The sequence below is a fragment of the Podarcis gaigeae genome, assembly GCF_964106915.1.
Source record: "Podarcis gaigeae genome assembly, chromosome: 7".
NCBI classification, from domain to species: Eukaryota; Metazoa; Chordata; class Lepidosauria; order Squamata; family Lacertidae; genus Podarcis; species Podarcis gaigeae.
Window position 1 is genome coordinate 24,530,309 of NC_139683.1, and position 144,179 is coordinate 24,674,487.

Below are 144,179 nucleotides of genomic sequence, written 5' to 3' on the forward strand. Positions count from 1 at the left end.
CAAGAACCGAAGTTGTCTAGGCAGTTTGCAAGTTAACAAAAATTGAAACCTAATACGGGAAACATAAAATATAAAACCAGCTTTATTCTGTACCAGGGTGTAAGAAAGTCTTGCTGATTAATTGGGCCGCCATAAAATATTTTCTGCTGGTGTCAAGCAATAGCATTCATATTGCCTGCATTTCCTATGAAACAATAGGAGGAGCAGATTTGCCATTCAAGTCAGAAGTGCAATAGAGCAAAATTGTTTTAAAACACTCATCAAATGTGAGCTGGTGTATAGGGCTACTTTTACAGGCATGGTTCTTGGCTGCTTTGTACATCTGCACACCTAACACTCAACTATGTATTTTTTTTAAGGTTTCTATGTTAAATCTGCCCATGTGGTGTCGTGAACAGTGTGGCAATCTTAAATTGAGATGTGGAATTAAAACTGTGCCGAACCATGCAGACATTGGTCAACATTTAGCTACTGTCCCCTCAGGCCAATGTATCACACATATATATTGGACAGTGACTCCACGTATTTCGCCTTCACCTTCTCAAAGGAAGTGTGATCCAGTGAGATAATACAAGAGCTCTACAACTGCTGATATTCTGATAAAAAACACACCCACCCAAGTGAAGCAATGCTGAAATGAAATGCTTGGGGGGGGGGGGGGAAAGCAGTGCCAAAAACAACCTGCACTGAAGTAGGTATGGACACTTGTATAACACAAGAGTGGAAAAGTACAGTGCAATTCTGGGTCATATAAGCAACAGAAGAATCAAGGGTTACGATAAAGCAGATGGGAAATGTCTGTTCACTTTGGAATGCTTAAATCTGAGTGCAAAGTAAAACATTTGCTATGTGGGATAGAGGATTATTGCTTTTGTGTTTTATTTTGTATTCTCATTTTCTATTTTTATGTTGTGAAGCACTTTGTGATCTTCAGATGAAGGGCAATATACAAATGTAATAAATAGCCACAAACCACACACAGCACAGCAGGTTAATTATAGGAGTGAAGAATTTGCATGCCTTACCTTTGTTGGTGCTTTTAAAAACAAACAGCAGCAACAGCAGCAGCAGCAGCAAGGTCTTAGCTTTTATTGCTGTGTGTAGCAAAGAATATGCAGAAATCTGCGCATCAGAACTTTGAGGTCAGTAGGCTGATCCATGGCGAGTGTCCTCTTTAACTCCTACAACAATGCAGACTATTGTGTCCTGCAAATTAATCTCTCACAATCCCTGAACTTGTGGTTTGTGTTAAGAAACTCATTTCATCAGCCAAGGCTCTTCTCTCTCTTCACTATTAGAGCAAGGCAGGTGATGATAAAAGACAACATGGAAGTACCCCCAACTCTAACTTCCATGCTGATGTATGAGCTGAGTTGGTTTTCGTCTTCTCTATTGCAACAAATGGGAAGCGCCCAGAGTACAAAACAGCAGACGAGGCTACGATATGCATGCAAATAATAAATATAAAATTAGAATCAGGGGTTTTTTTTTGGGGGGGGAGGGATCTCTTGTTAGTTGTACAAAGAAAGGACATACACAGACATGAGGAAACATCCCTTTTTATTAGAGACTGATTTGTTTACACAGAAGATTTGAATGAGAAATATGCAGAAGCACTTATTTTCATATGTTCCTTAATATTCCCCCAAAAATTAAATAGTTCAACCAAACAAATGCCTAGTATGGTATCTGGTCCAGGTAAGCCAAAGCTAAATAAAATCCTACAATTTAACCTGTCTACAAATATTCCATGTTGCCTTGCAAAGCAAACAAAAACTCCATGCCTACCTACTTAACTCAATGAGGAGGGTTACATATCAATGCACTGATAAGTTTATAAACTAACTTGGAACATATTATTGCCCAGTTGGTAGGTGAGCATAAAGTCATCAATGGTTTGCACAGGGCGTTTAGGCACTCACAGTGGTGCCCTGGCCACAGGATTTCCTTTCAGCCATCTGGGGCGGAAGAGAGATGTCACGTAACTTTCAGTGCCTTTACTTTATTCTCCATTTGATCACTGCCAATTTGCAGGGCCTTTCAGAGGCTGTGACGGGCCCCATTGCACCATGTGATGTCATGTGTTCACTGTGTCGTGCTGTGTGATGTCATGTGTGTGACGTACATGACGTCACACACACGAGCCAGGCACTCCCAATGTGGGTTGGAACACCTGTTCAGCAACAAGCTATGTAGAATCTAGCACGCGCACACACACACACCCTAGAAAAGAATGCTAAAGAACTGTTCTTCTACTACCTGCTAGTAAAACATACTGTTGCTGACCTTACTAAACTTCCTGGCCTATTTCCTTCTACAACCACTGGGTTCGATGACACAATCTGCTGTTGAGCTGACTGCACTCTGCACACAACCCAACAATGCAGTGGCTCCGGTTGAACTACACATGACACGAGTGATGCTTCCTCAACACGACTGCTTTCTTTTTGGACAAAAAGCAGCTGAAGGCCCTGACCTGGAATGTGTTCCTCAATAGGGACCCAGTGTAGGCTTCCTGTTGGAAACTGCTCCCCACCCAGGTCACACATCCATTATTTGCTTTCCAAAGGTGCTGTTTGGAATAAGCACTACAGAACTTTGGAGGGCAGAACGTCACCAGGAGAGAAACAATTTTCAGCAAAAAAGTGGCACAGTTCTGGACTGGGCTGGGAACATGCTAAGTTGCACTCTTTGAGGCTTCTCTTAAAGGTAAGATTGGCCAGGATAAGCATGCTTGTTTAAAAAATGCAGCTAGCATTATTTTGTAGTTTGGTTCCCAGTGACTTAGGATACAAGCCAGGAAGTCCCTGATGTGAGCTTTGACTCCGCTATGAACAAACAAGCTGGCCATTAGGCAAGCCACTCTTAGCCTCAGCCCCACATCTGCAGCATGAAGGTAATAATACTGATCTACCTTACAGGGCTGTTGTAAGGTTAGAAGATAACGAGTGCACAGTGCTTTGAACCTAAAGCACTTGTAGAAATGCTAATAATTCACAGTAATACTAAACAGGGCACTAACAAATGAATCTCATTAGAATGTTTATAAATGCAAACATGAGGACCAAATATTCTCACACTTAAGCAGATAGCTAGATATACATATATTTGATGGGCACAGAGTGTTGTCCCCAAAGATACAACTGGGAGAAATAATTTATCCCAACTGGTGTGTTCCTTAGCATATGGTCCCCAAAGTGCTATATTTACAAGCGGACTCCCATGGGAAAAAGATTCACATTTTGGATACTCAAAGAGGTATTAATTGTTGACCAGACCCAACGACTCCAAAGAATGTATGGCATGACCTTAAATCAAACTGCACACAATCCATACAAAGTTTAGCATTTCAAAATCACCACTGCTTTCAATGGGAGGTTTATGCACTTGCTTGTCTTCCACTGAAATGAAAGAAATTTCAACGTGGTTTCTGCCCATTGTTTGCAATTGTCGGATGGGAATACATCAACAGGCAAAATAAATTATCAGAACTATCATAAGAAGAGAAGGAATGACTTGGCCAAAGGCTGAAACACAGAATTTCCATAATAAATCTAATCTGGATGAGAGACTATGAGCCCTTTTTTTCCCACTTGCACATTGATTTGCCATAGATGTGACTGGATTCACCATCTTGATACAATGCATGATGTGGTGCCCTGCAACTCTATCATGTTTTCCAGCTCCGCTTCCTATGATTAATCTTAGGGTCACAGATTAAAGCAGTAGGAAATATATTTGCCAATCCATGTCAACTGTCAGAAACGTGTGTTTTTCATCTCTCGCTTTTACACATACATACAGACCCCTATTTTAATGTGTATCTATATATTTAGAGAGAGCTACTCCTTACAAGCATCCTGAGTGAACAGGCCTAGAGTGGGTGGGGCACTGATGTTAACATTAGACTTCCCGCTACAGAAAATAGTTGCAGCATCAACAGGGATGCGGGCAGTATTTGCAAGGCCTTCAAAAAGCCACATCTGTGCAACTTCAAGGTCCCCAGACCACTTAGGGATCCAGATTTGGAGTTGACTTGAAAAAAGGGAGCTTTGGTCTGGAGAACCACATTAAGACCGCTGGCAAGAGAAAGGGCAAAAAAAGGGGGGCAGTGGCCTCACTTAGAGCTGAACTGGCCATTTCTAGGGCAGGGGGGTAGTAGGTCAAAGTGCTTGCAGGAGCCAAAATTTCTGTAGCAAAAAGTTCAATCTAATCTTGATGTCCAGAGCTCCTCCAATACACATATTTGCCCTCTTCATTTCTGAGCGATTAGCCAGTCAGAAAGCACCTTTGTGCTCAGAGCACAATTCAAAGTGATCTTTTTCTTTTTACCAATAGCTGAGCTAGACCTTTATAAAAAGAATTGTGTTCTCAACCACAGCTCTGCTGTAGAACGATAAAAATTTGTTTCTTCAAACCTCAGGGTAGCTATCCACTTTGTTAAATTTTGAACTTTGAAGACACAAGCTTTTGCTACCACAGCTGAGAAATGTGTTTAAAAAGGTCCCAAATATTCCTGATGAAATAAATATAAGCTCAACTGTTCAGGGTACCTTCTGTTTTGTTTTATGATTGTGGATTAAAGGACAATGTCACAGCCTGAGGCATGATCCAGAAATTAAGAAGACAAGAGAAACAAAACTCCACACTACAGTTTACACCCCTAGAAATTTTCTAGATTTACAGGAGAAGATGTGAAAAACCCCCCCAAAACAAACCTACATTGCAACAATTATCACTTTAGCTAATCAAAATGGTTCTCAAGCCAGTTCAATGCTGCTTTAGGCAAATAGGTTTTTCTTTTGAATAATCTACAGCAAAATAGCAATAAAGACAACCTGGGAGATAATACACCTGTCCTGAAAAATGAAAGAATCTATTGCTCAGGTGTCGTGAAAAGTAAAGCTACTTGTTCTTTAGGTACATTTCACGCACACACAGTCGCTCGGACACACGGCTCCTCATGCAGACACATAAGGTGGTGGGGGGTCTTTGGCAGCGCCATTTGCAGGATCATCATAGGGTGGCAGCAACACCTGGGGAGAAGCAAAAAGGAAAGGATCAGTTTTGAAAATGTAAAAATCCACAAAGACTCATGCGAATCCATTACCAAGTTTTCTGCCTCTCAGCCTCAGTAGGTTTCCGAGCAAAATTCAAAGTGCTGGTGCTGATCTTTAAAGCCCTCAACGGCCTAGGTCCTGTATACCTGAAGGAGCATCTCCACCCCCATCATTCAGCCCGGACACTGAGGTCCAGTGCTGAGGGCCTTCTGACGGTTCCCTCACTGCAAGAAGTGAGCTTACAGGGAACCAGGCAGAGGGCCTTCTCGGTAGTGGCGCCCGCCCTGTGGAACGCCCTCCCATCAGATGTCAAAGAAATAAACAAGTATCTAACGTTTAGAAGACATCTGAGGGCAGCCCTGTTTAGGGAAGTTTTTAATGTTTGAAGTTCTTATATGACCTACATCATGGGGTTGTTGTGAGTTTGAAATGGGGAGGAGGAGTATACCACCTTGAGCTCCTCAGAAGAAAAAAGGTGGTATATAAAAGTAATATAAATACATTTGTATCCCATTTTTGTTCCTTCAAGGGGCTGAGGGACTGGTACATGGTACTGCCCCAGTTTTTCTTCCTAGCAATTCCTATAATTTGGCTGGACAGTGAACCGGGTAACCAATCTTACACTACTCACACAAGGTTGTCAATGTCAGGCAGTTTCTAACCCTCCCACTCAGCAGTCCTGTAAAACATATCCAACTACGTTCAGTAGGTTGCTCCAAGCTTTCTGAGGGCTGCAGGGGGCAGGGAAATGGAAATATTGGTTGTGCAAGCTGCCATCTGTTGTTAGCTAGAACCCAGGCAGTACACAAATGGTCTGGAAATGGCATCCAGTATGGACCAAAGTCTGCTGCTGAATCCTTGCTCTTCATAGCTAGGGAGGCGACGAGGCAAGGAAAAGAGCAAGATAATGAAAACAGAAGTATAAGGAAGAGGCGTCAGAGGCCAAGTGCAGTTGTGGATTTGAGCTGATGCACTGTAAACATTTCTGACATGAAACCAAAAGCTGATCTACAGCATCAGGCTGGAACATCCCCAAGTATTAAGTGTTTTTCCTTCTGCCACACCTTCGTTCAAGGTGGCTGATGGAGTAATTCCAGAATCAGTACTACTAAGACTGGACTTGTGCTCAACACCTCTAAAGATTAGCAACTCCAAACTTTAAATTCCACAAGGAGAGAGCAGCACACACGCAACATGTTGCAGACATATTGAGTTTAAAAAAACTGCACTTAAATAAATAAATAAATCAGACATTTGCTTCTCAGTCCTCTTGTTGTTTTGTCTCAGGAGACATTCCTTCCACACCAGCACAGCTGTGAAGAGCTAGCAACAGCAGCAAACCTTTGTTTCCTTCAGCCAAGCATTGTAATGGAGCAAATAGTCAAGAGCTTAGGAGAAACATGAGAGGCCAGGTCATTAAACTGACCACCTGCTTCACTTTAGGTTCCCTCCCCCCCAAGCCCTATTGTGGTGATGTATCTGCGGCTACACAAACATATTAAAAGACCACCCAGGGACACCAACAGATTAGTGCAGATTGATGGGGCTGCTGCATCATGCATAGGGAGCTATGAGGCTCTGCCTGTGCAGTCAAATTAAATGCAAGTGGAAGGGGGTGGGGACAAGTATGGAAAAAGGCAAGCATGCCCCTTCCATTTGTCATTTTTATGATTTGGCATATTAGTGAGTTATTACAAAACAGCCTCTTAGTAGCTTACAAAAAAATTTTAAAACCCCAAAAGGCAAAACACTAAAAATACAATTCAATGAAACCATTCCATTAACCACGAACCCATTTTAAAGTGCTGGTTTTGACCTATAAAGCCTTGTGTGGCTCAGGACCCCAATGAGATGTGAACCAATCTAGATCCTGCATTCAGTATCTAAAGCCCGTCTTCATGTGCCCCTTACAAGGGAGGTGTGGTGAATGGCGACATGAGAACCAGCCTTTTCAGTGGTGGCGCCTTGCTTAAGGAATGCTCTCCTCAGGGAGGTATGGCTGGCAACATCGCTATCTACTTTTAGGCACCAGGCAAACAGTTCTTTCTTTCTTTACCTAGGGCTCTGGCCCTTACTCTGGAGCAGCGGTTCTCAATCTGTGGGTCCCCAGATGTTGTTGGACTACAACTCCCATCATCCCTGAGCTCTGGCTTTGCTAGGTAGGGGTGATGGGAGTTGTAGTTCAACAACACCTGGGGACCCACAGGCTGAGAAAGGCTGCTTTGGAGGGTTCTAGATATCTGTGGCCTCTTTCAGTGGGTAGAATGCGTTAGACCTGTCGTTTAGATGTACAAATGTGTTTTTAGGTTTTTATTCTATTTCGGTTTGTTACCAGCTTCAAACTTTGTACTATTTTGTACATAATACTTTGGGTTAAGTCTTGCAAATAAAAGTGATTAATAAGTGCGAATAAAATCATCCCAGTAGAAAAATAACAAAAACTTCAGAAGCAAGAGCAGGGTCCCATGCCAAGTTCTGCCCACAGAACTGCCTGTGATTAGCAATGGCAGGCACTAGCCCCCGCAGCAGACCCGTGAACATGCCACTATTCTGAGAAGGACCCCATACCTTGTATTCTTCATTCTGCCACTTGGGGAGAACCATGTCTTGAATTAACATTGTTGTTCTTAGAATACTGTACAAGCACGCTGCTCTGGTTTTTACAAATCAGAACATGGTTTGGAGATTCTGTCTGAAGCACACAGGCCATGTGCCGCTTGTTTAAGCTTTCCTTAATGCATTATCATCTGTCAAGAAGTAGACTCCAGAGTGCCTCCCTCTTCGCCTGGGCAGGAAGCAACCTAAATGTTTATCTATGAGCATTTCCATTAGAAACCACCCTGGAGTGATTACAGATGGAAGCTGGACCGCCCTGAGATAATTTATAACCTCAAATTCGGTGCGCTGCCAAAACATTCTTAAGCGCACATTTGTACATTTTCCATGTGCACGGGTATATGGCTGCCCAATTACAGAAGTCCTCTATTATTTTTAGGAAAATAAAAGGGCTCCCTCTTTAGGCAAGCAGCATACGTTTAGCAGATACAGTTGCATAAAATATATACTGTGCTGCAGCAAGATCATCTGGGACTCATTAAGATAATATATCCAAGAAAATGGCTGGTAGCTCCTCATCTGCAGCAGAGATTGTGAGGGAAAACCTTAGATTCTTCCAACACATTGGTGTGGACCATCAGAGGTCCTAGTCATAACAAAGCAGCTCTATTACTGAAATGACATTAAAATGTTCCGGAATAGGATGCATCAATGTTTGGGGTAGGGACTTGTCACTGTGACACATTCTCTTCCCCCAGGGCTTCCTAGATTCCAAGGACCACAGAATGTTTAAGGAGGGAAGAGGACTTGGAGCAGGCAGAGAGTCAAGAACTCTTTGAAAGTTGTCTTGTTTTCCACAAAACAACATGGATAGCACAGACACAGGTCTGTGCCTGGTGGTTGTAAAAGACTGCAAACTGAACATCTCTTGGGTGTACTATGGTTTTACTAGGTGGAGTTATGCATCAGTTTTGTGCCTGCGCACTTGGTTCTCATGCTGCCCCCTCCCTTTTTATCACGCTGCAATTCAACACCTCCAGGGTTAATTTAACCCTTGTTTCCTATTGTGTCTGAACCTGCTGAACCCTCACACGCCCCAGCAAATGGTGTTCTGAAGTAAGCATATTGCCTCTGAGCCCTGAGAGGAGGCTCCATTTAACCACAGCTGATAAATTACTCTAATCTCTTTTGCAAAAAGACTGATTTGGCTGACAGCCCTTCATTACTCAGCTGCAATTTGCACGAGAGGGAATCACGCTTGCCTATCCTGTTTGTGTGAATCAGCTCTGGAAAGCAGCAGTTTGCAATGTGGCTAAGCAAGACATTGCTTTCTCCACAGCAATGCACTGATGGGGCATTTGGTCTGGAGGATATTACAGTACCTGTACTAGGTGCTAACATCATCCAGAGTGCATCAGAAATGGGGGATCCGCCAAAGTAACTGGAAACAGAAGTCAACAGCAGCAACAATGGGCTAGACAAGAAAGTGGTTTCATGGCTATATTCCACACCCAAAGGCCGTCAGAGCCCCATTTAATTTTGACTTCCTTACCGCTGTGTCATTAGTAGTAATGTAGACCAGGACATCTGAGTTGTTTCTGTTGTTAATGTATCGATAACAGTTCCATACGCAGCTGATCAGGTAAGCCTACATGAGGAAGAAGAGGCAGAGAAAGAAGATGTGTTGAATTTGTAAAAGATTTTCTTTACCACACATTCTTCATTGCAACATGCTACGTGATGATTAAGAAGTTGATTTTGTTTTATTTTATTGTAGTCTGTCCAAACGTTTCCAAGCACAATTCAAAGTGTTGGTGCTGACCTTTAAAGCCCTAAATGGCCTCGGCCCAGTATACCTGAAGCAGTGTCTTCTTCCGGAAGTTCCCTCACAGCGAGAAGCAAAACAAAAAAAATTCCTTCCAGTAGCACCTTAAAGACCAACTAAGTTAGTTCTTGGTATGAGCTTTCGTGTGCATGCACACTTCTTCAGATACATCTGAAGATCTGTATCTGAAGAAGTGTGCTTGCACACGAAAGCTCATACCAAGAACTAACTTAGTTGGTCTTTAAGGTGCTACTGGAAGGATTTTTTTTTGTTTTGACTATGGCAGACCAACACGGCTACCTATCTGTAGCGAGAAGCAAAGTTACAGAGAACCAGGCAGAGGGCCTTCTCGGTAGTGGCATCCGCCCTGTGGAACGCCCTCCTACCAGATAGAAGAAATCTGAAGGCAGCCCTGTTTAGGGAAGTTTTTAATGATTGATGTTTTAATGTATTTTTAATCTTTTGTTGGGAGCTGCCCAGAGTGACTGGAGAAACCCAGCCAGATGGGCAGGGTATCAACAACAACAACAATTACACTAACTGGTTGTAGCAAAAAACCAAAACAGGTGAACATTTTGATACCATAAAGCTGAGTCACCTATGGAGAGTCCAAATTGATTGCAGGCTGGAAGAGTCCTCGAGTTTCTATTAGTGGATTATTATTTTTTTACCCCATGGATGTCATGGAGCATGACTCTTTTGATGTGCCCCTTCCCTAGGGGTTCAATGCACTGGTGTTCAAATCATTGACAGGCATGTTTGGCAAATGCATTGTGAAGGCAAGGCTTCCTCAACAGGAGAAAAATGCTGTAGTAAGTCCTTTTTTGAAGATGTCAACGGGGAGGCTTCTAAAAATTTATGTGGATTTATTCCACCTGTATAGACTTATCTGCACAGCTGCTTTAAATGCTTTAAAAGACTTAACAGATGTTGGTATGGATGTATATCTGGAGTGAAGCACGATGCCTCAGAGGGATTTGGGGCCTCTGAGAGATGAAGGGGAATCTCTATGAAGCAGGACAACTCAAAGCAGGGACTCCTGAAATACTTTGCTGCACCTTAGCTATCCTGATGTCAAAAAATGCTGCAGACAAGGATCTCATTAAAGCAAAAGTCACGTCTCTAAACATACTAGGAGTGGGTATGGGGGAAGGAAACCAAACACAAGCCTGGGGAGAGCTCCATTATAACAGGGCGGCTTGTCATCTATATGGAAGATTTTTCCTGGAAAGCAAATCCCTTTTAGCTATTCCTCTCCAAACAAGGTGCCCAGCACAAAATCCTCTGGGCTTCTTTTGCCTACAATTTGGCAGGCTTCATCCACCCTAGAAAATTTGCCTGCAAATTTTACCCACTTCCATGAAAAGAAAAAGTTATAGCTGTGGTTTGCAGTGAATGGGGTTGGGAGTTCAACATGAAGCAGGCTTGAACGGAGTCCGACTAAGGCAATCTGTTTTCTGAAGCACCCAATCAGAGTCCAAACCAATCTTGCACAACCCTAGATTTTGGCTCTAATCCTATACACACTTGCTTCCATGTAAGTCCCATTGAACTAAGTGAGGCTTACTTTTGAGTAGACAAAGACACACATAGGATTGCTGTGTTTAAGCCAAGCTCTCAAAGGCAAAGGCTAAAGATGGATGGATCTTAAAAATGTTACAAAACCAGAAAATGCAGAGTTCAGAGAGTCCAAATCCATATCCCTTTACCTTTTCCCCAAGGAAGTCCAGATGTAGGCCATAACCAAAAAAATGCAGGAATGCTAAGCTTAAGTTGCTCCCGAGCCAATGTATTAGAACAAAATTACAACTGTTATATTAAAATCACAGCGACCTAGGCTTCTCACTGTTCTGCAAACATTTTTAAACCTTTGCTGCTGGAGTCACTATTGTTCCACCTACCAGTGCTTGCAGCTAAGCCCCCAAAGCATGTTGTTACTTCATAGTAGTTCCATATAAACTAAGGAAACAAAGTTTTCCGAACCAAGGAGGTCACCAGCTCGCCCACAACCAGGCAAATGGAAGCCAGAGACACCACCTATGTGTGCTTGGGAAGATGAGCAGCTAAAACCAGTATGCTAGCCAAAAGTCTTGGACACACACAGGCATATGCCGAGCCCTTGCAATGGAAACTCATTTTGCCCCAGCAAATTTCCTGCTGATTTGTCCTGAAAAGCCTTTTATTCTACTGAAAAACCATTAGGCTGAGTCACTGACCTATTTTGCAGTGCATACCTTTCCTATCCAAAAATAAGGGAGTGAATTTTCACTTGCAGTTATACAGATCTATGGTAAGAGCACACTTAGAATCCTGTGTACAGTTCTGGTTAACTCACTTCAAAAAAAGGATACTGTAGAGCTGAAAAAGGTTCAGAGAAGGGCAACCAGAATGATCAATGAGATGGAGAAAAGCGTCAAACGCCCCCATATGGATCGTTTACAACGTTGTGGGGTTATGTTCTTATGAAAGAATTATAGAAAAGCATTATTAAAGGCTGAATATCAGCCTTCTAAAGTACAAAGTGTTCTACAATCTAGATCACTCAGCCTCCTTAGAACACTGTGAAATATAAAAGCAGCCAATTATTTCTGCACGCCACGAATTAAAGCTGAGAGTCAGCAATTTGTCTGAGGGTCACAAAGTGAGTTTATTCATGGATGAGCAGGGATAAAAACCACAGAGGTTGATGCCAAATGTTTGCCACTCATGCTCAGAATGACAGATGTTGCTTAAGGGAAGGAAGCCTTAGAAGAACTCAGTTGCAATTAATTGCTATGTATGCTTATTCCACATGCAGCAATGCATACATGCATGCAGCAATTATGTGCTTTATATTTTCATTTGTTTTATTTTAATATTTAATACTCTGCACTTCAATCCCTATGACGGTACTTAGAGCAACTTGCAAAGTTAAAAGCCATAAACAATAAAATCAGTAGAAACAAACAAACAGCCGCAGACCAAACAGCATGAAATATAATAAAATACTACTACTACTAACTTATTATTTATACCCCGCCCATCTGGCTGGGTTTCCCTAGCCACTCTGGGTGGCTTCCAACAGGATATTAAAAACACAGTAAAAGATCAAACATTAAAAACTTCCCTAAATAGGATTCTTTGACATCTGATGGGAGGGCGTTCCACAGGGCAGGCGCCACTACTGAGAAGGCCCTCTGTCTGGTTCCCTGTGACTTTGCTTCTCGCAGGGAGGGAGCCACCAGAAGGCCCTTGGAGCTGGACCACAGTGTCTGGGCTGGGCCGAGGGCATTTAGGACTTTAAAGGTCAGCATCACTTTGAATTGTGCCAGGAAACGTAAAGTAAAAAGATGTAGATCTAGACACAGCGTCTTCTCTCTATTTTTACATAGAAGCATTTTCAACATAAGAAGGTGCAAAGCGTGAGGAGGAACCATTGTCCCCTTAACAGCCTGAAATACTATTATTTGGAGTCAGAACCTGCTATCTTTTAGAATTAATTTCATTTATTAATGGGAAACTAGAAGCAGCCATGCATATATACCCACTGAACCGTACATCTAAAGTATGAATCTGTTTGAAAGCATGTGTATCTTACACCTCACTGTTGAATGTACTCCTTGCGGCAAACTCAGATAATACATACAGACCCAGTTCGGATGTGATGCTAAACTATGGTTTAGCATTATGGGCACAAACCATGGCAAGCCTTGGGTTTCCAGTTCCCTCTGGCACGAGCCAGACAAAAAAAGAAAAACATCTGCTTCTGGTTTCAAGCCAGCTAGATTATGTGGGAAGTTGGGAAACTCCAGTTAGTTTACGAAACATGGTTAGTGATCAAGCCAGGTTTATAAATCATGGTTTGATTCTGCTTGGTTTAAATGAAATAGCCTTGGTTTAAATTTACCAAAGTTCTCTGTGAATGTAATGATCGGATATAATGGGGAACTCTGGTTAGTTTAAAATGGAAAGCAACAGATTTTGATTGCTTTCTCTTCTGCGCGCCTAGGAAGGAGTGGGAGGTGTACAAATATGAGGCTAACTGCAGTTTATTCATGTAATACGAAGATATCATTTAGTGCTACCTCTGAACCGGCCATCTGTATAATGTGTGAAATCGATTCCTCATCAAAGAGGGATCGCGTTGCACTCGGGCCCTTAGAGCACCCCCCCACCTGCTGGGGTGGGCAGGGCCATGCCCTGCTCCACTCCGGTTGGTTGTTCCCTGGTTGCTTGGGTCCTAAAGCCCATTTCTTGGCTTGGGGGGCGGCCGGGGAACAATCTATAACCCTGTGCGTCATTTGTCGGTCTTCTTTGACTTCACGCAGCAGATCCCCCGCCCATCCTCCCTTTACAGTGGTACTTTGGGTTACATATGCTTCAGGTTACATACGCTTCAGGTTACAGACTCTGCTAACCCAGATATAGTGCTTCAGGTTAAGAACTTTGCTTCAGGATGAGAACAGAAATTGTGCTCTGGTGGCGCGGCGGCAGTGGGAGGCCCCATTAGCTAAAGTGGTGCTTCAGGTTAAGAACAGTTTCAGGTTAAGTATGGACCTCCAGAACGAATTAAGTACTTAACCCGAGGTACCACTGTATTTAGGTTTGTCTGGCCTTGCTATGGTCTTCATTGGTCGCCTGTTTTGTAATGGGGGCTTGGTAGTAATTTTTCCATCTAGCAAATTGGAAGGACCATTTAGTTTTCACCTACCACCGTAGCAATCGTCATAGCTTTGTAAGGTTTGGCGGTTAGGCATTGGATCAGCAATGGTGGGGAGAGGAAGTGGGGGCCATCACCTACCCCTCCAAGCTCAAGGGTATGCCATTAAACACAGTGTTTCTCAACCTGTGGGTCCCCAGATGTTGTTGGACTACAACTCCCATCATTCCTAGCCAGCATAACCAGTGGCCAGGGAAGATGGGAGTTGTAGTCCAACAACATCTGGGGACCCACAGGTTGAGAACCGCTGCATTAAAGGAATCAGGGGTTGGCCTGGGTCTTGTCCTAGCGGTGGGCCTCGGGCCATACCAGGACCCCACGGGGGCACCGCGGGGAGCTCAAGCCCATCTGCAAAGGTGGTCTCTCTCCTGCTGGCGGTGTTTCACCCTTGTTATCAGATTCACTGTGAAAGCGGTTGGGAATCCGATAGTCTGGTGATTCCAATGCCTAAGCCAATACCACTCACATTCTTTATTCAATAAAGTTGTGACCTAAATTTTGCCCAATAACTTAAACTAAAATCCTGTGTCACTATGCCTCATTTCTTGGGGGTGCTTGGGGATCTCGAAGCGCAAATGAGCCTATTAGTGCTACATAAATTGAGAACATGAAATTTCAACATCATCAGGTCCTTGGGCCCTTTTAATATTTTACATAAATGAATAGAGCATGCCGTCACTGTCTATACATTGCATTTTAAACAGAACTTGTACACTCTCTTCTAAGGAACTATGGCAAATACCCTGGAATACAGTTAAAGAGCTGCATAATTTAACTCCCTATTATTTAGTTCAATTTTAGTAGCACCCTCCTTTTCCCAGTTGTAAAATGACTGTAACCTTATATATCATAATGAGTATAAAAAAAATTAATTGGTCATACTTTGTTTCAAATGCTTCTGTGTTTTTGAGAGTAAATGCAGAGTGGGTGGGGCCGGGGGGGGGGCAATTTCATCTTTGGTTTAAGCAAATGCAATGTGGTAAAAGTCTTTTTTCCCCCTTTCCAAAGAAAGAATACAGCAGAAGAAAGTAGAGATGGCCAAACATAAAACACTCTCTATGTACAGGAAACCACAAAGCAGTGCTCTGCTGCCTGCCAAAGATTAATAGGATCCAGTGGTTTGGTTTTTACAAGGCTTTAAAGGGCTTCTAACACAGAGTGGGCTTCATTTGTTGGCTCATAAACAATGGCAAATTTAAAATGAATCTTTAATAAAAGTAAGACAGACATACATTTCAAACAGAATAGCTGCTCCTTGCCCCTTTTTTTCCCCTTGAAGGGCCCATGTGAATCTTCCCCCTGCCTGGCAGAACTTTTACTAATTCAAAACAAATTTTCAATATGCAGGCCTTGTGAAATTGGGAGGAACGAAAATTCATACAAGCAAGTATAAGAGGGAACGGGGTAAGTGGCTTAAAAATAGCATTGCTGAGAAAATGAGTTGAGGCTTATACTTTCCCTGCAAATGGTACTGGGTCAGCAATGCAATATGGTTACAAAGAAACATAATCCTATTCCAGAGTGCATTTAGCAGAAGCATGGCCAAAACTTGGAAATAATATTATTTTCCTCTAAGTGGACAAATTTTCAGGTCCAAAAGTATATTGTAGAAGAGCAATCATAACTTTTGAGTTTGGGATTTAAATTGTGTAAAATCAATCGTTTATATTGGAGAGAAGATAACAGTGGCAGGACGGAGGAAAAAGCCAACAAGTCTTCAAAGATCTGAAATATTGTGTATAAACAGAAAGGAAAATGCTTGTTGTCGACCCTAAAAGAAAAGGATGGGGCAAGGGGAAGAAATATATTGAATAAAAAATACTTAGAACTTCCTACAAAGAACATCTCAGTCATGGAACTTGTTGGTCTACAAAGTTGGAAATCTTTGTTGGCAGAGACTATTAAAAAGAAGCTAGCCAGAGCACTTGTCATCTTCTAAGTCTGAGGAGTCATGTATTCTGGCAAGGGTTTCCAAAGCTTGTTTAATTTTTGACTGACCAAGCTGAACACAGTCCTCTAGCTACTGAGCAATACTTTCCAACACTACCATATTAAAAAGACATTAAATGCATCCATAGACTATCTCATCATTAATGCCTTGAAAATGTAGCATCTTCACTGTGCAGTAATGAGAGTTGCACCAGGATTTAAAATAAAGAGAAGATTCAGTAGTTCTGTTATTGTAAACTACAATGTCATCCCCGGACTTAGGGGTCAGGAATCATCATCACCTGGTGGTACCCTTGAGGTCTCACCTGTGACCTAATGAGATTGTGTGGAAGGTTACATTTTTCTCCTTTGAAAAGTACAGGGCTTTCTTCCCCAGCTGGAACTCAGTTCCGGCACCTCTTGGGTGGGCACCACTGCCATTATAAGAGAAACAAGGGAGATGTTCTTGGTGAGTTCCAGCACCCCTCTTTCTAGAAAAATCACACTGGGAAAGTACATAGAGCTGAAGGAGGAAGTTGGAAGAGTGATTTCCTCTTTCAGCTCTACGTGCTTTTCAAGGCTCAGACTAATTCTTATTTGAACAGACTTTTATCCAGATTGCTTGTAAAAGTGAAGTGTGTGCACACATGTTTTATCTCTTTCTGTCTCTCAGGGAAGCCTGCTGGTCCATTGGGTGCGGGAAAGATTAAAGCCATGGCATTTGCTAAAGCATTCAAATCCGCCCAAGGCCTACAAACCATGGGTGACAGCTGACGTAAGCTAAGGGCAAACTCTGTGATAATTCAGATATACACTGAATGCAAAGTCATAATAAGAAATGGGAGATAACCATCAAAAATTCAAACAAAATGGAAGGCAAGAGAATGGTCTAGATGCAAAGCAGAATGGGGCTGATCAAGGCCATGACAAAATTCTTTACTCTGCATTGACTTTGCAGTGTTTCAGGATAGAAGTAAAACTCCATTCCATTTTGTTTGAAAATATTATCTTGCTCCATTTATAAAGCTGAGCGTTCTGGCTCCAGATGACCCATTCCAGTCTGACAGTACAAGAAAAAGGTATAAAAAAAATTAAGAACATATGTTCTAAGAAAAAAAATAAAAGGTTTTATTTTAGGATGCTTTTGGGGATTGTGGTAGAAGGTGTGTTTGAAGAACTACAGGCAACATTTAGCTGCTCCAATTATGTCTAGATACAGATAATATTTTACAGTACGCTGGGTGATTTGAAAGAGCGGGTCATTGCTTGTGGTGTAAACAATCATACCACTTTTGCCTCTGGTTAACATAGTTGGAAGGTATTTTTAAAAATCCAACCCTGCAAAACCTGTTGGGGAAACGATGCTGTTTTCACAATGAGAAGGGAAGTTGCTTTCAAATCGCCTTCAACTCTCTTTGAAATTAAAAAGCTGAATAACTTTCCAGCAGAAATAAATTGGGCCTATACTTCTGCCATTCTGTCTATTTTCAAGATACCTGTCCTTTGCTTCTATCCCCAATGATTATGTCAGACTGCCTCTACTACTTGACAAGTGTTGTTATTAGGAAAAGGGAATGAACTCAGAAATATTGAAATGAAGTACTGTTTCATTTCATTTCCTGGAAATGTTGGTATCTGCTATATCTATCAATGGTGGAGGACATGCTGCACTTGATTATGGATTTCATTTCATTATACAGAATCCATAAATCTGCAGAGCACATTTATGGTTTATGCAAAACACAAGGAATGCAAATGAGAATACCAGAAGCTGATTGAACTTATGCATCAAGTTTGTACCTCTTACTTAGCAAGTCAAAGGAACAAAAAACGATACAGCCATTATAATGGACATATAGGCTAATGTCCACCTTCCCAATTAAAAAATAACAGCCTTGGTCTTGCTTTCTCCATTTTTGCCCGTTGAAGGGTTTTCCATTTCCAAGTAACAAAAGGGTAGTCCAATAAATGAGATAATCTTGACCTACTTTCAGCCTGAACAGCAAAACCTGTTATGACAGAAAACTTTTATTTAAGCCAGTTAATGTTCTTGAAGTAAATGGGACCGAAAATCCAACCATACAGTACAAGCTTAGCTAACTTGTGCATCACAGCTGGTGGCTCATTCTAGCAAATCCACAGGGCAACTACACATTTAACCATTATATTTCTACAACAACCATTGGGAATGTGGGGCTAAGGAACAGCAGCTTCTCACACTCTTGATTGCTGCTTATCAGACTCTCGCTAGAGCAGTCAATCAAGATTTAGACAAAAGGCAATCATTTGCCCCTGGTGCATACTCACTGCAGGTAGTCGTGGGTTATATTTCAAAATGAGAACATGCTCTTCTGCTTCCTGAAGATTCCTCTACAATGCTTTGCTTGGAACGGCTATTTCATGGATCCAATCCAAAAAGCAGCATGGGAACTTCTGCTCAGGCACGGAATTTTAGAACAGGGATAGGGAAAGTGTGGCCCTCCAGATGTTGCTGGACTCCCATCATCCCTGACCACTGTCGTTGCTGCCTGGGGCTGATGAGAGTTGGGAGTCCAAAAGCTCCCCTGCCACTGCTATAGAAGATCTCAACTCTGTAATTATCTGCATAGCTACCCCTGAAGCTCAGGGATGCTTCAAAAGAATTTTCCATGAAAGTGCAGGGAGAAAAGACCCAAAAGGAAGACCCACTGCCAACTTCAGTTCTCAGGAAATGTGAGGGTCTCTCCTTCTTGAGCCAGCCCCTCTGGTAGCTATGGTGTTTTCTAAGTCACTGTCTCTGTGACCCCCTGCTTTTTTCAGTCTTCCTGGGTTCACAACTACTGCTGCACAGGGAGATGAATGATCATGCATTCCAACAACTTTGTTTCTATAGATACATGCTTACCTTAAAAGCCAAGGTGATACTTATAAAAAGCAGAATAATCACAATGAGGCATGTGGGATTGACAGACATAATATCTTCCTTGTAGGGAAAATTACCAGGCTGCAAAAAAAGAAGAAGAAAAATTAGTAATAATAATCCTGCACCTCTCTCGTTATAGAATACTTTGCATGACAATATAAGGCCATTATTTATTTATTGGTAGCCTGTTGGTCAACACATGGCATTCTTGGGCAGCTGCGAGGGAACCAGTGGGGCCTACCTGTGGGGCCTAATATTTTCCCTGTGCCGTGAAATAATGTCTGGGTCTAGGGGTTGGGGACATGGAAGAACTTCTCCCCAGAGTTTCTGAAGCTATTGTTAATTCTTTGGTATTATTGCCAAATATATTCAGACTGAATCAAGACAAATATATACTCCTGTTTGCAGTAATTTCTTTCTTTTTTTGCCAGCTGCTGGCAAGAAGTTTTCTTCTTCTTGAATTTCATTGAAGCGTTCCAATGGTTTCATCTCACCAGATGGCGTGTAGCAGATTGGAGATAAATGTTACACAACTCTGCTCTCGGCTTCTTTCTTTTTTTTTTTTTTAAAAAAAATACATCTTACTCTTGTTCTGATCTAGTATTTTGAGCCCTTCTGGCTTTGCCTCTGCAGAAGGAAAATTATCTGAAAGCCTTACACACCAAAACATAAAGTTACTTGCCTGTCACACCCTAAGCAACCTTTTCATCTGTTTAACATACTCTCTTTTTATTAAGACAATGGATGTGACTATACTGGGGCAGCCTGAGTTAAGGATGTGCAAAGATGAAGTCTGCCACCTCCCATGGTAAGGTTGAAAGATGCACAAGCACAGTTTCAGAAGGGGTCCCCACCACCCCAATTTCTAATGAGGGCTAATGCCACAATAACCATACATTACTCAGAAATAAGACCACTGAGGTGTGTTCAAGATTGCAGCCTGAATTGGTTGATCTTCAAAGGTACCGCACAGGACTGTTAACAAGGGCTGGATCTACACATATCAAAGAAGCATTTCGGTTTAATGCATTGCAAACATTGTATGAGAAATCGGGTTGGCAAAAAATGGAACTCCACAGCGCCATCTGGTGTCACAGTGTCAGAATGCATAAAGAATGCATATAAAGCACTTTTTCTTTGCCAGTGTAGCCGAGTCCAAGGGCTCCCTATAAACATCCAGACCTATGGAAAAAGATTATTCCCCTCCCAACTTACTCACATCTACACCTTGTTTCCAGAATGTGGGTTAAAAAGAAGGGACTAAGCGGACAAGGACCACCTAAGGTCATTGGGGAAAGCAAAACAAGTTGCAACTAAGCTCCTGTTTAACTGGCACCATCACTTTGCCGGCTTAGAAGCAAGTAAAGGATACTGTATTTCACACACGAATGTTGAAGAGTGTTATTTGAACCGCGAAAATAGTAAAACCATGTGGAGTGATACTGGTAAAAAGTGGATTAACCTTTGACTGCACAATAAGATCAGAGCACAAAGGAATGCAGAATGATTCCTACAAAATGTAGTTGGGTCAATGGTAAATCTTTTGGGGGGGTATCCTTAGTGGGTCAGCACTATCATCCACTTAGTTCACTAGGAAGTTACTGCCAAGATTTGGCAACATTTATGTAGGAATTTGTGTGTGTTTATGCTGTCCATATACAAAGCAGTACTTGCCCCAAAGTCAGAATTCAAAAAGATGAAGCAATTGAACATCAAGATCGTGCTAAAATATATGACTGGGACAAGAAAAGCAGTAAAGTCTTAATCTATACTGCAGATGAACGGACAAATGATTTGCCGCTGAATATTTGGGCAGTCCAGATGTGTGGCAGGTCCACATGTTAAACACATGAAGAAATATTTACTGATGCAACCATTTACTGGCAGTGCTGTATAACTAAATGTGGAATTTCTTCAGCTAGGTTACATAAAAGCACCGCCTTGTTTTGAAGCTGGGAAAACAAACCCAACTGAAAGTTGGACCATGTGTGGAGTTTTGTTTACACGCGGCTGCAGGGAGAAGTACGTGGCTTCAGATGACAGCCATTGGGCAAACTGATGAGTGATCACTACCGTAGTTGTAGTGATCAACAGGGAGATCCACTGGGAAAAACCACTGTGCAGATGGGGCTCATGTCCAAGACCCCATGGTGGTACCCAGAAGTAAGAAGAAGAAGAAGAAGAAGAAGAAGAAGAAGAAGAAGAAGAGGAGGAGGAGGAGGAGGAGTAGTAGTAGTAGTAGTAGTAGTAGTAGTAGTAGTAGTAGTTTGGATTTGATTTCCCGCTTTATCACTACCCTAAGGAGTCTCAAAGCGGTTAACAATCTCCTTTCCCGTCCTCCCCCACAACAAACACTCTGTGAGGTGAGTGGGGCTGAGAGACTTCACAGAAGTGTGACTAGCCCAAGGTCACCCAGCAGCTGCATGTGGAGGTGCGGGGAAGCGAACCCGGTTCACCAGATTACAAGTCCACCGCTCTTAACCACCACTGACAGAACTGTAAGGACCCCACAATTAGAGTATTTGTGTCCCGCTTTTCCACCAAAAAAGCTACCAGAGCCAATTAAAACAAGACATTCCCTGCCCACAGGTTTATAATCTAAAAAACACAACACATACGTGAAAGGGCCAGGGAAGGAAGAGGAAGAAAACAAACTCAGATGCCAGTTCTTAAGTAGTGTGGTGCATAATGAGCCCCTGGCATAGAAACAGTTCAGAGGCAGGAAGCATTTGAGGGAGCGATCTTTTTGGCAAAGCTTACAGAACCATAGAATCATAGAGCTGGAAGGGACCTGAGGGTCATTTAGTCTAACTCCCTGCAATGCAGGGATATCAACTAAGCATCCATGACAGGTGGCCATCCAATCACTAATGATCCAACTGAGGTAGCCCGATGGAATGGCTGCTGTCGGGTGATAGTTAAGGGAGAGAAGTTCTGCTTTTTTATGGGCAGGTGCCAGGGTTGGCCAGTGAGGACTTTGAGCAAGTTGCCCTCCATAGCTCTCTTCCTGCAGAGAGTTTTGCTCCTCGCCAGCTTGCAGCTCCACGCCCTCCGCCTGGCTTCTATTTGCTTGCTTGCTTGCCACGTGCCATCACGACATCTCCTGACCTCCCTTCCTCTAATGTATGTGGTACTTCAGAGTGTAAAATTGCAACAACAAGATTCCTGTCCCAATAATCTTAGGGCAGGGGTAGGCAACCTAAGGCCTATGGGCTGGATGCAGCCCAATTGCCTTCTCAATCTGGCCCATGGACAGTTTGAGAATCAGTGTGTTTTTACATGAGTAATAATGATTGTCAGGACTGCCGCTAGGTCCCAGCTCACAGAGGACCAACGCCCAGTGGATATTATATACAAAAGTCTTTATTGAAGTTTAGTTTCCATTTCCAAGCTCTGGGCGCGCAGGCCCACGTCTTAACGCTAGACCGGCTAAGTCCCCTCTGACTCACTGCTCCACCCACACCAGTTTAAGATTCTAGCCCGGCTCCACCTCTTGCGCTGCTCTTTCCTGCGTTGGGTCCTTCTGCCCTCTGGGGTTCCCTCCTTCCTGGACTCCTCTGACGCGGAGCCTCCTGAGTCTTGCCCCTCCCTCCGGCGGGCTTTAGGACCTGGCTCCCTTCCCGGGCTCCCCGCTGTGCCGCGCTCCTGTACATTTGAACTTGGCGCGCGCGCCCAGCCGGTGACTTTCCTTCTGACCGTTTCCCCGCTTCCTGATGTGGGTGTTGCCAAACCTGACTCCTCTCCTCCCTCTGGTGGTGAGGACACTGGTCCCGACTCCTGGGACTCCCCCTCCCCACTGCGCTCTGGTGGAGACGCTGGCCCTGATCTCCAGCTGCTGTTCAGAGACTCCCCGCTGGCCCCTCCCTCTTGAGGTTTCTCCCTTGGAATCTCCCTTGCTCTGGCCACCGGCGCTCCCTTCTGTGAGTCCTCCGATTCGCTAGAGAGGCTTGTGGAATAACTCTGGCCACTGTCACTGCCTGCGCCCCCCTCGTACTCCTCCTCCTCACTCTCCATTTGCTCCCCCTCCTGTGTCTCTCCTTCTGAACCCCTGACATCCATCCCCCCCTCGAAGCCCCCCCTTCCCCCCTCCCCCTCTTCCGGTGCGGGTTCCGGGTGCTCCATTGTTGTAGGGGTGAGTCCAGGATACAGCTCGTCCCCTGAGGCTTGCAACCATCGAGATAAGTCCGGGAAGTCCCCCATGGGCTCGTCGACGACGACCTCCTCCGCTTCCATCTCCTGCGCGGTGTGCTCGAAATCCGCGCTCGACCCCAAATCACCCAAGAGCCCTCCTCCCCCTGTTGTTTGATGGGGATCCACCTCCCAGGGCCCCTTCGGCATGTCTCTGCGCCAGCCCACTTCGGGTTGGTCCTCCCACCAATAAGATCCCCCCGTGCCAAAACCTGAAAGTGATCCCTCCGGAGAGCTGCCTCCCGGAGCCGAGTCCTCAGCTGACGAGAAACCCCGGAAAGTGCTGGCCGAGAGTGTGGGTGTGAACAAACAATCCTCGAAAAAGCCCGCCGGCATAGGCTTGTGCGGGAAAAGTGTGTGGAATTCTTCCTTGAGCAACTGCTCTTCCACTGCGTAATCCGGCACCCACCTGTTGGCGCTGGCCGGGGTGTCCTCCGTGGCGAGAAGATATTCAATCCCGTCCTCCCCCCACCTTGAGTCTAAAATCTCAGTGGCTTCATTAAGTGGCTCCCCTTTCGGCGACCCCCCTTTTTTGGGCGCTTCTCTGAGCGGGTCTGGCGCCTTCCCCGGTGCTTGAAACCTGTGGGGCTCTCTGTAGGGCGTGAGCACTGATCTATGAAAGACCGGGTGCATTCTGGAACCCTCCGGGAGTGTCAACCGGAAGGCCACTGGGTTGATCTGCGCCTCTACTTGGTAAGGCCCTAGCTGCTTATGCCCTAGTTTCTTCTTGGCTAACGATCTGGCTGGAACTGCTTGTGCTGCCAACCAGACCCAGTCTCCCACCTGGATGTCCTCCCCAACCCTCCTGTGTCGATCTGCCTGCACTTTGTAAGCCTGTTTTGCCAACTCTAACTGCCTCCTGAGCTGCTCGTGGATCTCCTGCAACTCCGCTGCCACTTCCTCTGCTCCCTGTGGCTCCCCCTCCCGCACTGTGTCCAGACCCGGGAAGGTTCTGGGATGCCTCCCGTAGTTGGCAAAAAATGGGGTCACCCCCGTGGACCCGTGCTTCGTGTTGTTGTAGGCAAACTCGGCCAACGGTAGATAGTCCACCCAGGTCGATGGCTGCTGGTTCGCGTAGCATCTCAGGTACTGCTGCATGATGGCGTTGACCCTTTCCGCCTGCCCGTTAGTTTGCGGGTGTCTCGCCGACGCCAGGCTGACCTTGACGTTCAGGAATCCCATCAGCTTTTGCCAGAAGTTGGAGATGAACTGGCGCCCCCGGTCGGACAAAATAGACTGTGGTAGGCCGTGCACCTTGAACACGTGGTCTATGAACATCTTAGCGGTCTGCTCGGCCGTGGCCACCTTCGCGCACGGAATGAAGTGGGCCATCTTGGTGAACAGGTCCACTACCACGAGCACTGCCGTCTTGCCCCTTGAGCTGGGTAGATCTGTGACAAAGTCCAGGGCTACCCTCTCCCACGGTACGAACGGTGTCTGTAGCGGTTCCAACAGGCCCGCCGGCGGCTGGTGCACAGGCTTAGCCCTTTGGCAGGTGTCGCACCTATTGACCTAGTCCGCGACATCCCCCCGCATCTTAGGCCACCAAAAGTCTCTGGCTACTAAGTCCACCGTCTTCTCCTTGCCGAAGTGCCCCGCGCTGGGCGCGTCGTGCAGCTGTTGCAGGACCTTCGCGCGGAGGCTGTCTCCTGGTACGTAGAGGACTCCCTTGCGTAGGAGCAGGCCGTCTCGCACTTGGAATTCGTCGCCCCTCGCCTTGCCACTGCACACCTCCTCCATCTTGGCTCGGGCGAACGAGTCCGTTTGCAGCGCGCGGCGCACCGCGTCCAGGTCCACCGTGGCTGACGCGCATGCCCACGCCTGTGGTGTGAAAATGTGCTTGGCCGCCGCCGGTGCCTCTGCCTCCAGATACTGCGGTTTTCTGGACAGCGCGTCCGCCAAGACGTTGCTGTTTCCTGGGATGTACTCAATTCTGAAGTCGAAATCTGCAAAGAACTCCGCCCAGCGGATGTGTCGCTGGTTCAGGAACCTCGCCGTGCGCCAGTACTCCAAGTTCTTATGGTCTGTGCGGACCTGCACCGTGTGCTTGGCTCCGACGAGGAAGTGCCGCCACGCCTTGAAGGCTGCATGTATGGCCAGCAACTCCCTGTCCCAAATGGTGTAGTTCTGCTCCGCTTTGCTGAGTTTTCTGGAGTAGAAAGCGCACGGCCTCCAGTCCCCCTGGTGGTCTTGCTGCAACAGAACGGCTCCCACGGCCCTGTCTGAGGCGTCCGTCTCCACTCTCATGGGCCTGCTGGGATTTACGTGCAGTAGGTTCTCTTCGGAAGCGAAGAGCTGCTTGAGCTTCTGAAAGGACTGCTCTGCCTGCTCCGTCCAGATGAACCTCTTCTTCTTGGAACTGAGGGTGTCGGTGATGGCCGCTGTCTGCATGGCGAAACCCTTGATGAACTTGCGATAAAAGTTGGCAAAACCGACAAACCTCTGTACTTCCTTCCTATTGCGTGGGCTCTTCCAATCCAGTACTGCACGTACCTTGGCACCGTCCATAGCCAGTCCCTTGTCGGACAGTTTGTAGCCCAAGAAATCCACCTCCGTCTTGTCGAACTGGCACTTCTCCAGCTTGGCGTACAGCCTGTGCTCCCGCAGCCTCTGCAGAACTTCCCTAACATCTCTCTCGTGAGCCTCCGGCGATTCCGAGAAGATTAGGATGTCATCCAGGAAGCAGACGCACTTCTTGTAGAGGAGACCCGCCAAGACATGATGCATGAAGGCTTGAAAGCAGTGGGAACCATTTTTTAATCCAAAAGGCATAACTCTGTATTCATAAGTGCCCAGCGGCGTAAACATGGTTGTTTTCCACTCGTCGCCTTCCCGTACGCGAATGAGATTGTACGCTCCGCGCAGATCCAACTTGGTAAAGATGCGACCCTTCCTCACCGTCGCCAGCAGGTCATCGATCTTGGGCATAGGGAATGCTGAGGGCTTGGTCTTGAGGTTCAAGAAGCGGAAATCAACGACCAGCCTCTTTTGGGGCATGTCCCGCTTCTTTACAAAGAACACGGGACTGCCTCCTGCCGCCTTGGACTCCCGGATGAATCCCCGCTTCAGGTTGTGATCTATGAACTCCCTGAGCTCTTGCAATTCATCCTCAGACATGGAGTACAGTTTCCCCGTCGGGAGCGTCGCCCCGGGCAGGAGGTCGATCTTGCAGTCGTAGGGTCTGTGGGGTGGCAGCTTATCCGCCTCTTTCTCGCAGAAGACCTCCAAAAACTCCTTGTATTTGTTAGGCACCGCTTGCAACATGCCCAAGTTCAGCTGTGGTCCATCCTCGTGCCCCTCATCTTCCAAGTCCGCCAGGATGCAGTGTTCTGCGCAGTAAGAGGAGCCGAAGGTCAGTTGCCGCTGGTACCAAGCTAATGCCGGGCTGTGCCTATCCAGCCAACTCATTCCCAACACTATGGGCGTGTCTGACAGGCGGGTGACGTTGAAGCTGATGACCTCACGGTGGTTTCCAATGCGCATCACCATTGGCGGCGTCTGCTGTAGCACTTGCCCTCCCAGTAGCTCCCTGCCGTCCACTGTGACGACTTTCAGAGGTACCGCCGCTGGCAGAAGGGCTATGCCATGTTGCTGGAGGAACTGCATGTCTATAAAATCTGCATTGCTCCCCGAGTCGATGGTGATGGGAATTTCCACAAGTAGCCCATTGGGGAGCTGAAGGGATGCGGTGAGCTGCACTACTGGTTTGGGTGGGAGGGGGTCGGTGGGCTGTAAGATCCCTGGGGATTGCTTCACTGACTTGTCTGGCTGGTCCCCAGAGACGCCATCTCCAGCCAGACAGTGGAGTTTTCCTGCTGCGACTCCCTCTGCTGAATTGCGTCTGTTACTGTCGCTGCGGCTGCAGTATGCTTGTGAAACCGCTGGGGACACTCTTTTGCCATATGCTGAGCACTGTCGCAGATGTAGCACTTCCTGGTTCCTCTAGGAGGCTTCATCTTGACTGCTCCCGGAGTTAGGGCTCCGACTGTGGAGTGAGCCTTAGCACCACCTATCTCCATCGGCTCCTCTCCCCCTCCCAGCGGAGGCATGGATCGAGCGCGCGCCGCCTCCTTGGGGAAGGGAGGCAGTCCTCTCGCTGGCGTGCGTCCCAAATGCCCTTCCTCCCTGCCCCAAGGGCGTCCTTCCAACCGAACCCCAATGGAGAGTGCCCGTTCCACCACTTCCTTGGTGGTTTGGGGTCTTCCCCCCCTTGCGATCTCATCTTTCACAGCTCCGCTCAACCCCTCCCAGAACAGGTCTCTGACGGCAGGCGATTCTTTCTCCCAGGCTAGTACATTCACCAATCCGAAAAAACGTGAATGATATTGCCTCACAGTGGCTTTACCTTGTCTTAGTCCGTGAATCTCCCTCCTAGCGATATCCACATCAATCTCAGATAAAAAACACGCATCCATCACTTTAATGAAGGCAGCCGCATTTTGGAGGGCTGGATCCTTGTCTCTCCATAGATTGCGCAGCCACGATTTTGCCTCCCCCCGCAAATGCGAAATAATAAATCCCACTTTCTCTCCCTCATTTTTAAAGTCTTTGTCAAGCAGCTGCAATGCATAAATCACATCTGCTCTGAAGTTAGGATACTCCTGCAGGTCCCCATTGAAGTGAGATACCAGGCTCCCTCCTCTGTTTCCCAGCCCAATCCCTTCTGGTCTGGTGGCTGGTAGCCTCTGTGTACTTAGCACTTCTAACCTGGTTCGCAGATCCTGGCAGGCAGCAGCTGCTTCCTGTTCTTTCTTTCTGGAAGCCGCAATTTCTGCAGTCAACTGCGTCACTGCGTTTTGCAAACTCGCTATCCTCTCTTCGGTAGTCATTTCCCTGTTTTTCGTGAGCTCGCGAAGCACCAATCTTCACCCCTCGCTGCTTTCCCGCACTCCACGAGGTTGCAAAATTGGTGAAAATGGAGAGGGGACTTACTGTCAGGACTGCCGCTAGGTCCCAGCTCACAGAGGACCAACGCCCAGTGGATATTATATACAAAAGTCTTTATTGAAGTTTAGTTTCCATTTCCAAGCTCTGGGCGCGCAGGCCCACGTCTTAACGCTAGACCGGCTAAGTCCCCTCTGACTCACTGCTCCACCCACACCAGTTTAAGATTCTAGCCCGGCTCCACCTCTTGCGCTGCTCTTTCCTGCGTTGGGTCCTTCTGCCCTCTGGGGTTCCCTCCTTCCTGGACTCCTCTGACGCGGAGCCTCCTGAGTCTTGCCCCTCCCTCCGGCGGGCTTTAGGACCTGGCTCCCTTCCCGGGCTCCCCGCTGTGCCGCGCTCCTGTACATTTGAACTTGGCGCGCGCGCCCAGCCGGTGACTTTCCTTCTGACCGTTTCCCCGCTTCCTGATGTGGGTGTTGCCAAACCTGACTCCTCTCCTCCCTCTGGTGGTGAGGACACTGGTCCCGACTCCTGGGACTCCCCCTCCCCACTGCGCTCTGGTGGAGACGCTGGCCCTGATCTCCAGCTGCTGTTCAGAGACTCCCCGCTGGCCCCTCCCTCTTGAGGTTTCTCCCTTGGAATCTCCCTTGCTCTGGCCACCGGCGCTCCCTTCTGTGAGTCCTCCGATTCGCTAGAGAGGCTTGTGGAATAACTCTGGCCACTGTCACTGCCTGCGCCCCCCTCGTACTCCTCCTCCTCACTCTCCATTTGCTCCCCCTCCTGTGTCTCTCCTTCTGAACCCCTGACAATGATAATAATAATAATAATAATAATAATAATAATAATAATAATAATAATAATAATAATAAATTTTATTTATACCCCACCCTCCCCAGCCAAGACTGGGCTCAGGGTGGCTAACACCAGGTATGAAAACAATTTATTAAATTACAACGTAAAAAGCAAGATTAAAATGCAACATTAAAATGGAGCCTCATTTCAGGAGAAACTCAAATCAAAAACTTTTGGGGGATGAAAACGTCAAATCTTCACCAAGGCCAACTATCCAGACTGGTCCTACATGGGCCAGAAAAAAGTCAGGGATGTGCCCTTTTATTTAAAATGCATCTCTGGGTTATTTGTGGGGCCTGCCTGGTGTTTTTACATGAGTAAAATGTGTGCTTTAACTAAAATGCATCTCTGGGTTATTTGTGGGGCATAGGAATTCATTCATCCCCCCCCCCCCAATATAGTCCAGTCCACCACATGGTCTGAGAGACGGTGGACCGGCCCACGGCTGAAAAAGGTTGCTGACCCCTGTCTTAGGGCATGGCAGAATACCTCCTGTATCTTCTAGGTAATGAACATGTATCAACATCAGCCTTGTAGGGAAAGAATAAGAAAAAGGAACTTAGCACAAGCAGGACTTTGACTTGCCATTGTCACCCTGTCATTAGTAAAAGTTCCCTTTGAAGTAACCCAGCTCATGCACTTACTATAAACAAAAACAAATGAACAAAAGAGGAGAATGGCCAGGATCCAAGCTCAGCAAAAACCCAAATCTCTTCCAATCCCTGAGGGAGTCGGAGCCATTTCCGCTTTTTAAGAACGCTTGCCACAGGGAAAAATAAAATCTTGAGCGAAGTGTTTTGTAAGTAAGTGCTTGCATTCCAGTATCACATCATTAAGCTCACTGCTACTATGAATGGGGTGCTTAATACGATGAATCCCAATACATCCTGTAAATAAGACCTTTGGTTTCTCAAATTTTATGCTTGATGAAGCTATTGCAGTTCATGCAGCCATTAATCTTTATCACAGTCCATATCTCTATTTGATTTGAAATTGTTTTTACATATGAAATTATTTTTAACGTTGATATTTTTTTACTGTGAAATCCATTCTAGATATTTTATGGGAAGAAATTCATAAACAGAAGAAAATAAATAAAATAAGTGAGAATTTAACACCCCATGCCAATGGAGAACAGGGTGGGAATTAAGAAGCAAGAGACATTTCTCTGGAGGGGACAGAAACAGAAATTCTGCACTGCATTATTTTCCTTCTTCCGTCTATGAGCTAATTCAGCATTCCTGTGGGTTTAAAACAAACAAGTCCACATATGGTAACCAGGTTGGCAATTAAGGATCAGAGCAAAACTAAATATAAGGGACAAGGAGCAGTGTGCGCTCTGTCTCTTTTAATCCTTCTTCCTCTTCATAACTACATTGGCCTTATAATGCATCATGAAGCATGATTGCACTGTGTGTCGGTCTACTTCCAGCGCTCAATGATTTAAAGAGGGGGAAAAGCAGTCCGTAGCACAATAGCCTTACATTTCACATTCTTTTATTAGGACTTATTAGGACTTTTGCCCTTCCAAGTTTTTTTAATGCAGTTCTCACAAAATGTATCCAAATGCATTAAAATGTATTTTTTAAATGGCTTTGAAGATTTTTGTATACAATAAAGCGGCATATAGATTTTACGAAATAAATAAATATTTTAGGATAAAGCTATAAAATTAATATTTTGTAAAGATCCATGGACATATCTATATGCATAATATATTTGAATGTATAATACCATGATGCGATTTTTAAAAATGTGTAATATAACAATGTGATAATAAATTTCCCCCTGCTGTCAAATGTAGAAGAACTGTTATGTACTGAAGTTCTCACCCTGGGCCAGCAGCGGGATACTGTAGATAGTTATGCAAATAAGGGATCGAAAGTGACGTTCAGTGATTGGATAGTTTTAGAAAATTGTTACAGTTACGTTGTACTGGAGCTCTATATAAGCAGGCTGACTGAACCCTTCAGTTCAGTTCTGTTCTGGTCTGTGAATAAACAAGAGCTGTTTGAAGAATCGCTGTGTCGTCTGATATGTTCACCCACAACTTAACAAGAACCATAAAGGTAGAGCAGGTGCTTTGTAAGCAATAAGAGTTCAGTTTCTGTCCCTGGCATCTCCCATCTTAGAGCTGGAAGATGGCTTTGCAGGCTATCGAGTTCAAGCCCCTGCTTAACGCAGGAGCCAAAGATGGAAAAGACATTTGCTGAGACCTTGGAAAGCCATTGCTAGTCACAGTAGACAGTAGTGGTCTAATCTGGTCTGCTTTGACAATTTCTTGTATTCTAATATAGCTCCCCTAGAGCATTTGGGGATTTCAGATCCCCACTGTGAAGTATGAAAAGTGTCTTTGAACAAACATCCAGGTATCATCAAGTTCTTTTTTAACAATGGCTTGATAGATTTTTTTGTAATGCCAAGTTTAGAGTCTTTTAGGAGACGGAACAACCTCATGGTCAGCCAAAGGTCCGCTGACACCAAAAATGGCACTTGCTTGGGTCAATTTCAAAATAACAATAAGAAAAGATACCAGTTTTTACTGATCTCAAGAGTCCCACAAATATTTGAGGCTTTAGCCTCCACTTTGGACTCCTGGTCAGACATTTCCAGGGAGGCAAAGATGTTCTCTCCCAGGACTTCTCTTCTGCAAAGAACTCTGCACATGCTCTGAAACCCAGGGCTATGCTCAAGCAGGTAAAATGTAACAAAGTCAGACTGACTTTTCTAATGATACCTCATAAGGTTCTTTAAGATTTGGGGCGGTATTCAATGAAGCGCTTCTGCTAGCACAAGGATTTTGGCTGTGCAACAGAACCTTTCCTCCCTCTTCTGTCACCATGTAATTCTACATGTCCTAGATTTGTTCTGGGGATTCTCCACACAAGCAGAAGTCCTTGCACTAGCAGAAGCACTTGATTGGATACTGAGTTAGTTAGATACAGACATAAAAGCTGTGGGGCATTTTCACATGTGAATATTAGAGTTTTTGCAAAAGCCAAAACTATGGCAGATAAGAACCATGATTCGTCCAAACCTCCCTTAGGTTTTGTTTAGAACAAAGGAACAAACTGTGCTGCAAAGCTTTGCCCTTAGTTTCTCAAGGACAGCAATGAATAATGGGGGAAAGGGACTTACCAGCTGCTGCAGGTAATCCTGAATTGTGCTTGGGTACACAAGAATGCTAATAGCGACCAAGGTGTTGAGTGCAAAATCAAATATTTGGTAACAGAAGAAAGGGATGATCCAGGCTGCATGTTGCTGTACGTTAGAGAGAGAGAGAGAGAAAGAGGAAACTTAATGGTTATCTAGAAAATTCTAACACACTTTTATTTTACTTTCCCAGAGAGTTCAAAGCAGTTCACAAAAGAACCAAACTATAAGGACAAAGAGATATCAGAAAGATAAATATTTCATTAGACTTAGATTAAAAGTCAGTCATATCATGACCCCTTCTCCCCAAATGGCACCCCTGTATTGATATTTCCACATATTTTCTAGCATCTGGAATGCCTTAACAGGCAGATGGCTGCAAACATTAAGACCCTTCTGGCCCTGCCATGGGAGTTCGGAGGGATAGGTGTTTTTTCACATGCCCAGTTAAGGCACTGTAAATATGACAGCTTGTTATTTTCCCACAAACTTATCAGCTGTTTTGCCTACCAGCTTTATGTATTCAATTTTCATGCAGGGATAGTTACGACTGAATGAATAAGGGGCCATAAGCCATGCGTTACCTTATATGCGCCGTATGTGGCCATTGCACAGATGAGGATCATGAGGAGAGAAATTGCAGTAGCGATGCACATATCTGAAAGAAACAAGCAGTCAGTCTTTGGTACATGGTGAAATGGTTCAGCTAATTCTAATCCCAAGGTCTTTCGAGAGGTGGCAAGGGAACGCTGACAAAATATGCAACACTTGATTTGTAATTAGAAGGAAGCAAAAGATACACATCCGAAGAACGTGTGCACTATCAGAGGGTGCAGGAATCAGATTCCTTTCCTCCCCTTTTAAGGAAGACTCACCACCGTTCAAAAAGTATGAAAGAACTGGCACAAGACAAAACTGGATTGCCTTTGGTCTCAGTGTAAGTTGTATCATGCCTAATCACTTCTCCCTCAGTTCTGATAGTGCCAGCATTCCTCTGATACATGAGCGTCCTCTGCTGGAGGACTTAAAAGTCTAGGATGTGTCTAGCTTTGTGATGGTGTGTGCATCTATTTCAAGATATCTGTGTCCTTGTTTGCTTTTGGGGGGGGGTAGTGGTGTATTTTCTTTTTTCTTTTTGGTAATGTGCCATGAATGCTGATGTCCTTGCCTTTTCTTTCAATAGTGATGTTCTTTATGTAAGCTTATATGATTTGCCCTAAACAGTTGGCATTCCTCATTTGTTTTGTCTCAAGCAGTCCTTTGCCACATACTTAGCTGCAAGTGAGCTCTGGAATGAGCTGTGGGGGAACATGAATGCTACACTTTTCTTTTAAAGTTTATGATCTGAGGCAGCTGTGACAATGGCCTCTAGTTTGGCCTAAGGCTTGAATAAAGCAAGGCACCCCAGCCCCATGGCAGCATTTTAGCAGTATTATTTTCTGAGCTCTGTATGTATACGCAGATTTGGGGGAGGGGACCTTATGTCTCAAACTGCATTAAATAAATTGACACTGGACTAGTACTGGGTACCCAGAAGCAAAAATGATATCACCACAATACTTTCCAAGGGAACACAAATATGAATAATGTTCTACTAACAATGACAAAACAAAAGTACAATAAGTACTAGAGCCATGACCATTTAATTTATTTATTTATTACTGTTTCGATAGGAGTACTTCAAAGTTTTCTTTTTGACGGGACATTTTATAAGCCAGTTTTAGGGTGTCTCCATTTTCACCTCCCTACTGGTGTAAACAAAACAAAAACAAAAACAAAAAAACAGTTTTAAGTCATTAATATTATGTATTGCTGATCAATCTTTCCAAAACATGAGCATTCAGGGGAATGAGGGAAAGTTGATAAATGAAACTACTCAATTAATAAAATATACTTGAGTAATAAAAGCTCTGATTAACTCAACAGGAAAAGCACCATCTATTGTGATAACACTAATGTTGGAATCTTATAACAACTTACCTAGGAGTAAGTCCGATTGATATCTACTTCCAAGTAGACACATATGGGATTGCACTATAAGAAACTATCTCCTTATTGGTCTACCATCATCAGGAAGGCTCCTTCACTGTGCTCTATTTGGTGGGTGCTTAAAACAATTTTATTTAGACAAGTCTACCCAAATATGTAGAATGTTGATATGTGTTTTCATCTGTTCGTCTTCTTTTTTTAATTGGGTTTTATAAACAGGAATAATGTTATACACATAAGTATACCAAGTTTTTTCATGTCATTTGTATATCACAAAAAGAGCATAATAAATGTGGAGTAATATCTAAAACATATGGTTCATTATTAGTGGCCAATGAATGAGTTCTTGGTTCATGAATTGGTTTAAACAATTAGGTAGAAAAGAAGGGGGAAGAGGGTGAGGGGGGAATGGTAAGTGGGATGGGGGCTGGTGCTTATGCTTCTGTTCTACTTAGTGTATGTGTGGGGTTTTGTGTCAGCGTTGCTTGTATTAGTTCTCTTACTATTTGCTTGTTGTATTTCCTTGGTGGTGAGAAAGGTTGGGGGTGGCTGAAGGTGTGGTTGGTTGCTTTTGGTTGGCTGTAGTGAGAATTGATTTTGTGTTTGAGGGGTGTGTGTGTGTTTCTAATCAGGTTAGCCAGACTGATTTGTATGCTGTTGGCGGATTCTTGTTGTTGTCTTGTTGGGCAATGTATGTGATCAAGGGAAACCATACCTCAAACCTATTAAGTTGTGCTGACATAAAGTGTGATGGGTGGGGAAGGAAGGGGGTTAAAATTAAATTTAGGTTAAAAAATGGGGGGTAGGTTTCAGAAAGTAGGTTTTCATCTGTTTATCACTGATTAATTCTTCTGAATATTTTATATAGTTGTTTTTAACTCTCCTTTTAACCATTTTTTATTGTTTTATTCTTTTTGTAAACTGCTTTGAAGGTTGTTGTTGTGGTTTTTATTACAATCAAGCAATGTATACACTTTATAAAATAAATAAATTTAAGATACAAGTTGGTCCCTGGGCTTACAAGCTAAAAGAGAGGATGCAAAAGGAAAAAGGACTAAGGAGGGAGGGCAGAACAAGACCCATGGAATGATCTTGCTTCATTCCTTTCCCTCAATGGCAGCCTGCTAGAATGGCTTCTTCCATGTGACCACTTGCAAGCAGCAACCGTAGTTCACAAAACAGATTGAAAATTGTTATTTGAAGACTGTCTCCAAAAAAGGATTTGTTCCAAAATGTGTCGAGCCTAATAGAGCATTTAAAAAATGTGTGCACCTGGAGAACTCCTCCCTCAACTGCTATATTAACGTACACTGAGTTTCATTGTCAAGGTTATCTCCAAGAATAAAGACAAGGTAGCCGGTTTCAATAAATCAGCTTCAGTTGCAGTCCTCTCCGCAAAACGCATCTTTAATGTCCGCTTATTTGTCAAAAGATTTTATTTATTTTTTTAAAAAAGAGGAAGGCTTTCTTTTTTGTGCAAATTCTAAACCTGGTTCTCAAAGTGCTGTCTTGGCACAATACCAGTTCAATTTAATGGGGATCTGCTTGTAAATTACTAATGAAATGACGTATACTTACTGGCATCGTCCATAAATTCAATGTCACCCCCCAATTCAGCAGTTGTTAAGTGGTACTGGCCGGGGTCTGTCAAGGCGCTCAGTATAATCAGCAGAACCACTGAGTTGATGATCTGGGTAGGGAAAGGAAGTTGGGAAAGCAGAAGGTCAAAAATGAACAAATTCTGATGTTAAGCGTTGTCAGCATTTCATGGAAGCGAATAGAAGAAACAATATTTCATGAGAAATAGCCTGCAGGATCAGGCCCATGGCCCATCTAGTTCAGCATCCTGTTTTCACAGTGGCCAACAAAGTGCTGCTTATGTGAAACACACAAGCAGGACTCGAACAATATTTTCTATTGTTATACCATGAGAATGATGTTGATAGGATGACTCTTCTCCCTCAGTCTTCTTCCTGTACAGTAGGTATGGAAAACTTCTGGTTTTTAATATAGAATATTTATATCTCACAAGCCTTCATAAAATCTAAACAGCTACCAATAATTAAAATCAGTATCTGCTTATAAACTCCTGGCTTGACACTCTGTGTTTAGGTGACCTGTGTGTCTCAAGGACCAGAAAGAGAAGGCTAGAGGGCCAAACACAGGTTACTTGCACACCATGAGGGAAGAGTGCTAGCCAGGGGCAGACACTGCTTTAATGATTGGAAGCTGCTTTGATTTTATGGAGGCGGGTGAGGTAGAAATATTCTATATTAAAATCAATAAATATCACATATTAAAAACAACAATAGAGGTGCAGAATCAGCTATGTGTTAGTCAGGGATGTAAAGATGGGAAGCATTTCAATAGAAATTTTCATTTGGCAAATTCTAGGAACATCCTATCGACAACCTCTCTTGGTGTGATTGTTTGTTTTTTTGATACTGAACACTGGGGAACATTTCAGCACAGCCATACAAAAGCATCCGTTGGCTTCTTTTCCTAATGTGCTCTCTCTGTCTCTCTCTGACCTGTATATGTATTTTAAAAACAGCCTGCTCCCAACAAGGGCTGCATCTAACTGTCTTGCTAAACCAGCAATGGGAATCTCAGGGCACTCCAAGCCTATTTGGGGTCTTTGGGACTCTCTCTAGGCCACACCCCCTCCCAAGGCCACGCCCCTCACCAACTTTGCTTTCACACCTGCATTGTGTGTTTTCGCCTGGTGAGAATGCACCCTTTAACTCTTATCATGATGCTTCTTGCTTTCCTGGTCAGAGAGGAATGTGAAAAGTAAATGGACATTTGTTGTGGTGCAATGGATCAGTGCGTCTGTCTGTTAACCAGGTTGCTCCTGGATCAAGCCCACCCAGGGCAGGATTCCTGCACTGCAGGTGGTTTGCCAAATGGGCCTCAAACTGAAAAAGGTTCCCCACCCCCTGTGTAGCACCCTGCTTGTGGTTAACGCTTAGCTGGAATGAAATATTCAACGCAGCTTCTGTGAGGGGAAGCTCCGCGGAAAACGGGTCGTCCGCTACGGCGAAGCGGAGACCCGTACCGAAAACCCACAGGCAGCAACAGCCTGTGGTCCTGGGACTCGGCGGGCGCCAGAAGCGGCCCCCGAAACGAAGAAGGAACCCCGTAAGGGGCTCCGGAACGTGAAGGGGGTATCGCGGCGCTGTGAGTCGATCGCTATTCCCATGGAGTGAAGCCGCACAGCTGCTGTCGGTGAGCGCTGACCTTTCTTTCTGGAGAGATCGGATCTAAAAACAACTACCCGTGAGTAAGAGGGGACTATAAAATTCGAGCTTAAATTACAGATAAATTTGGCTGAAAGCGGAGAGACGTCAACAGGAAGTCCGTCTTCTGCTGCTGCTTAAACATCAAAGCAAAAGACTCTGACGTTTGGAGCCTTTGAAGAGGCGTTAGAAGAAAGATTGATCTTTGCATCCATTGAAACTGCCTTTGTTTAAAGGGAAGATTTAACTTAATTTGGTGATTTATCTTCTTATATGGACTGTGCTAAACTTCTTCTTTTTGGAACTACATTTACATTGAGAAACCCAGGTATTGGGTCTGCCTGAACAATAGAGCTGCCAGATTGCAGACTTTGTTACTTTGTAATTGGGACTTGCTACAGTCTGAGTGCTTTTTGACTAGATACTTTGAAACATCATTTTGTCACTTGTCAGAGACAAAGTAATACATTTTAAACCAACTCTGCTAAGACAATTTAACTGAAGGCTCCTGGAAATTTAATTGGACTTTATTGAATTTTTTTGATTTGGCTTCTTCCCTCATAACATTAGGAGCAACCTCTAGAGGATTTTGGACTTATAGAAGTGACTTAGCTTTACTTTCTCTTTCCTTTCCTCCTATTTAATTGTTTACTCTCTGGGCTGCTGTATTCCCATGGGAACAACTCAGCTTGACCTTGACTGCTAGACAAAATTGGTATGAGTGGCGCAAAAAAGAAAGAGGGCAGAATTAGAACCAGACAAACAACTTTAGCCTTAGCCTCACAGGCACGTAGATCCTCTGTTCCTACTCTGCCGGTGGCAGGAGAAGAAGAACCTGAGCAACCACAGTTGGAAGATATGGCTGCAGGAGCATTGGGTTCAACTTTAGATAAAATTTTGGAAAAATTGGACACTTTGGATAAGAAAGTAGATGAGCAAACGGCCAAGATTGACCAAAATGCAGCCTGCCTAAATAAGATAACTGGACAAGTGGCCCAGAATGCACAAGCAATTGGACAGTTATCTGAAGCCACTGCTGAAAATCATAAATTAGCTGAGGCAACTAGCCAAAAAGTGGAAAACTTAGAACAAGAGGTAAAGCCACTGCACAAACAAGTAGGCGAGCAACAGATGTATCTATCTATGATAGAACTTCGGAACCGGGAAAATAACTTAAGATTGAGGTCGATACCAGAACTTGAACAAGGAAACTTAATTGAGTTCCTGACTAAAGAATTTTCTAAATTCTGGTCTTTAGAAGAGGAAAAGGATTTTAAAATTGTGTCGGCCTTTAGACTTAGAAAGTTTGCAAGGAAGGACAAGCCCAGAGATTGCTTGATAACCCTGAGATCAAAGGAGGAAAGAGACAAAATACTAGGCCTTCATTACGAAAAGTCACTGGACATCTCGGACAGAAGAGCTGAAATTTACAAGGATATCCCGAAACAGCTTTTGGACCTTAGATCCACCTATCTTGAATTGGTTAAATTGTTGAGGAGCAACTCAATCATCTTTAGGTGGGAATTTCCTCAGAGTTTATCCTTTACCTTCAGAGGGAAGAAGGTTAAAATTAAAACAGCAGAAGACAGAGATAAATTTTTGATTGCTTACGGAGAGGACCTTCAGAAAGGGATTGAAACACCGCTGGGGCCTGGACCATCAGTTGTACCCCCACCTTTGGAACCTGAAGATCCTGAGAAAAAGATACCACCACCAGAGCAATAACAGATTTATTCAGGATGTCTCTGCAACTTTTGAGCTGGAATATTAATGGATGCAACTCCCCGGAAAAAAGGAGGAAGATTTTTCATATATTGAAAAAAGAACAATTGGACATTATTTGTCTGCAAGAAACACACGTGACTAGGCTCCATAAAAAAGTTTTAATAAATAAAAGATTAGGCCAAGAATTTATTTCTTCGGACAAAGTGAAGAAAAGAGGAGTGGTGATCTATGCAAAGGAGAGCCTGTCACCAAAATTTATTTTTAAAGATGAACAAGGAAGAATTTTGGCAATTGAGGTACAATATCAAGGAAATAAGTTTTTAATATTAGGAATTTATGCACCGAATGAGGGGAAATCGGAATTTTATAAGAAGTTGCATGAGAGTATGCTGGATTATCTGGACTATGACAACATCATAATGATGGGCAATATGAATGGGATGGCATCAACTAACATGGATAAGTCACAAAGCCAAAGTGAAACAAAGGATGGCAGACTACCTAAGACTTTTTTCGAACTGACTGACAATATGGACTTGATTGATATTTGGAGGATAAAGAACCCCTTGGGAAGAGAGGGAACATTCTTTTCTGAAGCCCAGCTGACATGGACAAGAATTGACCAAATATGGACATCCAGAGGGTTGGCACCTAAGATCAGAAAGGTGGAAATCTGCCCAAAGACCTGCTCCGACCATAATGCATTAAAGATGGACATGAGACTACAACCAGCTGGCTCTTTCAGATGGAAGATGAATGACAACTTGTTTCGAGATCAGGATATTACCAAGAAGGCCAAAAAAACTCTGAAAGACTATTTTGAGATAAATTTGAAAACGACGGTGGAAAAAAGAACTATCTGGGACGCAAGTAAGGCTGTGATGAGGGGGTTCTTGATACAACAGAATGCTGTTAAGAAAAGGGTACAAAATGAGAAAAAAGACAATATTTTGGAGAAAATTAAAGAATGTGAGAAGAAATTAAGATCAAAACCGAAGTCACAGCCGATTCTGAGAGAAATTAAACTCTATCAGGCACAATATTCAAGATTGATAAACCAGGAAATTGAATGGAAAGTTAAATTAATGAAACAAAAAACATTTGAATCGGCAAATAAATGTGGGAAACTGCTAGCTTGGCAGTTGAAGAAGAGACAAAAAATGAATACAGTTACAAATTTAGAGATTGAAGGGGAAAATGTACAGAACCCTATGGAGATTAGGAAGTGTTTCCAGAGGTATTTCAAACAACTGTATACTCAAGGGCCACAAGATGAGGCTGAGATAGAACAATTTTTGACAAAGAATGGGCTACCAAAATTGTCACAAGAGAATAGATCAATCCTGAACTCCAGAATTACACGACAAGAGATGGAACAAGCCATTCAGAACATGCAACTGGGCAAATCTCCAGGGCCAGATGGGCTTACCTCCAAGTACTATAAGACATTGAAAGACTATTTGATACAACCACTGATGGAGGTAGGCAATGAAATTTTGGAGGGGAAGAAGGCGCCGGAATCGTGGAAAGAGGCCTTTATCACATTGATACCCAAATCGGAAATGGAAAAAACACAACTTAAGAACTACCGTCCCATCTCCCTCTTAAATGTGGATTACAAATATTTGCAGACATTTTAGCAAGGAGACTTAAAAAAGTTTTAAATGAAGTAATTCACAAGGACCAGGCAGGCTTTCTCCCAGGTAGACAGTTGTTTGCGAACACAAGGAATATCATAGACATTTTGGAACTCTTGCAAACAAACATTAATACAAGAGCTGTGCTAATCTTTATAGATGCGGAGAAGGCCTTTGACAATATATCTTGGAAATTCATGAAGAAAAATTTGGAAGGGATGGGAGTGGGTCGGGGGTTCGAAAATGGGATAGATGCAATCTATTCAGAACAAAAGGCTAAACTGATAGTTAACAATGTGGTTACAGAAGAGTTTAAAATTGAGAAAGGGACACGACAAGGCTGCCCTATTTCCCCATTGTTATTTATTTCAGTCCTGGAGGTGCTCTTGAATATGATTAGAGGAGACCAGTTGGTTAAAGGAATTCAGGTCGGAGCGAAACAGTACAAACTTAAAGCTTTTGCAGATGACCTGGTTTTGACTTTACAGGAGCCAGAACCCAGTACGAAAAGAGTACTACAATTAATCCAAGAGTTTGGTCGGGTGGCGGGATTTAAACTGAATAAGCAGAAAACTAAGGTATTGGGAAAAAACTTGACAGTTACAGAGTCAGAAAGGTTTCAGAAAGAGACAGAGTTAAACGTGGTTAAAAAAGTAAAGTACCTAGGGGTAAACATAACAGCAAAAAACCTGAGTCTCTTTAAGGACAATTATGAGAAATGCTGGTCAGAAATTAAGAGAGACTTAGAAAGTTGGTCGAGACTGAAACTTTCCTTGTTAGGCCGAATTGCTGTTATAAAGATGAATGTATTGCCAAAAATGCTGTTTTTGTTTCAAACTTTGCAGATTGTGGACAAAATGGAATGCTTTCGGAAGTGGCAGAGAGATATTTCCAAATTTGTCTGGCAGGGCAAAAAGCCCAGAATTAAGTTTAAGATACTAACTGATGCGAAGGAAAGAGGGGGCTTTGCCCTGCCAGACTTAAGGCTGTACTATGAATCAGCAGCTTTCTGCTGGTTGAAAGATTGGCTGCTTCTTGAAAACACTGATGTTCTAGATTTGGAAGGATTTAACAATGCTTTTGGATGGCATGCATATTTGTGGTATAACAAGGTTAAAATTCATAAGACTTTCAAGAACCATATTGTCAGAAAAGCAGTGTTTAATGTCTGGACAAAATACAAAGACTTATTGGAAAGTAAAACTCCAAGGTGGCTTTCACCATTGGAAGCTAAGGCCCGGAAAAGACTCAATATGGAGGCCAAATGGCCGAAGTATTGGGAAATATTAGAAAAAGATGGAGATAACTGGAAACTGCAGAGTCAGGAGAAAATGAAAGACAAAGTGCGAGATTGGTTACACTACGCTCAGATTAAAGAAGTTTTTAAACTTGATAAAAAGTTAGGATTCCAGGTGGAAAAATCGAAGTTAGAAACGGAATTGTTAGAGCCTAAGACTAAGGTACTTTCAAGAATGTATAACTTGCTGTTAAAATGGAATACACAAGATGAAAGGGTCAAATCGGCAATGATAAAGTGGGCACAGGACATTGGGTATAACATCATGTTTGAGGACTGGGAGAGGTTGTGGACTACTGGGCTGAATTTTACTGCATGTAATGCTTTGATAGAAAATGTTATGAAAATGATATATAGATGGTATATGACCCCAGTCAAACTTGCAAAAATATACCACTTGTCTGATAACAAATGTTGGAAATGTAAAGAAAATGAAGGAACATTCTTTCACCTCTGGTGGACCTGCCCTAGAGTGAAGGCTTTCTGGGAAATGATATATAATGAGCTGAAAAAGGTATTAAAGTATACCTTCCCTAAGAAACCAGAGGCCTTCCTTCTGGGTACTGACGGCCAGAAGGTGTTAAAGAAAGACCGAACATTTTTTATGTATGCAACAACAGCAGCAAGGATACTTGTCGCCAAGCATTGGAAAACCCAAGATTTACCCACACTGGAAGAATGGCAGATGCAACTGATAGACTATATGGAATTGGCTGAAATGACTGGCAGAATCCGAGACCTGGGAGAAGAGACGTTGGAAGAAGATTGGAAGAATTTTAAGATCTATCTACAAAAATATTGTAAATTATATGAATGTTAAGGAGGATGCTAGAATGTAAACAATTGGGCACCATTGAGATAGAGGAAGTGATATATGAAGATAAGTTAAATTTAAGAAAAGACAAATTTTTGGAAAATTTTTAAGTTATATTTAATTTTTTAAGATTTGAACAATGGATATTAAAAATTTGGAGATATAATATTGGAAAATTAGATAATAAGAATCGAAATAAGGGGATAAATTTGCTGGAAAAACCTTCTTGGCTAGGAACGCAGGAGCGGGAAATGTGAGGGAGTCCAAAGAAGTTAAGAAGATTATGTTAAAAGATATGTCATATGGTATTGTTTACTGGAATTGTAACTAAATTTAAAAAATGCTAATAAATATATTTTAAAAAATAAAATAAAATAATAATTTATTTGTCAGACAAATAAATGATAGGCACAGTGGTATATGGTTACCAAAGCTCTGCCCCTTTCAGCCCTGATGGTCAGCACTTATATTTCCTCAGCCCAGCCCCCTTGCTCCTCCTTTGGCTGCCTCTGTCCAATCAGCCTGGTTGAAATTCCTATTGGCTGTTTGCTAGAACCAATCATAAAAGATACACCCATTTCCTATTACCTTTTATGGGAGACTAAGAGCTATATTTCCTTCTATCCAAGATAAATGGCAAACAAGTAGCCATATATCTTACATTTGCCTCAACAAGGCACCTTAATTACCAGATCACCTTTTGCCCTTGTTGCCCCTCCATTCCAAAATAGATGACTAAAACAGATGGCTCATTCTGTCTTACATTTTGTCTTAAAACAGAGATCTTAGGTTCACATTCTCACACACCATCAATGAAATAAGAATCTAACATTAGAATCTAACATTTCTTACTTTCTAAATCCTTTGCATAATTATATTTAAGCCAACAAATCTTATACATTAACATAGATCCTTTTCAAAGTAAAACTCTAAAGACCAACTAAGTTAGTTCTTGGTATGAGCTTTCGTGTGCATGCACACTTCTTCAGATACACATCTGTATCTGAAGAAGTGTGCATGCACACGAAAGCTCATGCCAAGAACTAACTTAGTTGGTCTTTAAGGTGCTACTGGAAGGAATTTTTTTTTGTTTTGACTATGGCAGACCAACACGGCTACCTATCTGTAAAGGAAAACTCTTCAGTTTACACTCCCTTTCCTGGCCAGCTGCTTTTCCCATTAGCTCTTGCCCTTTAACCTTAGGAAAATGTGGCTAAAGTCTCTAATGGGAGGCACATGGTCTTATTGTCTGTTAAACAATAAATCCTACTATTTACTAACTCTTAATTAGTGTTTTTGCAGCTTGATTGTATTCTGTAATATGTGGGGTCAGTGTAACCTTTTTGCTCCCAGCCTATAATTACCTTTTACAACTTTGAGAATTTTGGCTCCTGCTATAAATCAGGGGGGCCCTTATCCAGGAGGATAAACATCTGCCAAAGTCCTTAGCCAGCTGGCTTTCTGCCTGGCATAAAAACATTTGCAAATCTTTAAGCTCATTTTAAAATACAGGCCTTGATCAGATGCCTCACCTACACTATACCACAGTTTAACACAGGGTGCACAAGCAGAAGGAGACACATTTTAAGGACTGTTTGCTGCCCCCACCCAGCATGGCAGGATTCTTATTATGTTCCCCCCCCCCCAATACATACCCTGGCCAGCCATTACTCTTGGCATATTGCTAGTCAGAAATAAAAGTCACCTCTAACAATGGGTTATTCATGCTGCCTCAGTAATCCTGTCCATGTGGATTATAAAATCCCTCTTTATAGTTTTATTTGGTTCTAGGAATCTAAATGACCAGGAGGAAATAATAATCCTAACTGGGATTCTTGTGAATGTTCCAATTCACAGATTCCTAATCTGAATAATGTTGATGAGCCGGAGTCAATGAGAGCTTGCCCTAAGCTGTTGCTAGGAAACCATACGTGGCTGCCTGTGCGATGAGGCCTAGTGAGACCAATCACAGCCAAGTCACCCAAGCTCCTAAATTCATGGCTGCCAGCCAAGGACTGGTTACTGTGGCATATGACAAACTCAAATCTACACATGACACCGGCAGAGCCGTTTGCCTGAGCCTGACCCAAATGCTGTACAGCGAGGAGGCAATATCTGAGTTTTAGAGTAAAACAGGCCACGGGGGATGAACCTGACTAACGCCATTTTAAGCTAGCAGCCACTGTCCCTGAGGCAATAGAGCCACGCATTGTTTGCTGTGCTTTTTCAATCGCTACCTCTCCCTTTGAAATGAACTGTTGAGGAACAGCGAGGAGAACATTTCCCTGTAATAATAGTGCAAATAAAGAAGTAACACACCACAGAACTGAAGAACATGTGCAGAAAGCCGAATCATGTGCAAATACTGTGAATCTATGCCAATGCATACGTCAACACTTCGTAACCAATCAGCATGTAACACAATTTACCCTCCTGATGGCTTGATGTAAGCAACGTGTATAAAAATATTTCATGGGTACCCAGAAGGTATACAGGCTTTGGAATCCTGTACCTTCTTACTGCAGTCTGAATAAAATATACTTTTCTCTGCCTTGCTGTGGTTATTGGCTCAAGGTCATCCCAGCATCAGAGCTTAATCTGTTAACAGTGAGGTGACCGAGACCCTTCTCATAACTGCTTTTCTTGCTCAGCTGATTTAATTTCTAGTACTGGTACTCTACGTTCCAGAAAAATGCAGGGATGGGGAAGGGAGATAGGTTTTGCAGGCAGGGAAGAGTTCATTACCCCTCTCACCTGCACACCATCCACTATTCCAAAGATTTATCTATGCCATCCCCATGTAAAATAGTTTTGTGGCAGATAGACATTTAAGCAAATGGGCCTATTGTTACACCTAGTTTGAAAGTTCGAGCTACCTCAGTTCTGCTTTAAGCGCGAAGAACCACAAAGTACCTCACTGGGCAGAAATATTTATGGGTTTCAGCTTCTCATGCCCCATTCAGTGGGTTCAGCCTTTACTGACATTAACATGCCATTTGAACCTAAAAGCGACTTCAGGACATCACACAATTTAGGAAAGACGGGGATGGATAAGCTGTTCCCACACTGTTTCACACACCTTTACAAGACATGCAACAATGGAGGAAAAGGAACAATAAAAAAGTTCAGTTTCAGACACTACAGAGAAATGTGGAGAACAAGAAGCAGATGCTATAATCATTTCCCTCCACATGACAGAATATTCAATGCCATGTTTCTGCTATTTGCAGGAGATAAGCTTGGATTTGTGATTACCATATTTACTGCTGATTTATCCACCGACCTCTGAGTAGCATTCTATGCATCACAAGCCTAGATAATAAACTGATTTTTGTAGGAAAACAATGGAAGAGATCCACATGAATGATTCTTATTCTGAAAGGGCTCACCTTGAGGTGTTTTGTGTCAAGAAGCACCTCACAGGACAATGAAAAAAGAGATTAACCAGAGTCTGAATCCCAGGTAAATAGGGCAGGACACCATGCTGTGATTTGAGCTCAGGTCCCATTACTAACTGCTCTGTGGAAAAGACTGGTGTCATTGTAGCAGGAACCCCCCCACCCCAATCATTCTTTTTTTATAAACTTCACACACACACACTCACACACTACATAGGCCACATTTCTGTTATAAATTCATAGAAAATCAACCACACATCGGATTTGCACTGTTCCATTTTTATTTTACTCCATATGACAAGAACTAACAAAGGGGGGTGACTTAGTCCTGGTCAGCCATAATCCCTTCACCGTCTCAGCACATCCACAGGAGCCCTGCCCATGCCAACCCTGATGATCCCAGACAGAAGACAATCAAGATCACAAAGAACTTGCATATGGGAGTGGATTCAGCATGGACTGAAACAAAGGACAATGATCAGATCTTCCCTCTGGGGGCAGGAAACTGCAAACTCCCAAGGAGAGGTCAAAGTTAGAAACAGAACTGTTAGAACCCAATACTAAGAATCTGTCAAGAATGTATAATTTGCTGCTTAAATGGAATACACAGGAGGAAACGGTGAAATCAGCTATGATTAAATGGGCACAAGATATCGGTCATGACATTATGTTCGTTGACTGGGAACAGTTATGGACCACTGGTGTTAAGTTCACGGCATGTAATGCCTTAAAAGAAAATATAATGAAAATGATCTACAGGTGGTACATGACCCCAGTCAAGCTTGCAAAAATTTATCATCTGCCCAATAATAAATGTTGGAAATGTAAGGAGAATGAAGGTACCTTCTATCACCTATGGTGGACCTGCCCGAGGGTGAAAGCATTCTGGGAAATGATCTATAATGAAATTAAGAAAGTCCTTAAATGGACATTTACTAAGAAACCAGAGGCTTTCCTCCTGGGCATGGTTGGCCAATTGGTGCCAAAGAAGGATAGGGTTTTCTTTATGTATGCTACTACAGCAGCAAGAATTCTTCTGGCAAAGTATTGGAAGATGCAAGAACTACCTACTCTGGAAGAATGGCAGACAAAGGTGATTGACTTCATGGGACTGGCAGAGATGACCGGCAGAATTCGTGACCAGGGGAAAGAGGCAGTGGAAGAAGATTGGAAGAAATTTAAAATATATCTTAAAAACTGTTGTAAAATTGAGGAGTGTCAAGATGTCAAGGGGTAAGAAGCAGAGAACTACAGCTGTAACCAATAAATTTATGGGAATTTAATGAAAAGGAACTAAATGGATAAATTGATTAAAGGGTTGCTAAAAATTATTGTTTAAAATAAGGATGCAGCGAAAGGGAGGTATGGGGAAGTCGACTGAAAGAAGTTACAAGAAAATAAGATTATGAATTTATTTTTGGTTGATTTGCTTATGTTTGTTTGTGTTTTGTGATGTGTTTGTCTTTTAATTATGTGTTTTAAAAATTGAATAAAAATTATTTTTTAAAAAAAAGGAAACTGCAAACTCCCCTTTGTCTCCTGGAAGTGACTCATGGGGAGGGGGGAAGGGAGGAACCAGCCAGGTGACAAGACACTCAGGTTATCACCAACTCCTCCCTCAACCCCTCCTTTCTGTAATGTATGCATGATGTTTCTGGGGGTGGGCTTGATCTAGAGGAGGGGAATTTCAAAAAGTTTTTATAAGACCTTGCACACTATTCTTGTGGGTCTTTCCTCTCTCCTGCAAGTGAGGGGAATACCCTGTTGCAACAGTTCAATAAAGGCCAAGCCTACAGGCTGCTGTTTTGCTCCAAGTTATCCTGGTTGGTGTCTTTGTTTTGTCCAAGGGAGCCCTCGGATTTTTCCTGTAACATCATGACCAGGGGGGTGGCAGAATGCTCAGCCCTTATTATAAAGAAGTCACACCTTTCAAATTGTTTCACACACAAAAAGGGATCATCATTAAGCTACTGCACAGAACAAAGCGTCGGGGCATATCCAAAAAGGTCGCCCTATTTGCACGAGGGCTTCTCCTTATGCATCAGAACTGCCCCCTCCCCATCACGTATCCTTCAAATCTGTTCTGGGTTTTCCCCCACACTTCCTGAGTAGATCTGGCAGACACAGAGGGAGAGGAGAGGGTGGGGAATTTTCATTGGGCCAGCATGACAATTTCATTGGATACTACCTCTTCTTTACAGATACATCCTCATAGAATTGTACACAAAGGGACCACGAGGGTCATCTAGTCTAACCCCCTGCAATTCAGGAATCTTTTGCTCAACGTGGGGCTCAAACCCATGACCCTGAGATTCAGAGTTTCATGCTTTACCAACTGAGCTAGAACTAACGAATCCAACAGAACAGGTTAAATAGGTGCTATATTGAGTTTCGTGGCATGTGGCACGTTGAGGCATTTGTGTGCACATACTCCGGTGAACTCATGGAAAGAGGACAAAAAGGTGCCCTCTCTACAACTGGCTAGTGTCACTGGAACCCAAAGCAATGGTAGCCATACATGGACCATACAGATTACTAGCATCATCTGTACCAGATCCTGAAGAATGCTGTCAAGTACAGGTGGATTACGTATTACAGTGGTAAGTATTTAACTTCCCTACAAATAGAGAGCATTGTTCTCAAGAAGCTTATCTTTGAAATGGCCGGCTAGTACTTGCAAGTAGTTCAGCTAACAGGAAAGCATTTGGAAAGGCAAGCAGGAATGCTTACTTGAAAGCAAATGGAAATGCAAGCAAGTTTCTTTTTCTATCACATGATGCAGCTTACTTGGAAATAGTTTGCAGTGTGGTTCTTTGGACATCTGAATCCTACAAATGGGGGGAAAAAAACCTGGAACAAGGAAGGCTGGTTTACCTTTTCATGTCGCGAAAAGAAAATACGCAATGGAGTATTGGTACTCAAACAGCCTAAATGCTGCATGGGATTCTTTCAGCGTTTCATCTAGAAGAATATGTAGGTTTCTGGATGGTGCTAAGACTCAAAATGGCAGACTCTGGCCAACGTCCATAGTGGAACATCATAGCTTAAATCGGCACTAGTGATTATAAAGAGGAAGTGCCAACAGGAAAAGCAATATTCACAGTCCCAAAGGATTTAAGAAATCAGTAAAGAAAAGATAAATCACAGAAGGGCAGAAATAGCAGAGACAAGCACACAGGCAAACAAGCAGACAGACGGTATTAGCACATAATGGATTAAAGGAGGCTGACTGACCCAAAGGAGGCTGAGTGTTCTGCATGCCTGCTAGGCAAAATAAGGTGACTTATACTGTGGTTACATAAAGGATAAAGCTTGAGCAAATCACTGAGCATGTAGTTTAGCAATTCCATTTGCCTGCTGCAAAATGCTTAAGTTACAAATCTGTAACTAATAACCGTCTCAGAAGACTCACCAAAGCATGAGATATAGAAGATCTGTTATTTCAGATGTGCTGTGTCTAGTTCGGGTGATCAATCACACAGCAAAAGCAGCACTGTTTGACACACCCTTGGATATGAGGGGCTGGATATATACATTTTTACAAATACGTAAATGGTAACAAACAGAACCCAGCTTGGTCAGGTGTCTTGAGCAGCTCTGTCAACTCCAAACTATGTCCCTCCAACTGCATCCAGCTACGGACATGTATGCAAAGTCACACACATCACTTGTAACAGGGAACTCAGGTGGCGAGTACCAACAGGACCACTGAGAGACGAACTCTGAGGCTTGAGAAAGTTCGCTTAAAAAAACTGCAGAGCAAAAAATCAACACTGAAACCTGCCCAATGCAGAATGTGCATGCTCAGAAGCCACAGAATGTTTTGATTATCAGAAAACTGAATCAGAAAACTTGGGGAGTGGGGATGTAATGAAGTATCATGGAAGAGGGTGGGGCCGACTGGCTGGCATTATGAACAGGAGTATTTCTGTAAAGAGGTGAGGGCACTCTGCAGCTTCCATTTGCTTAAATCAGGGGTGGCCAGTTTCTCTGTTCTTGAGCGTAGCTTTGGTTTCAAGACTGTGCCCCAAGGGCTGGAAGTGTATTTTGCTAGAGAACAAGATTCCATTATCAGCGAGACAAGACAAGACAGGGATTTTGTAGCTGTACACACCAGCCACAACAAATATCTCTGCTAAGCAACCTGCTCAGTACAGATTTCTAAATTCTACAGGATCTGGGGTTTTTAATGCATTAAAATAAATAAATCAGTAAGTGCTTTAAAAAAACCTCATCTTGGTGGGGTGCGGTGCGGGAAGCACTGAAGATGTGATAGTATGCTGTCCCAGTTCAGAAAAACAACTCTCTATACATAGTCAGAGAGATGAAAACATTGCTTATTTGGACACACTATTCCCAATTCTTACAGCCTAAAGAACAAGTGAAACATAGCTTCCTATAGAAGGGATTAGGAGATGGATATACCAGCCAGGCACATGAACTCACTAGGATCCCACAGGTAAGCATTATTTTGGAATGGAAAAAGGCCGTAGTGCAATGGTAGAGCATTTGCCTTGCATTGCAAAATGTCCCAGGTTCAATTGCTGGCATCTCTAGGTACAGCTGGAAGAGACTGTTGTCAGGAGGTGGACCTGTAAATCAGCAAAAGCATATTGGGAAATGATATATAATGAATTAATGAAAATGTTTAAAGTGACTTTTAGTAAAAAAAACCCAAAACAAAACCCAGAGGCTTTTCTATTAGGTATAATGGGAGAAGAAATCCCAAAAGAGAAAAAGGTCCTATTCGTGTATGCGACAACAACAGTAAGAATGCTATGTGCCCAGGGATAGAAGGAAGAAAGAACCCCATCGAAAGAAGAATGGATAGCGAAATTGATGGACTATGCCAAAATGGCGAAAATGACAGGGAAGATCAGACACCAAGAAGACAAAAGATTTAAAAAAGAATGGACATTAGCAGGCTTAGAATAGCACCAGTGATATAATTAGGGTAAATTTTGAAAAAAGGGAGGTGAAAAAATTAGATAATGATATAAAGAGGCAGAAAAGATAGTAGGCAATGATGGGAAACCGGGGAGGAGGTGAGGGGAAGTCCAGGGGTTTGGAACCCCCAAAAGATAAATGTTTTGTTGTGTTGATACAAATGTAAAAATGTAAGCAAAAAATCCTTAAAATGAGAGAGAGAGAGAGAGAGAGAGAGAGAGAGACTGCACCAATGGCCTGATCTGGTATAAGGCAGCTTCCTATGTGGGATACAAAGAGCTAGGGAGATTTCCCAGACGTGACCGCAAATTAGAACCACCTATGCGTGCCAAAAATACAGTTCCTATTGGCATCTCTCATTCGAGTGACAGGAGTCTTATCAGAGAGCTCTGAAAGGCCAGAACAATGTGGCTTAATGTTCAATAACTATGGATTTGGTAAACTTTTTGTTAGAATGCCTCCGTGTCACATTGAATAGGTTGTGAACATGGAAGCTAGTTTGAGATGAGCAGCAGCAGGAATCTGAGACTTACACTGCTAAAATTTAAGTTCACCATCCTGGCTGGGAGCTTAATTAAACAAAGTAGGATTTAGTTAATGATATTCAGTGCTTATGTAATCCCCTGGAAAAAAAATTCTGCCAGCAGTACATTGATGAGATACTTCTCAGTTAACAGTGAAGCCTATCTTCGCATCCATTAATTATAGAAAAGGAAGCAGCCAGCATGTATGGCAGACGGCACACAGTTGCCCCAAGGTTGCTAATCCCTAAAGCGAAAACTGACAGGTTGTCATCTGGCTTCAAAACAGTCTGCAGAGCTGGCGCACGTGACTTTTCAAAACCATAACGTCCTTTGTAATTACAATGTAAAGTCCTTATCCCGGGTGCTTTAAAGACGCTTAAGAAACTCATTCAATAGGAGCCAAAAATACATCTCAAAGGCTGTGCCCTGTGCCAGGCACTGAAAATGGTGGTTTATGAATGTTTCAGTTGTAAACAGAAACTGCCCATAATATCTGTAGGGAAGCATGAAGGGCACAGGACGAAGCGCTTGCACGTGAATTAAGCTGCTTTTAACTCACAAAGCAGGATCAGTTGTGAGGTAACAATTTGCATTCACTCAACAAGTCATCCTTTGCAACAGACCTGACGAAATTCACGGCAGAATCCAGCTCCACCACCCAGTGGCGTAGCAAGGTCAGGTGGTACCCGGGGCAGAAAATTTCTTGTCACTCCTGCCTACACTGAAATCTAGTTGGACTCCCAAGAGACTGCGATCTACTCACAGTATAAAAACACTGGCTATGATCTACCCATTGTCTATGGCAGAAGTTATTGAGCTTTTTTTGGGGGGGGGAGGGTTGGCCAAAGTTGTTGAGCTTTCTGGGGGGGTTGCAGGGTTTGGGTCCTGAGTTGAGGGAGCTTATGCTTCTCTCCTCCGTTTGCTTGCCTGCCTCCTTCCTGTCCTCTCCCTGCCTGCCTACATGCCTTCTCCAGCAGCCTGGGAACACAGGGCTGTCAATGGGTTAGGGTTGTGATAAAGCAGGATATCAAATCCAAACTCTTCTTCTTCTTCTTCGGAGGGGCTGAAGCCTTCCAAACATCTCAGTCTTTGCCATTATCATCATCATCATCATCATCACTGTGGAGCCTTTAAATGGTCCTTTAGCTGACAAGCAATAAACATTCAGTTGTAACCTTTAAATGGCTACCCGAGAGTAAAAATGTAAGAGTAGAAAGTTGAAGGCCAGACCATTGCCCTACAATAAGTTGGGATGTGGAATAAATTACTTGGACTTTTATAAAGATAAGAAGAGCCTCTGGTTTAAATGTCTCATGTGTTTATACATAAAAAGGTGAATCAAAGTTTGAAGATGAAAGACAGCTGCTAAGGTAGTTATACTCCTTGGTCACCATTTTGTATCAACGCTGCATGCCCAGTATTCCCTAAGACAGTTAACTGCTTTTCCTCTGACGTCCATCTCTTCAACAAGTTTACAAAGCTTTAACATGCTAATCCCAGGCTGGCTATCAAAAGAAGATCAGCTGTGACCTTTAGCCAGGACCTCTAGCCACAAATCACTAGAGTCAAGCAGACATATTGATTCTTCATCAGGAGAAATGGCAGCAGCAATCTTGACTTGATGAAAATTGGGTGAAGGCTGCATCATATCGGCAGCTTTTTCTCACAATCCATTACTGATAATTGTGAACAGAGGTGACAATGGAACCTACATCCTTTACCAAGCACTAAGGTTTTTTGTTGTAAATTCTGATTTTTTTCTGGACAAGTAGACACCCAATGATCCACCTCCTAGACTTTGCCCTGCGTATCCTTCTTTTAAAATCCCTTTTTCTTTTTTAAAAGGTGAATTTGTACCATATTTTTAAAATGGAGAGACCCATGCCAAGCCATATTCTACTGCGGGCAGGAAATAAGCCCAAGCCAGAGTTCTGCTTTTGTTGTTGTTGTTTAGTCATTTAGTTGTGTCCGCCTCGTCGTGACCCCATGGACCAGAGCACGCCAGGCACTCCTGTCTTCAACTGCCTCCCATGGATCACTGTCTTGCCGTGGCGAAGGGGCTTGAATAGCTCAGAGAAGCTATGAGCTATGCCGTGCAGGACCACGCAAGATGGACAGGTTATAGTGAAGAGTTTTGACCAAACGTGATCCACCTGGAGCAGGAACTGGCAAGCCACTCCAGTATCCCTGCCAAGAAAACTCCATGGACAAAGACAACAGAGGTTTGCTTTACCAACTGATTAAAGATAGGAAGAAAAAGATGCTACAGTCGTAAAAAAATGTTCAGCTTACTTCGTCACTCAGCAGAAATTCTGTCTTCTATAACACTGGGAAAGAATTATGTGAGAAACAGCTGCGGTTTGAGCCATTTAATCCTTAAAAAGAAAGATTTAAATTCCAGCTGATCATTAGCAAGAGCTCTACCACCCCAAGGCAAGGCAAAATTCCAGCATTCTCTTCAACGCTGTTAATCTAAGACTGTATTTGAAACTTCATGTCTCTCAGAGATACTCTTTATGATTTTAGTTTTAAAAAGGGATTGACGTGATAAAGCACTGGAATTGCATGCTGTAGCCACATATCCATTTGCCTACAACTACCTTACATCTGAGAAGGGACAGGTAAAGTAGAAATTACAGTATATGCTTTGATTGATAGCCTACATGTGAAGATGTAGATGCTTACCTCAGACTGTATTAAAAATGTGTCAAGAACGTTTGTACAGGAAAAACTCGGACTTGAGCTAGCCTGAAAGTAGGCGACTTGTTCTTGTTGCGAATCAGGCACTCAGCTCCGATAATGTTTCCTATGGGAACGTGACTTACTTTCTACGCGTGTGTAAAGCTAAGGCGAGGGGATGCCTGTGTAATTTATGGGCCTGTGGACATTACTTTTATGGGTTCCCCAGCAGCTGCTGCTATGAACAAGTAAAGTGGCCTTGAACATCACAACGATGCGGTTATGGAAGAAATCCACTATACGTATCATTTTTAGTCAAACACATCTTCCTACTAAGCTCATAAAAATATCATGCACACCAGCTGTGTGCCAACTGTGATCCCAACCCTGACGAAACTTGCATTCCAGCTCTTATAGCAAAGCCCAGACATCTTAATACAGTGGTACCTTGGGTTACAGATGCTTCAGGTTACAGACTCCGCTAACCCAGAAATAGTACCTCGGGTTAAGAACTTTGCTTCAGGATGAGAGCAGAAATCGCATGGTGGCAGCAGTGGGAGGCCCCATTAGCTAAAGTGGTACCTCAGGTTAAGAACAGTTTCAGGTTAAGAACGGACCTCCAAAACGAATTAAGTTCTTAACCTGAGGTACCACTGTATAATAATTATTAATTGTCCTTCAGTTCACTACAACTGTTTTAACAATTACTGATGATGAAATTCCCAGCTGTCAGTTTCCAAAGTAGAAGGTGTCTGGCTATAATGTCCTCTGACCTAGAAATCCTTCTGTGGATGTTGCAGCTAGTTGTGTTCAGTGGTGCAGGAAAGACTGCACATGATCAAATAAAATTATTTTCTTTTTATTGCTTCATGTATTCCGTAGATGAACCATGACACTTGGCTCACTTTAAAAGACAGACAATTTCTGGAGGATATGGCTTTTCCTTCCTTCTGAAATGTATATTGTATTCCAAGTACCTCCACATTGATTGACATGAGTGGCAGGACAGGACTGCTTTTGGATAAATCACATTGTTGTGCTTTTGCAAGTATCCCCACCTACACACATTTACATGGATAGCAGCCTCATTGCTTCCCATGGAACTTACTTCCAGGTTAAAATAAAAACCCCAGCTATGGTTGTACCTTCAGGTTCATTATGGAGCCTATGCAAACATTTCGCATCTTATCCTTTTGGACTGCAAACCTTACTTGGCAGGGTAGGCTGTTATTCAACACAATTTCCAAAGTAAATATTTAATTATAGTTAACATAATCACAAAGAGTCCCCTGATATGCAAAACAAAGCCAACTGGTTATAAACGGAACCATGTTCCAGCGTTGAGAAAGGATGGTTGACACATTAATTTGCGAATTCAGGCACAAAATTACCCAAATTGTAAAACAAAATGCAACTGCGGTGCTACCATTTGACATACGACATATGACCCATACGAAAATGGTATACACATGTTTAGAAATTGCGAGGATTCCCTGCAATATATGATGATGGGGAAAGCATTGGACCACCATCTCCATACGTCAGGTATGTGCACCATTCACAACTCACATTGCTATAAGTGTATTTTGCCATTTCAATTCATCAATGCATCATTGATCAGTGCATCAATGTTAAGCCTTTCCAAATGCAACCTCAGGCATTATACAAACCTAGAGAGGGATCTGGAAATGTAATTTTCTTTTTTAGATGCAGAGGAATAACAAACATTTGCCTATTCTTTTCCCCCCTTCACATCTGAAATAAACCAGTATTCTATCTCCTGTCCCAGTAGGTTCAGCTGCCCTAATTTAGAGATAGCTTGTGCATCATTTTGGGAGAGGAAGGTGAGCAAACCGTATCTTGGACACAAGAAGAATGCAAAAGAACAGGAAGCACCAGGCACTGAAACTACTTGTTCCTTCCTGCCTTCACATCATGCCTGAAATACGAAGAGCAGAATCTCCCAAATTTAACAGTGTTCAATATAGAAAGAGGATAGGAGGAGCAATTTATAATACTAGCTACAACTTCCTATTGGAAATGAAGCCTTTGGTAATAGACTTGGCACCAATTAGTTTAAGAAAAGCAGGGAGGAGAGAAGGGGTGCTTCACAAAACGTTGGAAGAGTGGGAGGGAAAAATCAGTAGCACAGAGTTGTTTTTAAAAGCAGACAGGGGAAGGATACCAGCCTGATCTGGCACAAGCTAAATCTCAAACAAGTAGAAACACACACTATCAAGAACTTCATGTTTAGTCTTGTGTTCAACCTTGAATCGCTATGAACTGCCCCCTGTCCCCAGGCACCAAAACAAAAGGAGTCAAGGTGCCGTGAAATGCAAAACTTTGCAGCTTGTTCTGCACACCCATATGACATCTGACTAAGTGATTGATTTCCTCCCCACCCCACCCCAGCCACATGGACCTTATTGTGTTCCCTTTCAAATTAAACATGAGCAGGAGCACCCTCCATGGTTGCAAGAGAAGAATGAGCTCAAGCTGAATTGCTGGACAGCTCCTTTTTGGCACAGGTTGCTTCTGCGCTAGGTGTGGGGCCCTCAAAGAGCTCCTGAAGCATCTTCAGGAGAGCGAGGCCAAACCATGCAGGCCAGCTTTTTTGGAGCATTCATGGGAGGACGAAGATGCCCTTGAAGATCAGGATCAGGGGAAAATCCCCCAACATTGTTGGGAGGTAGAAGCTTGCTTAACTTTAAAAGGTGGCCATGGAGTATTTTGTTCCTTGCTTTCAAAAGAACAAAAAACAAAGAAAGCGACAACAACTTGCGGCAGCTATTCTGCAGCCTCCCAACCAGAGCCACACCGGAATGTGCAGTGTCTTTCCCATGGACATTCCAGGAATTGTGACCAGTTAGATGAAAATAAGCTTATGCCATCCATGAAACTTTTTTAAAAAAAGGAAGTTTAAGAAGCAACCAGTGGGAAGGGAGCATGGGACCTTCAGCTGTCAGAAAGTCCAAGACAGAGACAGAGTTTTAAAAGTACGATCTTCAGTGCTCTGTTGCAGCACAGTAGTCACATGGGGGAAAGGGATGTTGGGAAAAGGGGGAATTTGCTAAACGAAATTTGCTGGCAGTGCAGTACTGGGGGAACCCAGTGGGTGGCAAGGAAAAGGGCAGACTGCTTTCTACTAGAAGTCTGGTTGCATGTAGAAAGCCTCCTTTCCCCTCCCATGTCTCCATCTTTCCTCATCCCTAAGCATCCTTCTATTGTTTTATATATTTTTTGTATTTCTATCCCACCTTTGATTTCAAGGAGCTCAAGATGTCATGCATGGCTGTCTCCCTCCACTTTTCATCCCCACAACAAAGTTAGTTAGGCTTGGAGAGGCAGGGACTGGCCCAAGGTCACCCAGTGAGTTTCATGGCTGAATGGGAACGGTCTCCCAGGTCCCAGTCTGACGGGGAACTGCCATCGGAGCCAGAGGCGGAAGGAAGGCTCTGGAGGGATGCCGGAGAGGGTCCCAGTAGGGAGAGAGGCAGCCCATCTGCTGGGGAAGGAAATCAGCGTAACACCAGTGGAGAAGGGGGGCAGAAGGGGGAATCGGAGAGGAGGCTCCAGGACTCATCGCCGGAGACCAGCGGGGAGAGCACGGGTACTCCGCTGCGCACACCCTACCTGTGCAGAAGACTTCCGCGCAGGGAGAGTAGGAGGAGACTTGGCGTCAAAGAACTTCTTTGCTGGAAGAAGTTCAAGAAACGCCCACTGACAGATTCTGCCAGCGATTGAGACAGCCATGGGTGAAAGGCTTTTCCAGACAGAAAGGGTTCAACCAGGCAACCTAGCCAGGAGTGGCGGCAACTTACGCATGAGCAACCCCTAGAACCATTACACAGTCCAACACTGGCTCTCCTTGACAGAGACTCCCACCCTTGTGAGATTAAGCCAAGGGCTCCATGTGGCTCGTGGGCTGCTGGCTGCCCATTTGGCTCCAGGACAGCCTTTGCCCTAGTGCCCTGCAGAAGTTTTGGACTACACCCCTCACCAGCCCCAGCCAGTATAGGGAAGGACTATAGCCCAGTGGCAAAGCATCTGCTTCAATCTCTGGCATCTCCAGGTGGGGCTGAGAGAGGCCCACCCCCATCTGAAACCCGGAAGAGCCACTGTAGAGACTACTGAGGTAGCTGGACCAACGGTCTGACACAGTCTGTGATGTTTCCAAATGGTCTGGGAGTAGCAATACAACATTTGGATGTTGGCTAAAGCCGGAGAACCGTGAGGCTCAAAGGAAGCAATCCATTAAAAAAAATGCCTGTGCACTAACATTTCAGAATGTGCCTTCATGGCACAACATTCACCCCAGTCAGAGAAGCACTGAACCCTGTACCCACGATCTTTAAAAGAGGGGTGGGGCTAGGTTCTTTTGTGGAATAAAACCACCTCTAGAAATTCACTCAATGGAAAAATTTGCCTGGGACAGTTGTTCTGCATGCTGTACATGCAGACAGAAGACAAAGCAGACACTATCCAATTTCTCTCGGAAAGACAATAGCATTTGTTGCTATATAATTGCCAGGACACAAACTGCAGGTACTGTTACTGGCCAGGCAGCGATTGTAATCAATGCTTGTTGGTGACAAAGACAGAAAGGCAGGACCGAGAAGGGCACAAGAATTCCAGAGTGAGGGTGAACTATGGCATCCACTTGAAGCCCAGGGAGGATACTGGCAAACCTAGCCTAAAGGCATGTGATGCAGCAACCTCATTTAAGCTAAGCAGGCCTGGGGCTGTACAGCGTCTGGATGGGAGACTGCCTAGGAAACTTACACCACTATGAACTCTGGAGAACAATGGTGGGACCTAAATGTGATTAATAAAATAAAGAGAAGGCACAAGCTTTTCTAGTTGAGTGGTCATAGCCAGACAGACTGACTATCCCATCTGCTTACTCCACAGCATTCTTTTAAATTCATTGCATTAGCAGTCTTCTCCTATCCAGGAGAATCTATATAGGACACCATTCTCAATTTCACAGCTATCCATATTTTGAGCGTAACTTTGTAGCAGAAGGGATGGGCCATTACTCAGTGATAAACACATGCCTTAGGTACAGAAGGATCAAGGTTCAATCCTGGCACCTGCAGGCTGGACTTGGAAAACGTCCGTCAAACAATGGACAGCACTGACCTGAATGAACCAATGGTCTGATTTGATATAAGGCAGCCTCCTGGCCTAATTTGGCTTAGAACTAAATAGATATGTTAAAAGATCTACTGGGGTGTCTTTCTTTAGTGACAAGAGTCTCATCAGACAACTCTGAAATACTTGAACAATGTGGCTTGGTATTCAGTACCCATGGTGATCCATCCTTAGCCCTCCAATTTATTCCTTCCCTGCCACCACTCCCACTTTTGCAGATTCTAACAGCTAAAACAAACATTTCTCAACAACTGCTGTGTACTGCTACAGAAACAGTGCTCAAAATTTTCTGTGCTGCCATCTGAGATTCTGCAAACATATTCCCACTGCACATACACAATCGAAACACCAGTCTAATAAATGGGATTCCGATATCTCTATTCTGTTACCGGTATATCTTGAACAACCCTGATCGGCTTTAGTTAGGCTGCTCTCATAAAAATGATTAATTGAAAGGCCATTTTCATGTAATTTTTTTTTATAACAAGGAGACTAGTCTCCTTGAATTAGTTTTAGGATGTTTATACATGGAAGTTCTGTGTGTTTGTCTATGCTTTTACATATAACACACTTGTAAGTCAAACTATTTTTTTACTAAGACACGTTTGCTTTCAAAATAGTTCTATTCACAAGAGATTCATTCCAGACTAAAAGATATTCTTGACATGAATCATGCTAAAAGTGCAGTATAACTCTAACCCTAATCTCCCTAGTTCATACAAATGTGACCATCACCTCCCCATTTTACATCTCTAATGTTCATTCATAAATATTTGTAAAAGCTTTTTAGAAAGGGGTCTTGAGGCCAGTTGCTCTCAAGCCAGACATTCCATCTACATTTGCAAGGTTGTAAACTTGTGCCATTCTAGAAAAAGCTTCAGAAAACCTTTTACAACATAAAGTTAAGTCTTTACAACTACAACAGAGATGCATTAACAAAATGAGATAGACAGGAGGGGGAAGGAGGGCTCTCTCCCAACCCTATAAATATTCTATACACTATCACATGTGCCTGCCAATGTTTTTGTTTAGCTTTCGTATATTAATTGAAAATGCTAAATCAATTTCCCATTCACTTTAAAGTGAATGGGACTCCAATGGTTCTATAGGATTTCGAAAATGTTATTGTTAATTTAGTCTTGCATATATATAATTTCCTGTTATTTAGTTGGAATGTCTTAAAGTCAATTTCATCTTCAAAATCTACTGTTGCTTCCTAAGGCTTAAATAAAGGAAAAAGTTCAATGAGTAAATCCAACTGCAATCTTCAATGATGTCACTGCTGAAATGCAAAGTCCTGAGCAGTCCTGGCTCCAACGCCTGCTTGATCTTCTTCTATACAAGGCAGCAAAGACAATAGTCGGCTTTAACTGTGAATCCCAGAAAAATGTCGTCACTGGCTTCTGGGAAGTAGATTATTCTAAATGCCAACAAGGTACGCCAAACCCTAACAGAAACTGGGTCTGTTCCAACTATTTTTTCCTCCCCGTTGACTTCCAGAACTAAGTAAGTTGTTGCTGAATTTCCAATTCCCATGTGGCATATTGCTCTCAAAAGAACCTCAGGCTTTTTTTCTTTTTTAAAAAGTGTATTTCTTGGTAGACATTTTCAGGATTTAAGCAGAAGCTAAAACATTAAACCTGGTTTAATGTTAATGCAGTAAGTCTGTATTCATCCAAAGTCTTATGGTGGATACAGATGCCACTACTGTACTGAAGAATCCACTCTGAATAAGCTTTTGGTGCAATTCACACAGGCTTTTATGAACCCAGGATGTGTCCCTGCTGTGCTTTTTTTTAAAAAGCTATTTCACTGTGTATGCGCTTTTGCCTGGTTTACTGGCTATTTACTGAATGATTTTACTGGTATTGCTCCCTGCTATTTATAATGAAAAGTGGGTAAGACATTTTATAAACAAATGGAGCATAGCAGGATGTAGCAGACTTCTCCAGACCTAATGAGGTGCTATGTATATTTCATATTGCACCCCAAGACTATTGACTTGGTCCTTTAATTATGCGAAGTTAAGAGGAGTGCTGCTGAGCATATCCAAAGTGATTTCCCTTCTGCCCTGCATATCTCCCAGTACATTTCCGAGCACAATTCAAACTGTTGGTGCTGACCTTTAAAGCCCTAAATGGCCTTGGTCCAGTATACCTGAAGGAGCGTCTCCATCCTCATCGTTCTGCCTGGAATCTGAGGTCCAGCACCGAGGGCCTTCTGGCGGTTCCCTCACTGCGAGAAGCCAAGTCACAGGGAACCAGGCAAAGGGCCTTCTCAGTAGTGGTGCCTGCCCTGTGGAACACCCTCCCACCAGGTGTCAAAGAGAATAACAACTACCAGAAGGCGGCCCTGTTTAGGGAAGCTTTTAATGTTTAATAGATTTTTGTATTTTAATATTCTGTTGGAAGCTTCCCAGAGTGGCTGGGGAAACCCAGTCAGATGGGCAGGGTATAAATAATAATAATATATCATCATCATCATCTCCAATCCTATATATTTCTACTGCCAATAATGTCCCATTGAATCCAATGGGGATTATTCCCTCCCTACCCAGCAACACAATGTGAAGGGTCCCTCCCAGGCTGCTCTCGCCCATTGCCAAATGCCTAACCCAACACAAATCAACCAGTGTTGCTTTTGTGTGCCTCCACCACCTGGTATTTTCAGATGTACTGGCTCCGAACATGGGAGGTTCCATTGTGTGGTCATAGCTAAGTCATACCCACACACAGACCTTCCCTTCTCCATTAATTGCATGGCTGCTGGCTTAGATGGCTTTGAAAGAAGATTAGGCATCTGCCTTGCAATGATCATCTGAGGAAATGTCATTAAGATGCAGAACAAGTGGCACTAAGCTATGCTCGTTGCAAACGTCCCTTACTCCTCCTCCTTCTCCCTCCCCAGCATTTTGGAAAGTTGGCTTTGGGGTGCTACTCAAATAAAAGGCAGGATTAGAGAGGCAGTATTTCTACTGCTTTTTACTATTCCTTTTTAAAAAATGAGAATACCAGGCTTTGTACCTGGGACAGTCTGTATGCAAAGCATTTGCTCTGCTAATGAGCTATGACTGCTTCTCAACTGGTCTGGGACGGATTAGGGGTGGACAATCGTAGAGTTGGAAGGGACCTTGAAGATCCTCTAGTCCATGGGTAGGCAAACTAAGGCCCGAGGGCCGGATCCAGCCCAATTGCCTTCTAAATCCAGCCCGCAGACAGTCCGGGAATCAGTGTGTTTTTACACGAGCAGAATGTGTGCTTTTACTTAAAATGCATCTCTGGGTTATTTGTAGGGCATGGGAATTCATTCATTATTATTTTTCCCCAAAATACAATCCTGCCCCCTGCAAGGTATGAGGGACAGTGGACCGGCCCCCTGCTGAAAAAGTTTACTGACCCCTGAAGTCTAGTCCAACCCCCCCTGCAAGGCAGGAATATGCAGCTGTCCCATATGGGATCAAACCTGCAACCTTGGCGTTATCAACACCACGCTCTAACCAACTGAGCTATCCAGGCTAGATCCTTCCCTTTCAAATAGTTTTGGGGAAACAACCTTCATCTTAATTTATATTGCCATGCGGTTAATCCATCTTCACAGTAGCCTGCTAAAGACAAATGCAAACATGCTGTGGTGTTCAAAACACAAAATTTCAAACATTTTTAAAAAATAAGAAGAAGTTCCTTTATTTATTTTTTAAAAGCACCTCGGATTCAATTCTGCATTTTCTTTACAGTTCATATACTCCATTTTGTACTGCACTTCGAAATACTTTGTGGCCCGTCTGTCAAGGAAACTGCCTGTGGGCTTTACAAACAGTGGCAGCCGCAGGGAATTACTGTATCTTATAAAGAATTACGTTGCTAATAATACATCGCTTTAGGGTGTTAGCTCTCCAGAAATAAACTCCTCTTCTGAAAAGCAGCATTAGCTGCTGAAGTCAGCATCCCTCCACAAAGGTAGCGTGAACTACAGGGAGAAAGGGCAGAGAGCCAACACAGGAGGCAAAGAGCCAGGATAATGGAAGGGAGCATGAGTGTGGAGAGACAGAGAGAAGATGGCCAGCAGACAGGGCAGACCTCTGCTTCTTTGCTCCAAGTAAGTGTGCGTAGCATTGCAGCCTCAGGATCCTGAAGCCAACAGGGCTAACTTCTGAGTATTTTGCAGTATAAGCTACTGTGCAGTTACCAAAAATAAGGCAGGGTGATGGAATCTGCCACCCATATGGCTTGTTGCTTGGCACTTTCCAAACCACACGGCCAGCATGCTGTAGTATTTAGAGTGTCAGATTAGGACCTGGGAAAGCAGGGTTCGAATCCCTGCCCAGCCATGAAGCTCACTGGGTGACTTTGGGCCAGTCAATGTCTCTCAGCTTAGCCCAACCTCATAGGGTTGTTGTGAGGCTTATATGGGGAGAGGGAAAAAGCATGAATACTACTTGAGATCTTTGGAGGAAAGGTAAGATATAAATGTAATAATAATAATAATAATAATAATAATAATAATAATAGTAATATAGTGGTGTAGGGAAGGAAGTTTGGTTGGGGGAGGGAATTATAATGAAGTACATGCCACCATTTTTTGCGCTAAGAGCTGAGAAATGGAAAGCAAGTGTAATTGTTTATTACGCACCAATTCCCCGCCCCTCCCCAGTCTAGAACATCTTGGTATACAGCAGGCATGTCCAAATCCCAAGAGACTGTGATCTACTCCCACTACAAAAAACGGGCAGTGATCTACTCATTGGATTGAGTTTGGGGGGGGGAGCCTTCACCAAAGTTGTTGAGCAGTTTGACATGCCTGGTATATAGGAATACTATTTAAAAAATGATGGAAAGATAAGAGCTAAAAAACTGAAAAAATTCCACTCATTTCCCCTTGGACTTTTATACAGCATATAGTACCATGATGACCAGAGTTGGGGAATCTGTGGCTCCAAGATGCTGCTGACATACAGCTCCTATCACTCCTTCCCATTGGCCACACTGGCTGGGGCTGAGGTAAGTTGTGGTCCAACATCATCTGTGGGACCACAGGATCCCCACTCCTGATCCAGGCACACAACTACAACCAAGTTCTCAAATGTACACTCAGAATGCATGAATGAATGAATGAATCTTTATTTGCGTCGGCCATCGGCCATAGCAATAAAACAACAATATGATATACAAAGCATAGAAATATAAAGTTAATTATATAAAATACATTTTAGGGTTTTGATGTACACCCAGACGCTCATTCAAAGGGTGTTATTCTTTTATGCACTGAAAATACTTATGCCCCATTTTCCATTGAAATATCCAAAGTGGTTTGCAACAGCTTTAAAAGAAAGCACCATACAACAAAACCAAAAGGCAGTCTAAATCCAAAACACATTTACCAAGGAGTGAGGCCCATTGATGTCAACAGGGCATGCTTCCAAATGGACATGTATATTGCTATTATTTTTATTACTGTGTACCCACACTTCAACCTAATGTCCCAGTGTGGGTTACAACATTAAAACACAATGTTAAAACAATTTGCAGTCACAGAAATAACGTCATGAATATGGCAGGTGTGGGAAACCTGTATCACCTCCAAATACTGCTGGACTACACCTCCCATCAGCTGCAAATGTCAATTACTACAATTAATTATTTATGTAGCACTTCACTGTACGAAGTGTTTTACAATCTTTATCCCAACAATTTTCAAAGCAACAAGGAACGTGTGTCATTAAAATTGCCTTTTGGCCGATAGAAAATAGAGATAGGAAGAGACTTGACCAACTACGTCACAGCTTAAACTTGGAACTAGGTGCTACAAAAGGTAGGTTCAACTTCTCCACTGTAGTCCTTGCTGTTAAACTAGATGCAGTACCTCAAAGGTTATTAAATTATGCTCAATATTACTATTTCTGCAGTGCAAAATTTGTTCTCTCTCATTAACTTAATGCTCCTGTTGAGATTACAGGTGCTGGGCTGGCTGGAATGTGTTGGGCCCCTATTGGACAGCAAAACGTTCCACCATGTTGGGATATTTTTTAAAGATACCATTTTCCTGTAAATTTATTTAGAGATGAAACACTCTGACACCAGTAAGCCGGACTTCAGTAACAAGGCCATCCAATTCAACCACCCCATGAAAAGCTATCACAGATGGGGGGGAAAAGGAAGAGGATTCCTTTAACTTTGGTTACATCCACACCACACATTTAAGGCACATGACTTCCCCCAAAGAATTATGGGAACAGTTGTTTCTTAAGGGTCCTAGGAATTGTAGCTCTAAAAGGAGTACAATAGCTCCCATAATTCTCTGGGGCAAGCAGGCAAATGTGTGTCGACTCCCGGAAAATGGCCGCTACTACCTCTCAACCGCATGCTCCATCTGGGAGTTACAGTGGTATGACTGAGCCTGCCATGCTGGCCACTGGGAGAGCACAGCTGCTGCCTGCCTGCCTCCTCTTCCTTCTTCAGTGGCTCAGCGAGGAGGACAGAGCCCAGCTAGGTTGCTCAAGGACTGTGTGCAAGAAAAAAGTAAAGAGGTTGGCTGCTTCTTGTATGCATGTTCTCTCTGGAAGGTTCCACCAGCCTGCTCTCCCAGTTCAGACTGGGCTTACAAAGAGACTGAGGGCAAGCAGGTAGAGAAGGAGGTGTCAGTCTGGCACATAAGGTAGTGGCAGCTTGCAGCCGGTGCTCATCTAATCCCACCTGCTGTGACCGGGCGTGCAAAGGCGTGGGAGGAGCAGTCGCTGCCTTTTTGCACTCCCGTCTCCCCCTCTCCCTGTGGACGGCACATAGCAAACAGGAAAGCGATTGCTGCCAGAAAAAGTCACTTCTCCCTCCATTGGCTCACCTGTCCACTCTTGGCAGGGCAGGGACAGGGAACCTGGACTCCAACTCCCATCGTGCCTGAGCACTGGCCATCTGGGGCTGATGGGAATCTGACTCCAACAACATTTAGAGGGCCACAGGTTCTCCATCCTTGCCGTGCCCTCCCGCCCCCTCTGCCGGAAGGGCAGAGGTGAAGAAGACAGACGGATCCTTCTGCCTACTCCCTGTCCTTCCTCTGGCAGGGTGGCAGGTGTAGTGGGCACTGCCAGCAAGCGAGGATTTCTATATTAAAATGGAGGGTTTAGTATACTCCTGGAGAAGCCACGCTGGCTACACAGGGTCAGAGGCAGTATTCTCGATCGGCGAGAGAGACGTTGCCATCTGCTTGTGCGCATCTGGGTTGATGACCGTGGTGAGAATAGGAAGGCGGACAAGATGGGCCTAATCCTGCAAGGCTCTTTCCAGATCCCAGTTGCTTCCCCCTTTCTCCCGGCGCTGCAGCAGAGAGATTTGGGCTCTGGGCTACTCTGCCAGTGTGTGTGTGTGTGTGTGTGTGCCTGTAAAGCACACAGCCTCCCTCCCCCCCCCCCGTCGGGAAGATGTGCAGCAGGGAGGACCAGGCTGCCTCGAGGCTCGACCCCACCTCCCCCTTCGCGGTGCCCAGAGGCAGAAGGCGCAGGTGGGCGAGCAAGTTGGGTACCAGAAGCGGACAGCCCAGTCTTCCTCGCTGCTGCTGGGAGAACCTGAGGGCGGGCAAGCCAGCAAACTCCGCAGGGCCCGGTTCTCAACGGGAAGCAAGCGCTTCTCCACCCACCTGCTACCCGGGTGTGCGAGTTGCGCAGGGTCGGGCCCCTCCCGCAGCCTGGACGCCCCTCCCGGAGCCTAACCGCGGAGCCCTTGGCTGCCTCGCTCGCCTTTCCCTTCCTTACCAGGTACCAGATGCCGAGGATGATGGTCCCGGTGCGGACATGGCAGCACATGCAGCAGCTGTTGGAGTAGAAGCGGGCCCAGGGGGAGCTCATCATCTTCATGGTGCGGAGCGCAACAGAAAGAGAGAGAGACGCGCGCCTCCGGTCCCGGCGGCAGCTCAGCGGCGAATTCCCCCAGCGCTGCAGCAGCGCCTGGATACCGCCAGGAGGAGGAGGAGGGAGGGAGGGAGGGAGGGGGAACCTCCGTTCCATGACGTCATCGGGCCTCCCGCACGCCGGCGGGGAGGGGCGGAGCCTCCGAGCGAGCCCCGGATTGGGCCGGCGAGGAGCGCGCGCCCGAAGGAGGCCGGGCGGAGGAATGAATGAGAATGCCCGAGTGGGAAGATTCGAACCGCGGCCCATTGACAAAAGAGAGGCAGGCGCGCACGTTTGCGCTGCAGAGGGAAGTCCGTTCCACGCCGCCCCTAAAATTAAAGGGGCTCCCCTAGGAAACTGCGGCGACTTTGCGTCGCCATCGGAAAGAAAGGAAAATTACAGGAGGGACGTGGGCGGGGCATCTAGGCCGGAGGCGCTTCCGCTGGGATGGCCTGGCCACTGGCAGTGAAATTGGTCAAAATTTAAAAGTATCGAGAGCATAGAGTCACTGCAAGGGCGTCCCTATGGAAGCAGCTTTGTCCTTTTAACTGTTAAAAATTAAATGCGGGGTGAAGGGACCAGGAATAAAGGCTGCGCTCTGTGCGTGGGGGGGGGGGGTTGTTGGTTGAAGGCTTACTGAGGGGGAGAGATTTGGGATGTAAGTCATCAAAGAAATCACCTTTTGATGTTGTGGTCTTCTCTTTCTCTCTCAAGGGACCTGCTGCAGTCTTTCCTTTCCCATACAAAATACCCGCATGAACAGAGAGCTGTTGTTTTGCACCCCAAACTGAGTTGTAGACGCAAATTATGCACCTCACTGAAAGTGTGCACCTGCACAGACCATGGGGCCTCAAATCTCAGTGGGGCAGGCCCCTGCCAACTACATCATAGCTGTGACGCCTCCTGCAGCACCCCTGAGGCTCTGCGCCTCCCCTAAATCCGCCTCTGATTAGCATTGTCTTCGGCTCAAAAGTTCCTATGATTCCCACACTACACCACCATTGCTTGGAAACCCAGCTCACTCCTATGCATGTATACTGATGGTGGGACTTATTGCTGCTCATGGGACTTACTGCCAAAGTAAGGAAGCACAGAATTACAGCCTGTACTAGATAACAGTGAAGATCACTTGAAGCATGGAAGGGACCACAAGGGTAATCTAGTCCAACCCCTTGCAATACAGGAATCTTTTGCCCAATGTGGGGTTTGAACTCACAAACATGAGATTAAGAGTCTCGTGCTCTACTGGCTGAGCTTTTGAATCCCAGGTAATCGGATATTTTATTCCCTTATCTCATTTCGCTTTTCGGAGCATAAAAAGGCATTCAGTTCCAAACCTGCCTTTATATTAAAATTTCTAAGCAGTGCTGAAAGATTCTTAACCTTTCATATCTTATCTGCTCCATCAGGAAGCTCAGATAAGCACACAAGGTCAAACACAGACAGCGGAGCTTCCTGTTCTAAAGCAGGAGAAGATTGAAGTCTTTTAATTATTTTGGAGCTTCATAGATTCTTTCCCCCCTCCTTAAGAGATTGATTGGATTGGTTCAGCTGATTATAGAAACAGAGGGAGTTCTTGGCTTCTCTCCACTGTTTGCCAATTCACCTCCTAGGAGCTATTCAAGGACCCTTTCAATGGTGGAAGATTGATAGCAGAAATAAAGAGATGAAAAATTAGACATTTTAAGATCTATTGCACGCCACTCTATAAATCCTGTTTTAATTCCACTGAAATAGAATACAATTTGGCCACTTTTCAAAGTCCATTTGAAAAGTGGGCATTGCTTTAATGTGCTCTTTCTAAAGAGGATTACAGCACAGATCTGCATACTTCTCAAATGGAAGGCCCATTAAGTTAAATGGCGCTTTCTCCCAATTAAGTGTATACTGTAGGGTTGCAGCCTTAGATTACTTATAAGCGGGCATCACAGCTTGTCAAAAATCATATATCTGTCCCTGGAATACTGAGTATTTAGTCCTTCAGGGATTGGAGTCATGTGATGTGAGGGCAGAAGAAAAGATGCATATTTTTTTACAGTAGTAATGACCACATCTTATATTTGTTTAGCTCCTGCTTAAGTCCCATGGAGGTTAAGCAAGTCCTAGCTGACTGCTGAGTATACATGAATAGGAATGAAGCATCCAAGCCACCACAAACCAAGATCAGAGTCATAAAAAAGGCTTATGGAAGCATCAAACCTGAAAAGGGACTGCAAATCATTACCCACTAATTTATATGCTGTGATACAGCCAAGGTCTACGTCCTGCACAAAGGTTGCTAAAAATTTCACTGACTTCCAATAAGCTCCTGCATATGGGCTGTTAATCAGTTTTCTAATGGTGGCACAGAGCTAACCGCAGAAAAAGAACATGTGGAATTCAGGGAACAAGAGAAAACTATATAGTATCAGAAGATGGGAGTTTGCAGAGCCACCAGTGAAAAAACCTGACAGTTGAACAGAAAAATCAAGCTTCTATCTTATTTCTGCGAGTTATTACGGAAATGGGAGATTTTCTCCTTGTCAGGCAGAAACAACATCCCTTCTCACTTGTAGGCTACCTTTCTTATTGCAAATGTTGGACTTTAATGGTACATCTTAACACTCTAAAGCAGACTTCCCCAACCCACTGTGCTCAGGATGTCGTCAGACTGCAATGGGAGTCATCCAGCATTCAGAGGGCATCAGGTGGGGAAAGGCTAAGGACAATTGTACCAGAGGCAGATGGCTGGAAGGATCTAGGTTGATAAATAAGTAAACAGCTTAGTTCTAGGTCAAATATGTAGGATTTGCATACCCCCTAGGAACTCTTTTTAACATTATTATTATTATTATTAGGCTTGTATTTAGAGATTGTTTTGTTTTTGCAGTTTGAATATGCAGCCAAGGAAAGCTAGCTGTATCCACAAGTCACTTTCTTTAATGTTGTGCTTTGGTTTTGAGGGTACTGCACTCTCATCTAGATGCTTAAATACTGTTGTGTTCTTAATAGTAGACATAACATATTTCAGTGACTTCACAAGCATTCAAGCTATTTAGCAACAATATGGCTTTAGTGAGTTCGAAATGGGAGGGGAGGAGATCTGCTCCCTCATATCCTCCAGTGTTTCGCCAGTCTTCTTCCACTCAGTTATCTCTCTGCAACCTTGAGCAGCTGTGTGCACCCAACTTAAAGTCTTCTCTCTTACTGGAACAGATTTGTTACCAGAGGATGAAGTCCCTCCCCTGATGGAGAATCAAACAAATGCACTGCAGTCATGTCAGCTGTGTTTGTTCCAGGTTAAAGAAAATACACAGCTTTTTAAATGAAGTGTTTCCAACAGGCAACCACAGCTATAAAAAGGTAAAGGTACCCCTGCCCGTACGGGCCAGTCGTGTCCGACTCTAGGGTTGTGTGCCCATCTCACTTAAGAGGCCGAGGGCCAGCGCTGTCCGGAGACATTTCCGGGTCACATGGCCAGCGTGACGAAGCTGCTCTGGCGAGCCAGCACCAGCGCAGCACACGGAAACGCCGTTTACCTTCCCGCTATAAAGCGGTACCTATTTATCTACTTGCACTTAGGGGTGCTTTCGAACTGCTAGGTGGGCAGGAGCTGGGACCGAAAGACGGGAGCTCACCCCGCCGCGGGGATTTGAACCGCCGACCATGCGATCAGCAAGCCCTAAGCCCTGAGGTTTTACCCACAGCACCACCCGTGTCCCAACCACAGCTATACTTATTTACAAAACTGGCACCATATTCAGAGATTTCTGCAACATGCAAATAACATCTTTCCAACCAAGGTCCTAGATGAACTCTGTGCTGCTATCTAGGGCCTTGAAATGCCTTCTTCACAGCCTTACAAAGTATCACTGAAGATGTGATACTGACTTGTAAAAGTTTGTGATTGGCACCTATTTCCTGTTCCTGCCTGCAATTTCTTGTGGGTTTTTTTGCCACATTATAGGATATACATGTCTATAGCAATTGAAGTAGGGAGTCACACTGACAGCAGTCTTCTGATTCCACATACTCAAAGTGCTTTAAAATATATTTTCAAATTATTCCACAGAACTGGATTGAGGCCCTAAGTGAAATGGGCTGGATCAATAGTCACAATGGCCACCAACCCCCAATTCTTGTTTAAGGTTTTGTTTTAAACAAAGGAGAACAAAGACAAAAATTAATAATGATCAATTAAACCTATAATGCAGGTTGGTGTTAAGCTCTGGGTCTGAAATATATGAAGACTACAAAATTAAGGCTGCAATCCTAACCCCACTTACCTGGGAGTAAGCCCCATTAAATTCAATAGAAAAGGCAGAGGAATATAGTGTTACCAAAACGGCAAACAGCAACACTAAAAAGGTATTTCTGTGAACAGTTTTGAAAATTAATTTTAATGTATAACATTCTTTAGCAAATAGTTAAATAATGTCTGTCTACTGTAATTTTTTGTTTTTTTAAAAAACAAAAGTTTTCATCCACCTTGAGCCAACTTTGTAACAAACATGTATGAATTCTATACACTTTCCCCAAGAAAACCAAACGAAAAGTCAAGAGTAAAGCATGCAATGACTACCCAATCACATATCACATTTTCTTTTGTAAAGTTGTGCATACAAACAATTTCAAAAGTTACAAAACCCACATTAATCTTTGAAAAACATTCCATGCATTTACTAATGAGAATATGTTAGCTGCTTTGCTTGTGTTTGCCCCATAAAAGGTTATCTGGACGCAGTTGGCCATGAAGGCTACAGTTAGTCAATATAAGTAAAGTGTACATTCCATATTAATACAACTTTGTTTTGAGGGGAAAAAAGGTCATTGCCAATTGCACAAAGTAGAAAATTCACGTCTTTACTTTTTCTGGTTGCTAAATTTTGGTGCCTTGCTGACATTCCTCTACTTAGGCAGGAACATTTAGGTTTTATGGACTCAAGTCTTGGGCTTTTCAAGAACTTCAAGAATGTATTGCTCCAGAAGCTGCAGAAACTGGGAAATATTTACAATCCCCATAAATAACTGATTTCAGCTGTAGTTGGAGCACAATACCAAAATTTGAGGGAAAGCCTATAGTTCCACAGTTTAGGATACCAAAGGTGGAGGATAGGAGAAAATCCACAGAGACATCACCCTTCAGTAAAGCTGAAGTCTGCTGATAGAAACCCATGTCAGTTGAAAAACAATTTTAGGACTGGAGTGGATGTAAACAGGACATTTTAGGTTACAGTCCTCTGCAGAGGTAAGTGTTCCAGTACTGACAACTGAGAAAAGCAGGTATTGAGAACTTTCAATTTTTAAAAGTTTCAATCCGATTTCCAAACACACAAATACTGTACTTTGGGGCAGAGTCTGAAAGCAGCAGTTGGTGTTCAAAGTAACACCAAAGAGACAACCCAATTAAGTCTTAAGCATCTCCAGTTCGTAGGGAAACTGTCCACAGCTGACTGAGCACAAGGGTTCTTTGCAAGGATGCCATGAAATTGCTCAACAGCAGGTTTAGAATTGTGAGTGACTGGTTGTGACCGAAGTTGTGATGCTAGAGAATACTGTTACACTATCATTTAGTAGCTGGGTCACACTGATTTGTGAGGAGCTCATACAAGCAGCTTTACTGTCAAAACACATTAAAATGCCTCTGACTTTCCATTTGACCTGCAAGCAGATATGTATATAAATCCTTCCCATTCAACAATTCTCCTTAAATAGGAGGGATGGTGGTGAACTCTTGTGAATTAGCAAACATGATTTAATGACTCTACATAATATATGGACACTTACTTAGGCCAATCACATAAGCAAAGGCATTGCCCACCACATTTCATGAATAGCGGTTACCATTTCTCTACGTTTCACATAAACTGACATTTGATCATGTGTGGAGAGGGGCTGTAACTTTTTTCTAATACTGTCAGTGGATGAAATTGGTTGAACTCTCTGTAGGTGTTGATGAAGAATGGAATTTACAACATACATGATTTCACATGTTCAACATTCTTTTAAAAATCATTGTTGAAAATCAAATTTCAACATTCAGTAATTTCATGGACACTTGTGTCTTCTCAAAAAGACAGTCTACGTACTATATACTACTAAATAACACAATCTTATCAATTTGTTCAATTTATTTTAACAAAATTGATTTAGAAATGTCACTGAATTAAACAAAACATCTGAACATGTAAACATCTGCCATGTTCCTGTAACAGGAGTTAATACCTGTGGACATTAGTAATTGTTTATTAGGAACACTATCAATTAATAAGGCTTGTCTTCAATACAACTAAATCCAGTTTGTTGCTTTAATTGTTCTTGCATTGCAAGTTAAATTTTTACCAAATTTTCTGATTTAGACAATGAAACATTATGGGAGAGTCAGTAAGTACCATCGGTTACAGCTGTTACAATTTCTCTGCCACATGAAAAACCTAAGCCAATCACATCAAATAATCATTGCTTTTCTTTAATAGATGCTCACCAAGTTATGTTAATTATGGTCCTTTAAAACACACACAAACATTTTGTAAAGGCTATATACAGTGTACATGGCTGAGCATGCACTATTCATAGATAGATACCTGCCTGCTGGATGTGATGTAATTACACAGTGCCTGAAATGATGCAGCTCAACTCCCATTTTAATCAATAATTCCAAGAGGAAAGGTGGTTTTACAATTGCTATATTTGCATGATTTTTTAAAAAATACAAAACACACTAATCCCATTTAAGAACTCTAGATGCAGATTCTACATAGGTTAAGGCAGTAAAAAAGCACTTCCTGATACAGGTGGTCTCAAGATCAATTAAAGCTGTCTGAAGCCATTATTTCCCTCTTTCATTCTCAACCACATCTCTGAAGAGTTTATGGAAGTCTTCTTTAAAATTACATTTAATAAAAATAAAAATGGGACATGGAAGAGACATGAAATACAACTCCAAAATTAATGCGAATAAAATTTTAAGGGCAACAACTAACCTATTACCTTAAAAAGGAATAAAACACGACTGATTTGGAGCATACAGCCCCTTCTTAAAAATATATTATTTGAGTAATTCAAGTAGAAGACTAATCAGAAGCAACCTCATGAACCATGCTCAAGTTTTGACCAATTTTCTCAGTTTCTTAATTCATAACAGTTTCTGCAAGTTTTGCATTCTTAACCACATTTCTTATGCTACAGAAATGACTTTACTGAATGGTTCTAGTCATAATTTTTCCACTTATTTTGAAATATTTCCTTTAAGTCAGGGGGACTATTCAAGAGCAAGCATTTATGACTCCAGGCTCTCTGTACTTATAATTAATTTTATAATTAGCACATTCCATTAAGTATTAGAAAGATATGGCAGATTTAACCAGAGTTCTTTGATTTAGGCATTAAGAAATTCAGAATGGACACTACTCAGAGTGACACTGTTTTACAGATGATTTAGGAAATTTTAAGACCAATCCTTTTTCTCCAATGGACGTAAAATAGAGATAATCTGTTGTAAACAGGGCACTGTTGTAAAGACAAGTTGTTTTTTATAATTACTTTCACCATATGTTGAAATAGACTCTTCAATGTGTCTTCCAGTATTGTCATATTTCCTGTTAAATTATGTCATCAACTTATTTTCCTTCTGTTCCTGTTCTTAAAGATGGTTGTGTTCAAAGCAGTTTGTTTTTAAAAAAATCTGTTGAAATTTATATAAAATTCTGTACAGGTTCACAAATTATTGCATAAACAGCATAATCTTCACGACAAGTGTTTCTGCAACACACGTCCATCTCAGAAAATTCACGTTTCCCTTCTGGCCTTTTTCTTCTTTTTAATTTGTTTGGGAGACTCCCAGCTCTCTTCAGACTTGGCTACAAATTTAAGAATAAAGAATATTTACTGTCAATTATATTTATGTACAGTTCATTCATACATTTTTTTGAATAATATTTATTAAGTTCCCATGCCTCTAATTGTATATTATAACAAAAATCTTGCTTTAATCATAACTGTTTTAACCTCTTCATCATACATTTCATTCTACATCATACATTTCATTCTACTGAGTGACTCAGGTAAGGAAATGCAAAAATTAGAAATTCCACTAAGGCAACATCTCTATCTCTACATCTAGGTCAGGCATAGGCAAACTCGGCCCTCCAGATGTTTTGGAACTATGACTCCCATCACCCCTGACCACTGGTCCTGTTAGCTAGGGATGATGGGAGTTATAGTCCCAAAACATCTGGAGGGCTGACTTTGCCTATGCCTGATCTAGGTAATGTCATGGCTTGGTATGACTTTTGATGTGGTGACGTTCAGTATGGTATGATTTTCCTACATAAACACAAGAAATGATCTTACACTGGGTCAAGCCATTGGTTCATTTAGCCCAGTTCTGTCTACGCTGACTGTAGGTTTTCAGATGGGAAGTCAATTTTCATTCACAAATGTGGTTCGTTATAGGCAAAGTGTCACATGCCAATTTCATTTTGTGACATACTGGTGCAGGAAAATAATCAAGAAACAAAGACCCTCAATTTCCCAGCCTCCTGACAGCTCAAACACATAAATCTGTAAATAACATGTTTTCATAGTGCATACAAAACCCACTGGTTTCAAAAACGGGACTGATGGATGCTGAATGTTCAGAATCATGCCTATGAGGGATAAGCATAATCTGCAAAAAGATCTGCTTGGTTGTTTTGATACAACCACCATTTGGTTGAATGAAAATAGAGTACTTCCCACTGAGTCTAGCAGGCACCTGGAAGAAGAAATTACTTACTCTGTGGCGGAGGCACACTGTTTTGCTTAACATTAGAAATAGGAACTTCTGTCTCCGATAGCATCTGTGGCACTTGGGAAGTTATCTTGTCAGATTCACTCTCTGATACAGTTACAGATGGCTCAGTAGAAACAGCAAATGAGGGCATCTCCTCAGGCTAAAATAAAAACTGCAGATTAGAATACAGACTTTTTGGCAACATTTAATTATGACTGTTTATAACAGAGGATGCTGAGATATTTGAGTGCATTTTTAATGTTTCATTTGGACTAAGTGACAAAACAGGAGAATGAGAAGCTATCATTTCCAGACACAATAGTGTAAAACTAACAAATTACAACTGTGACCTATAACTAGTGTAAATTTCCTTGGATAATGGCCAGAAAAATATTTAAAGAGCTGGGTCTTGTTAAATAAAAAAAAAATTGTCACTGAAGATGCCTGACACTGAGATTCAGCTCTGAGATTTCTGCATAACTCGTAACATATGCAAGGATATTCTTTTGGGAAGAATGGCAAAGTAAGAAATGTAAGAACGTAAGACCAGCCCTCTGGGTCGGACCAAAGGCCCATCTAGTCCAAAGATTATGGGCGGGAATTTATGCTGCACTATGACGTACAATCCATCTGCACAGACAATGCAACTTGCCAGATGGTCTGATTCCCCCTGTCTCCTTCCCCCACAAAGTCTTTTGGGGATTTTCCTTACCCTCTTGGGAGTCTATTTTGGTGGCTGGGGGTGGGAGGGGGAGGGGGGAGGAGGAGGGAAAGCCCCACTGCACAAGCAAAAGTCTTTGTTCAGGGTTTCCACTAACAGGGCTTGTTAGGTGAATCCCAAACCCCTTTCCCACAGAGGCCAAACAGATGTCTCTGCATATGTATACTTCTTCCTGCTGTATACATGATCTGTGTTCATGGCAAGCTGTGGTCTAGACTAATCTATAAGGAGCTCATGTGTAGAAGGGCCCTGAGAAATGGAACAACACTTTTTTGTTTATAAAGTTAAATTATACCTCAGCCTTTAGACCCTCAAAAATATGGGTGCTTTTTGTTGATTGTAAGTATTGAAAGTATGCCTAATAAACACCTAGATCTATTTATCTATACCTCAGCTTGTTCACTAGTGCTGATGGTCTTTAAAGACAAAGCTATCTCCTCTTGTTGAACCTTTGAGGTATCTTCTGGAAATTCTTCTCCAGCATGTCTTTCCAGGTCATCAGCATCCTACCAAGAAAAAAGAAACACAAAGGATACTGAGGAACTTGAACCACTCTTTCTAATCCTGTAAAATCAATTCTGCTGCAAGATCAAATCAGTGTAATGAACCAGAATTTAAATACCTAATTTTGTAATCTAAAATCAGTTGCAATGAAACTTTCTCCTCTCTGCTTAAAAGATTGATAAAGCATTTCATGATAGTAATAAATAGGGAAATATTTCAATTTCATTACGTTCTAGCAGTTCTTTTCTATTGGTCAGAACCACTGTCAGGTAAAAAGACAGAGTATAAATATATCTATCTATAAAAATAGCAATAATAATATTCTGCCTCACCTGTACAGGAGAGCTAGCCTCTTCTCCCTGCTTCTTCTTTTTCTTTTTCTTCTTCTTTGATTTACCACTTGCAGTACTTTGCAGAGTTGGTTCTGCCTTTTCTTTCTCATCATCTGAAGCCTAATATAAAAACAAAAAAGAACAGAGAATGTTTCATTAGAATAAGCTGCCTCTCTGCATAACCATGAAATTAAACTATGTCTGTTTTCCAACCCATTTCAGTTATGTTTTTAACACAGAGAATCAGGATGCATATTAAATGCACAGAAAAATGGCAAGAAAGCAGCAGTTGTCTATGGCAGTGTTTCCCAACCTTTGGTCTCTAGTTGTTTTTGGACTACACTTCCCATCATCCCTAACCACTGGTCTTGCTCGCTAAGTATGATGGGAGTTGTAGTCCAAAAACAGCTGGAGACCCAAGGTTGGGAAACACTGGTCTATGGTATTAGTCCACCTTTTCTAAAATTAAGAAGCATTTTTAGGATCAGACTAATTCCATGTGCTTTCCAACAGATCTCATACCAATACCTTTTGTGCCTCAGATAGCGCTTCCTCAAGCTGTGGAATGCAATGAGTCTTTTCTTCTTCTATCCAGTTTCCCCATTCCTCTGCAGGGGCATTCCAGTCAGAACTGGGATCAGCAGAAGCTAGGCCGTCTGTGAATAATGAAGGAACAAGTTTCAAGTAGTATAGTAAAAGTCATGTGACTCAAATCACACACAAATTATGTCAATTTTTAGAGTGCATAACTTTGCTTTATTCATCAAGTATTATTGGTCAAATATCAGTCAAATATTTTCTTAAAAAATATTTGCTATATTACTACAGAAAGCATACTTTAGCATAATTATTAAACTTGATACTTTGAAAAATATCAGTTGCTGTGAAACAATGAAGTTACCTTTAAAATTACTACAATTACCATTTTTAAACACACATAAATCAAAGTAGCAGCAACTATTAAAAAGCAAAAGCTAGTTTTCTAAAGGCAGTTGTGCTAACCAGGACTATTCTTCCAGCATCAATAGCATCATCTGCCTGGTTCCTGTAGAATGCAAGATGGGTAATTTCAGACAGTGACCTTGTCACTGGGCAACTGACTGTGTTTCTGTTCCCAATGGGAGACATTTGCAGTTACAGTGGTACCTTGGGTTTAAGAACTTAATTCGTTCTGGAGGTCTGTTTTTAACCTGAAACTGTTCTTAACCTGAGGTACCACTTTAGCTAATGGGGCCTCCCTCTGCTGCCACCACGCGATTTCTGTTCTCATCCTGAAGCAAAGTTCTTAACCCAAGGTACTATTTCTGGGTTAGCGGAGTCTGTAACCCAAAGCACCACTGTACAGCAGGTAGCCAGTAGGAGCTTTGCTCCACTAAGATTGCCTCTGACCCCTGTAGAGCTAGGAACTATCAGCTCTCCCTCCAAATACAGTCATACCTTGTTTTGCAACCGGGATCCATTTCAGAGCCCCGGCAGCTAGCCGAAATGGATGCAGGGCAAAGCGCCGTGTCTGAGCACGCACACAGAGTGGTTTGCGCTTCTGCGCATGTGGCAAACCAGGAAGTAACCCGTTCTGGTACTTCTGGGTTTTCTGCGGATGTTCACTGGAATGGACACTAGACAATTGTCTGAAGAATCAGTTGTCTAGTCCAATAGGCTAAAGTGCTCCTTTCTATATACACCTATACCAATAAAATAAAGACACATGGAGGAAGATGGCCATTTCCAAGCAAGGGAACACTAACGGAAACTAGCTTTGTCTATCAATCATGCTTTGTCAGGGCACAAAAATCTACACTATTTAGAACCAAAATTGCAATCTGATCTGAAAGATGCTCTATTTAAAGTAAAAGTCAGTTTGCTTGCACAAATGTCTCAAAAGACTTCTACCACTGAGATAACATACCGTATTTTTCGCTCTATAACACACACCTGACCATAATACGCACGTAGTTTTTAGAGGAGGAAAACAAGAAAAAAATATTCTAAACGAAACAGTGGATGTATGATTTTTGTGGTTCATGCTGTGGCCACAGACATGTGATCTGACGGTGAGTTTGGGGTAGCCCAATGCAAAAATCCTGAGGATCCATGTGGATCCATGCTTTGTAACCACGTTTTTGAGCCATTGCGGCCCCATGAAACAGTGGGTGCGTGTGTTTTTTGGTGCAGGCTGTAGCCATGGATATGCTATGTGATCTGATGGTGAATTTGGGGTGACCTAGTGCAAAAATCCTGAGGATCCATGTGGATCCGTGCTTTGTAACCACGTTTTAAGTGGGGAGGGAAGGAAAAGAACTCAAGGGACAAGGAGCACGCGTGAGGGGTGTGGAGAAGGATGCTGCTGATAATGCAGGAGAGGCTCCTCTCCGGCTTTGCTCCTTTAGAACAAGCAGGCTCTGCGTCTCTCCCTCCTCCCTGGCAAGGAAACCATGATAGTAACCACTCTGAGACAAATCAAGAAAAATTGCGACCAACACTCTCCCCCAACAAGCGCAGTGAGGTAAAAACACACACACACACACACACACACACGCAGAGAGAGAACTGGCCCTAAAGTCGCAGGGCGCTGGAAGTCGCTGGGGCGTTGAGGGAGTGAACGGGAAGCAAGAGCAGGAGAAGGAGCCCTCACACACATAGAGACACATAGAGTGTCAATTCTAAAGTCGGAGGGAGAGCGCAGGGAGAGTGAAGGGGAAGCAGGAGGAGGAGAAGGAGCTCTCTCTCACACACACAGACACACACACACAGTGTCAATTCTAAAGTCGGAGGGAGAGTGTCAATTCTAAAGTCGGAGGGAGAGTGCAGGGGCGCAGGGAGAGCGAAGGGGAAGCAGGAGGAGGAGAACGATAGCTCAAGCACACACACACACAGCCCCTATAGTGGCTAATCCAAAATCGGACAGCAAAAAACTGCAGGCAGGGACAGAGAGCAGGGGGTTGTTTTAAAGCAGCCAACCCCGCTCTGCTTCTCTCCCTCCTCCCGGCTAGGCTGGCTGAAAAGCTTCGCTGCTACTTAGCAGCTCAGTGGGGAGGAGATAGGAACATAGAGGACGGGGTTGTTTTAAAGCAGCCAAGCCCGCTCTGCTTCTCTCCCTCCTCCCCAGCTCGGCTCGCTGACAGGAGCCGCTTACACCCGCTTTGCTGTTTCAAAGCGAGCCACGGACTGCTCACAACTGCAGCAGATTCCCCCGCCATCTGTAGGCATTCGCTCCATAACACGCACAGACATTTCCCCTTACTTTCTAGGAGGAAAAATCTGCGTGTTATGGAGCGAAATTTACGGTAGTTAAATGAACCCCATGGAGGAAGCCATGCAGATGTTAGCAGAGACAATGAATAGTTTGCAGGACTAATTTATTGTAGTGGAAGCTTTCATGAGTGAGAGCCTCTTGCAGTTTAGCCTTTTGGCCCTCGTTTTATTTTAAAAAAGCATTCCCCCCCCTCTTGGGAGTACTTCAACTTACCCACTAAATAGGCACCTCATGCATTGAGTAAATTCGGACTCTGCTCCCCAAAATGCATGTCACAATATATTTCTTAGGTTTTGGGATAGCAAAACCACACTTCATTGTTAAAAGCATGTGGATAAACAACTGGTCCCATTTGTAGAAGACAAATGGATGATTAGGAATATGAATATGAATGTAAATCTAGTGTAAGTCGTACAAGGTTTTTAAAAAAGAACTTACTTAACCCGGACCATTCATCATCAATATGCGCCTGATTACGATTTAAATCCCATTGGAAGTCTGTAGTAGTAGGTTGAGGAGCAGATTCACTACTGGCTCCTGAAAAGATGACAGCACACACACATAGAATAAGCTTTATGAACTGATAGGCATGTTACTACATATTAAGGTATTTCAAATGGAAAAGGGCCTAGTGTTTTGAGAATTCTACATGCAATGGAATAGCTTGCTTCTTTGCTACCCCTGATTAAACCCAAAGTGAAAAGCTGATTTACATACGATCAAACATCCTACCCTATTCTGAAATTACAGAGAATGAAGTATTTTAGTAGCGTCTGCTAAGCCAATAATGATGGTTGACATTTCTGAAAACCAGCCTATTAACTACCATATACATTTTATACATAAGTTTTTCCGAACTTATATGCAACAACTCTTTCAATTAACATAGATGACCAGAGGTTTTCAGAAGAGTATAACTTAAGCATGTAGTTCATCTGTAGAGCAATTTTAAAATATTACCAGAAACTGGAGGATTTAGCCCCAATGAAGTGAATGAAGTAGAACTCTGTTCAGGAGGATTAATCCTTCCATCCACTCCAGACCAGGCTGTTGAAAAAAATACAAAATAACCTATTTTTGCTACTGAAAATTAGGCACACATTTTTAAGACAAGTCTCTTACAAGACTAGCTTTTTCCAATGATTTTACGGATCAAAATATTCCAGATTCATTGTACAAATACAACATCTTGTAACATTGTAGCCAAGGATTGACTCTACCATGTTTCATTTCATTGTAACAAGTAAAATAAGCTAATGGCTTGGAATTTCACAAGTGTCATAGTTCTAATTCACCTTATTCAAAGACTGCAAGATCATTCTTCTTCTAAGCCTTATGCCTTTATAACCCCCAAAACAATGAATTAGGGATCTACTAGATCAATCAGCATCCTGGTGCTGTGCTTCAAACAAGTATTATTGTAAGCTGTGGATAATTACATCTTAAAATTTTATCTTCAACAGGTAATAGCAAAAAATGATGATTCTTCTTTCAGATATGCTCTTAATTTTATGAGTAACAATTTGGATTGAATTTTAGCTCTTGCTTTTGAGTTTTCAGATTAAAGTTAGGGAAAAGAGAAATACATTCTAGAACTGGAAACAGAAGTCCTTCAAACTTTAAATTAAAACGTATTTTCAACCCTGTACACACATTTTTACACTTCTGCCCTTCCCCCAGAAGCTGAATGAAGCTGATTATTTATACAACTGATTATTTACACAGATTGTTTCTTAAAGTCCAAGCTGACTGAGAGATGGATGAGTAGGGTTCCAATGATACCCTGCATGGATATCTGCTGCTAAGAAGTTAAAATACTATCCATGTGGCGCTAATCTCCACATGGGCCACAGGTAGCTCTCTGTACCTTAACCACAGCATATAAAAGGAAAGGCTAAAGCTTCCTAATCAATTACTCAAAGAATTTTGCTACAATGAGAGCTGAAAGAAGAATGTTGGGCAGGACATTAAAGATACATATTGCCATTTCTTAAAGACAGTTTTTGTTCTTAGAGAAACAAGCACTTACCAATACCAGGGAACAAAGTGCGCTCACCCCAGGTTCTGCCCACCAGGGAAACTCCCCAGTCCTTCCCATTTCCATGATCTCCAGCATCTTTTCCCCAAGCTGATGTCTCATTCTTCCTTTTGCTACCAGAAGATGATACTGAACTCCACTTCTCCTCACTTGCACCAATCTGAGGAGAAAGCTTTACAGGCTTTTCGTTCCAGTTGCCTCCATTTACTGTGGGGCCTTCACTCAGTCCTGAAGGAGCTTTTTAACACAAACATATACTTAATTGTAACATGTGTTTTAGTTGAAACCATGAATGTACCTGATTAAAAAAAAATAAAAGTCATATTCTGCCAAGGGACGCTCATAAAAATACCAAGATTACATTAACATTTCCACTGAACTTTTTGTTGTTGTTACTCTGCTCTTATCTCATTTCTAATCCAGCCCTTTTCTTTTTCTTCACTTCTTGCTCAGGAAAAGCTGGCTAACTTAACTGAATACCACTCATGTGTTTCTCTGTTCATAGTTGCAGTCACTATCAGATGGGGAAAGGAAGGGTAGAAAGAAGTGCTTTTGCCATAACTATCCAGAGGGCAGTAACCATAGAAAAATGGGTGAAATTTAGCCTTCACTAGATCTACAAAAAAACCACTTCTCCCTATCTGTATATAATCGTATTGTGAACACTTGACAATGTGTCTCACAAAACTCAATTGTATTTAATTCTGAGCAAATGGATGTAAGATCAGGCTGAAAGTCTCACAATTAACACAATCACAACAACAACATATTCCTATTATTACCAAACGTGAATTCTCCTCATCTATGTTAAGAGAAATTAATGGCTTTTACTAATAATGCAGGTTAGTAAAAACTGACAGAATTATAAAAAAGGAAGAAGCTGAAGCTACGCAATTTAAGTTAGGATAAAAACTGTATAGTAATTATGCAATACATTACACCCCACATAACTATGCAAAAGCTCCGTGTGAACCAGTGCACAAAATTCTAGGCAGTACCACAACTCCAATTAGGTTATTATATGCAGTAAACAGTCCTTACCTTGCTGGAGTGTAATCTCTCCTTTTCCAGATTTAGGATTACTGACTTGAGCATTCAGAACAGGATCACCTGATTAAGAAAAGCTACATTAGTGACTAAATATCCTACTATAATCCTTTTATTTATGCTGATGGATAGGCAATCCTAGGCTCCATGTTTTTTAGTTAACACCTTTAAAAGTGTTAATTAAATCAACAGAGCAGAGTTTCAATTATTAGTGTGTAATCTGTATTCTTCTCTTGTTCTTCAAGTGTTGCTGCCCTGCCCCCTAAGACGAGAAATGAAAAACAAAACTAGAACAAGAGTCACATATCTACCTTTGCTTTTTCTGGTACCAACTGAAAGGGATGTTGCAGATGTTAGCTGTTCAGTGGAGATTGTAACTGAATTTTCCATAGCTGGTAGATTTGATTCTGGCCCAGAATCGGTCAGTACCTTGTCACGTTTACGCTGCTGCCGTTTCTCTCTGTTACTGATTTTTGTTTCCCAAGCGCCTGAAAGAGGTATAAAAAGCCATTAGTTAAAACAGAGGAAGTAACCTATCTCAGTGGTTTTCAAACTCAGTGGTTTTCAAACTGTATTTCAGTGAATGTTGGGTGTTCCTCAAAATCTTGTCAGAAGTTGCTCAATGAGGGAGTCACCAAATGGCAGACGAACTGATCTGAAAGACCACTTAACCATAATTTTGATTGCCTACCACAGGTCCCTGTTTGCTAAATACATATTGAGAGATTCCCTCAATATCCAGCTTCACTTCCATATACAGTTATATAGCTTGATGCCCTCTCAAACTGTTCTTCCCCACTTTCAAATGTCATCACTGCAGGTGCAAATTCTGGCTGTCCTGAAATCTTGTGGGCATGTTTTTTAATAGCTATGGAGGAAAATCATTCTAATAGTTACACCCAAGTTGCTTTTCTTGAATTTCCTCCAACCCAAGTGCAGTGATCACACCCAAACCCCAAAACACATTCTGAAATGTTTGCTCCTTCCCAACACTGAAAATACAATGCCAGTTCAAGTCTGATACCTCAGATTATTTGATAAAACCTGTAATTTAGGCAGCAATCGTAACACAATTATATTCTACAATCACATGAACTGGCAGCTTGATGCTCCATATGGATAAATTGACCCATTAAAGCAAAGAGTTCAAACATATTAAGAGATTAAAAACAGGTTTCATTTTAAAGACCGTAATAGAATGAACCACAAATTTCTTAAAATGTTATTATTAATAGCACCATTATTAAATTTTTAACGCCTTTCCTCCCAAAGGAGCACACAGATTTTTTTTAAAAAAAAACCATACATGCTTTTCAGTACCTTCATCAATTTCCTTTCCATCAAGACGTGACTGGTCCTGAACTGTTTTAGCATCTCCCTTTGGTTTCTTCTTATTCTTCTTTGACTATAATAAAATAAGTATTTTCTATCAATATTAATTTAAGATATCAAAATACCTGAAGTTGCACAGTCATGTTACATTTAGTAGTAATTTTTTGAAATGCACTGCTTCACCCTCCTTTCATAAGGAATCTAAACATGCCCCAAAGCAAAAGTATAGGTTTTAAAAACTGAGCTTCACAAAAACCAATAATGATTAAAATGTATTACTTAAACAGAGATGTATTTTATAAAACATCGTACAAATTATGGCTACTATCCTAAACCCATTTACCTGGGTAGTCCCCCTTTTCTAGTAGTCCCATTGAACTTGGTGCATCTCTATTCTAATTAGACAAATTTATGGTTGTGCTGGAAGAGTCTATTGTTAACAATAAGCATACCAATGATTATGGTTGACAGTATTGTCAAATACTGAGGTTGCACATGGGAGCTATTTTTTAAAAAATGCATTCCTTTATAAAAACAATGTAGTCACAATGTAGACTTTATGTCAAACATAAGAAATTAAGATATGAACCAGAGGTTGAGAAATGGGCTGCTTCTCTTTCTAATCTAGTAATAATTCCTATACTTTGGTAGAGTCGGCTTTCTTCTGATTCTACACTGAGTTGCTTTATAAGCTTTCCTGAAATTGGTATGAGGTCAAGGAAGTATGCACCCTTCTCCAAGCATGGAAGTCAGGACTTGCTTCTAGTCAGACTAGGTCTCAGAGGCACAAAGCTCAATGTGATTGTAAAGATTGGATGGTGCAACAAGGCTGGTGACAAATAGAGATTTTTGGCTGGTTACCAAGACTAGTCAAAATAGCAGAGCCTTTGCCTGAAATTTGCTTTAGACACTATCAACTTATATATATTATCTACAGTTTTCCATCACTTACAAATAACCAACCTTTTCAGCTTTCTTTTCTGCCTCTGACTGCTGTTTAAGGTTTTCTCTTCGAACTGTCTGTATTACTTCCTCTTCAGACACTTCATGAGCAGGTTGACCATTAAGCTAGAAATCAGAAAATTGTCGCATTAATTTTAGACAGAGTTCACATAACTACACATTGTATTTCACTGTTTTTCAGTCTAAATGTTTAATTCTACTGATGTCTGCCAATGTGACATACTTACCTACCCACTACTTGTTTGCTCACTTCTAGTTTAGAACAGAATCTTAAAACTTTCACTTAACAACTGTTCACTACAATTTAATATGACCAAGAAAGTGGTTTAATATAAATTGCTGACTGGGTCACGGTTACATAATAGAGTCAGAACTAAGGGTTGTATCTGAAGTAGTGCTGAGTAACGCAACTGGTTAATGCAAGGATTTCTGCTTTTGAAACAGGAATCCTCCTCTCCTGCCCCTGCAATCTGTTCTAGGGGCTCCCCAGCACAGATTTGGGGAGTGCACAGGGCATGAATGAAGAGAGAGGGAAAAGCCATTCTGCAAGTGTAAATCCTTGTCCTGATGAATTTGTTGAATACTGTCCAAGGTTTTGTTAAAATCCCACCAAATGCACTGTTATGAATGGAATGCAAAGACAGAAAGACAGAAAAGGGAACTAGTAGTATTTCCCCAGTATTACTGAAAATATGGGCTCAATTTACAAACAAACTGTGTTCATTGGTATCTCCAAACACTTCAGTGCTATTCCACCCACAGCTTAATAAAAATGAAAGCATAAGCCAATTTACAAATTGGCAGAGAAAAGGCTTTGAGAAATTCAAAGATTGGGTTGTTTATAATCAAGTGAAATCTCAGGATGAGATGCAAGAATGCATAAAAAATACAAAACTTGCTCTATTTGAATATTTCCAAATTTGAAATTTTCTAATAAATTGGCTATGACAATGTGAGACATCTGAACAATTTACTGAATTATTAAACATATGGGTTAAACTGCCTGGTGCACTATGTTTCAAAATGGATACAGGTGATAGGAATAATGATAGGGATCTCTATTCCAACTGAAAACTGGAAGTATATCTGGGGGAAAAAATACAATCATACTGCTTCGTTAACTTTAATATATAATGAATTAAAACTCTGGATATTATGGTATTTAACCCATTTCATACCAGTAATTATAGTTGTTGGAATTGTGGTTCAACTAGAGTCAATTTTATACACTGTTGGTGTATAGAACCTTGAAGCTACGAATAGTGGCAAGAAATAATACCTGATGTAAGTTCTACTTTGAAATATATGGTTTGGAAGGACCCCCAAATAATTTTGCTTACATATTTGGAGAGTACCCATGGAGGGGGGGAATTTGTCAAGTTATTCAATAGTGGCAGCACAGAGTCTATATGCAAAGTATGGCGGAAGGAGAAATTCCTAGTTTGAAGGCATGGTATATCAAATTATGGGGCATAGCTGTTTGAGTAAAATTACTTGTCTATTTGGGTTCACCAAGGGAAAAAGGTAATCAGATCCGAATAGGATTAGGTACAATTCATAAAATTTTGGAATAGTAAGCAGCTATTGGGTTAGTTATAACCCTTTCTCAATTTTATGAAATTAGAGATAGATGTCAAATTTAACAAAGAAGGATTTTTTTTATTCTACTCTAATTTGAATCTTGCTTATTTCTACCTTTCCCCTTAATCTTATTATAATTAAGAGCTAAATTGTCTTCTTAGTATTCTTACCAATGGGGCATATAAATGTATATATTACTATTTAAGATGATTTATTTATTAAGGATACAGATATTTGATTTTAAAATAAAATGATTATTAATAGTAGGTCTCACTTATCCGCAAAAATTGGAAAAAGTTAAATGAGATGGCACTGCTTAATTTCCAAGCCTCAAATAATATTGATGTTTCTTTCAATTGCATGTAGTCCAAGGCCACAAAAGCAAATCCTATCCTAAATATTATGCAGTTAAAGAACAGTGATATTACAGTACCAAAGCTAAGGATGTCTGTCTGGTCAAGGAGTTGGGAGGGAAGACTCAGTGGAAACCTAGAGGTATACTGCTTTCAATTACATGAACCAAAGGCAGAATAGAAGCGAAATAGGAATGCTGAGTTAAGAATCTGAGGCATCATCTCATCTACAACTAAAATTAGTCTCTGCAATAACAATGGGTATGATCCAGTGAATCTCACTGATTTCAATGAAGCCTTTTGAGAAACTTGACCTCTGCACTCCCTTCACACTGACAACCCCCAAAATGCTTCATGTGCCCTGCTTCTCTGGCAACTCCACTTTTATGGATCATAATTAAGCTGCCTTAAGGAAATTAGCCCTGAGTGCTCACTGGAAGGACAGATTGTGAAGCTGAGGCTCCAATACTTTGGCCACCTAATGAGAAGATAAGACTCCCTGGAAAAGACCCTGATGTTGGGAAAGATGGAGGGCACAAGGAGAAGGGGAAGTCAGAGGACGAGATGGTTGGATAGTGTTCTCGAAGCTACAAACATGAGTCTGCCCAAACTGCGGGAGGCAGTGGAAGACAGAAGTGCCTGGCATGCTCTGGTCCATGGGGTCACGAAGAGTCGGACACAACTAAACGACTAAACAACAACAACAATTAAGCTGGCTTAAATGGAGGCCAAAGAAGAAAAGAGGCTGTGGGCCAAATGGGACAGTATGTGTACCGTGGGCCAATTCTGGCCCATGGACCAGTAGTTCCCCATCCTGCTTTAGAACCCCAAAGAAGCTGCTGAAAAATTGAAAGTTGAAAGAATTTGAAATAGCACCTACTCTTCTGCCTCAGAGCAGAGAGCTGTAGGATTAAGAGAAAGGGAAGGCATTATAATGACTTATTTCAGATGAAGGAAAATAGTTATCAAAAAGGTAGAGTGCACTCAAGTTCATTTCCTATTATCCAAACCGTGGTTTGGAGGTTCAGAATGTGACATTTGAATCAGGCCTATGTGTTTCGCCTTCAATTCCCTGTGTGAAGAATTAGTGTATTTTCCAGGCAGACATCACTACAGAATTACTGCAAAACTTCCAATATTTTGAGATACATCCCCTCAAATTAATGCCTACTTTCTGTATCTGATACACACAGAGTCACAATTCACAACAAAACAAAGATGAAGCTCACTAGTAAGATATCTCCAGTTAGAGCATTTTGGAGCAACATTTTACAAATTTACAAAAAAAAGAGAAGAACTTTAAAATAAACACTTTAATAGCTAATGTGCATTATTTGACATGCCCTGGAGCCACTTGGATGGCATAGTTTTTATTCATCAAATATTATGACTTTAAGAGTGAAAGTTGGATAAGGTTATATTTAAAATCCAGAACAGTAAAGTGACTTTCATCTTTACAGGAAAAAAGTTCTAGTGTTTCCTACAAAAAACCTTGAAAAAATTTGAGATATGCCTAAAACTTTATTATAAATGCTTTATTTTCAAACATAGGAGCCCGAAGTTAGTAGTATCATGAAACCAATTTCTAAATATAACTACAGTAGTTTGAGTTCGTGTCAAATTCTCATTTTACAACATGAGCGGCTGGAAAAGGCCGCAGTTGCAGAATACTCCCGTCTACAATTACATCCAATCCTTGATTGAAATGGGGTAAAGAATCTAACCTTTATACATATTATGATATACTCCCAACAGCCTTGACACGATTTCTCAGGCAAAACAGATAGTAAGGTTCAAGTTAACAGATTTTCTGCTGCTCTATCCAGAAGCTGGTAATAGCAACTAAAACAAATAACCCTATGGAAAGTGATGAAATCCCTCAACTAGGATAGTCAAAAATACCAAAAAAGAACATGGCTCAACAACCAGGTTTTGAAAACTTGATCTTCTCTCTTGCACATAGTACTACAGCAGTAGGGAGAGAAGAAACATCAAGCGATTAGACTATGGCAACCCAATTCTTGCCTACACCACAGCATAAAGCAATCACATTATACACTATGGGATTACATCTCCTGTCATAGTCACATGCCTGTCCTGCAGCAAACGATGCTAAAATCTGAGGCATAATCATAGAATTGTAGAGTTGGAACTTGGAAAGGGTCCCAACGGTAATCTAGTCCAACCCCCTGCAATGCACAGGGTGGGGCAAAATTTCACAAAAGACTTAGGGAGAACCAAGGCTGTGCTGCTGATACAAAAGTGGCCATGACATGTGGCAGAAGTTAGGGGAGCTTGAATGCAGGAAAGGGCCTGACTGGAGTTACAAAGTACTTGAGATCTGATGGCTACAGGATTTAGCACAAGGGGAATCTCTGGTAGTTGGAAACTAGTTTAAATGGCAGTTGTTTAGCCTGTCACTTTAATGATTATCACATCATTTTAATGGCGTTTTATGTTTTATTGTTATAGCCCCGAGTGGTTTCTAAGAAATACTTCAAACTTTCCCTTTCAAAATCTTCTCCACCATGGAGGCTAATCAACAAAAGCCAATGACTTTGCCACAGACATTGCTTATTTGTTGTTGGGGAATAGTAGATATGGATCTTCTCCTCAACCCTAAAATAATCTGGCTTCCGCTGGCCTCAGGGAACTTGACAGGCTTTGAGGCAATGGCTCCCTCACAGTCTACTTAATCAAGTACACTTTATGGTTAGGACAGGACAGGGACAAAGAGGCATGTTGGGATGCTACTAAGCTGGATCAGCCTGTCAAGCAAAATAGCAGGGGTGTTGGCCCATGCAGAAGCCTAAGTATTGGTTCTTGCATTACACCTGTTGATTGACTGAGATGTGCTGGATGTCTAAAGCTCCTCCCCTTGCTTTAGTGTGGGATGATAACCTGGATTCCAAACCTAGAATCCTGCCTCCTGTTGTTCCATGCAGATAGGATTCCTTCAGCAGCCCTTATGTTATTGGCATCTATAATTGGGTGTTGAGGCTGGTGCAAGAGAGAGACAAATACTCCAAGGTATGTCTGATTCCTTTCTGCTGCTGTGGTGTTTTGAAGTGTGTGTGCAAGTCCTAGGAGCTCCTTCTTTTGGCCATGTCATGAGAATGATGTGGCTCTCTGATATTTGGTGTTTGATTGGATTTTTAATATTAATTTGTTTGTTTGTTGTGAACCTTGGTTACGGGATAACAAATAAATAAAATTACCAAAACAGATGCACTTTTTTTGGGGGGGGGCAGATATTCAAAAGGTAAATGAGAGCATCTACCCGCTGGTGTAGGAAATCAGCCCTGAGTGCTCACTGCAAGGGCAGATCCTGAAGCTGAGGCTCTAATACTTTGGCCACCTCATGAGAAGAGAAGACTCCCTGGAAAAGACCCTGATGTTGGGAAAGATGGAGGGCACAGGGAGAAGGGGACGACAGAGGATGAGATGGTTGGATAGTGTTCGTGAAGCTACCAGCATGAGTTTGGCCAAACTGCAGGAGGCAGTGGAAGACAGAAGTGCCTGGCGTGCTCTGGTCCATGGGGTCACGAAGAGTCGGACATGAATAAACGACTAAACAACAACACCCGCTGGTAGGATTCAATTCCCATCTCATGCTTCTCAACCTCATGTGCTATGCATTGAGCAACTAGAGGTTTCTGCTGTCAATATGTCCAAGGAAATAACTGAGGGAGAGCAGGGAAAGCACACCTCTAAAATAGTTGCAAAAGCTTTTTTTCTTCTCTCGGTAAAAAGTACACAGCTACAGCAGCAAACCAGCCATTCTTTAATTCTTCATTGAAAAACTAGGAAAAAGAGACTTTCTCTTCCTAGAGTTTGAAAAAGAATAAAATGCAGGGACAGCTACAGCAGAGGGGAAGCCTTTTCTCCTGTAACTTTTCCCTCGAGAAGGACGGTAAAAGCAAGAATGAAGAAGGAATTTTTCCCTTGCTTGGATACCTTCATTCCTTCCAGTCTGGTGTCTGCTGAACTCTCAAGTAGCTCTCTTTCAACAACACACAACACTCTAGCTTGAAGTAAGTGACAGTCAGGAACCAGTTAGCACCACACAGGCATTGAGGGAAAATGAAACTTCACAGCAAAGATATGACTGGTGGTGGGCTTCAGTGAGGAATGCTCTCTTACATGCAAATGACTGTGCCCAGAAGAGTCCTAATTGGTAAAGTATTTCAAATTACAATCAAAGCTGTCTGAATGGAAGATTGTTTAGTCTGGATGCCCCACCACATTATTTTCAATGGGAAATCCTAAACGAGCAAAGGACTTGCCTGAATTAACATTAGACTGTGTACATGTGCATGCAGACTGACCAGCAGTATCAGAGGCTGACAATGGATTCCAGAGAATTGAGTGATCACATTGTCATAGTGACTGATAATTATATGTGTGGGCAGGAGAACTGAGAGCGGGTTCTGGGTTTCTTGAGGGTGAGCACACCCATCTGACAAAGTTTAAAAACTATCCCAATCTACCTGCATAGGAATTATGGGCAGAACTTGATGAAATAAAATACTATTTGCCACAAAGTTCTAACCATCTTTCGAAATTACCGTTTCAAAACTGGCCCTACTACATTTTAGCCTTCGTGAGATTGCAGTCCCTTGAAAACCTGCATGAGGGTGGGGCAGTATAAGTGGCGAAGGAGTGATTGGCAAAAACTGGATTCCAGTTCCTTCTGCTCCATGAGTGGAAGGAGTTTTTCTGTTCACAGAGGTCTAGTTACAATCAAACCCATAGGAAAGATAATAAGATGGTCCAAGGTATTCTGGGCAGTTTACGGCTCTGAAGGCACAAAACAGTTTAATGACAGCACTGCGTAAGGCATATTGCAGTGTGTGGAGTTACCAGTCACAAGCTAGGTCTCCAGAAGGGGAAAAAGCTGAAAAGGATGGACCATGTCAGATTTCACCTGAGCATCAAGACGAAGATGGAATCAGGAACACGCTAAAGTGCTGTTCCAACATAGTTCTCAAGAACATGGAATTCACCTGTTTTTACGCTAATTGCTCCTCAAACCACCAGCCCCACAAATTTTGCTGGACTGGCTTCCCCCATCATTAGCAATTCAATGCACTGCTTTAAAGAATCCATCACTACCATACTTTAAAAGTGGGGAGAAATTTGGGTGCCTTATTTGAACACTCTGCTTATCTTGCCCTGTTTATTAAATCTGTCAACAGCAACAAGTTTAACATGAACACCATTTTAGCCCATTGAAAGCTGTCAATACGATCTTAAAACATTGCCAATGTACCACCCACAGAGGCTTCAGTTGATTTCAAGTTACACAGTATTACTATTTATCTTGCCTAAAATTGTACCACTCTCAACAAAAAAGAATGAGATCTGACACAATCTAGGCTATAGGATGCTATTGAACAGAAACCCTCAAATTTATAGGAGCTAGTATCAAACTTTTAGACAAGCATTTTGCACATGTCTGAAAACAACCGTAAATGCTTAGATGTCACTTCTTTCTGGAAAGCACCAAGGGCAGAAAATTTCCAGGCCTGTTCACTTCCATGTTAACTTGCTTTTTAATATTCAGTCTCCAAATCCAGAATAATCTTCCTTGTCCGTCTACTCCCAGACCACTCAGAAAGAGGGAGAATAGCCACTATTTAACTATTTTGACCATGAGAGCTGTGTGAATAAAAGAGTGACTACACAACCCATTCTACCAGGTTGATGAAGGCTGAGTCCAATGTATACCTAGGATTAAAACATATTATTATTAACAGACTTATCTACACCAAATGAGATAAAGTTAGAAAGTTTTATGCTGAAGTCCTAAAGGTCAACCATTCAACACACTGTGTGTAGGGAAGTCACGTGGATCCTCAAATGAGAAAATCACCCATGCTGCAGTACGTATATGTTCACTGGTAAGAAGAGAGCTGGTGTAAACTGTCTTGCCGTCAGCTAGAACCTGTAAATTGACTGTTCACGCTCACAGGTGCTTGTAGACATTACATCCTTGATAAGAAAAACCTCAAGGCGCAAAATTCATGTAAAACTGCAGCTGCAGTTCTCTGCTTCAGACAGTACTTGGAAAGACAGGAAAAAAGAAATGGGGAAATGGGAAATGAGGAGAAAAAAAAGAACATATTTAGAAATGCAACATCAGGTGCAGCACTGGCCACTAGCACTTTCAATTAAACACATACATGAACACAGTTGTGATATGCAGAATGTGTGAAGCAGAACCAGAAGCCCTACAGTTTTTTTATGGTGTTGGGTCAAGACATTGAAACTCCCTCTATTCCACCGATAGCCACTCATGCAAATGTTCTCTTTTCCCACCGTGTATCCACTCACCCTGCCCGTTTTCTCCAGCGGCCTCTTTTTATTCCTCTTCTTCTGCTCGTCTCCCTTCAGCAGGAGCATCGTCCCAGGGTCCCCCTTGTGAGGAGGGCCTCCTCCTGCTGCTGCTGTCAGGCCCCGCGTCGCCGCCACTTCTTCCTCGTCCTCTTCGTCGTCGTCCTCGGCGGTTCTCCTGAGGCGGTTCTTCCTGCGAGCATCCCCCGCCCGGGCGCAGGCCGCGGCCCACAGGAGCGCCAGCAGGAGCAGCAGCGCCAGGACGGACGTGGAGAGCAGCACCAGCCAGGTGGGCAGGCGCTGCGGCTCCAGGCCCGGCGGCAGCTCCAGGCCCAGCTCGGTGCGGAGCAGGCCCACGCCGGCCGACAGCGCATCCCGAAGCCGGGCCGACACCTCCTCGGCCTGCTGGGCCACAGCCTCTTGCCAGCTCGGCGAAGCCATGGCTGGAGCAGCGGGGGCCGCGACAAGAGCAGAAACTCGCCTCACGCCGAGCGCATCGCTCACCCTCCGAGGAGAAGCCCCAAGCCCTTCGGGTCTCCCGCCGCCGAGCCGGAGGAGCGAGAGAGGCGGCGGTTGCGCCGCTGACTGACTTGATTCGGCCCAAGAGCGCAACGTCACCCCTACGCCGCCGAACGTCGGCGGCCGCAGCGTTCGGGCGGGCGAGCGCGCACGGGGCGGCGGTGACGGAAAGGGGTCACGTGGAGCTCAATGAGCCGTTGGCTGGGAAGCGCCGCTTGCGCCTGCGCACTCGCGACTCAGCCTCTACGTGCGCTCGGCGCCCCGCCCACTCGACTGGCGACGGGTCCTTCTTTCTCCCATCTGCCCATCCCTTACTGTTGTTGCGTAGTCGGCGCAAGTGGGCGGTTGCTAAAGTGAGCGTCACTCCTGGCGCGGGATTGGGCAGCGAGAGGGACTTGTAAGCAAGTAATCTCGACGTGGCAGTGATTTCCTCGCCGAGGGAGGGGCGGGGAGGGGGAGGAGCCGCCGGTGCCGCCCTCGACCTGCCCCGTCAGAGCTTTGAGGCGAGGGGAGGGGGAGAGCGTGGAGGCTTCTTTTTAAGCAATTTAATAAATAATAATAAAAAAATAATAATAGAAGGAATGGAGTATCCTGGGAAAGGGTATGGCTGGCAGCCATGCAGGCAATAGTAAGTCCCAGTGAATTTAATAGGACTTACTTCTGTGTAGCCAGGGTTAGGATTGGCTGCAGGGCTGCCATCTCATACGCCTGAGAATACGCCCCATTGAACATCTCTTGCTTGCATTACAGGCATGCTCCAGCCTTTTGCGATCTCTAGAATCATAGAATCATAGAGTTGGAAGAGACCACAAGGGCCATCGAGTCCAACCCCCTGCCAAGCAGGAAACACCATCAGAGCACTCCTGACATATGGTTGTCAAGCCTCTGCTTAAAGACCTCCAAAGAAGGAGACTCCACCACACTCCTTGGCAGCAAATTCCACTGTCGAACAGCTCTTACTGTCAGGAAGTTCTTCCTAATGTTTAGGTGGAATCTTCTTTCTTGTAGTTTGGATCCATTGCTCCGTGTCCGCTTCTCTGGAGCAGCAGAAAACAACCTTTCTCCCTCCTCTATGTGACATCCTTTTTTATATTTGAACATGGCTATCATATCACCCCTTAACCTCCTCTTCTCCAGGCTAAACATGCCCAGCTCCCTTAGCCGTTCCTCATAAGGCATCGTTTCCAGGCCTTTGACCATTTTGGTTGCCCTCCTCTGGACACGTTCCAGTTTGTCAGTGTCCTTCTTGAACTGTGGTTCCCAGAACTGGACACGGTACTCCAGGTGAGGTCTGACCAGAGCAGAATACAGTGGCACTATTACTTCCCTTGATCTAGATGCTATACTCCTATTGATGCAGCCCAGAATTGCATTGGCTTTTTTAGCTGCCGTGTCACACTGTTGGCTCATGTCAAGTTTGTGGTCAACCAAGACTCCTAGATCCTTTTCACATGTACTGCTCTCAAGCCAAGTGTCGCCCATCTTGTATTTGTGCCTCTCATTTTTTTTGCCCAAGTGCAATACTTTACATTTCTCCCTGTTAAAATTCATCTTGTTTGTTTTGGCCCAGTTCTCTAATCTGTCAAGGTCGTTTTGAAGTGTGATCCTTCCTGTCCTCTGGGGTGTTAGCCACCCCTCCCAGTTTGGTGTCATCTGAAAATTTGATCAGGATGCCCTTGAGTCCATCATCCAAGTCGTTGATAAAGATGTTGAATAAGACCGGGCCCAAGACAGAACCCTGTGGCACCCCACTAGTCACTCTTCTCCAGGATGAAGAGGAACCATTGATGAGCACCCTTTGGGTTCGGTCAGTCAGCCAGTTACAAATCCACTGAGTGGTACTTTGCAAGAAGGTTGGTTGTAATGGAGGTTTTTTTGTTTTTGTTTTTTTAGTTACAGTAATTTCAAGTATAGGCAGACAGGTACCTCTCTTAATTACCCCTCTGTGCATCAGTAAACGAGGGGAATTAAGACTAAGAGAGCTGAGTGGGGGTGGGGGTGCTTGTGTAATCTCACTGTATACAAGTTGTACAAGTCACAATAAAGTATTTCAACTCATTCAATTCAATTCAATTAATGTATTGTGGCCTTTCTTGAGGCGTGAAAACCTTTCAGAGACATCTCTGCAAGGGCTACAAAATACAGTGGTACCTCGGGTTAAGAACTTAATTGTTCCGGAGGTCTGTTCTTAACCTGAAACTGTTTTTAACCTGAAGCACCACTTTAGCTAATGGGGCCTCCTGCTGCCGCCGTGCTGCCGGAGCACAATTTCTGTTCTCATCCAGAAGCAAAGTTCTTAACCCAAGGTACTATTTCTGGTCTAGCGGAGTCTGTAACCTGAAGCTTCTGTAACCTGAGGTACCACTGTAAGTGGGTTTATGTAAGTCAGACCTAAATATTTAGGCTATTCCTGTCCAGATGGGGACACAGCTGGGCCACCAGCTGAAGCTTATGGCCCAGCTGAAGCTTGTTGGAAGGCACTCTGTGCCACTGAGGCCACCTGAACCTTAAGCTACAGCAGTGGGTTTCTTGAGGAGTAGTTTTACCTTCTTCCTTCCACCCCCTCTGGAAAGGAGGCATTAATCCTCTCCATGGCCCAGCCAGCTGTCCCCTCCCTGCTAGTTTTTATCAGCCAAGAGGGGCAAGGTTCCAAAGTGCAAGTGGTCACCCTGACCAAGCCAAGCACCTTGTCTACATCCTGAAGCCTTGCTAACTGAAACTCAACCAGCATAACAGTTATTTGGACACCTATCAGTATTCATCTGCTGTAACAGTGGAGTCAAGGTCCTGGCGGATACAAGCAGTTTTATCCTCAAAATGCTTTTCAAACAAGTCACAGTGACATGGAATTGATTCTGTCACCTCATTCAGGCCAGACTGTCAACAGCCCCACACTACCCAGAAAAGCTCTGCTGGACAGCACAATGAGGGTGCAATGGAGGCAGCACAATATGCCTTCCCAAATTGCTCTTTGGGTCCAGTTGTGACCGACTCTGGGGTTGCAGTGCTCATCTCTATTTACTGGCCGAGGGAGCTGGCGTACAGCTTCCAGGTCATGTGGCCAGCATGACTAAGCTGCTTTCTGGCAAATCAGAGCAGCGCACAGAAACGCCATTTACCTTCCCGCTGGAATGGTACCTATTTATCTACTTGCACTTTGACATGCTTTCGAACTGCTAGCTTGGCAGGAGCAGTGACTGAGCAATAGGAGCTCACCCTGTCACGGGGATTCAAACCGCCAACCTTCTGATCAGCAAGCCCTAGGCTCTGTGGTTTAAACCACAGCGCCACCCACGTCCCTTCTGCCTGCTCTAGGAGTGCCCATTTGCTTCCAGTATGCTCTGCTTGTATTTTTGAAAATCAAACAACTCTTACAATAACATCATAAATCCCCAGTGCTCTTTAGTCCAACCTACAACTCTTGTCTTCAGATTAAAACTTTCTTACCTCCTGGAGAAGCTGGAAGTGTGGAACAAAGCTTATATTGGGCTCATCCACTGAGGCTGCATTGGCTTGGGAGACAGATTTGAACCCACACCTCTTGCTTTCTGTTGAGGTCACCCTTTTCAGGGTTAAATGGATGTTTCTGCCCTGTATGTCTTCATAGACGGTTGTGATTTAAACTGAAAATGTGGACCATGGAGAAATGGTAGAGCTGTAGGAAACTTGAATCTTTCTCTGTGTGTGTGTGTGTCTGTGGCAAGAGATGAGCTACTATATCACTTTTGATTTTGCACTCTCTGAATTTCTAGTCTTTAAGACAGTTAGATAGGGGAAGATGATTATTCCCATGCATCTACAATTCTCTCTGGTATTTTGACACAGGTTAATATACCACTGGGGCACACGTGGCGCTGTGGGTTAAACCACAGAGCCTAGGACTTGCTCCCGTGAGCTCCTGTTGCTCCGTCGCTACTGCTGCCAACCTAGCAGTTCAAAAGCATGTCAAAGTGCAAGTAGATAAATAGGTACCACTCCAGCGGGAAAGTAAACGGCGTTTCCGTGCGCTGCTCTGGTTCGCCAGAAGCGGCTTAGTCATGCTGGCCACATGACCCGGAAGCTGTATGCCAGCTCCCTCGGCCAGTAAAGCGAGATGAGCACCGCAACCCCAGAGTCGGTCACGACTGGACCTAATGGTCAGGGGTCCCTTTACCTTTAATATACCACCAACCCCACCAAAGTAACATTGCCTGCTTTTTGGCACTTTCCACACACACATGCTAGGGGAATTTGTGCCACATTTGTTTGTTCTATCTGAAGCATTTTTATCCCTCTCTCCAGCAGAAAAGGTTTCCAGTGATCAGAAATAAGGCAGACCCTGCCCTCAGACTTTGACTACACAAAAGCAGAAGAGATAGGGAAGTGGGGAAAAGCAAGCATAGGCACTGGATCTTAGTTACAAAGTTATTTTAGTGACCTGCTGGAATAGAAAGAGTTCAAGGAGAGGATGAGACAAAAGGTGCTGGTCTCTTAGCTGACCCAATGGATGGTCCCATCTTCCAATCTCTTCTTCAGTCTGATGGAACAGCTGCTGCTAGGTGATAGCTGATGGAGGGAGGAACCTGCTGATGGAGTGTGGCCTGCTTCTCCATTCTCACTCTGCTGCCTCCCCATGAAAAGGCTGTTGCAAGATAACTGTTGATTAGTGGGAAATGGAGCCGTTGTTGAGGGCTCTATGGGTGTGGCTGTTAATTGTGCCTCATTTTATTTGAAAGTGGTTGCTCTTTGAACACAGCACATTTTCCTGCCTTACATCAAGAAGCAAGGAATGGTACTTAGCTTATAAGAAGGGTCAAGCTAGCCAATTAATAAAAAGGGTTGGTTTTGCTTAACTGTTGTCACTAGTTCAAATAATGGGAGTATGCATTGTTAAATAATGTGTGTTATAGCCCCATGCACGTATTCTACATTGTAGGTAGACTGATAGTCTTAGAATAACACGTTGAAAGCAAATCATTGGGGACTCATTGTGAGTTTTCTTTCCCATTTCTTCATCATGGTTATAATCCACAAAATCTTCACTCCACAAGTATACATCTACAAAAGAATACCATCCTCAGTGAGATCATGACACATGTTCTCAACACTACTTCATAGTTTCAACAGCTCCTGATTTTCCATATGATCTTATTTTAATTCCCTTGTTTCTGAGTTGTTCTTTTCTGCTTTCTGCACATAACTTTTCTGCTTTGAGCAATTTATCTGGAAGACATTCTCCATGAGAAGATTCCATATGTATACAGTGGTAGCTCGGGTTAAGTACTTAATTCGTTCTGGAGGTCCGTTCTTAACCTGAAACTGTTCTTAACCTGAAGCACCACTTTAGCTAATGGGGCCTCCTGCTGCTGCCGCGCCGCCAGAGCATGATTTCTGTTCTCATCCTGAAGGAAAGTTCTTAACCTGAAGCACTATTTCTGGGTTAGCGGAGTCTGTAACCTGAAGCGTATGTAACCCGAGGTACCACTGTATTCCAAATGCACGCTGAAAGTTCCTGCATTTCACTACCAGCTTTTGAAAGAACAAGGTAGCAAACATTTTCAAAGCTCTTTGTTCTTATTTCCCAATATCCTAAAATCCCTCACAGGGCCAGTCATCAAGGAGCGGCTTGGTCAGGCACAGTGGCGGAGCTTCATGCTCCATCACTGGGGGGCAGAGAGCAGGAGGGAGTGGGGCTGGTGCGCATCCTGGGGGTGGTGCACTCCTCCTGCACTCCTCTTCCTCCGCCAGTGGTCAGGCACCTGCTGTGGGCCACACCTCAGCGGAAGACCTGTTGACAAGAGTCCCCTGGACCTGCACTTTCTCCTCACCTTTTCAGTGTGCCCGTTGAAGGGTCATAGGCTTCAATCTGCTTGGAAAACACCTATAGCTCACTGGTAGAACATCTTCTTTGCATGCAGAAGGTCCCAGGCTTAATCTTTGGTGTCTCTTTCTGAGATCCCAGATAACTGTTGCCTGTCAGTGAATTCTGGGTGCTGAGCGTTGTTAAAAAGGGACCCCTGACCATTAGGTCCAGTCGTGGCTGACTCTGGGGTTGCGGCGCTCATCTCGCTTTATTGGCTGAGGGAGCCAGTGTACAGCTTCTGGGTCATATGGCCAGCATGACTAAGCCACTTCTGACAAACCAGAGCAGGACACGGAAACGCCGTTTACCTTCCCGCCAGAGCGGTACGTATTTATCTACTTGCACTTTGACGTGCTTTCAAACTGCTAGGTTGGCAGGAACAGGGACGAAGCAATGGGAGCTCACCCTGTCGCAGGGATTCGAACCGCCAACCTTCTGATCGGCAAGTCCTTGGCTCTGTGGTTTAACCCACAGTGCCACCCGCGTCCCTCTAGAGCGTTGTTAGGAGACCCCTATTCCTCTCATACAGCTACAATTCACCAAACTCCCTGTGAAGATGAGTTGGTTGGTAAACCAAGGTTAACTCTGTGAGGGGATTCCTAAAAACTCTGAGTACCCTGAACAAACTACAGGCCTTAGTATTCTTTGGAGTAAGCCATGAATGTTTAAAGTGGTATCGTAGTGCTTTAAATGTATGGTATGAATGTGGCCAGTGTTGACAATACTGAGCTAGATGGTCTGCCTCAGACCATCCTGTTTTCACCTGTCTCTCATTCTGGCTCAGAGGAAATGCAGAAGTAAACAACTGACGTGGAGAGCAGCAGCAGCAGCTGCCCTGAGCCACCTTGCTCATTTTCTCTGTCTAGCAAGCAACCAGGGGGGCAGCAATGATGAGGCAGAGCAGCAGCAGGGACCAATGGCTGGGAGGGGATGGACTCATGAAGGGAGGCCAGCCATTGATGCTGTTCATGTCTGAAGGGCGCCTCAAAGCCTAGAGGTGGACCTGGGCAACTACCTTGTAAGCTATTCTTCTGACTCCAAGCTTCCTCACAGGTATTTGAGTACAGGGGTCAGGTCACACATGAATTCATGGAGAAGACCTTCCCTTTCTCCATTCTTGAGCCCCCAACAGGCCTGAACAGTACTAAAGGCTCTTGTTCCAGGTTGGATGGAGCCCTGAACAGGAGCACTCAATAAAATGTTTATACTATTTATTATTGTTAAATTTCTATACCGCACTTCATCCGAGGATCACAGGGTGGTTTACAATATATCAACACAAAAATACATACCATAGTAAGAAACAAAAGCAATGGAATGGATACATACAACATACAATTAAAGAAACCTGCCCCCCTCCCCCAATCCTAGGAACTATATTTTAGCCCTTGCAGAGTTGCAACTCCCAGCACACTTAACAAATTACGGTTCCCAGGATTCTTGGGTTTGCGTACGCTTTAAATGTACTTTGAATGTATGGTGTGTGAAGTGTATTTTAAGCGGTCTATAAATACTGCGTTGTAGGTCCCACTTGTAGGATCATAATATATAGGTCACAAGGGATTCACCAGATCACATGTACTGTACAATACAAAGATGATCATTACCAAGAGTTTAGGCTTATTTTTAATACATAAAAGTGTTAACTCTCCAGTCGGCATTAGATGTATTTTAGCCATCCAAATTATCTCCCTATCATACTGCCATTTTGATATCACCTTGGAAAGATGCTTCAGTGGTTTGAACACGTTCTTGGCTGCTGTTGTGACTAATACTTATAAATAAAAGACACATTTGTCTTGGTGAAAAGGAGGTAGCAAATCTTTTTCAATGTCAGACATTACAATATGCCTATTATAAACCTCTTCTTAGAAGTGGCATATAATGGACAGTACAATGCATAAATGGATGATATCCTTCACTGCCTCATAGCGTAGACACACTTATGTAAATTGACAGACATTCTAGTATATCTGTCATCATGATAGGCCGAGGTCGTTGTTTGAAAGTGAAGTGCCATGATGGATTCCCAGATGGTATAATGCCAGTTCTAAAAATAAGTTTGCAGAGTGCGATCATGCTTTCTATGTGTGTTGGGGGGGGGGGATAAATTGCTATAGATGTTTACCCACCGTGAAAATTGGGTGTTATATATACCTTGCTTGAACATTTATTTTACATATAACATGACTTCGTGGTAGCTTCTACACCATATATGTGCAGTATCTCTAATTAGCCATTAAGAGATTCACACTATTTATGCTAGCTGGTACCGTAATTTGCAGCTCTGCTCCATCAGGCAATTTTTAGGTAGTCTGCCATCTAACATTAGTTGCAGTCTGACCCAATGCATATGAACCTGAGCTTCAGTTGAGGGAATCCCAGCTTCGGCGTGTAGGAGTGCTGGACGGTGGGGGCGAGGGGATGAAAAATAATGCTCTGCAAAACTGAATTTATAAGATCTCATTGGAAAGACCGGCTGCATCAAGCATCTCCAACCCCTAAAATGTGCCAGTTGTGTATATAAGAAAAACTGTTTAAGAAATGGTGCCTAGTTTGATTTTTCATCTTCCCTTGTCTTTTTTCCTTTGTGTGTTGTGTTGTGTTTGTTTGTTTGTTTAGATTGTAAGCCTGTGAGCAGGGACTGTCTATTTTTAATTGATGATATGCATGTAAGCCATGCTGGAAGTCTTTCTGGCTTTGGGGGATGCAAAACATACATACATACATACATACATACACACATACATACATACATGAGTGGAACCAACCACGCTATAGTTCTTGTCTGTCTACATAAGACTTTAGTTAGCTTCAGCTCCCTGCTGAAGCAGATGATGGGAGTCAAGAGGGTTTTGAAGATTCCAGGAAGTCTTCTTCTCCTGCTGGGACAAGCTCTCCTCCCGCCTGGTCTCCAAGAACATGCAGAATAATGAGAGCAGAAGAGAGATCAGCAGTGCACACATGCAGTTTGATACTGCTTGGGAAAGATCTGAGAGAGGAGGAGCCCTAGAAAGGGTGGAAGGCAGGGACCTTCAGTCCTGGCAATGGCTCCATAGGGGCAAGACCTACTGGAAAGTGTCGCTGCGTTGCATGCCAATTCCTTGAACAGTTAACTCCACTGACAACAACGGAGCCTTTGGCAATGGCACAGGGACGGATTTAGGTTTGATGGGGCCCTAAGCAACTGAAGGTACTGGGGGCTTTTATATGTCCAGCTGTCCTTTATCAACAATGAATTGTCGCTGTTTTTGTGTTGAATATATGCTATATGGTAATATATGGACCCAATAGGCATCTAAAGCCATTTGCACATGTTGCCATGCAACCAGTCCATGAAGAATGTAGGCACCCTATGCAGTCATACCTCGGGCTACAGATGCTTCAGGTTGTGTGATTTCGGGTTGCGCACCACGCCGAACCTGGAAGTACCAGAACGGGTTACTTCCGGGTTTTGGTGCATGTGCACAAGCGCTAAATTGCGCTTTGCACATGCGTCGAAGCGCCGAATCGTGACCCCTGCTTGTACAGATGCGGTGCTGCAGGTTGTGAACGCTGCGGGTTGCAAACGTGCCTCCCACATGGATCATGTTCGCAACTCGAGCGTCCACTGTATATAGAAATGAGCAAACCAGTGATATTTTAGGGAGCTGGCTAGCAGGCGGGGCTCATTACTTACATCATAGGAGCTTACACAACACCGAACACTGTTACTGTATGTAGGTTTTATTTTATTTATTTATTATCTTATATTTTGTATATGTACATCCATTTTTTTCTTTAATTTTTTTTTTGGGGGGGCCCAAGAGAGTGAGGCCCTAAGCTATAGCATGTTTAGCTTATATGTAAATCCAGCACTGCAATGGCGTTCACCGGAGAGGTGCCGGAATTTGGTTCCAGTGAGTTCTGGCTGAAAATGAGCCCTGCACAAAGCCCTGCACATACCCCAACAAACAACAAACTCCTCAAGGAATATACAAAAGCCAGTTTAGTTCCTGCAGAATTTGAGGAGTGGGAATACTTTGTGGCATTCAAGAACCCGCCTAGTCTTTAACCAAGTAACTCAGCCTCCCCCTTTGTACCCAAATATTGACAAGGGTGTCATTGTCTTTCGGCAGAAGCCTCCAGGGCAGAATGCATTTTTTGTAGCAGTCTTGAGATAAGGGATGAGGCTGGAACAGCTAAAACCAGCCCCTCTGAAAGCCTCTTTGGTGATAAATGAAACCACTATTTTCCCCCCATCATGCAAAAAGGTAAATTTGTGATGGCTTGACTGGATAAGCACTGCAGATATAAATATACACGTGTGATTCAGTGCTAGTTCGTTTGCACTATTTCTGCTGCTTCAAAATATATTTCCTCAGACTGTAAGCTGAAATATTCCTTTTGAAAGGTCGTTTACTTACTTGCTTGTTTTCTTGGGATTGTGATTTGGACAAGCTGGTTGTTTAACTGGGCTGATAGGGTGGTGTCAGGGCAAGACTTTGGGTCAGAAGTTCAGGGCCCCACTGAGGCCCTCCAACCACAACAAGGCAGGCTTGCCATATTTTGAAGTAAATTAAGTAGTAGATATTACCTCCCCTTTTTGCTGGTAAAATCCTTAGGTCCAGAATCAAAGAGTGTGTTTACATTGCATGTCACAGCTCTTTCCCCCCTATCTGTTCACATAAACACAGCTTCAATTAGTTTGTGCTTGTGTATACATCAGGTTGCGTTGAAGGCAACGGGGAAATATTTGCCATGCAAAGGTGTTTATACCTTGGCTAGAGCTTAATTAGGAATGGCTTCAGGGACTCCCACCATTGTGAAGCTGGTTTGAGAAACAACACATTAAACAGTAGCATCCTAGATGTATACATTTTGGATAACATCGTGAGAGCACAGATTTAAAACCCTGTACTAGAGACACAATGAATAATATTCAAATATCTAAAGGGCTGCCACATGGAAGATGGAGCAAGCTTGTTTTCTCCTGATCTGGAAGAAGAAGAAGAGTTTGGATTTGATATCCCGCTTTATCACTTCCCGAAGGAGTCTCAAAGCGGCTAACATTCTCCTTTCCCTTCCTCCCGCACAACAAACACTCTGTGAGGTGAGTGGGGCTGAGAGACTTCACAGAAGTGTGACTGGCCCAAGGTCACCCAGCAGCTGCATGTGGAGGAGCGGAGACGCGAACCTGGTTCACCAGATTATGAGTCTACTGCTCCTAACCACTACACCACACTGGAGGGTAGGACTCGAACCAATGGAGTCGAGTTACAAGAAAGGAGATTCTGACTAAACATCACAAATAACTTTCTGACGATAAGAGCTGTTTGACTGTGGAATGGACACCCTTGAAAGGTGGTGGACTCTTCTTCATTGGAGGTTTTTAAAGCAAAGGTTGGATGGCCATCTGTCATGGATGCAGTAGTTGAGATTCCTGCATTGCAGGAGGTTGGGCTAGATAACCCTCAGGGTCCCTTCCAACTCTACAATTCTATGATTCTATGAAATGGGAGGAGTGTGACTACAGTCTAAATTTACTTAATTGCATCACTATTGATTTGTTCTAAAATGTATGTGGCCAGCAGATGGCAGCTACAGCTCATTCAATACGCCTCCAAAGGTCTTCTTCCAATCTCAGAATTGGAAAGACCTGAAACACCAAGAGCTCACTAACTGAGTAACAACACACAGCCAAATATATATTCCCCATAAATTATAACTGGGATGATGAATGGGACCCTACTTTCTGTGTATGTGAAAAATATTGGATGCATAGTTCCCTGCAGAAGTTTGCTTGATGGAAAAGTTATGCAAACTAATGTGACCTTGCTGTTTCAAAACAGGAGTTCTTTTCTCATTTGGGAAAATGTTCAGAACATCTGCGGGGTTATGTTTCCTGTTTCTCAACCACATGCATCGCATCTGATAACATGAATGAACCATTTTGAACTTTCTTCCAGGGTAAAAGAAGTTAACAAGCCTTCTACCATGGGAAAAGTCTTAATGCAGATCTTGAATAATATATACAAATATAGAAGGCTGATTGACTTCACCTTTTGCACACTCAACTCTGTTAATGTCATTTCTCCTGGTTCCACAGAACCAAATACAATGGAGGTGAACATAAATCTTGAGATGAATACAGTGCATCTGCCATTTCACTTTAGAACTTGCTAAATGTTGAACTATATGCAACTTGAGCCCCGTGGGAGGAAAGCAGTTGGAGGAAGATTTTGAAGGGGAAAGCAGCCAGAATGGAGTTGAGCATACAGCTCCTGTGCTCAAACCTAAAGCCTCTTGAGAATAGTTTTCAATTATCATCATCATCATCATCATCATCATCATCATAGCACTTTTGTGTGCAGACCACTTGCAAAGTTTAAGCTGCAATTGTATACATACCTACCTGGGTGTAAGTTCTAACAAACTCAGTGCAGTTTACTTCACAGTATATAAGTACAGGATCCAGTGCAAGCGCAAGATATTCTGCCACCTGAAGCAAAGCAGCCATGTGCCATGCCTGTGGACTAACCTCTGTCTAAGTACCCTCTTCTCCAGCAATCAGAGACTGTGCCTGTGTGCAGCCAACCTTCCCTTCACCTTTCTCATGCCTCTACTGGTTCTGGCAGGAGGGGGAGACACGTGTGACTCTTCACCAGCCTTATTCATCTCTGCCTCTTGGCTTCCCACCTCCCCTGCTTTAGCTTCAGCTTCTGCCTCTGATTCTGGACTTCTCTCTGCAACAGATTCTCCCAGCTCACTAAGCCCTGTTACCTCTTCCCTCTTCTCCCTCTGACCATTCATCTTTGTCCCACCACCACTCGCCGGATCTGAGCCTTCTTTCTTTGGTGGTTCCTTCCAACATTCCTCTGTTTTCTACCACCCTATGACATAGACACTCTCAAAGAGCTATGCAGGAACATAGCCAGCCTCTTCATACCAGTACCAAGCAAAGCTGCTGCGCTCCAAGAATGCTAAGTGGTGTTTGTGTGTGTGTGGCTGCAGCTTGTAGAGTTTGTACAGTTTGTAGAGTTTGTACAGATCTGCCACCTTTTCATCTGGCACCTGAGACAGAGTTCTTGGAGTGGCTAATGCAGCTAATTAATGCTAGGATTGCAGAGACAATGTACTAGCATGTAATCTTCCCAAGTTTAAAATGGCGTCTGATTGCAGCTCTCTGTGGCTTGTTAAGAAAGGAACCTCATTGGAGCAAGTCAAGATTTCTTTGCTGAATTTTGTCGCTGTTGTTCTTTGAAACACTTTGTTTAACCTTTGGACCTGGTATGATCAGCATTTTCTTTTTCTATATGTTCGTTAGCTTTTGCTACGATTAATAAATCAAAATATTGTATAAATAGTTGTGTTTCGGTCTTGCTGTTGTATCTGTTTGAATCACATTTGTTTGGAGGGGGGGAAGAAAGGAAGGGAAAAGGCAGAGGAACACAAATAAATCTTCCTTTCTTGGCACAGAAGTTAATCTGATTTCCTTTTCCACTCGTCTTAATATACACGGTGTCCCTTGAAACATAAATGCCTGCACATTGCTCCAGACAATGAAATAACAACTAAAAGAGAGAGAGAACTTATTCCCCTTTATGCCTCTCAAACAGAATGTGATTGGGCACTTTTTGCGTGATCAATATGTTACATTTATTATTATTACTTATTACATTTATTTGTACTAAAAATTCTTGAAATTATTTGACAAGGTAAAATGCAACCAGTAAAAGCAACTGAAAACAACAAACTATACAAAACACACAAATTGCTCCTCCAGTAAAATAGAAATAATGCCCTGATGGGAAATGATGCTGTGTGACCACCCCTCCTGCCCCAAACCTTTTGCAGGTGCAAACGGTATTGAGAGTAGGATTGCATATGATCTCCCCGAAAGCATCAAGACCATGAATCACCATGAATGCATAATAAAAAGAACGGCTGTAGGGGTCCTTTATAAAGCAATTTTAGAAACGGTTGGTTATTTATTTCTGTTCAGTGTGGTTGCTGCTGAATTTAACATGGAATTAAAAGAGCTGTAATGACTTTTTTAAAAACAAGAAGAGTAAGGGGGAAAGGCAGCCCTAAAAAAGAATCTTGCTACTTCTTTACCCATATTCTTCTTATTTGTTCGTTTGTTTATTTCTTTTATAAATCACTTCCTATGAAGTGTATAGGGAAGTTTTTAATGTTTGATGTTTTACTGTGTTTGATGTTTTAATTTGCTGGAAGCTGTCCAGAGTGGCTGAGGCAACTCTATCTCTCTATCTCTATCTATCTATCTATCTATCTATCTATCTATCTATCTATCTATCATCATCATTATCTATCTATCATCTATCTATCTATCTATCTATCTATCTATCTATCTATCTATCTATCTATCATCTATCTATCTATCTATCATCTATCTATCATCTATCTATCTATCTATCTATCTATCTATCTATCTATCTATCTAATCTATCATTTATCTATCATCTATCTATCTATCATCTATCTATCTCTATCTATCTATCTATCTATCATCTATCTATCTATCTATCTATCTATCTATCTATCTATCTATCTATCATCTATCTATCTATCTATCTATCTATCATCTATCTATCATCTATCTATCTATCTATCTATCTATCTATCTATCTATCTATCTATCATCTATCATCTAAATTTCAAGCCAGAATAAAAACATATATAAAGCAATTACTCATATATAAACAGTTAAAAAATCTCTGTATATGTAAAACAATTAAAAACCGTTACATGTATAAAAACAGTTATAACAATTACAACCATAAAAACAATTTCAGATCAAATTCAGATACAGATTGGAACAAAAGCATCTGCTAAGGAGGCTTGATGAAAGAGGAAATTGTTCAAAACACCCCCCCCCCAAAAAAAACCCTTTAAAAAAGAGCGTTCCTGGCTGATATGTAATGGGTGGGAGCTCCAGAGGGTAGATGCCCAATTCTAAGCAGGCTTCCCAATAAGATGGTATCCGCTGCATGTCCTCTCCTGCAGACCACAGAGATTGGTTGGGCGTATAACGGATGAGATAATCTGGCATGAGCAACTGTGCAACCCTCTGCATGGCTATTCTGAAGTAAGCTTCACTGAGTTCAAAGGGCCCTACTCCCAGGTAAGTGTGTGCATGACTGCAGCCTCAAATTTCCAGCTTCCTTGAAAAGCAGGTCCTACAGTATTGTCCTTTTCACATAGTTAACAGAGCTAGAAATACACAGCGGTGACTTGTTTCTTGTGGGAAAGCCAGATGTCTTTCCTCAAGTTATCCCTTCTGCTGTGGAGATAACTGCATTCTTTCGAGCATTCGCACAGCAAAAGTTTGTCAGCGTACGATGCAAATTCCTTCCTCCACAGCTCACACATCAATTGTAATTAGGGGTGCAGTATGGAATGTGGCAAGGACGCAGGTGGCGCTGTGGGTTAAAGCCTCAGCACCTAGGACTTGCCGATCGAAAGGTCGGCGGTTCGAATCCCTGCGGTGGGGTGCGCTCCCGTCGTTCGGTCCCAGCGCCTGCCAACCTAGCAGTTCGAAAGCACCCCCGGGTGCAAGTAGATAAATAGGGACCGCTTACCAGCGGGAAGGTAAACGGCGTTTCCGTGTGCGGCTCTGGCTCGCCAGAGCAGCGATGTCACGCTGGCCACGTGACCCGGAAGTGTCTCCGGACAGCGCTGGCCCCTGGCCTCTTAAGTGAGATGGGCGCACAACCCCAGAGTCTGTCAAGACTGGCCCGTGCGGGCAGGGGTACCTTTACCTTTACCTATGGAATGTGGCTGTGTGTTGCAAACATCTGCTCTGTGTGATGTGACTGGTGATTAGAGGCACACCCACATCTCAACTTATGCCACACTGGGAAGCTGGAAGATTATTGTATATATTTATACATACGCCAGCTATTTAGGAGCTGAGCTCTCCCCCTTCCCTTCACAGGACCACTAAAGTACAGAAGCAAGACTACCCTCGCTCTAGAAGCCTTTTACCTCCACCATTTCATAAACGTTTTCTAGAAAAGTTCAGCAGCGATGTCTTCTGTGCAAGTAGAATGGCCTTTCCAATTGCAACTGACATATTTAGATCTATTCCCCAGGTTGTTGTTTTTTTTAAAAAACAACAAGTTATTTTATGCTGCATTTTAAGCTGAAACCCCATCGCAAGGCAGCTTCAAGTGATATATCACAATCTACAGGCCATAATCCATTTTAAACTAGAAAAACACAAGAGCAGCAAAAATGGATAAATAACAGCAATAACATCAACGTAGCACTAAACCCAGCAAAAACGTAAAATCACAACAATAACCAAAAGCGAAACAACACTGTTTTTAGTATTATTTATTAAATTTGTATAGCACCCTTCACCCAGAGAAGTAAGCAACATAAAAGTACAATCTATATAAAACCCCCGAAATACGCAATAAATATAAGAACAAAACCAAACCAATAATCTCCAACCCCCAAATACATTTAAAAGGGCATTGGATGTCAATCAGCCAAAGGCCTGGTTGAAAAGGAATGTTTTTGCTTGGTGCCTAGAGATAGATAATGAAGGCTCAAGCCGAACTCCCTGGGGAGAGCATTACACAAGCCGGGAGCTACTGCAGAAAAGGCTAGCTTTCGTGTTGCCACCCTCCGGACCTCTCGTGGATGAGGCACAAGAAGAAGGGCCTCAGATGATGATCTCAGTTGGCCAATTAAAACTCATCATCATGAGTAAGAAGCAGTGAACAGGTAAGTTATGACAGTCTTTCTTCAAGACCTGCACTGATGAGGCTTGGTAGCTTATTGCAATTGGCACAGAGGTCACTCAACCTGTTTATTGAGCAACCATCCTAATTTGTTTCCAGGGGGATTAGATGATTGCATTTCCTCATCACTTTTTTACAGCAAAAGTCTGATTTTTTTGAGCAAGTTTGTTTGCTCAAGAGTTTATTTGTTGACCTGCCTAACGACTCTCAAGACAAGTTGGACTGCCAAAGTGTATCTCAATTTGTAGCGTGAAGATGGCCTGTTCAGATATTATTATTATTATTCCAGCAAGTGCTGTCATTACAGAGACAGAAACACTGCTGTGACTTGGTGTCAGAGACAAACAACATTTCAGAGGACTTTTGTGAGATAGGTACTGGGGAGCAAATCTTTCAGGTCTGCCTGTTAATCTGGGCTGTTCACCCACTGATGCCTTTTACTGCGGCTGATCATTACAAACTGCCATGCCACTGGCAGCTAAGGAACAAGAATTTTCAATAATCAGAAGCAGTCTGAGTGTCTCAGAGTATAGAGTATCCTTAGCCTGCAGGGTTTTAAGAATTGGTTCCATCCATCATAGGTAAGAATGCTAGCGGCTTAAAGAAGACTTCCTTATGCGCTGATTAATCTAAAGATTTCCCAGCAAGGTTTCTTATTCCGCAGCCTCCCTGCCCTCTGGAAATGAGGCACCCTCGCTGAAAAGTGTCAGAAACATTTTCTCACACTCATTTTAGTGATAATTAAATTAAATGATAATTAAATGTAATAGTACCAGTATTATTTTCCTGGACATTATTATTACAATATTGCATTTCTTACCCACCCTTCACCAATGGATCTACTCTGAGTATGAATAACATAGGATATGGTCCAGTATTATGAACTACCAAAGACTGAAGGCAATATTCAACAAAGTGTTTCTGCTAACACAAGGATTTCCACTTGTGTAATGGAAGTTCTCCTCTCTCTCCTCTCCCGGTACTCCCAAACTGCTCTGCAGTATTGGGGAACCCCTAGAATAGATTTTAGGGGGTTCTTTGGAGATGCACAGGTAGAGGAGAAGCAGGGAAGGTTGTGTTGTGCAGCGAAAAGTCCTTTCACTATTGGATGCTGAAAGAGTATTTCCATCTTTAAATCTGTCTTTCTATACCTATGGTATTTGTACTGACTTTTTTTTTTGTCAGTACCCTTCTTCCTCTGTTCTTTTATTAGGATTGAGCTTCCTATAATTTTCCAGCCTGGTTTTGGACTGACTGAAATGTAAAGAACTGGATAATTTAAGAGGGGGCTTAATAGACCTCAAAGAAATTCCGTAACTAGCATCATACTGAAAACATTTTGATTCCTGGTATAGCAAATATGCTGTGGCATTCGCTCTTCATTAAAAAGCGAATGACCACAGTGCCAGGATGTGGGTAGCCTTTAAAAGCAGTGTGCACATTTATGCCGAGGCAGTCTTTTGGGAACTGACTTGCTTTTTATCATAAAAAGTAATGAGGAGTTACTTGAGGGATTTATTCCGAAACTTTAAACTGCATGTAAATTCCTGAGGATCAAATTAACCTAAAGGTAAATAGCACTCTGAATGGGGTTTCAGTCAAGGCCGACAGAGGCAAAGAGACTCAGCTTAGAGAAACATTTCTGGTGTAGAGATAGACACTTCATTAAGATGCTCAAAGATGCCGTATGTTGATGATAAAAAGACATCTTTCATAATTCGATGTTTGGATCCTCCTCAAACGATCAGTTGTCACTTTCCAGATGATTTAGCCAGAAGCTACGGGGTGAAAAAAATGGAAATGGGCATTGCTTTGGTGTAGCTTCTAGGACTAAAGATGCATAACCAGATGCATTAGAGTTCCACACTAGAAAATTCTGGAAACAAATGATGGTTTTAGGGTGTGCTTTTTTCAGGACCGTTTTGGTCACATAGGCTGCAAACTTTCTCCCTCCATCTGCTGGGAGTTGATTGCAGAATAACTTCTCATAGGAACCGAGGACAACTCTCTGTGTCATCACTTTACACTGAGGCCTGGGCTTTCTGTGAGTGGTGTCAGCTAACCTTGTTTTGGAAGGGCTGCGAGTAGGTGCTGTACAGGACCTCCATTGCAGGTTCAATCTGAGACATCTCCAGGCAGGACTGGGAATGCCCCCATCTGAAACTCTGGAGACAACACTGAGCTATCCTTTGTATAAGTTTCATAAGCTGTTAAGTTGTGGGTGAACATATCAGACGACACAGCAATTCTCCAAACAGCTCTTGTTTATTCATAGGTCAGAACAGAACTGAACTGAAGGGTTCAGTCAACCAGCTTATATAGAGCTCCAAGTACAACGTAACTGTAACAATTTTCTAAAACTATCCAATCACTGAATGTCATTTTCGATCCCTTATTTGCATAAATATCTACAGTATCCCCCTTCTGGCCCAGGGTGAGAACTTCAGTTCATAACATATGCCCGTTTTTCTTCTGAAGTTCTGGAAAGGAGCATATTGCCAGTTGCTTCAACGAGACAAGTGGGCCTCAGGTTAAAGTGAGTAAGTAGCCTCCATGCATTCTAGCTGCCCAGCACAGAGGCACTCATTGTCATAGAATCATAGAAGTGTAGAGTTGGAAGGGACCTTGAAGATCATCTTAGTCCAATCCCCTGCAATGCCGCAATACACAGCTGTCCCATATGGGGGATCGAACCTGCAACCTTGGCAGTATCACACCATGCTCTAACCAACTGAGTTGTCCACTTGGATGTCTCCTCCCCAAAGATGGCTGCCGCTTGGACATATTGGAAAAGTCTCATCACAGGAAAATATAAGTGTAAGAAAAGCTTCAGAAGGTACGTTTGCCACTTGATCATTGCACTTAAGGTGTGAAAAACACGGTTGTGGGTAACTTTGAAAAACACCATGTTAGTCTGAATAGCAGTGAAAGATTGGTTACAGGGAATCCAAGGATGAAGAGGGAATTGTCACAGAGTATCCCTCAGCTGCTGAAGGCTGATCGCCAAAGAATTGATGCTTTTGAATTATGGTGCTGGAGGAGACTCTTGAGAGTCCCATGGACTGCAAGAAGATCAAATGTATCCATTCTTAAGGAAATCAGCCCTGAGTGCTCACTGGAAGGACAGATCGTGAAGCTGAGGCTCCAATACTTTGGCCACCTCATGAGAAGAGGAGACTCCCTGGAAAAGACCCTGATATTGGGAAAGATTGAGGGCACAAGGAGAAGGGGACGACAGAGGACAAGATGGCTGGACAGTGTTCTCGAAGCTACAAACATGAGTCTGACCAAACTGCGGGAAGCAGTGGAAGACAGGAGTGCTTGGCATGCTCTGGTCCATGGGGTCACGAAGAGTCGGACACGACTAAATGACTAAACAACAACATCCCTCAGCTGCAGGATGAGCCTAGCTTTATCTTGGTTTCTTGTATGTAATAAAAGATGTGTATACATACCAGGTAATCAGCTTTTTGCTCCTGCTATGTTTCAGGTGTCTGTCCTCATGTTTTTGTTGTTGTTGTTTTACAGAGCCTGCACATCTTTAACTTTTCAGTCTTAACTTTTTTTATGAAAGGAAACTTGACATGCAAAGCTGCTCCAGGGATTATATAAATGTGGACTTTTGAACTGAATGTAACAAGAGTGCTTCTGTACACTTCCAGATCTGAAATGGGAATTAAAACCACTTAAAAGTGGTTACTGTTACTTAGATCAGACATTCATTTTCTTCTCAGTTCAATTTTGTCTCTCTGTACTGGTACTTTCAAAGAGTGGGGTGAATGCATGTAGCACGATGGCATCAGTCAGGTTCCTTGTAGGCCAAGAAAGGGAAGAATGAATGAATCTTCAAAACTTCATTGAGATTGGTCCATGGTTGTTATCTTTTCAAGCCATGGAGAATATCTTTGCAGCACAGTTCTCTCTGACTAAATTTAGTTACGGTGCTGCTGAGATCTAATAGGCTTAAAAACGGAATCAAATGCTACTGTCCATTAGCTATCCCTATCACATCAGTTCAACTATAGAGACAACTATTACTTAGAAAATTATGAGTGGCTGAAAGGTTCTCAGCATAAATGGAACTGGGGCTGGAATTAGAACTGTCTGTTGCCCTTTCTAATAAGACTGTAATTGCACAATCCATTATCTTCTCTGCTTCTGAGGGAGAGGATCCCTCTGTGACTGGGGCACGTTATAATGGCTGTGCATTACTTTTAATCAGTGGCGCATTTGTGTCTCACTCTGCTCCAGGCCCAAGGCCTGGATACCCTGTACTCATAGTTATTCTCTGAACATAGATAATTCCCACACCATACCACTGATTTTAAGGTGTGATTACAATGCCGTCAAACAGGGCTCTCCACAACATCCTTTTGTTTTGGAGGCGAATTGGCACCTTCTCTGCCCAAGAAATAGTTACATGAGGGAGCCTTGAAGCCAAGTTTCACTTCTTGATTTTATTATTTGTTTCCTTTCGGTTATCACTCATAAGTATAATAAGACATCATCATCCCCGAAAGATGCCATTAGTCCAATGAGCTGAAAAACAGCGGTTTTATTGCCTGCATTTCTCACCAAAATGTAGACACAGTGGAACAATTTTTCAAACCTACACTAAAAAAAAACTCTTATTCCGTTTAGCCACTCAAGATGATGATGGTTATAACAAAAGTCTGGGATACACAACTGATGTAAATATTGAAAAAAACAATTAAGGATACATTTTTCAATAAATATAGTGGATTGAATAGAACATAGTTCTTTACATTTACATTGCTTATATTAATTTTATGCTTAATTTTGAAATACGGTACTTGTTTCTGGAGAGAGTGTATTTTGCAATATGTGTGTGTGTGTATATATATGTATATATACGTGTGCGTATATATGTATATATGTGTGTGTGTGTGTGTGTGTGTATATATATATATATATATATATATACACATATATGTGTGTGTGTGTGTGTGTGTATATATATATAAAATTGCTGTGTTGTTTTTAGGAAAGCCTTCATCAATTGTTAAAGAATTCAAGCATTTCGTCTCCTGGAACTTAGCTACCATTCAGTTTTTATTTACAAGCTGTGGGCGCTCGCTGAATTAAAATTTTGCTCCTGAAGTGAGATAATAGTTTAAGGGCACAGAGTTCCGCTCACATTATGTATTTCCAATTATTGCCATTCTCAATTACTTTTATTCATACTTGGGATTGAATGCAGACTTCCCCTTTCATTTTAATGCTTGGCTAGCAGAAAAGGGGACTTGAAGCAATCTGTACAAATTGTCGCGCCTCAGGCCACATTGTATGCTAATCAGTTTCATTTAGGGAAGACATCTCTTCCTGCAGCTTCTGTGTCAGGGTGCTCTCTGGTTGTCAGGGCTGACAGCTCCTGTCAGGAGCTATGATAGTTATCACTGTGTACCGGAGCATCTTCAATGCCAGCATAGTGGTAGATTAGGAACACAGGAACCTAAGAAAAGTCCTATAGGACCAGGTCAGTTGCCCATCCCCATACAAGCAGAACCCAAACACAAGAGTGTTGTCTCCTCCTGTGGCTTGCAGTAACTGGTATTCAGAAGCATTACTGCCTCAAAATGAAGGCCTCACCTATTTTGGTGTGTATGCAGCAGTTGGTGCACCCCACTGAATGACCCATTTGCCCCCTAAAGCTGGTACAGTGGTACCACGGGTTAAGAACTTAATTCATTCTGGAGGTCCGTTTTTAACCTGAAACTGTTCTTAACCTGAGGTATCACTTTAGCTAATGGGGCCGCCTGCCGCCGCCGTGCGATTTCTGTTCTCATCCTGAAGCAAAGTTCTTAACCCGAGGTACTATTTCTGGGTTAGCGGAGTCTGTAACCTGAAGCGTCTGTAACCTGAAGCATCTGTAACCAGAGGTACCACTGTACAAAGGTTTGCGCATTTGCATTTTCCTTGGACGCTGGCCCAAGTAGAAAGCAGTTCCTTTGAGGCAAACATCCAGCTACCCATTTTCAGTTCCATGACTAGTAAGAATTTCATTTCACTTTTAATTTGTGTCACCTTTCTATTTTACTATGCACAGGGCGGTTCACAGCAACAAAATATACAACACATCTTACAATAATCTGATCCAATAGAGAAAGTCATAATAAAACATAACTTTAAAAGGGATGGAAGAGTCTCCCGATTTCAGATCTCTCCGCTTTTCATTTTCCAGTCTTAAAGTAAGTCCACATTTTCCCAGCAATTTGCATTAAAAAAAAAAATCCTCATGAAAATCCGTCAGCATTATAGTGTGATTTCCTCCTAATAAACACATTTCATGTGCAGTTTTGACTCATGTACCCATTTCAGCAAGCCCCACTAGTGATGCATTTTATATGATATATCCCCCAAATGTCTTCATTTTTATGCACACTTTCCCCTAAAATATGAGTTTTTGGAGAATTGCATCACAACATTTGGATAAGTGTGAATTTTGGACAGTTGTTGCTTTTGAAAGTGTGAATTTGAGAGATTAGGCTTTAAATGTGAACTGGATCAAATTTCTCCTCCATCCATAATGAGTGCCCACCTTCAGTTCAATCACAACATGGTTGTGGTCTAATTTTTTGGGCGTTCAAGGAAAAGAGAAGCCTTGTGAGAATTCTCTCTCTCTCTTCTCACCACTGCATGCATAGAAATGAGTAGCAGCAATTTCAATAACTGAAGCTAAACATTAAGTGTACGAGGCCATGAGAGGGCACCAGAGTGCACATTATAAGTCCATCGCAGAAAGTTACTAAGTGAGTAATGCGCTCTGTTTGGTAGGAGTTCATTTCAGGTACCATGATTGGAAGGTTAAATCCCCATCTGGTCAACAATGGCAGAAAAAATGTCATTTCAGGTAGCAATATTGGAAGGTCAAATCCCCATCTGGTCAACAATGGCAGATAAATGTCTGCTCAAAGCGACAGACATGTGAGTCTTTAAAACAGAAGATAAATAGAATTTCTCGGCCTTGCAGGCGGACTTGGCCTGGACAAAGCAAAGTAAAATAAAATAAGGGGTTGAACTGTATTGAACTAATGTGTCAGTCTTGGGGAAGAAAAGATGAACACCCATTTATAGTTTTTAGTTTGGAGAGGGGGGGGGATTGGGAGGTGTGAGACGAAGAGGAAACGCCCCTGTGTGATAAAAGTGTGTTCTAAAATGGGCGGCCTCTGGGACACTGAGCAGCTCTTAATGTATTCAGAGTATTCAGATATGATACTTCACTACAAAATGAATATTGAGTCAAGCATGAAGGGCATATGAACCAGGATGCAAACAGCTCTGCATGTTTGGAAGTGTTTCTATAGCATACTGGATACTGAGGGTTTGCGCTTTAAGCCTTGTTTCTGAATCCAAGCATATTCAAAATTCTGATCTCTTTACGAATTGTTCTTTGTACTCTCCACTTCAGTTTGTAATTCACCTCCTGAGCCACTCTATAGAAAACAAAGCACCGTGTTTACCTATTCACTAATAGGGGGAATCTAAAAATGGTTGTAATTTTCCACTTTTTTGCAAAATGGATGAAATTTACATGCATGGGAATAGATTGTTGTTGTTGTTTAGTCGTTTAGTTGTGTCCGACTCTTCGTGACCCCATGGACCAGAGCACGCCAGGCACTCCTATCTTCCACTGCCTCCCACAGTTTGGTCAAACTCATGCTGGTAGCTTCGAGAACACTATCCAGCCATCTCATCCTCTGACGTCCCCTTCTCCTTGTGCCCTCCATCTTTCCCAACATCAGGGTCTTTTCCAGGGAGTCTTCTCTTCTTATGAGGTGGCCAAAGTATTGGAGTCTCAGCTTCAGGATCTGTCCTTCCAGTGAGCACTCAGGGCTGATTTCCTTAAGAATGAGAGGTTTGATCCTCTTGCAGTCCATGGGACTCTCAAGAGTCTCCTCCAGCACCATAATTCAAAAGCATCAATTCTTCGGTGATCAGCCTTCTTTATGGTCCAGCTCTCACTTCCATACATCACTACTGGGAAAACCATAGCTTTAACTATACGGACCTTTGCTGGCAAGGTGATGTCTCTGCCTTTTTTCCTTTTTCCTTTTGTAGATTAGGAGTAGATTAAGCCTGCCAAATTGCAGGCAAATAGATCCAGGGGCTTTTTGTGGGGGAAGTAAAAAGTATTCACTTTCCCCCATAATTCATATTAGTGTGATTCCTTTGATAGTCCAGCTACAACTCCACAATCTATATTGGCTTCATTTGGGGGTAGGGGTGAGGGTTCTGTCCTTTCTTCTAACCTTTTAGACCAGCATTCCCCAACGTGACTGCCTCCCAAAGTTTTATACTACAACTCCCATGAGCGCCAGCCAGCAGGGTTACTAGGTGGGGTTCATGGGAGTTATAGTCCAAAGTATCTGGAGACCACCCAGTTGAGACTGTTTTTGACTATTCAATATACCTCAGTTGTATCTCCATGGTACATTTCCTTGTGAGGGTTATGTCCTGAAAAACTGTATATAAATAAAAGCAAATCATATGAACCAGACAAAGGGACACATAACCTCAGTAATAAGGGAAGGCTGTAGGGAATAGAATTTAGACAAAGAAGTGATCGGCAGGCCTGAGGATGTGTATACACTAAATCCCTAAAGCATATTTCATATCGTTCAACGTTTTCAATCCTCAAACCAATATGCGTGTCTTCCGGGATGTGCTCCCAGGCAAGTCACATGACCCACGCCTCACTTCAATACCAAAAAAGTGTTTTTTTTGTGGGGGAGGGCAAGAGCACAGTGGGAGAACCCATGAGAGCATGGCACCCAAAATGGCTGCTGCGTTCTCATGCGAAAAAAACAGGATGTCCTGTTTTGATGCTTGAAGCATGTTCTTTCCCTCAAAGAATTCTGGGCACTATAACTTGTTAAGAGTTGCTTGGAATTGTAACCCTGTGAAGGTTGTATGCAGTGCAAAGAATTTTTTGTGTGGGAAACAATGTGTTTTGAAAGTTCTTTAAAGGTTTAGTGTGTGCACATGGCTTTACTTTTATGGCAAAATATAACAAATTTCTAGCAACCGGTACATTCCTCCTATATACTTACTCAGATATAAATCCTATGAATTTTAAAAAAGCAAAGTTATGCATAAGTGCACTATTGTTAGAGATTTAGAAGTCGGAACTTTTGGGACCTCAGCTATGTGCACAGATTTGCAGTTTCCTGTCCTAAGCCCTTGGAATAGGGTGGGCTGGAAATCATGGTTAATCGTTAATAAAATAAATAAATCTTCCTCCCACCATATGCTGAAGTGTCATGTGTATTTATAGCCCTTCATTATTGCTGGTCATCTTTCCTATTTAACTGAGGAAAGAGCTATTCTTCTTCTGGGCTTGGTTAATGAACCAAAGAGGGTAATATCTCATCTGAGGCATGTTTCATTTCGCATTGGGTTAAGTGATCTTATAGTACTAACTTAGAGCCTACAGAGTTAGGCCAGATGATTCATCTGGTGTATAAACGAAGCTTTCCTTCAGAATGCCACAAAATTTATCTCTGCTTTTCATGTCAATCTTTCTCCACTGTAACATCATCAATCAGCCAGATTGCTCTCATATTTCATTATGTTTCCATGGTGATACGTCCTACAAAGTTAAAAATAAAAGTCCCTGCTCTGCTGCTGAAATTTGGAGGGTGAAAGACTCCATGACTGCCTAATAGCGGTCTGGATGAGAAAGTGCCGATAGACAGATATGGGTATGTAACATTTGTGGAAAAGGCATTTTCGTTTGCTACGTGGATTAGATATTGTAAATGAAATGGAGAATTGCACTCCAAAAAGTCTACCTGAAGTTACCAATAAAGCCGCTGGTACTGTTTCATTTCATTTTGTATTGCTTGATCTCTCTTTCTCCTCCATCTGATACAAACCCTTTTCTGGTACAAATTCATATGTAGACAAATATTTATACCTGTTCATAACTGGTGCTGAGTTGGTTTGCTGACCAAATTGATAAGTGCTTTCCCTACAGTCTCCTGCAGCACAAACCTGTGTATTTTAATCATTTGCGTCTTAGTATGTTCTTCCAGAATTGTAACCCGGATTATTTCAGGGGAAGAAAAAAAATTGATCCAATTAGGCAAGGTTTTAATTTGAAAAAGTGTCCCTGAAAATAAGAAATGTATGTAGAAACTAAATCGAGTGCCGGAACATTTGGGATTCACTTCCAGATCAGAGGATACAAACATGCACACACTTCATCAAGCCTTTCTAGTTTACCAATATCATGTATGTGTGCATTTGAGGATTTACAGTTAGAAAATACTTTATAATTCTTATGCATTCTCAAAACTACTCTGTGTGGTTTACAGAGCGCCTGGCACATCATATGTATACATGCACAGAGGTCATATATTTTTATACCACTTTTCAGACTAATATTGTTACCACAATCCCAAAAGAACACAGGCCCTTCCCCCAGGCTTACAAATTAAAAGGAAGGCGAGTGGGGTGGGAGGGAGCAGGGAGATCAGTTTGACAATCCCAGAATAAAGCAGTGAGTTGTGTACAACCACTTATTATACAGGCAGCGACTGATTTACATGTGAACTTGATCACACACATGTGCAAGGCGCCGAACCCAGAAGTGACCCGAAAATGTCACTAAAAGGGCAGGGCAGGGGGCAGAACACAACAGAATGCTTTTCGCATGCCTTGCATTCATGTGGGAGGTGGGTGTCCAGAACATAACCCCCACACCAAACTAGGATTTCCTGTACAGTGGTACCTTGGTTGTTGAACTTAATCCATTCTGGGAGTCCGTTCGACTCCCGGAATGGCTCAAAAACGAAGGCCGTCTTTAGCATATGCGCCGCCGGGGTGCAAAGATCCACCCAGCGCCCCCAAAATTAGTTTAGCCCCCAAATTAACTTTTATTATGCCTTATGCCACTATTATCATTTGATAAATAGCGCTCATGCCTGCGTGGCTCCAAAAGGAGATTTTTTTTTTGTGTGTGTGTGTGTGTGTGTGTGTGTGTGTGTGTGTCTGTGCTTGTGTGTGTGTGTGTGTGTGTTTCTTTAAAACCAGCTTTTTTAAAAAAGACAAAGAACACATTGGGTGTAAAGACTCCATGCATGCACTTATGATCTTAGGGAGGTGTCTGAAAGATGAGACGGGCGGGCATTGTGCGCATGCGTGGGAGAGCCATCTCAGGCAGCCTTTCATTGTGGGAGTGACCTTATTTCTAGAGGAGCTTGGAGGGCCCTTGCCAGCGCACATATACGAGTTCTGCAGCCTGTGTGTGCTCCTGACGCTAGATAGGTGCATCCTCTTTCTGTCTGTCTCTCCCCCTTTCATGTCCCTCCCCCTCCTCCCGGCTTTGGTGAGCGAGACTTTCCAGAGAGCTCTCCCTGAAGCAGCATTAGTAGGCAGGCGGCGCGAGATCAGTAGTGTCAAAGGTGCAGCTGACCCCACTGCCACATAGCAGCTCAATACAATACAATTCAGTGCCCAGGTGCCCAGCACCCCTTGCACCCCTGGGTAAAGACGGCCCTGGCAGCTTCCGATTGGCTGCAGGAGCTTTCTGCACTCAATTGGAAGCTGCAGAAGCCGCGTCGGACATTTGGCTTCCAAAAAACATTTGCAAACATGAACACTCACTTCCGGGTTTGAGGGGTTCAGGAGCCAAAATGTCCGAGTACCAAGGCGTTTGACAACCAAGGTACGACTGTATATCATTTGAGGGCCAGACTGATCTTCCCTTGCCAGTAGTTTTACAAATCCACCCCCCCCAGTATCAAAGGGTAAAGGTCATGGGTTTGAAAATAACTAGTTCCCATCAACCCTCACCAGCATAGCCAATCATCAGAGGCAATGGGAGTCCACCAGGTTCTAGAGGGAGCCAGTTTGAGGAAGGTGGCTGTACGGTACATCGAATTACCGTGATGTGCTGATTTGAGAAAGAGTGCATGAACTAGGTTCTTAGAAGCTGTTTCTTTGACAACCATCGAGAAATGATTCCTCTGCCCTTGATGATGGTGAAAATGTGATTTTCCTCATAGCTGACCTCTCAAGCAACTAAAAATGTCACTGAAAGCATCTCATTTTTCACAGCTATTCTGATAAATTCAAATGCGTCATAGGTGAAAAGGGGAAGAATAGGGATTTTATCTTTCCGCTTTCCAATAAAAAAAGCGTGTTGTTATAGTAAAGGAAATCTCAAAGCAAGCCTGAGCAAACAAGGCCATCTGTGTGAAATGGGATCAAGACAACATAAATGAGAATCCATTTTCTTTTGTCCATTTTATTCCATTTTCTTTTGTCCATTTTATTCTTAAGGATGGCAGAGGGATGCATTGCCCGTAATACACAGTTTTGTTTCTATTTGCACTGCTGAAGGAACAGTGACACTTTGTACAGTACAACTGCATTAAGTTGATGTTCTGTGCTGAAATCTTCTATTTCTGTTACTAATTTTATGTAGATTTTCAAGTGGTTTCTTCAAGGTTATGAAGGAACCTCTCTCTTTTTTCTCCCAACCTCATTTGTTTTTGATGTAGACCAAAGGTGGGAACCTTTAGTCTGTGAGCCAAGCTTGGCCTTCCAGCGGTTCCAGTTTAGACCTCAAGACAGTTGTTTAAAAGCAATACCCAGCTTTCAGTCAGTTGACACCACTCTAAAGGACAGGGTGACAGGAGGGTGGGATTCAGTTCTGTGTTCACTGCATGCACTGGGGGAGGAAAGGGGGGCGGGGGAGCGCCCCACCCCAGCACCATATGGGAGGGAGGTACTGTTATGTAGTGAAGTTTCACCCTGGGCCAGCAGGGGGATACTGTATATAGTTTTCACTCAGGTCTGTAGATAGTTTTCACTCAGGTCCGCGTCAGTTATTTTAGGTGGGAAACTCTGGGCTGTTGTTGCTACAATGTTGACAGCCGGCTGCCTATAAAAGCAGGCCGGCTGAGCTGTTTGCAGTCAGTTCTATTCCAGCTTACAAAATAAAGAGCTACTTGGAGAAATCGCTGTGCCGTCTGTTATGTCAACCCACAACTTAACACTGGCGACGAAGGTGGGATCGATGGACATCAGAGCACAGCCAGATGCGGCCAGCCTCTGAACTGAGCTGAATCACTGAGCTGAATCACAGAGCGAAATCACTGAGCGAAATCACTGGACAGAACCAATTCAGAGCTGACTGTTCTGGCTAAAAGCACTGTGTTCCATCCATCGCCCTTCACGCCAGCATCAGAATCATGGCTTCACTTGTGCCTCTACCGCCGTTTGCACCAGCCTCTGAATCATGGGACTCCTACCTCGCCCGGTTCGACTGCTACCTCTAAGCCAACGAGCTGACAGCAGTATCAAAGGATCGGAAGCGGGGCCTATTCCTCAGCCTCTGTGGGCCTGAGGTGTTTGAGACGGCCCGAGCATTGGTTGCGCCTGAAGCAGTCCAGGCAACACCATGGGACACGATCCAAGAGAAGCTCCGCAACCACTACGCACCAAAGCCGTCCAAGATTGCTGCCCGCCATGCGTTCTACCACCGGAACCAGGCAGAGGGGGAGTCAATCAACAACTACACCACCGCCCTGCGACAGGCTGCAATGCACTGTGAGTTCCGAGACTTAGACGATGCCCTGATGGATCGAATTGTCTGCGGGGTCCGGGACATCCATCTGCAACGGCGTCTCCTCACCAAGCCAGACCTCACGCTACAGAAAGCCATTGAGGAGGCTGTGGCCTCAGAAGCTGCTGAACGCTCCGCCCAGGAGATCCGCAAGTCCAGCAGCCCGCGTCTTGCTAGGGAGCCAGTTCCGGTGCATCATGAAGAGGCCAGCAGTGATGAGGCATCCTCCAGTGAAGACGATGACGTGCACCAGACAAAGCGGGAGCGCAGGAAGTTCCAACAGAAGTCCAAGGGCCAACCGGAATGTGCCGGCTGCGGAGGCAACCATTCCCGTGCCAAGTGTCGATTCAGAGACGCCATCTGTAGGAAGTGTTCCAGAAGGGGCCACATCGCTAAGGTCTGCCGATCGGCTCCGTCTGACACCCCCCCTTCATCGACTCGCAAGTCCAAGTCTTCACTCCAGTCTGCCAAGGAAAGTTGTTTCGCTCTCACCAACTGCCGCTGCCCGTCTGGAACCACGATTGGCCAAACCGACTCGCCTACGCGACGCAAGCTGAACGTCACGGTGCTCATTGAAAGAGCTCCATGTGACATGGAGATCGACACCGGGTCTGCCCTGTCCATCGTGTCATGGAGCACCATCAAAAGACTAGTACCCAGAGTGTCCAAAAGGCAACTCGACTCTCACCGCGTACACCTGAGAGACTACCAGGGAAACGACATTCCCGTGGTAGGCGTTGGCCGGTTCCGGATCGCCTTCAAGGATTTTTCGGGCCTGCTCCAGTTGGTGGTGGTCGAAGGTCAGCGGCCAAGCCTCCTAGGGCTAGACTGGTTTGATGCCCTCGGCCTGGAAGTCACCGGCATCAACTGCATCTCTAACGCAGAGACTGAGGGTCTGGTCAAAGACTTTGCCGAGGTTTTTGACGGCACCTTGGGGCAATATACAGGTACGCCCATCTCCTTTAGCCTTGATCCACAAGTCGCCCCCATCAAGCTAAAGCCACGCCGGGTTCCCTTTGCTCTCAAGGCTAAGGTGGACGAACAACTGGACAAACTGATCACCCAAGGAGTTTTGGAGCCGGTTGACCACGCCAAGTGGGAAACCCCCATCGTCACGCCTGTCAAGCCAGATGGGTCGGTGAGAATCTGCGCTGACTACAAGTGCACGATCAACAAGGCACTTCAGCAGCACGCTTATCCGGTTCCTGTTGTCCAACACCTGCTGCATTCCCTGGGTGAGGGTAAGGTCTTCGCTAAGCTGGACCTTGCCCAAGCCTATCAACAACTGCCCATTGATGATGCCACTGCTGAAGCCCAGACGATCGTCACCCACCGGGGGGCATTCCGTTGCCGCCGGTTGCAGTTCGGGGTGAGTGTGGCTCCTGGCATCTTCCAAAGCCTTATGGAGCGTCTCCTGTAAGGGCTTCCGGGCGTGGTACCATATTTTGATGACGTCTTGGTGTCTGCAGACTCACACCAGCAGCTGTTCGAGCGCCTCCGTGCCATGCTGACCAGGTTCCAAGAGGCCGGGCTCAAGGTAAAGAGGGAAAAGTGCCAGATCGCTGTTCCACAGGTAGAGTTCCTGGGCTATCTTATCGGCCTTCACCCGACCACATCCAAGATCCGCGCTATCCAGCAGGCCCCCACCCCAAAGAACAAGACGGAGTTGCAGGCGTTCCTGGGGCTGCTGAACTTTTATAACAGGTACCATTGCAGCATAGTATAGAGCATAGTATAAAGCGGAAACAATACCTGCAGGAATTTTATTTTACTCTGTAATTTTAGTGTATATTGTATACTGTTAATATTGTTAAACCCTATATATATATATATATATATCTCTCAGTGCCATCACCACCAGTCTCTTCGTTAGGTACCGTATTTTTCGCTCTATAAGACGCACCAGACCACAAGACGCACCTAGTTTTTGGAGGAGGAAAACAAGAAAAAAAATATTCTGAATCTCAGAAGCCAGAACAGCAAGAGGGATCGCTGCGCAGTGAAAGCAGCAATCCCTCTTGCTGTTCTGGCTTCTGGGATATCTGCGCAGCCTGCATTCGCTCCATAAGACGCACACACATTTCCCCTTACTTTTTAGGAAAGAAAAAGTGAGTCTTATAGAGCAAAAAATACGGTATGTTTATATTTTATTGTGTTTTAAGGGACTGTCTTTCCCTTTTCGCTTTCCTTTTATTATTTTTTTAAAAATCATTTTATTGTCGCTTTTCTTTGAGCAGTTTTCCTCTGTTGTTTCTCCTTCCTTCTTGGGATCCTTCTGCTATCAACAGCAACCAGCATTTCTGACTCACTCCAGAGAAGAAGACGAACTGCAGCCATTTCATAAATGCCAAGATGCAATCTCAGTAGTGCATTTCAGATGTAACTTATCAGTTATCCTTTCTGCCTTCCGTGAACCCAAGTTGTTTCTCCAATAGCCAAATTGCAAGCTTATTTAAAAAAGAGAAAAGGGGGATAGATTTGCCTTTCTAGTCAAGAGGCCTGTATAGAACAGTAATAAATGAGATGCCATCTGCACTTCTAATTAAAAATCCAATCATATAATGTAATGAGTTTTCTAGGTACAATTAGCGACCGCTGGTGGTATCTTTATGGAAACAGCTCTACAATTATAAGACAAATTGACTCTATTCATATGTGTGTGGTTTTTTTTTTTAATAAAAAGAGCCTTTAAAAAAGTTTGTTCTTTTCTGTCTTCTGTAAGTGAAGTGGAGCATACCCATGAGATATTTGTATCCAGGGTGTTTTTACTCTGAAGTCCTCAGAGGTGTTTTTACTCCTGTCCTCTGTGAAGGAGGGAGAGTGAGACAGATAGGATTGTGTGCGAGTGTGTACCAGCTAGTACAATCCCAAAGGTGTTTTGCTGGTGCAGCCTGCAGCACACAGAGGTGTCCACCCCTAACCACATATGATGTTGGTTGCAGAGGTTAAATAAACCTGGTGCTAATTCTGCCCATTTGGTGGCCAAGCGCACATGTCCAAGATTTCTAAAAAGAAGGCAGACACCAGACTACTCCTTAGGGACGTGGGTGGCGTTGTGGTCTAAACCACTGAGCCTCTTGGTTTTGCCGATCAGAAGGTCGGCGGTTCAAATCCCCACAACGGAGTGAGCTCCCGTTGCTCTGTCCTAGCTCCTGCCAACCTAGCTGTTCGAAAGCACACCAGTGCAAGTAGATAAATAGGTACTGCTGCAGCAGGAAGGTAAACAGTGTTTCCGTGCACTCTGGTTTCCCTCACAGTGTTCTGTTGTGCCAGTAGTGGTTTAGTCATGCTGCCCCCATGACCTGGAAAGCTGTCTGTGGACAAACGCTGGCTCCCTCAGCCTGAAAAGCGAGATGAGTGCCACAACCCCATAGTCACCTTTGACTGGACTTAACCGCCCAGGGGTCATTTACCTTTTACCTTTACCTTCTTACTCCTTAGGGGTTCCTAACAACTCACAGTACCCTTAGATGAGGCCTAGCTTGCACCAGTCCAAGGAAGGATTCCTGTGGTAGCGCTCTTGACTGGCTCAGAAGAGTACGCCGTACAACTCATGCACCACTCAGATGGCCTATTGTTTTGTTTTTAAAATATCAGAAAATGAAAAATGAGTTTATAATGGTGGAGGCAGGCAGGCTGTCCATTTCCACTTGATAAGGCCTGGATCACAGTGGCACATAAACATTATTCTTGCCGATCCACCAGCTGAATCACTGGTAGTTATTATCCAGATCACAAGACTTTCTTATTATCTTCACCATACTGTATACAATTAAAGTGGCAAGACTAGCATTCAAATAATTTGAAGTTAATATTGCGAAGACTGGGATTAATCACAAGCAAGGTACAGACATGGATCCCATTAGTCTCCTGTGCTTTCTGTGTGTGGTTAAAATCAAGGTAAACAAGATAATATGGGAACCTGATAACAAGTGCTGTTTGAAGGGTTAGCTACATTATCACAACATACGGAGCAATTCTCTGTCCCTAAATGATCCTTGTTTGAGCTTACCATATCTCGGTAATCATCTTATAAGGAGTGGCTTGGTATCATTCTCTACCATCTTTGCTGCGTGGCTATGCTGTTTCTCTCAATGTCCCAGAGAGACCTGCCACTCTGCACTTGGATCTTCTCTTATTAGAGAACATTCTCAGACAGTTTCTTAATCACTGGAAAGACGACATAAGGAACATAAGCATGCTTCCAGACAATTGGTTTTTCCAATTATTTCTCACAACTACGGTCACATGGTGAGTTCTGAAACTGCAGCATACAATCCAATTTGCAAAAAAATACCTCTATGTTCTTTTTGGAAAGCCCCCCTCTCCTCCCCACCAGAAACTTGACAATTGCTGTGAAATATCAATTTGGTGAACCGACTTTTGTGCTGCATGATTTGCTATGCATATTGGAGTTTCTTTTGTTTTTCTATATAAACATACAAATGAAAATGTATGCATTTGATTTTATTTAACTTTCTGTAAGAGCTCCAAAAAGGTCTTTGGCAATTTGGGAACAGATGCATTTCTTGTGGAAAGTTGCAGCAAAAGGGTTTAGGTTTTTTTTTTTGTAAGCATACCATGAACATATCATTGTCTTTTGATTAGCAAGACATGTTCTCGTGAAATTCCGTTGTATGGCACAACAAAATGAGGCTCTGAATGACACCGAATGAGAGATTGGTAGGGATGGAAGGATCTGTCAGTTTCTCATTTTTCCAATCTTAATACAGTGGTACCTTGGATTACAGACGCTTCAGGTTACAGACGCTTCAGGTTACAGACTCTGCAAACCCAGAAATAGTACCTCAGGTTAAGAACTTTGCTTCAGGGTGAGAACAGAAATCGTGCAGTGGCGGCCCAGTGGTGGTGGGAGGCCCAATTAGCTAAAGTGGTACCTCAGGTTAAGAACAGTTTCAGGTTAAGAACGGACCTCCAGAACGAATTAAGTTCTTAACCCAAGGTACCACTGTATTCAGTTCTCCACATTTCTCAGAAATTTGCACACAAACGCACATTTCTCAGAAATTTGCACACACACGCACATTTCTCAGAAATTTGCACACACACTTATGAAAATTGATCTGGATTTTTGGCCGAATTTATCCCAATAAACACATTTTTTGTAAGCAATTTTGACTAATCGACACATTATTTTATTTGCAATTGCTCCAATATAACGCATTTGGTATGTTATTTCCACTTATATTTTATGCGCCCTTCCCCTAATACATGCAGTTTCTTGAACATCATTTGGTAGAAGAACCTCATCACAAAATTCGGATAAGTGTGAATTAGATAGGTAGTACACAAAATAAATAAAGGAAGCATGTCAGTAAGTTCATTTAAATTGTTGCCACTCATCCCAGCCAAGATAAGGTAAATTTATTCCATATCTTAATTTTTGTTGTTAATTCTTTGATTAGGGGTTTGTAGTTTAGTATTTCTAATTTTGCCAAGTGTTTCTGTACAACCTCATACACTTCCCTTAAAAAGCCAAGAGTGGTTAATAAGTAGCTCTCAAAGCCCCCTCCAAATACTGATCAGGGCCATTGGTGATTAGCTTTAACAATGCTGCAGCATCAGCTGTTCTCAGAGCACTCGTTGGTATTTTCACAAATTCCTTCGTTTACTGGATACATCAGTGAAACAGTGAAATGAATTTAGCAATCTGATAGCAGGTCCCCACGTTATATCCACATGTTAGGTGTGAACTAACTTTCCCATGTCGGTTAGATATTATTCCGTCTAATTAATTGGACCATACCATACATTTAAAGCAAATGACTTCCCCCAAAGAATTATGGGAACTGTAGATTACCTCTTGTGCAGCTACTGTTCCCAGCACCTTAACAAATTCTTTGGGAGAAGTTATGTACTTTAAATGTTTGCTGTGTAAGGTAAAGGTAAAGGATCCCTGGATGGTTAAGTCCAGTCAAAGGCGACTATGGGATTGTGGTGCTCCCCTCACTTCAGGCCGCGGGAGCCGGTGTTTGTCCGCATACAGATTTCTGGGTCATGTGGCCAGCATCACTAAACCGCTTCTGGCACAACAGTACACCGTGACGAAAGCCAGAGCACCCATAAATGCCATTTAGCTTCCTGCTGCAATGGTACCTATTTATCTACTTGCACTGGTGTGCTTTTGAACTGCGAGGAGGAATGTTATTGGGTTGTTGTTTTTATTTTGATTATGTATTTTGTGGTTTTATATTTTGATTTTATTCTGTGAACCACCCTGAGACCTCGATGTATAGGGCGGTATAATAATAATAATAATAATAATAATAATAATAATAATAAGTTGGCAGATGCTGGGACAGAGCAATGGGAGCTCACCACCGTTGTGGGGATTTGAACCACTGACCTTCTGAATGGCGAGCCCAAGAGGCTCAGTGGCTTGAATTCAGAAGCAGCATGTAAGTTGCTCTTTTTAAACCTGGGGGTAGATACTATAGTTCACTTTGAGGTCTTTTCTCTCTTTTTTTATTAGCTAAGAGGTTAGATAATGCAGAGCTGTCATTCAAGGATTCCCCCCCCTTTCCCGTTTCCTTTTAAATCTTCAAAATCTTCAGGCTAAACCTGCACCAGTGAATAGAATACTATAATACAACCTATTTATATGCCTGTCATACAAAGACAAATCTATTCCAAGGGAAATGGATTTGAGCATTTGGAAGGAACGATAAATAGATTGACCAAAGGGAGGGGGGAGATACCAAGTAAGCTTTACTACCCCATGCTAAATAGTAATAATAATACGAAAACAATTTTTAGGTGAAACTCTCAGAAATGAAAACTGTAGAGGATCTAATGTTGAAAAATAATTTCTTGGAAATGTCTGTAAGGAAGTGGTTTAAAATCATGAATAAAACGTCAACTTGCATTTCTAACAAGAATAACTCAAGGGAGATTTATTCTCTTTTGTCAAGATGAATTACGGGTGTATAAATTGCCCTAGATCCTTGTGTAGAAGTGCATTATAGTCTAATTCTCTGAACAGTGCGTATAACTGAATTACAGTCAGGGTGTGTGTGTGTGTGTGTATTGTATATAGTGTTGCCATTGTATCTTCCTCATTTTGTTCAAGCCCTCCAGATATGTAACTCTCCTGGTTAGTCACAGAAGTCAGATGACATTACATTCATAGAGCTACTGTAGTGTCAGGTCTCTGTTATTAATTTACCAAATTCTTTGGAGCTTCATTGATGCAACCTCATTGTCTTGCAGCCTAAATCTACCAACCTCAGGGCAACCAACTAAAATCAATTGCAACAATGACTCTACTGCAAGCTGCTTCAAGTCTGCAGCTATAGTTCCTAATGGGTTTGAACTGAAAAATTGGAAGTTGGAAAAGCTAAGCCCAGTTCTCAGCTCATTAACTAGTGAGTGGAGTATTCAATCTTGCTGGAGTCTGCTACTTTAGTGTGCTCCCTGCGGGGGAACATGCTGTTGAAGAAGACCTCTGCAGGCTTCCATCCAATGCCCTATCCCTTGACAGTCCTGGATTGCTCTGAGTGTCCTGACCTGACCTGGGGCAATTCAGGGCTGTCTAAACCAGATTTGGCCCAAGCCTGGATCCTCCCCAAATAAGAGTGAATCTGGTGCACAGCCCTACTCTATACTACTACCACCACCACCACTACTATTAATACTAAGGTACCATCCTAGAAGGGCTTTGTGGACTATTGTACATTGCTACTACCACGGAATAAGCAAGAAGGTGTGTGTGTATCCAATGTGCACCACACGTGTGCTAACAATATGTCCTTGTGCATCATGTTCTGCATAAGTTTTCAACCCTTACACCGAGTCCCCCTTTTCAGTGTAAAATGGATGTTTTCATCACATAAGTCTTCATAGCTGGTTGTGCTTTGCCCTGAAAACAGTGGGACACATTAGTCATGACCTGTCTCATTGATTTCAATAGGTGCAACTAACTTAGGCATTAACAGTCCAAAATGGAATGTCCCTATTCTGAGACACTATTCTTCCAGTTCTGGGAACCCTTGACAATGGGTGATGATTGCCATCAAACCCCACTTGTGAGCTTCCCAGGAACATGTGGTTGGCCATATTATTGTGCTAGACTAGACAGAAACTAGTTAGGCAATTCTATTCTTACAAAGAAGCAGAAACTATCAGATTAGTTTGTACTGCTTAATGCTATGAATTGAACATTGATTGTGAGGGAACTGAATTTAGTTCAAGTGTGAAGTTCAAAATATGCATTAGATTCATTCTGGGGTCTAATAAGCCCCATGATAATAACAATAACTCAACTGTGCAAACAAGTAATTAGAACAAACATTTCCGAGTGCCTTGGTGACCTAGTCACAACCATAAAATATGAGGCTTAAGCTTAAATTATATTAGTTGATTTCAATCTTGCTACTAATTGCAGCTCTTGTTGACATAGACAATTCTACTGTGATTCTGGCCTTTTGTCTTGCAGCTTTACAATAGCTCATAAATATCTTTGGGGTGCACTCATTATCTCTTTGAAATTATTTTCACCCGTGCAATTTTAGGTTAATTAGTTGAATTCATGCTTATAAATTTGTAAAGCAAAATATGTTTGACCCAATCTGTTTTGATGATTTATATGCCTTAATTTATTTTTAGTTAGATGGCTGAACATATTGAATCCAATGGCATCAGCCTGTATATTCTTCATGTAAACCAAGTGTATACATTAAGTATGGGGGTCAGGAACTGCCAAGACTCTAGCTGGGAGCATTGGTGTTTTATGCAGCTGCCTCATGTGGTGGGCCAAAATTGCATGTCTACCTGGTATCTTCATGCCTTAGGGCCACATCTGTCAACCCTACTTATATGCCTTCTTCCAGCAACTCCTACAGCCAAGCTGGTGCCAGATGTACTGCTCTGTTTTCCTTTGGACCACATCAGCTGAGGTACTGCCCAGGCTTGTGCCCTGAGGAGGTCACTTCTGTGTTGGTAATGCAGTGGTTTGACTTCACCCCAGAGATGCACTCCATTGTCTCTCCAGAAAGACAGATGCCAAGAACCTTGACTGTTAGTGATTCTGCAGGGTTTCAGGTAGGGAAACCTACCTGGAGACACCAGGGGTTGAACCTGGGACCTTTGACCTTTGAACCTGGGTGCAAAACAAACACTCGACCTCTGAGCCATGGCCCTTCCACAATAAGTGATGGCAGCAAAATCTGATTCCTGCTATTATTGGAGGTAAGGTCTTCAGAGCATTGCTTATATTCAAGGAAATAGAGTCTGGTTTAACGGGGTTATATGTATATGATAGTGTGATGGGATAATGAGCTGCTTGTGCGTAAAAGCTTGATCCCGCTGGGGTTTGGCCGGTCATCCAAACCCAGGCACTAACGGAGCCCCCAAAAGCATGACTCCGTCAGTCGCTGGTAGAATCTGACAGTGGGCGTCTACGGAACTTACGCCAACATAAAAGCTGTTTGACGGACATGCGCTTTCGTGACTCTCTGCGTGACAGTTTCCGGCGAAGGGAGGGAATTCCTAAAGGGGGTCTAGTTACCTCTTCACTATTCTCACTAGAAGCGTCTGAGAGCCTCCCCTCCGCTGTAACTCCTGCACTCCCCCTGCTGGTTCCTGCTTCTGCTGCAGAGTCTCTCCTACTCTGCTGGAGCCTGTCCAGCACCTCTAACTCCGATGGCAGTTCCCTGACATCCACCTCCCCCCCAGGCCCCCCTTCACCCCCTCCCGCCTCCTCTCCCACTGGCGGTGAGGGCGGAAAGCCCCTGAAAGAGCAATCCTCGTCATCAGAGGATTCAAACACTTCTAGCCACGGCGTCCTGTCTCTCTCCCCGTCTTCTTCTTCTTCGTCGGAGGCAGCTTCCTCACCCACCCCTGACTCTGGGAACCCTTCAAACTCTCCCTCCTCATCGGTGGTCCCAAAGTGTTCCCTTCTAAATCGTGCCACGGGTTGCGGTTTTCTTGGGAAACGCTGATGAAATGTTTCTATTAAGATCTCGTCATTCACTACCTCTGCTGGCACCCAAGTGTTTTCCGACTCTACTTCCCCCTCCCATTCTACCAGATATTCCACCTGATTCCCCTTCCACCTGGAATCAATGATTCCTGCCACGTTCATGTCGCGCTCTCTCTCTTCTATCACGAGCGTTTGGGTGGCCTCTCTCTCACGCTCCCCCCACTCACGTCCCTCTCGGTACGGCGACAGTAATGACCTGTGAAATACTGGGTGTAATTTCATGTGACTGGGCAGTCTGAGTTTGAATGCTACTGGGTTGACCTGCTGTATGACCTCAAAGGGTCCCAATTTCTTGGGTCTCAATTTCTTACTCCCACCCTTGAACGGTAGTCCTTGGGTGGACAACCACACTCGGTCTCCCACCCTTATGATTTCACCTTCCCTCCTATTTCTGTCTGCTTGCTTCTTATATTCTTCCTTGGCTCTCTCTAAGTTAAGTTGAAGCTGACGGTGGATCGCTTCCATCTCTTCAAAAAAATGTTCCGCTGCCGGCACGCTCCACCTCTCCCCCCCCTCTCCTGGGAATGCCCGGGGATGGCACCCATAGTTTGCCAGGAAAGGACTCATCCCTGTGGACACATTCTCCGCGTTGTTGTAGGCAAATTCGGCCAGCGGTAGCTTATCTACCCAATCATTTTCTCTGTCCTTTACATAACACCTCAGGTATTGTTGCAAAATGCCGTTTGCCCTTTCCGCTTGCCCATTAGTTTCTGGGTGTCGGGCAGTGGAGAAATTGAGTTCTACTTGCAGTAAGCTCATAAGTTTCCTCCAGAACCTGGAAGTAAATTGTTTGCCTCTGTCACTGACCACCCTCAAGGGGGCGCCATGCAACCTGAAAATATGCTCTACAAACAACTTGGCGGTCTCCTCCGCTGTAACCGCATGTGAACAGGCTATAAAATGACACATTTTGGTTAATAGATCTACCACCACCATGACAGCTGTTTTGCCTTTGGATTTTGGCAGGTCCGTCATAAAATCTATGGATACTGCCTCCCAAGGCCTTTCTGGCGTGGGTAAGGGTTGTAATAGCCCCGCTGGCGCCACCCTCTCTCCTTTTGCTCGCTGACACCTGTCGCAACCCCTAACATATTCCCGCACGTCCTCCCTCACCTTGGGCCACCAAAACTCCCTGGTAACCAACCACATGGTTTTGTGCTGTCCAAAATGTCCCGCTGTGGGGCTGTCATGCAACTGCTTGAGTACTCTGCCCCTCAGTTCCCCATCTGGTATGTACAGTGCCCCTTTGTAATACAACGCCCCGTTCTTTTCTTCAAATCCCCCTGTGTTCTCTTCTGTCCTCCTGAGTTCTCTGAGTTTCTCTTGGGCGTATTCATCGTTCTCCGTACCTTCCATCAGTTCCCTTTGCCCCACCAATGCCGCCCCACACACCCAGCGGTCTTCGGAGATTACATGCCTTGCCTCAGGCGCTCCCTCCCCCTCTAAGTACTCAGGTTTCCTGGAAAGGGCATCCGCTCTCACGTTCTCTGAACCTGGCACGTAACGAATCTCAAAGTGGAATTTGGAGAACTCCTGGGCCCATCGCACTTGTCTCTGGTTCAGGACACGGGCTGTTCTCCAATATTCCAGATTTTTGTGGTCAGTTCGGACTTGAACCTTGTGTTGCGCCCCAATCAGCAAGTGCCGCCATTTCCGGAATGCTTCATGAATGGCGAGCAGTTCTCTGTCGTACACTGTGTAGTTCCTCTCGGATTTGTTCAATTTCCGCGAAAAGAATGCACACGGTCTCCATTCCGATGTATCCTTTCCCGGCTGGAGAAGCACGGCCCCCACTGCTCGGTCTGACGCGTCAGTCTCCACTCTCATTGGTTGTTGTAGATCCACGTGCAGAAGCTGTTCTTCCGACGCAAACGCCTGCTTTAGGCGTTCGAACGCCCGCTGCGCTTCTTCCGTCCAAACAAATTTCTTTTTGCTACTAAGACAATCTGTGATGGGCGCGGTCAAATGGGCAAAGTTTTTGATGAACTTCCTATAGAAGTTTCCGAACCCCAGGAACCTTTGCACGTCCTTCTTGGTCTTTGGTGTTTTCCATTCCAGTACCGCTTGAACCTTGCTGGGATCCATGGCCAATCCCTTGTCAGACAACCGGTACCCCAGGAATTCCACCTCCCTAGTATGAAACTGACACTTCTCCAGTTTCACCCACAGCCGGTTTTCTCGCAGTTTGCTCAGTACCTCTCTTACATCTCGCACATGCTGCTCCTCATTCTCTGAGTACACCAGGACGTCATCTAAGAACGCTACGCAGTTCTTGTAGAGCAATGGCCCCAGGACGTGATTCATGAATGATTGAAAACAGGCGGAGCCTCCTTGTAATCCGAAAGGCATAACGAGGTACTCAAACGCCCCCAAGGGGGTGAACATAGTGGTCTTCCACTCATCCCCCTTCCTCACACGTATCAAGTTATATGCCCCCCTAAGGTCCAGCTTGGTAAAAATCTTCCCTTTTCTCACCTGTGTCAGAATGTCATCAATTCTAGGCATAGGGAAAGTCACTGGTTCTGACACTGCATTCAGGGACCTGAAATCACACACAAGTCTGGGCTTGCCCGTGTTTTTTTTGTCCACAAAGAACACTGGACTGCCCCCCACCGCTCGTGACTCTCTGATGAAACCTCTCTTGAGATTCTTGTCAATGAACTCCCTTAACTCCTGCATCTCACTGTCTGACATTGCATACAGCTTCCCCACTGGCAATTGTGCTCCTGGGAGTAAGGTAATTTGACAGTCAAAGGGTCTGTGCGGGGGCAATTTATCCGCTTCCTTTTCGCTGAATACGTCAATCAAGTCAGCGTATTGTGGTGGCACCTTCCCCTTGTCCATCACTTCCACCCCTGCTAGAGTGGCCCTGCTGCCTGCCTGGGCCTCTCCCTCCTTGCAGTGTTCTAGGCAATGTGCTGATCCAAAGGAAACCACGCGCTGATGCCAGCCTACTAGCGGATCATGTAGTGCCAGCCAGCTCATTCCCAAGATAATAGGGGCTCCTCCCAGGGTGGCTACGTTAAACGCTATCAGTTCTGTGTGCCGTGCCACCCTCATTATCATTGGTACAGTCTGTTGGCTCACTTCTCCTCCCAACAGCTCCCTCCCATCAATCGTGGTAACCTGCAAAGGCTTACTTAATGGGATAGTCTGTATCTGGTGCTCAGCTGCAAACTCCTTACTCATGAAATTACATGAGCTACCTGAGTCCAATAGCGCTCTTATCTTTAGTGGGTGTCCGTTTGCCAGTTCCAGCAACACCTCTATCACAAGTGCTGGTCTTGGGGGTTCCGGCGTGGGCACGTTCACTACTCCCTGGCCTGGCTGCTGTGCCCCGATGTTGGCAACCAGGCGTTGGCTTTTACTTGCTCCTTCATTTCATCCTCCTCCTTCCCCCCAACAGTTCCTGCCATCCCTTGCCATTCCTTCCTTTGCGGACAGACTCTGGCAAAGTGACCTGGCTGTTGGCAGAGATAGCATCTCTTGCCGCTCTTTCCCTCCTTCTTCCGCCCTTCACTGGTGTTTGAAACTGTGCGCGCGCGCGCTGCTCCAAGTTCCATCGGCTCTGCTGGCGGGAAAGGCTGCTCCGGAATCTCTGGAATGCGGAAGTCCTTCCAACGTTCCCCCTTTCCTTCCCGCTTTTCCAAAGCTCTAGCCTCCTGGCGTGCTCCTATGGACAGCGCTGATTTAGTCAGCTGGTCCATAGACTCCGCCCTAGGCGCCCGGGAAAGTTCATCTTTCACTGCCGGAGAGAGACCTTCTTCAAATAGCATTTGAATAGGTTCACTAGCAAGGTTCCACCCCAGTCTATGAATCAGCATGGTGAACTCAGTCCAGTACTCACGTACAGATCGGCTCCCCTGTTTACAAGCCATCAACTCCCTGCGCACCATCCCCTGCTCAATCTCGCTGGAAAACATCAAGTCCATGGCGCGAAAAAACTTCATTGTGTCCTTTAAGATTTCATTATTGGCTGCCATCAGGGGGCGAACCCAGTCCCTCGCCCCTCCCTCTAGATGGCCAATCACGTACGCCACTCTAGAGTTCTCATCGGGGAAGTCATCAAACAGTAGATTGAGAGCATATTGCATCTCTGTTCTAAAGGCTTGATAGTTCCTGGGATTCCCCCCAAATTTCTGCACCAATCCAGGCACCCTTCTGGCAAGTGGGGTGGTTTTCCCCTTATCTGCATCTTGAGCCCTCCTCTCCTCCAGCCTCGCCGTTTGCAGTGCGAGCTGGACCTCCAACGCCCTGTACCTTTCTTCCAGGCTTGGATCTGCTCCAGCTCCAGCTGCCCCGGTTCCTGCTGGTTCACTCATGATGCCCTCTGCTTGCACAAACAGCTTTCGGAGACTGTCAGATTGCTGTGATGGGATAATGAGCTGCTTGTGCGTAAAAGCTTGATCCCGCTGGGGTTTGGCCGGTCATCCAAACCCAGGCACTAACGGAGCCCCCAAAAGCATGACTCCGTCAGTCGCTGGTAGAATCTGACAGTGGGCGTCTACGGAACTTACGCCAACATAAAAGCTGTTTGACGGACATGCGCTTTCGTGACTCTCTGCGTGACAGTTTCCGGCGAAGGGAGGGAATTCCTAAAGGGGGTCTAGTTACCTCTTCACTATTCTCACTAGAAGCGTCTGAGAGCCTCCCCTCCGCTGTAACTCCTGCACTCCCCCTGCTGGTTCCTGCTTCTGCTGCAGAGTCTCTCCTACTCTGCTGGAGCCTGTCCAGCACCTCTAACTCCGATGGCAGTTCCCTGACAGATAGCAACATGAACCTTGAAAGGTTTCCCATGGTTGACTCATATATAACCTGGATTTAGAATCCCGTCTGTCGGGCTCTTTGTTAACAGGGAACAGCTAACAGCAGATAGAAATTGAGAAAGTAATGACCTTTATTGTTGGCATGAAACTTATCTTTTCTATTATGTTATTTCCTTCTGAGGGTGGCTCATTTGGCACCATCATTGCTTGCCTTCAGGTAAGAAGTACAACCAACCCTTGCTTTTTTCAAAGGGGCACTGATAACTAGTGCCTATGTTGTATAATGCTGCCGGGTCTCTGCTGTTGCTATGTTCAAACTTTTAAATGCTTTCCCTTGCTGTTTAAATGTGCATTCTGATTTTATTTTTATTGGTCATTCTGGGGTTCCTTAGGGCTTTAAAAATGCATTCAAGGGATATACATATGAGAAAAGAGATAATCGTACACAGATAGTATGAAGATACATAAAAAGAACAAACAATTAACCAATAAATGGATACAATATATTAACTACTGGTAAACTGCTAACTAAGGCTGCGAATAACATGCGCAGTACTAGCAATATTTTCAAATAAGCACTCTCCCTCTGATATTTGCTATTGGGAAACATCTTGAATATCTCCCACCCTGATGTGCTTGCACTTGAAAGAATTTGACTTTCTTATGGTTTGAAAGGTAGGCTATAAACATTCAAAATAATTTAAATGGTCATTTAGAGATTTGCTTTTCAAACTTCCTGTCCTCAGAGAACAGCTGCAATGCTATACATGCACACCTCAAAACTCCTCCTTCTGCATAAACAAGCATAGGCAACTGAGTGCTGCAGAGGAATCTATTAAGTGTTCTGTGGTGTGCCATTGCCTATTAGTGTTCATTGCACACCAACCAGACTTTGCCATTCCCAGAGGATTCTGCTAAGTGTCCTGCGGTGCACCACCACTGATAAGTCTACATGGAGCACCAACCAGACTTTGTGATTGTCACACATAGAATGAGAATGTAAATGCTCCCTGGTACAGTTCATTGCAGGGGGATGTCAATAGCAGTAGCCCTCTTTGTGGAAAGATTGCTCATTGTCACCAATCTGATAGAAATGTAACTTCCTGCATGTACTGCTCTACAAAGAAGCTATGAAGAACAATGGCTTCAGTTAGTATATTTTGCTTGCCGATCAGAAGGTTGGTGGTTCGAATCCCCATGACGGGGTGAGCTCCTGCCAACCTAGCAGTTCGAAAGCATGTCAAGGTGCAAGTAGATAAATAGGTGCTGCCACTCTGGCGGGAAGGTAAACGGCGTTTCTGTGTGCTGCTCTGGTTCGCCAGAAGCGGCTTAGTCATGCTGGTCACATGACCCGGAAGCTGTACACCGGCTTCCTCGGCCAGTAAAGCGAGATGAGTGCTGCAACCCCAGAGTCATCTGCGACTGGACCTAAAAGTCAGGGGTCTCTTTACCTTTAAGGAGGAGTAAGGAGCTAACAGACCCTATGAGTAGGGTTTGAAAACGGGTGATATAGGGATGGTCTACAATTGGGTTTTCTACATTCCTAATTCAGAATTAAGTTAGGAATTTAAGCGCCATATCTTTTTGCTCAAGCGCTCCTTGACTCATAAGATTGGACCCTGTTTTACATGTTTAAATCCTCTGGATTTCTGTTTCACTAACTTTTATACACTTTTATATGTTTTCATATTGCTGTTTAGTTTGCTTTAGGTGGTGTTTCTGTTTTAATGATACGTTGTTTGCTTCTTAGACTGCATGCCACTTAGGGATGTTTGAAATTTTAAACTGTTCACAATTGCTTTGAAATAAATAAGTTTGGATACAGTTTATTGTTTTTTTATTAATCTTAAAGTGATTTCACAATACAGCAAAAGCCATATATGAAACGATAGCATATATAAAAGTAATTACATATATAGGAAATTGAGACTATTTGCATGAATCCAGTTACTGACTGGGGTGATAAAATTCCACTTTAGAAGGTTTGTTCATGCCAAAATAGCCTTTGAGTTGATTTGCAAAGTATAAAAGAAACAGTTTCATGAACATTAAGATATAAAACATCCATAATTAAAACCTGCAATAAAACAATATAATTAAAACAATGCAGCAACTAACAGGAGACTTGTGTTGAGAGATCAAAGAGATGCCTATGTAAACAGGTATGTCTTCAAAAGATGATGGGATGCCAACACAGATGGAGGCTGTCACATATCACATATCAGCAGGACAGTGAATTCCATAACACTGGCCCTACCAGTGAAAACTCTTGCCTCGCTTGACGACCATAAGCCAATAATATGGGGCAGGGGAGCTAAAGGCAACACTACACCACCCAGACCTAGAGATGGTGCTCCATTTGTATTGCAATTCTTCTCATCTTCAGGTCAGGTCACAAGGCTTCCACTGGAAGAAAAATGCATGCAGTTCCTGCAAAAATGCAGTTAGCGGACGTACGATTCCAAAAAGGTACTTGCACAGAGCTTTCGGGCCAGAGATATGCATATTACATCAGAAATTTAAGAAAATGCAATAATAATAATAACTTGTGTCATTTGCAAAAGGCAAGCAGAAAACCGAAAAAGATTATTCATCGTGGAAGGCCTTTTCCCAACACAGCTCTCGGCATGCAGACAGAATAATCGCACGGATTCTAATGGCTCGATACTGAAGAAAGCCATTTAGTACATATTTTATGCTGCTTGCTTCAGTGCCAGATATCTGGTAATGTAACTAAAATGGACTTTTAACTGCCAGCGGAAGATCTCCTTTCAGGACTTTGGTTTCCTTGGGGAGGAAAAGAGAAAGCGTATTCAGTCGCACACAATTAATGTTCCTATCCCTGGCATTGTAATTCTCTCCCCTTTTCTCGAGTTTAGTGGGGGTCTTCTCGGCAGGATTTACATAGTTTGGTGGTCTTGGGATACTAGATATAGTGCTCTAATTCTCTTTGTCTGGAAGAATAGATGTGTGAGCTTAAGTGAGAGGGGAAGAAGGCAATGAATAAGAGGGAGTGGGAGAAAGAGGACCAGTAAGAAAACAGATGGTGGAGAACAGTCAACACAATAAAGGGAGAGAGAAGGAACAATGTTACACAATACACACAGTGGTTGTGTGTACAGTGGTGTTTCTTGTAGCAGTGTAGATAGTTTATAACACAAGAATATATGCTGACTATGGGATCTGTAGCCCCAAATGTCTAGAGGGCACAAAAGGTTGATGAAGTCTGCATTAAGGCCATTTTCATAAGCCATGATACTACTTGAGAGCCCTCAAGACTGGTGTATGTGTGGGTTTATTCTGCAACATGTCACCAATGCAATAATAGAGGATGATTCATACTGGACAGTCTGCACAAGGTTCTGCCTTTTTGGTAATTCTGTGATGCCTCCCTAATGCTCTCACATTATTGCAATCTAGAGGGGCACTCCTCACTAGAGTGCAACAAAAGCGGGACAACAAATAAACTGGAACATTTGCGGTCTGAAAAGTGTCAGGATTTCAGCGGGAAGTTACAGGACATGCACTGATTGAAAAAGAGGCAGCTACAAATGGTATTAAGAGTGTGGTTGTGTATGGGTTGGCATCTATCTGTCTCAGGAGACAATGGAGGGGTGTGCCTTTCGAGGTGAGGTCAAGCTGTTGGAATGGTTGCACCACCAGCTGTGGCTGTAGAGATGTGGGAGAGACATATTTTGTTGCAGCTGGGGCGGATGAAGGTGTCCGGTTGTGCTGCTGCAGATGCACCATGGCGTTTCTTCTCTCTGCGCTCCTCCCAGCAGTTATTCCTCCTCTGCTCACTGCTATGGAAGCATGACCTGACTGTCTGTCTCCAGGTACTGTGGTTGTCTGCAAGGGATTTCCACACGGCAGTGTTGATGATGCCAGCCTTCTTGTCATGTTCGCAGAAATCTTTGCTACACAGAGTTAGTCTGCCAATTGGCCTGGTGCCGGAAGTCAGTTTCCCATAGATCATGTCCTGCCATCTTCCATTCTGTGGACGTAATGAAGCCAGCATAGATGTTGCTGGGACAGGAGTGTGAACATGCAGGGAATATGGATTTGGGATAGCACTTCTTTGTTTGGGTATATAAGCACCCTGATACCATCATGAGCACCAACGGTCATGAATGCACAATAACATGGAGAGCATTGGTCATTCAGT

General features: G+C 43.3%; 2 protein-coding genes across 3 annotated transcripts; both read right to left on the reverse strand.

Annotated features, from left to right (window-relative positions):
• Positions 1-1,543: 1,543 nt before the first annotated feature.
• On the reverse strand, positions 1,544-67,429 carry LAPTM4B (lysosomal protein transmembrane 4 beta). Its single transcript, XM_083749831.1, has 7 exons — positions 67,193-67,429; positions 35,616-35,727; positions 32,633-32,706; positions 32,034-32,156; positions 18,954-19,052; positions 9,169-9,264; positions 1,544-5,036 (listed from the first exon to the last, which is right to left on the reverse strand). The coding sequence occupies exons 1-7, from the start codon at positions 67,292-67,294 to the stop codon at positions 4,962-4,964; spliced, it is 681 nt and encodes a 226-aa protein (XP_083605957.1). The 5' UTR covers positions 67,295-67,429; the 3' UTR covers positions 1,544-4,961.
• Positions 67,430-73,419: 5,990 nt separating this feature from the next.
• MTDH (metadherin) lies at positions 73,420-95,351 on the reverse strand. Of its 2 annotated transcripts, none has more exons than XM_083749798.1 (13): positions 94,540-95,351; positions 86,270-86,374; positions 85,295-85,379; positions 84,286-84,462; positions 83,969-84,037; positions 82,919-83,164; positions 81,850-81,936; positions 81,328-81,426; positions 78,165-78,292; positions 77,637-77,756; positions 77,190-77,306; positions 76,083-76,239; positions 73,420-75,165 (listed from the first exon to the last, which is right to left on the reverse strand). In XM_083749798.1, exons 1-13 carry the CDS (start codon positions 94,978-94,980, stop codon positions 75,095-75,097), a joined length of 1,902 nt encoding a protein of 633 aa, XP_083605924.1. In that variant the 5' UTR covers positions 94,981-95,351; the 3' UTR covers positions 73,420-75,094. The 2 variants fall into 2 exon arrangements, with proteins under 2 accessions (XP_083605924.1, XP_083605925.1); XM_083749799.1 differs by having other exon boundaries at positions 82,946-83,164; positions 94,540-95,241.
• Positions 95,352-144,179: the final 48,828 nt, after the last annotated feature.

Bases quoted from the DNA above. Each gene is read 5' to 3' on its own strand.
- MTDH (XM_083749798.1), bottom strand. From the start codon at position 94,980: ATGGCTTCGCCGAGCTGGCAAGAGGCTGTGGCCCAGCAGGCCGAGGAG. The intron at 84,038-84,285 runs GTAGATATGTGA...TTTCTTAATCAG, and splicing joins TGGTACCAGAAAAAGCAAAG to GTGATCCTGTTCTGAATGCT. The intron at 78,293-81,327 runs GTAAGTTCTTTT...CATTATTCACAG, and splicing joins TGATGAATGGTCCGGGTTAA to ACGGCCTAGCTTCTGCTGAT.
- LAPTM4B (XM_083749831.1), bottom strand. From the start codon at position 67,294: ATGAAGATGATGAGCTCCCCCTGGGCCCGCTTCTACTCCAACAGCTGC. The intron at 32,157-32,632 runs GTAACGCATGGC...TCTAACGTACAG, and splicing joins CCACATACGGCGCATATAAG to CAACATGCAGCCTGGATCAT. The intron at 5,037-9,168 runs GTAAGGAAGTCA...GCTTCTCCCCAG, and splicing joins TTACTACTAATGACACAGCG to GTGTTGCTGCCACCCTATGA.